The following is a 144,179-nucleotide window of genomic DNA, read 5'->3' on the forward strand; positions in this document are numbered from 1 at the left end:
TTTATGTCATGACTCGTATTTTGTCTATAATTCTTTTAAAAATAACAAATTGATAACTTTTTTTTCGTAATTTATTTTCTTTTATTATGTCATAATGAAATATGAAGAGATAATTAAATAATTTCCAATAATAAACATGTGACAGGCCCTTTCCGATCATGTTAAGACCTTTCCGGTCAGTGCGGTTTATGTCATGACCCATATATTGTCTATAATTCATTTAAAATTCGAGTATTGATAATTGTTTTATTTTAAATTATTTTCTTTTTCATTTGTTAAATGAAATATGAAGTAATAATTGAATAATTTCCAATAATAAACATGTGACAGGCCCTTTTCGGAACATGTTAAGCCCTTTCCGATCAGCGCGGTTTATGTCATGACTCGTATTTTGTCTATAATTCATTTAAAAATAACAAATTGATAACTTTTTTTTGTAATTTATTTTCTTTTATTATGTCATAATGAAATATGAAGAAATAATTAACTAAATTCCAGTAATAAACATATGGCAGGCCCTTTCCGATCATGTTAAGTCCTTTTTGCGGAAAGGGCCCTTTCCGGTATCTAGTCATAGCGATGACGTAATACACATGTAGAAAAAGAACTAGAGAAATGGCTGAATTTCGGGTGACGACTGGAAGAGACGGAATTCGATCATTTGGTGGTTAGTACATGTACTTTTGCGCTACTTTTCTGAAGAAATCTTAATACAAATGATAAGATTCGAATGACGCAGAGTTTCTTTCTGTTCAGTCCCAAAGTTGGAAGAGACGCAAATTGTTGCATGTGGAAATGTGGGTGGGATGTGCAGTTTCTCTTTGAAAATTTCATTTCATGATGAAATTGTCAACGTAAAGGTACTTTTAAGGTTCAAGTAATCTGTTTTGATGACGTCATATATTGCTTTAGAGACAGGTGGGCAGAAATAGTTGCTTACAGAACTTTTATTTAGCAAATTATAACCACAGGAAAGATAACTCTTGCAAAGCCTTGATTCAGGAAAATTTTCCAAAAATTGTGTCCACAAAAAAAATATGAAATGCCAGCATTTGATTTTCAAACCTATCTTATCATGTTACAAAGAGGGTATTTAAAACACTGCATGAATTTTAACAGTGTTCGAAATTCACGGTAGTCCGACAGCCCGTGGCTACCAAATTTCAGCTGGAAGTGGCTATTCCTACGGTCCCGTAAGAATAGCCTCACAGGCTATTCCTACGGCTCTCCCGTAAGAGTAGTGAAATAGCCCGCAGGTGGCTATTCCTACGGCTCTAAAGACAGTTTTGTATGTCTATCTTGAACTGCATTGTACTGAATTAATTTAAATGGTATATTTTCGAACAAATTGTTTACCTTTTAGTATCACATCGAGAGAGAACTTTGCATGTCAATTTTCAAGAAAAAATAGTTATATATAAGGTGGTTTTGAAACGAAAAACGTATTACGGGTGTTGATTTCGCCAGATTCTACTCATTCTCGCATACCAGAGGTCTACCGTGGTTCGTCTCGGGAATTTGACGAACCTCTGATGGATGAGAATGGATTCTACTGTATACGCAGAAATTTTAAATGACAGGCAAAATCAAGATATAAAATTTAAAGTGATAATTTTTTAAAGAATCATTTTAAGCTTTTATTCACGAAAAACGTTTGAGGGTGTTGATTTGGACAGAATTTATATGCAAAGAAATCTCAAGTAAAAGGCAAAATCAAGACATAAAATCTAAAGTGTTGAATACTTCTTAAAATCCTTTTAAGCTTTTATTAAGTATATATTTCTACGTGTGCATGCCAATTTTCAAGAAAAAATATACTTATACTAAGTATTAATTAGAAACGAAAAGTATATACGGGTGTTGATTTTGCCAGATGGTCATCGACATGCAAAATCAAGTCATAAAGTCATGAAGATTACAGGGAGCACTTTGGTAAGAATTATTATCATTTCATTTCAAACCACAGTTTGTGGTTCCCATATCTTGCCATCCAAATTAATTGCCTTATTTTTTCAGTTCACTTAGAGATAATCGTCTTTAAGATATGTAAGTGTTATTTTACATTGTTTTAAAGAAAAGGAAGTAATATTCAAATCACTGAACTTAGCGCAAATATCGGTTAAAAACCAATAATTACCGGTATGCAGCGTTCGACACTAACTTTTTTGCCAGGTATCCCGAAGGAATACCTGCTGGGAAATTTAGGAATCCCTGCTGAAAATTAGGAGTCCCTGATAACAAAATGTGGTTAGAACATGAAAAAACTAAAATCTAACAAACACAACTGTTTACAGTATTACATGTATTTTATTTCCACTTTATTTCCATTTTACATCAATGACAACAATAGCTTGTATGACTTTTGCTGTAAAAGAATAATGTCATTTCTGTCCAAGTCTTCTTCCCCCTCATCTTCACTACCATCGCACTCCTCTGCGATTTGTTGTAAAGTTTGTCTAAATGTATGCCGCCTAGTTCATTCCCCCTTATAACCCCCTTATTTGTAATCATTTTTGACATAAAAAAAATTCCGAAAAGTCTCTCTTAAATAAAAAAAAAATCAAAAAAAAAAAAAAAAAAAAAAATGTTCCGACCTACCTACCCTAATTTTTTGAGCATGTTACCAGATACAAAGACTTTTTAGGCCTTATTAATGCAACTCCAACAGACTTTATCTAAAACTAGTACATTGGTCATAACAGATTTTCTTAAACATTTCATATTTTACTTGTTTTATTTTGCACATTGCCTAAAAGTGGGTGGGGTTTAGTGTTTGCATGCTTTTATTATCAGCAAATTCTTCTAAATAAGAGCTGCTTTGGCAACAGTGATCATATTTTTCGTAAATGCAGACGTTTTATTGGCTTTTTATTTTAGTTTGTACTAGAAAAATCTTGTAAGAAATGATAAAAATGTTCGAAAATGTCGGTCTAGAAAACGAGTAACGAAAAACTAAAGTAACAGTTAAAGTTCTTGAAAAGATAACTGTTTTAACTTTATTTTCTCATCATACCACGTATAATTTCTGCTTATTTAATTTGTTTTGCCCAAACAAAGCCTCGGCAATGATAATAAATTTGTTATAGACCGTGACGGCCGACCGGCTCATGTAATCGTATCGAGCACACAAAATAATGGTACAAACACGATAATCTAAGGCTGCATTGTTTATCAATTAACTTGTAAACATTGATCAATAAACATCTTTGATAATGACAAGGCATATTGTACTAAATACAAACCGCGAGATAAGCACGTGTCATTTGGCGCGTGGCGTGACTGACATCTGTCGGTAGCTAATTAACATACGACGCTCCGCCTACTGCCATATTTCCGCTTGTGCCGGCGAACAATATTGAAATTCACTGGGATTTTGATTGACAGGGGGCAGAACTATCGAACTTTGAACGCATCTAAGTAAATTTCCGCGAGTCAAGCCGACGCGCGTGCCGTAATTTATGCGGGTAAAATACGAGTTTTTCTCGATTTTCGCAGGGTCAAAACCCGGGACCTTGGGTCAACTGAAGCAAAAGACCGATGTTTGAGCGAACAAGACTGGGGAATTTCATTTTTTTAGAATCATATTTTATCTGGAAATCAAGAGTCCCGACGGAACACCGAAATTGTGAACTTTAGGATCCCTTGCGGATTTTTGGTGTCCTCGGGATCCCGGAACACCGTTAGTGTCGAACGCTGGTATGTTGTTAGTACCAGGTAGATAAATGGTTTATAGCGGTGGAAGAACAATTCATCAGAATATAGTTTGTACTGTTTTTCAAGGAATTTGTTTAATTTTTCAAAGTTTCTTTTTAAGAGTTTTACTTCAGTTTAGACCACAATTACTGCCTGTGCTTGTGAACATGTAGAAAATATTATTAGTCTTCTTATAAAACAATGTTTCACATTCTGAGTACATTTTCATGTTTTTATTGAAAAGGGGAAAATCTGGGTGAATTCGCCAATTTCACAATAGATACTTATTTGGCAGATGTGAAATAAGTACATGCACTTTTTAAAGGACGTGGCTTAAAGAAGCTGCATAAAAATTTGATCTTTTCAAGGAAAAATAAGTTTTCTAATACCACTTGCATTTGGCCTCCATTACATGTTCATTATCATTAAGTCACTGTTAAATTTTGATTGGAAGGTAGGTGCATTTTCTTTCGGGTGGTGATCAAATATTCATGCATTAAAACTTTAATTGCCGGACAGCTACATATTGTGTGTGAAAATGCTTAACATAACATTGACAGGAAAATGTGTCATTTGATGATTTTCCAGCCTTTCTGGTACTAGAGGAAGAATCCAGGCGCTTGCCAGGCACGTAGGAAGCATTTTTAGAGTGGGGACGGGAGCTAGGGCGGCGTACATTTTGAAAGTCAGCCGACCTATAACAAACCCAGTTCCATGAAATGTTAAACAACGTTTTTTTTTGTGTGTGTGTGTTTTTTTTTTAAAAAAAAGTGGTTGTTAAAACCTCAAAAACAACTATAAAACTGCAGGACACAGCTAAAATTGACTCGTTGTCAAAAGATTGTTAAGAGAATTAGCTTAATTGGTCAAATTTTTGGGAGGGGCGCCCTGGGCGTGAAACTGAAAAGTAAACCATTTGTTCGAAAATATACCAGTTGAATTAATTCAGTACAATGCAATACAAGGTGGACATACAAACTGTCTTTAGAGCCGTAGGAATAGCCACCTGCGGGCTATTTCACTATTCTTACGGAGAGCCGTAGGAATAGCCTGTGAGGCTATTCTTACGGGACCGTAGGAATAGCCACTTCCATTTCAGCTCGGGCTACCGATTTTCCACAGGTACAAGCCCGACTGGGCTACCGAATTTTCCTCATTTGTTTAAAAAAAACATGCTAATTAAACGAGTACTGCATCGTGATTTTCAAAACTGAGAAACGCTTATGGAATTATTGGTTTTTGCACTCTTATGTGTTGACAATCAAACACAGTGTTAAAGACGTAACCGCAGCTCTAATTGGCTGAATACAATCACCTCTAGCGTAACGAATAATTTGATTAGCTTTCACACTTCTCGCGAAAATCTCACAAGTACCTGCAGTAGGTGGAGCTTAAATTATGCTATCAGCGTGTGTGTAATGTGTATTCAGCACTCGGTATTACATCTTACAAATTGTCAACAGTCCGAGTTGCAGTAATTGGCGAGTGCGGATCCTAAAAAATCGGGCATAACAGTTTAGATTTCGTTTTGGCAAGGAGTGTCGTGTCCGATGCTTTTGGACTCTGACGATGCTGATCTGGACTGGAGTATTTCGAGTTAAATTTTTTCAAAAACATGGCAAACATGTACTGTATGTCTTTTTTATTACTTCAAACATGCATATATGGAGATGTCTGTAAAACAAAATGTTATATGGTGCAAAAATTATGTATTTTAAGGTGTTAAACTTAAAGTTCGGGCTAGTGAAATTGGTGTCGGGCTTGGAAAATTTTTAATCTGGTAGCCCGAACGGGCTATTGGATTCAAATCTGAATTTCGTACACTGTTTTAAGACTTAAAAATGTGCAGATTAGAAATTATACACTGTTTTCCAAAGTGAAAGTACCATGTATTTGAATGGGGCAAACTTTTCACCTATATTTTTTTTACTGAATGGCTTTGTAATCTCTCTAAAGAAACTAGGGAAATGTTCCTTTATAATGGATGAATAAGTCATATTAAATTAAATCAAATACATTTACTAATGATTTAGCAGTGTTCCAGCCAGGATTTGAAAAGGGCAGGGTGCTACTGGCGGCAGAGCTCCAGATAAGTTTTTGGTGCAATTGGGTATTTACCCATCACTTTTTGTCTGAATTGGGTATTGGAAATTTGAATTGGGTAAAAATAATATCATTACCCAGCCTTTTCAGAAGTAATTGGGTATTTGCTAAAACCAATTGGGTATTTCACCAATCTCGCACTAACACTGACTATTTTTTGCTTACAGTATACATGATATATATCATTAAACAGGGTTGACTAAGTACCTAAGTACTTTAATGGCGCCCTTCAATGTTTAATACAAAAATTTATTTAAAATTGTAATGAATGTTCCATACTGTTGTTTTCTTTTTCACTTTTAATGCAGTCAGAGATCAGTTCATCCACAGTATCCCGAACGATGTGGTCACCGCAGTATGCATTCTCCCAAAAGATGTCATCCAGTATTGTGACACTACATCGTCACAAACAGATAACTGTCATTGTTGAACAGCAAAATATCCCACCAATTTGTTTGTTTGTGCTGCAACAATGTTTTTTCTGCAACCTCTTTTACATTTTATTGGCGTAAAATTGTTTACAAAGCGTCCAAATAACTCTGATCAGCCGACTGAATGGCCCTGTGATTTTTCCGATTAATTGCAACCTGTTCTGCGGTAACATATAACTAGTCAGTCAAATCTAACGTTAAAGTCTCGTACCCATTCTACAATGTTCTAGTAATAAGGAAAATGCGATACGCAAGCGATTTTTTACGAATTGGGTGTTAGGAATTTTACTTGCGTTTCAGTACGCACACTGTATGAATTCAATTGAGTTTTCTGCAATTTTAATTGCATAAATACGCAAATACGCAGCTTATCTGGAGCTCTGGAGAGTGATATCTGATGTGGCTACGATCCATGGTAATGTGGTTTGATTAAAAGGATTCACCTAAAAAGGTCATACTCCCAATCTCCGGACGTCGATCTAAAACTTTTCTTCTGTAAATACTGTGTGCAAAGACAATCTACATTTCAGAAACTTTACTTAAAGTAATTTACATAAGCCTCTAAATGTTGAAATCTATTAGCATATGTTATGAGGAAAATATGCACACATTTAATAATGAATTATTTGACGACATGAAACGCACGTGTTTAATTTTCCTGTCAAAATGTAATACAGAGTTCAGGATTTTTGTTTACCATCTTATTTTCAAGTCGTGAAACGCAAGATTCTTAGCTATTTTCATATTAACATCCGATAAATTGGTGCATTTTGCACGGCGACATCAAATAAAATTGCGACATCCATAATAAACGTTTTCGGTGGCAGGGTCTACGCGCAAGACTGGAGTACCCCTTCCGCAAACACAATATCCGTCATGAAACGCACGTGCTTCTTTCCGGTCGAAATTATAATAACGTGTACACTAAGTAATAATTTTCGCAAGTGTGAACATTCGATGAACAAAAGTATCCTCAGATGTTACAAACAAAAACAAGAGGTTCTTGCAGTTTTGTATATATATTTTTTGTGGTTCATTACTGTTTTTTAGCTCATCTGATTTTTTGAAAAAAAATGATGAGTTATTGTCATCACTTGAGCGGTTCGGCATCGGCGTCGGCGTTGCCTGGTTAAGTTTTATGTTTAGGTCAGCTTTTCTCCTAAACTATCAAAGCTATTGCTTTGAAACTTGGAATACTTGTTCACCATCATAAGCTGACCCTGTATAGCAAGAAACATAACTCCATCTTGCTTTTTGCAAGATTTATGGCCCCTTTTGTACTTAGAAAATATCAGATTTCTTGGTTAAGTTTTATGTTTAGGTCAACTTTTCTCCTAAACTGTCAAAGCTATTGCTTTGAAACTTGGAATACTTGTTCACCATCATAAGCAGACCCTGTACATCAAGAAACATAACTCCATCTTGCTTTTTGCAAGAATTATTGCCCCTTTTGGACTTAGAAAATCAGTTTTCTTGGTTAAGTTTTATGTTTAGGTCAGCTTTTATCCTAAACTATCAAAGCTATTGCTTTAAAACTTGCAACACTTGTTCACCATCAGAAGCTGACCCTGTACATCAAGAAACGTAACTCCATCCTGCTTTTTGCAAGATTTATGGCCCCTTTTGGACTTAGAAAATATCAGATTTCTTGGTTAAGTTTTATGTTTAGGTCAACTTTTCTCCTAAACTATCAAAGCTATTGCTTTGAAACTTGGAATACTTGTTCACCATCATAAGCAGACCCTGTACATCAAGAAACATAACTCCATCTTGCTTTTTGCAAAAATTATTGCCCCTTTTGGACTTAGAAAATCAGTTTTCTTGGTTAAGTTTTATGTTTAGGTCAGCTTTTATCCTAAACTATCAAAGCTATTGCTTTAAAACTTGCAACACTTGTTCACCATCAGAAGCTGACCCTGTACATCAAGAAATGTAACTCCATCCTGCTTTTTGCAAGATTTATGGCCCCTTTTGGACTTAGAAAATATCAGATTTCTTGGTTAAGTTTTATGTTTAGGTCAACTTTTTCTCTTAAACTATCAAAGCTATTGCTTTGAAACTTGCAACACTTGTTCACCATCATAAGCGGACCCTGTACAGCAAGCAACATAACTCCATCCTGCTTTTTGCAATAATTATTGCCCCTTTTGGACTTAGAAAATCATTTTCTTGGTTGAGTATTATGTTTAAGTCAACTTTTCTCATAAACTATCAAAGCTATTGCTTTAAAACTTGCAACAGTTTTTCACCATCATAAGTGGACACTGTACATCAAGAAACATAACTCTGTCCTGCTTTTTGCAAGAATGATGGCCCTTTTTAGACTTAGAAAATCATGGGTAGGACAATATTTCTATTGTACAAAAAAAATCAGATGAGCGTCAGCACCCGCAAGGCGGTGCTCTTGTTTTTGTTTTGTTTTTTTTCCCTTAAGAATGGACAACCATGTTGCAGCAGACGACTTCTTTTGTTAATCAATCGATAGTGTTAAACAAAATGTTTTGGGGTTCTTCACGTGCATTCAAATATTTTCAACGTTTAATAGTGTTATTTGTTTGTAACATTTGCGAAAAGCCGCCGACGTATTTTCAAAGACTAGATCTAAGTCTCACCTTTTTTATTTTAGATAAGTATACTTACATCTAGATAACAACTGCTAAATCAAAAGTTTTATTGCCTCTAACAACGATAATTACGAAAGTGATGTTCAAAAAAAGATCCCGAAAATATTTTTAGTTAATTATCGAATTTACAAGTTGACAAAATGTAGCGCGTACACAGTCCCGCTCTCATGGCGTCTAGCTTGACAGATGTCTCAGGGTTCTCCCCATGATTTTGTTATAGCCGGGCTCTGTGGAATTATAGCCGGGTACACTTTTTAGCCGTTTATCGCGATAAACATATTATTGAAGATATATATGAAAGAATATAGTAAAAGCGATTTAATCAAATTATTGATGCTATCTACCTTCTCTAATACTATGTTTTGACTTATCCGAATTTTTGTCGTCCTAAATATCCTGCAGTTTCGGTACGATTTTTCCTGATTTTCACCAATAGCAGCTGCAGTTTTGCAAGTTTTGCAGGTAGTTTTTATTGAAATAGCCTAGCTTTTACTTGCTGGATTTGGAAAGTACAATATTAATGGTTCGGCATGTTCTACCAGCGTCCGTTATTTTTTGGTTGCAACTGAAGTTACTGAACAGATTCGTCAATTTCTGCCGACCTGTTTCGTTTTAAATTATGCCAAAATTAATTACATACAATATCAAAATTTGTTTGATATATAAAAGTATTTAAACCCTATTTATTTCTGCTCAAAACAAAATGTTGTTTGCAAAAATTGTCGTGCACGAAAACGAAAGTACAATTTGACAGTTGGCGGTAAAAGCCGATTGTTTGTAACACTGTCCGTGACGACGTTCCGCGACTATATTAATTATTATCGAGTTTGCCTTCAGGCATGATCAAAACAGGTAATTATCGACTGACTATGTTTACAGGTGATAAAGAAATGTACACTAAGGCATATATTTACTGGACTCAATAGGGCACAGGACGCTATTAAAAACGGCAGGGTGCTTTGAGAAAGGAGCAAGGCGACGCGCCCTTCTTTTCCGTGCTAGCTGGAACACTGTGTAGCAGAAAAAATGCAATTAACTGCAGTCACTTTTGCACAAAAAAAACTGATATAGTAATATTTATAATCAAAAACACAATTGAATTGTCATTTATAGTTATACACATATTAGAGTTAAAAACATAATTTCATTCCAATAATCTAACTAACAAAAAGTGGTGGTTGTTGCAATTATAATAAATTGTATAGGATTTTGGGGTGTAGGATTTCGTCGTTTTTAGCTTGTCTGATTTTTGGACTGGCTACCATAACATAACTTAACTGATGCTATTTTATATTCTGATGGTCGCATCCATTAAGTTACGGCATAACCCCATTTGTTAAATGTTTACCTAACCAGGTTGAACTGCAACATCTGTGCACTGACTCTTGAGAAACTGATGACGTCGTGCAAAGTTTAAAGCACATGGTTATTTTTCAGGGGTCACGCTGTTGATCGCCACTTCAGCCATTTGCGACAAAAAAATTAAATGTGGCTCCGAAATTTTCTAATTGGCAAAAATAGCCCGGAGCTATGTCTGTCTACAAAACTAGGCCAGTTTTACAGCATTTACAAACCAAAAGGTGCGAAAAAGCGATAATCTGTATATCTATAGACAAACAACATCCGTTATTGAAAGGGAGGGAGCCAATTTGCAAAATTTTTATTTGATCATGCAGTTAATTGACAATAATAAGATTATTAAATACTGGATAATTATAATCATCATTTTGTGCACTTGATACGATTTTATGAACAATCGGCTGTTAGACGATCTATAGCAAATTTTCTATGAGTGCCGAGGCTAAGTTTTGGCAAAAACAAATAAAAAAAATGCTTTTAGATAAGCAGAAATTGTAAGTATTGAATAGCTATGACGATAGAAAAGCAATGTATCAAAAATTTAATACTAACTTAAGAGTCTGTGGCATTTGATTTGATGAAATTATAGCATGTCAGACTTTTGGCTCGATTTTGGTTAGGTTTCAATATGGGGTTTGTTTCAGCTCAGACATCCACTCTCTGAAGTGGAATTACTTTAGCTAATCTGATTTATGAAAAAATTCTACAAGGTATTGTCATCACTTGGTCATCTGTGACGATGTTGGTTAAAATTTTTGTTTAGGCCCACCTTTTCTCATAATCTATAACAGGCTGGTCACATTGCCTTTTCATGCTTAAAAGCCCATTTGAGCTAATATGAAATTAGGTGCTACCTATCATGCAGAAAGCCTGTTAAATTAAGCTTAATAAAGATGCAAATTGCAATTCATGAAAAACTGTGTTCTGTATTTGGTGGATAAAACAGTAAAATTGAATATGTCTGGATGGAAGTGTCATGAATGGAACTGATGACAAAAATAAGTTTGCATCTGTTTAGAATTACATGAATCAAATAAAATGAAAAAAATATCCCAGTTACTTTTGACATGCCTTGTGTATATCATAGACAATTAAAAAGCACTTACTGTAGCTGATACCATGCCATTCACATAATTCGGCTGTGCCCAGCATGGTCCAGAATTTCAAACTATATATACAACCATTTTGCCGCCAAAACTGGTGCAGCTATTTTATTCACAAATCATGAAATTCAAGTTTCTCCGGTGAATAGAAAGTGAATTAATGATACAATATTTAAAATACCAAATCCTGCGGTAAACAAGAAGTAAACACTGGTGTCTGCGGTGAATAGAATGTTAAAAACGAAATTTGATCGCCAATCATTCACCGAATGCGGTGAAGGAACAGTGAACTGCTGCGGTGAATAGCTTCATTAACTTTCTATTAACTTTCGATTCACCGGAGAAGGCTTACTTGTTCTGTAAGGGGAAGCAGGGCTTCCACTAGACCTGAAAACCCGAGTCCCAGGACCCTTGGGTCCAAATTTTGAAGGGTCCTTTTCCAAAAAACGGGTCCTGTCCCAACATGTCAATATGTTTTACTAAATTTTCTTATATAGTAATACGCAACTGGTAGTGCAATAAAACCAAGATCATGTTACAACATAATAAAAATGTCTGTTTCAGGTCACATTGTAAACTAATACACGTGCATTTATCAAAAATCATGTTATATTGATTAGTTCTGTATGCCATACTTAATATCAACTGCGTCATGGAAAAGGGCTCAGTGTCATAGCAACGGATGACTCAACAAGAAGACAGTATATGAATATTATAGAAGTTTTAGATGCCAATTGAAGCTTTATTAAATGTTCTGCTTTATTTTAATGGTTTCTTATGCATGTACAAATGATGTTAAATATTTAACTTATTAACTATACTGGTTTAAAACTACAAAAACGGAAGAAACTGTATGTCATAATTGTTTACATGGCTTTGTTTCAAAAGTGAAAGTTGATGCAATTCTAATTAAAATCTATGCTAAGTGTATGTAGTTTTTAAATGTTAATCTTCCAGAGCATGATGACAGATGGACAGATAGTGGGGGTTCCGGGAAGTTCCGAGGACGTGGCAGTTACAGAGGAAATAGGAGATCATTCAACAACAAAAGTATGAATTATTTGTTCAGCACGTATATTTCCAAAACATTAAACACTCCCCAGGCGACTCTTTCAATTTTTCCATGAACCAAGTTTTCTGGTTTTAGCTAACACCTGAGCACATTGTACTCAAGGATATTGTGATTACCAAATACCTTGTGTCTGTCATACTACTCATACATTGTCTTTTGTCATTAGTTGTGCGGTGACAACAATTTGACTGTTTACACTGTAGGGGTTAAAATTTTTGCCCAATCTAAATGAAGCTTTGTCAGAATGTTACCAACATTAAAATCTCTGACAGGTTTGTTACTGGGTCATCTTGCTTCAAAAACAAGGTCACTACATGTAGATCAATTAGTAAGAAAACCTTGAAAACACTCTAGAGGCCATATTTTCTACCTAATCTTCATAAATCTTTTTCAGAATGCATGTCTCTATAAAATTTAGGTCAGGTTTGAAATTGTGTTACCTGAGATATTAAACTAGGTCACTAGGTTAAGTCATGGAAATAAAACATTGTTTACATTCTGGAGACCTTATTTTCTACTTGATAATCATAAATGTTTGTCTAAATGTTTATCTCCATAAAATAGAAGATAGGTTCTCGATTGGATTACCCGAGGTAAAAAAACTAGGTCACTTGATCAAGTCATAGAAAAATTTTGTTAACACTGGAGGCCTTATTTTCTAATTGATCTTATAACACTTTGTCAGAATTTTTGGCGCTATTAAACCTAGGTCAAGTTTCAAAACTGACTTACCTGAGGTCGGAAACTAGGACACAAGGTCAAATCAAAGAAAAAACTTACCAACACTCCACAGGCCACATTTTCTATTTGATTTTCATAAAACTTTGCCAGAATGATTTTCTTACAAATTAGGTCAAGTTCAAAACTTGGTTATCAGAGGTTGTAAACTATGTCATTAGGTCAAATCCTAAAAAAAACTTGCTTATCCTGTAGGGGCTACATTTTCTGTTTAATGATCATAAATCTTTGTCAAATTGTGTGTCTCTGCAATCTGTGTCAGTTTGGAAAATGAGGTACCAGATGTCAAGAACTAAGTCACCAGGTTAAATCATAGAAAAACTTTGTTGACCCTTACTACCAGACTTCCGGAAAGTCATCAGTCCGACGGACATGACAGCAAAATTTTGAAGCAGTTTGCTGTTTTTTAACCTGGATGCAGTCAGACTGACCGGCATTTATCGTATACCGAGAACCGCAGCATCTCGGACAAAATGGCATCATTTAAAAAATACCGGTGCAGAGTTCAGAAATTAATGAAAAAACACGCCTGTCGAATGTACAGAAAGCTGAAATAAGTACGAAATGAAGAGGTTCTACCTTAATATAAATGATAAATGGCAAAAATGTGTGCCTAGCTTGTAAAACAGCGTGTTAAACTGGTAGTTTACAGAGGCTTTTTTGATTCTGCATTACAAGTTCATTTTCGGTCCGGTGAAATATTTTGCGGTCTGGCAGATTTTTGGACATTGCCAGACCGAATGTCCGGCCAATTTTCCCAACTTTCCGGAAGTCTGTACTACTTGATCTTCATAATACTTGGTCAGAATGTTTGCCTGTTTAAAATCTAGTATAAATTTATAACTTGGTCACTTGAGTGATAAACTAGGTCACCAAGTCAAGTCGTTGGAAAAAACTTAATTAATGATCTGCTTGATTTACATAAAACATGCTCATAATGTTTATTTCTAGGAAATCTACTTTGAATAATATCACAGAACTGTTTGTTCAAATAATTTGTTGAAAAAACTGACCCAATTTCAAAATAATTTCAGATATAATTATATTCCATGTATGACCCTCTAATAATATTTACCATTGTTCATTGTTCTTTAAAATATCTAGTATGATTAATATGTAGAGTCAAACCTGATTCTAGCTAACTACCTCTGGTAATTTTAATAATGTTTTTTTTTTTAATATATATTTTTTGTGTTGTATTGTGTGTCCATATCATTCTGTGATATGTAGTTTGTACAGCACGTTTGAACGTTTATCTTATAGACGAAAAGAGTGCTATAAAAATCTGGTTAGTAATAATAATAATAAAATTGTTCACTTACGTGAGCAAAGTAGGGCCATCATGGAAATATCAATTTATGTTAGAGTAGGTTCTTATCAGTCCCTCATTGTTATTAGAGGTACTTCTGCTGCTTAATGAAATAGCTTAATTTTTCACAGAATATATCCTTTTCTTAAGAAGTATACTACTGATTCATGCAAGTAATGTTTGATAAAGTTTACTATGATGATTAACTACTATTTTAGAAAGCTATGGCTTCAGCAGTTACAGTCGAAGAAGTTCTGGTAGCCCATTCAGGAGTAGAGGTCGAGGTAGAGGTGGGCCTAACCCCCGGAGTCGTGTAGATGATGAAGGAGATGATGTCATGGGTGGCGAAGATGCTCAAACGTCACATAGCAGATTGTGTGTTAATACTGTTTTTTGTTAAGTTCTCTTCCTGTAATCTATTGATTTTGATTTTCTATAAAGTCAAAATTTGCATTTTTAGCTTGACTATTCGAAGAATAGGGGAGCTATCCTACTCGCCCCGGCGTGAGCGTCACACAAATGTTAAAGTTTGCGTACCACCCCAAATATTTTCAAAGTCCATCGAGATATTGCTTTCATATTTTGCATACTTGTTTACCATCATGACCCCAGTCTGTAAAAAGGAGGAGGCAACTCTATCAAGCATTTTGACTGAATTATGGCCCCTTTTCGACTTAGAATATGCTTATTGTAATGCTAAAGTTTTACTCATTGCTTATATTATACTATCAAGCACTGAGAATAGTCGAGCGCGCTGTCCACTGACAGCTCTTGTTTAGATTTTTTTGACAGCTTGGAAAATTCACAAAAGGGACAATTTCTCAAAACCCGTTTCATGTACTGCTTTGAAACCTTGTAGGAAGGTTCAAAAACTCATTTTACACCCCCAGGCCCCCTAGTGTAACCTTTAAGGGATCAGCCTTCAAAGTTTGAAAGTTCACAAAGATGACAATTTTTCGAACAATTGTTACAGATGTAGCTTTGAAACTTTAGATGATTTTAAAACTCATTTTGCATTTACTCCACGAGTCAAAGCTCCTGTGGGCAGACACTTTCAGGCAGTGGCATTTTGACTGAATTATGGCCCCTTTTCGACTTGGAATATAATGTTAAAGTTCGCGTACCACCCCAAATATTTTCAAAGTCCATTGAGATATTGCTTTGATATTTTGCATACTTGTTTACCATCATGACCCAAGTCTGTAAAAAGGAGGAGGCAACTCTATCAAGCATTTTGACTGAATTATGGCCCCTTTTCGACTTGGAATATAATGTTAAAGTTTGCGTACCACCCCAAATATTTTCAAAGTCCATTGAGATATTGCTTTGATATTTTGCATACTTGTTTCACATCATGACCCCAGTCTGTAAAAAAGAGGAGGCAACTCTATCAAGCATTTTGACTGAATTATGGACCCTTTTTGACTTAGAATATGCTTATTGTAATGTTAAAGTTTGCGTACCACCCCAAATAGCCTGCCCGCTTAGCTCAATAGGTAAGAGCGTTGGTCTACGGATCTCGGGGTCGCGAGTTCGATCCTCGGGCGGGGCGTATGTTCTCCGTGACTATTTGATGAACGACATTGTGTCTGATATCATTAGTCCTTTACCTCTGATTCATGTGGGGAAGTTGGCAGTTACTTGCGGAGAACAGGTTTGTACTGGTACAGAATCCAGGAACACTGGTTAGGTTAACTGCCTGCCGTTACATGACTGAAATACTGTTGAAAAACGGCGTTAAACCTAAAACAAACCAAAACCACCCCAAATATTTTCAAAGTCCATTGAGATATTGCTTTGATATTTTGCATACTAGTTTACCATCATGACCCCAGTCTGTAAAAAGGAGGAGGCAACTCTATCAAGCATTTTGACTGAATTATGGCCATGCTTATTGTAATGTTAAAGTTTTACTCATAGCTTATATTATACTATCCAGCACTGAGAATAGTCGAGCGTGCTGTCCACTGACAGCTCTTGTTGGCCCTACTATTCAAAAAGCAATTGCTTCCGCATTTGGTTTTTGTAAGCTGGTTTCTCAGTAACCACTTGTGGGAATGAATTGAAACTTCACACACTTATTCAATGATGAACTGACTTGCAATGCACAGGTTCCATAGCTCTGTTTTGCTGTTTTACAGAATTATACCCCTTTGTTGACTTAGCAATTTTTGGTTAAGTTTTCGTTAGGAAGCATGTATTGGAATGAATTGAAACTTTATACACTTGTTCGCTGTGATGATCTGACATACTTTTTCGACTTACCAATTTATTTTTAAGATTATGTATGGAAACTGGTATCTTGGTACCAACTAATGGAAATGGATTGAAACGTCACACACTTGTCCACTGTGATGATCTGACATGCATTGATCTGATGTCATAACTATTTTGCAAAATCATGCAGCTTTTTCGACTTAAGTGTTCATTCATTTAACTTTCTTTAGAAAAAAAAATGATGAGTAATTGTCATCACTTGATCGGCGTGCCCGCCCGCTTAGCTCAGTAGGTAGAGCGTCGGTCTACGGATCGCGGGGTCGTGAGTTCGATCCTCGGGCGGGGCGTATGTTCTCCGTGACTATTTGGTAAACGACATTGTGTCTGAAATCATTAGTCCTCCACCTCTGATTCATGTGGGGAAGTTGGCAGTTACTTTCGGAGAACAGGTTTGTACTGGTACAGAATCCAGGAACACTGGTTAGGTTAACTGCCCGCCGTTACATGACTGAAATACTGTTGAAAAACGGCGTTAAACCCAAAACAAACAAACAAACAAAACTTGATCGGCGTTGGCGTTGCCTGGTCAAGTTTAATGTTTAGATCAGCTTTTCTCTTAAACTATCAAAGCTATTGCTTTAAAACTTACAACACTTGTTCACCACCAATAGCTGACTCTGGTAAGCAAGAAACATAACTCCATCCTGCTTTTTGCAAGAATTATGGCCCCTTTTGGACTTAGAAAATATCAGATTTCTTGGTTAAGTTTTATGTTTAGGTCAACTTTTCTCCTAAACTATCAAAGCTATTGCTTTGAAACTTGCAACACTTGATCACCATCAAAAGCTGACACTGTACAGCAAGATACATAACTCCATTCTGCTTTTTGCAAGAAATATGGCCCCTTTTCGAAAATATCAGATTTCTTGGTTAAGTTTTGTGTTTAGGTCAACTTTTCTCTTTAACGGTCAAAGCTATTGCTTTAAAACTTTGAGTGGTTATTCACCATTAAAAGGTGACTCTGCACAGCAAGTACTGTAACTCTACATTGCTTTTTGAAAGAATTATGGCCCCTTTTGGACTTAGAAAATCATGGGTAGGACAATATTTCTATTATAGAGACAAAAAAATCAGATGAGCGTCTGCACCTGCAAGGCGGTGCTCTTGTTTAACTATGTTTTAGATTGGCTTAAAAGGTAGCTGATGAAGTTGTGAAAACAGTAATTCAGGAAATGCCTAAATTATCCACCTGTCATCTTGCAGTATAAATGTATTATACCTGTTTTATCAGAATGAGTTTATGTGATTTTATTTAGTTTATGTGAGGGAAATGTGTGTCACTAGGCTTTAAGAAACAATTTATTATACCCCCACCAAACATGTTTGAGGGGGGTATATAGGAGTCAGTTTTGTCGCGTCCCGTCCCGTCCCGTCCCGTCCCGAAATCTATTATCTCAGTTATTACCAAATGGATTTGATTCAGACTTAAAATACATGTTCCACCTTATCACCCACATCATGTGACACAAGGTGCATAACTCTTGACACCCAAGTTTTCATGAATTATGTCCCCTTTTACTTAGAATTTAAGGTTAATTTTGTTGTATTTTCACTATATCTCAGTTATTACTAAATGGATTTGATTCAAACTTAAAATAGATGTTCCACCTCATCACCCACATCATGTGACATAAGGTGCATAACTCTGACACCATTTTTTTTTATGAATTATGCCCCTTTTTACTTAGAATTTAAGGTTGATATTGATGTATTTTCACTTTATCTCAGTTACTACTGAATGGATTTGATTCAAACTTAAAATAGATGTTCCACCTCATCACCCACATCATGTGCCCACATCATGTGACACAAGGTGCATAACTCTGACACCAAGTTTTCATGAATTATGTCCCCTTTTACTTAGAATTTAAGGTTAATTTTGTTGTATTTTCACTATATCTCAGTTATTACTAAATGGATTTGATTCAGACTTAAAATAGTTGTTCCCCCTCATCACCCAGATGATGTGACATAAGGTGCTTAACTCTGACATAAATTTTTTATGAATTATGTCCCCTTTTACTTTAAATTTAAGGTTGATTTTGATGTATTTTCACTATATCTCAATTATTACAAAATGGATTTGATTCAAACTTAAAATAGATGTTCCACCTCATCACCCACATCATGTGACACAAGGTGCATAACTCTGACACCAATTTTTCATGAATTATGCCCCTTCTTACTTAGAATTTAAGGTCAATTTTGATGTATTTCACTATATCTCAATTACTACTGAATGGATTTGATTCAGACTTAAAATAGATGTTCCACCTCATCACTCACATCATGTGACACAAGGTGCATAACTCTGACACTATTTTTCTTGAATTGTGTCCCCTTTTACCTAGAATTTAAGGTTAATTTTGATGTATTTTCACTATATCTCATTCTGATTGGCTTAGAGCCAAAGGGAAGTAACCTTTTTTTAACCTTTGTACTGAGTTTCTTCCCCTTAAATTCCAGGAATTAGTCTATTTTTAGAAATCCTATTTTTAAATTTTCAATATTTTAGGTATTTTTCTAACTTTTTTATTATAAGTCCTATGTAAAAAGTAAAAACATTTTTCTGTGGTAACATGGGTCGGTAAGACACTTTTTTGTATTCACTTTTAGTGTATCTCTAATATTAGAGATTTAATATATTTACTAGTATTACTTTACTAGTATTATACTAGTATTACTTATATGTGGAAGCCCAGGATGAAGTACTCCAAAGTATTTTTAAGATTCCTTATGGTTGCCATTCTTCTGTGAGAAGACCGTATGGTGGGGGTATGAGTCACTCCTGTGACAGTTCTAGTTTTTTAACTGTTGTTTCATTTTGAAACATTCGAAATTTTCCTGTTTATATCATTCAGTTTATTTGCAATTTCAGCAATCCATATGGTCGACCAAGTAAAGGTGGTTTCCATGGAAAAAATAGTAGATATGACAGCAACTCAAATAAAAGAAGTGAGTATTTGAAGTACTAAAATGTTAAATCATTGACGTAAATTTATTAAGTATGCAGTGACTCACATTAGAACTGTAGTGGAAAGTTTCATGTCGGAGTTGATTCTTGTTGTGAAGTTTATATTGATTGGAAGTTCATTGCATCTGTCTTTTCCTTCTTGAAACCAGTTGTATAGGTCCTTCCTATGCCAACGATTTATTTTTATATGCCAGAAGGGACGTATTATGTTATACCCCGTCTATCTGTCTGTTAGCAATTTCGTGTCCGCACTGTAACTCTTGAACTCCTTGAAGGATTTCAAAGAAACTTGACACAAATATTCACCACACCGAGAGGACGTGCAGAGCGCATGTTTTGGATGTCTCACTTCAAGGTCAAGGTCACAGGGGTCAAAGGTCATATCAGCTTGTTTCGTGTCCGCTCTGTAACTCTTGAACTGCTTGAAGGATTTCAAAGAAACTTGGCACAAATGTTCACCACATCGAGACGATGTGCAGAGTGCATGTTTCGGATGACTCGCTTCAAGGTCAAGGTCACACTTAGGGGGTCAAAGGTCATATATGACTGCTTTGTGTATATTGCTCTGCATTGCAGTGCTCTTGTTTTTATTTGGCAGATCCCTTTTTTGTTAATTACAATAAAAAAATTTTAAATTACTACCCTTTTTTGTAACTATAAATTATAATAGCTTATTTTGAAACTTTTTTATTATTTGTCGTAGGGAAAAACCGAGAATACTTTTCTGTGGTACAATATGGATGGTACCTCCAATTTTTAAGTGTATTTTGACATACCTGTACTTGGTAAGGATTTTTTTTGTAGACTTAGAATTTTTTTTTGAATTTCTTCCCTTTGTTGTTCTTGTCCTTTGGGCTTCAATAGTCAAGCGCTTTAAATTTTGCTCCCATCCTCTGATGTAACCCTTCAGGTGTATATTGCCCTGCTTGGTGGAGCTCTTGTTGATTACTGTTTTATGTTATAATTTAAGCTGGTGGTAGCATGGGTACGTTTAAAAGACTAGGTCTTCCTATAGACTCAAGAAGAGATGATGGAGAGCCACAGTGGTTCAAGATTGTGGTAAGAGTTTTTATATATGAATCTTTATAACTCGACTATTCCAAGAATAGGGGAGCTATCCTACTCGCTCCGGCATGAGCGTTAGCATTACACAAATGTTAAAATTTGTGTACCACCCCAAAAACTTTCAAAGTCCATTGAGATATTGCTTTCATATTTTGCATACTTGTTTACCATCATGACCCCAGTCTGTAAAAAGGAGGAGGCAACTCTATCAAGCATTTGTTTCAAGCAGAACATGCCAGGTATATGCACAGTTAGGGTTGGTACTGATCACTCCTGTAAAGTTTCGTCAAAATCCAAAAGTATTTGACCTAGAGTCACCAAAGATTACAGGAATGTTGGTCAGCATGTGCAGTTGTGCACCTGGGGTTTCGCATCCGGATTAATTCAGTATTGTAGGAGTTATGGCCCCTGACTTAGGAAAAAATTTTCATTTTAATGTTTTGTCGCTCGTATGTCCTTTGTCATGTAGTGGGGGCATCTGTGTGCCATGGACACATTTCTAGTTGTTTTTTTTTTTGTTGTTGTTGTTTTTTTGACATATGTGCATTAGAAAGCATGCACTTTTGAAGTCCAATAGTTTACGCTGTCTAATATTTATCTTCTCCCTATTCATTCTATTGAGAATTTTGACATTCATTTAACATGAACTGCAAAAGAAAAGGCACAAAAGTTATGATAACAGTGCTTTTAGAAAATATGCTGCCAATACCTTCTTTATTACTGAAGATATTTAATTTGTACATCGTAGGTGTTGTGCCACATAACTCTGAATGGATCATACATGTACATTATAATTTCTACATTTATTTTTAGATACCATGGGGTAAAAAAGCAGATAAAGATTTCATTTTGAAGAATATAAATAATCACGTTGATGTACCATTTGTGCCAACATATGTAAGTTTTTAATTTTGTATTGTTCTGATTAATTTAAAATTGCTTGTACAACCTGTTATACTTAAAAGGTGGTTAATCAGATTTTGGTCACGTTATGGATTTGTTTGAAACTTGAACATCTGACCATTTACACTTATTTATACTCACTGAGTGCTTAATACAAATAAGATTTTCACTGGAACTTGAATTGCCTGTCTTACTGTTCAACCAGCATATAGTTATTTTGCCTTAAATGTAGACTTTATAAACTTGCTTTGCATAAAGAAAGATATAAATATCTATAGAAAATTCAGTCCTCTTGTACCATATTTTTAAAAGATTTGCCATAATTTTTATAATTATATTGTCAACTGGTGTTAAAAATCTCATATGCCCCTCCTTAGGTATTATCTATTGAAAAGTGCACATGTTCTTATTGACAGTTTCACTATGAGGACAACACTGCAATTTTTTTTGTAAATGACAAGAGAGCAGCGGAATCTATCAGAGGGATCACAAAAAGAATAACCATGCCAACTGGATATAAAGTAAGGTTTAGCTTCTTTGTTGAGGGGCTTTATGCTTTAAATGAAATTGAAGGTGAAATAGACATGCTAAATATTATTAAAAGATACTGTAAAATCATTTAATTTTCTGGGCATGAAATTTCGTGGTTTGGGTCAAAACGGCAATTTCGTGGGGATATGAATTCGTGGATTTCAACTTTTGAACATATAATGAATGGGAATTTTACTTGTTTGTTGGGATTAAATTTCGTGGATTGATCCACCACGAAATCCACGAAAATTAGCCCCCCACGAATATTAATGATTTCACAATACTAAGTTTTAGCTCAAATATTTGTAGAATAGGACAGGTAGAGCTGTTGCACTAAATTATTCATCATGAACTTTTGCTAGCGGCAAGGCTTTTGAATACATCATTGTTGTCCTCTGACAGCTCATGTTTCAAATAGAAACTTTTATGTGATGATATCAGTATGGCCCCATGTGGTTCTGGGACGATCTGTGTATGAAAAGAATTGAAACCACTTGCATGATCGTAAGAGGCAACTAATAGGGTCTTAACACTTGATTTTGCTGTAACTCTGTGATTCCAGCAGGTATGCAAATTTTGATTTCCATACCTCATGTTTTTATTTCGATGTAAATGAGATGTGAAACCAAAATTTGTAGTCCTCTTTGGCGCCATATAACCTATACTGTGTTGGTGCACCGTAAAACCCAAATAAATAAATAAATAAAGATATCAGAATGAGACTGATGTTGCAGTATAGAATATGCGAAAAGGGCATGTTGCCTACATGTAAAGCAAGGAATAAAGGTTGTATACAGTCAAAATGCATTAGCATGTTTTCAGTGCCAGGTGTTTGATTTGACAAAGGAAGTAAAATACAGTGCATTTATTTGCCAACAAGAACTTCCTTTTTAGCTCACCGGAGCACAAAGTGCTTAAAGTGAGGTATTGTGACCGGTTATTGTCCGGCGTCCGGCGTGCGTCAGCCATCAACTTTGCCTTGTGAACACTCTAGAGGCCACAGTTGTGACCCAGTCTTAATGAAACTTTGTCAAAATGTTTGTCTTGATGATCTTTAGGTCAAGTTTGGAACTGGGTCATGTGGTTCAAAAACTAGGTCAGAAGGCCAGATCATAGGAAAAGCTTTTGAACACTCTAGAGGCCACAGTTGTGACTCAATCTTTATGAAACTTTGTCAGAATGTTTGTCTTGATAATCTCTAGGTCATATGTGAATCTGGGTCATGTGGGGTCAAAAACTAGGTCACCAGGTCAAAACAAAGGAATAGCTTGTGAACACTCTAGAGGCCACAGTGTTGTGACTCAATCTTTATGAAACTTGATCAGAATGTTTGTCTTGATGATCTCTAGGTAAAGTTCAAAACTGGGTCATGTTGGGTCAAAAACTAGGTCACTAGGCCAGATGAAAGGGAAATCTTGTTAACACTCTAGAGACCACAATTTAAGTTTGAAACTCATGGGAATTGATCAGAATGTTTGTCTTGATCTCTAAGTAAAGTTGAAACTGGGTCATGTTGGGTCAAAAACTAGGTCACTAGGTCAGATCAAAGGAAAACATTGTTAACACTCTAGAGGCCACAGTTGTGACTCAATCTTTATGAATCTTGGTCAGATTGTTTGTCTTGATGATTTCTAGGTAAAGATCGAATCTTGGTTATGTGGGGTTAAAAACTAGGTCACCAGATCAAATCAAAAGAAAAGCTTGTGAACACTTTAGAGGCCACAGTTGTAACTCAATCTTTATGAAACTTGGTCAGAATGGTTATCTTGATGATCTCTAGGTCAGGTTCGAATTTGGGTCATGTGGGATCAAAAACTAGGTCATCCAGTCAAATTTAAAGGAAAAGCTTGATAACACTCCAGAGGCCATGTTTATGACCCTATCTTCATGAAACTTTGTCAAAATGATGATCTTGGTGATCTTTAGCCCAAGTTCGAATCTGGATTATCTGGGTTCAAAAACCAGGTCACCTGTTAAAATCAAAGAAAAACCTTGTGCATGCAATAGGGGCTGCATTTATCATTTGATTGCATGAAACTTGTTCAGAATGTTTGTCTGTATGAAATCTCGGATGAAGTTTTATCTGGGTCATGTGGGATCAAAAACTAGGTCACCGGGTCAAATCTAAAGAATAAGCTTGTTTACACCATAGGGAGCACATTTTTGATTCTGTCTTTATAACACTTGGTCAGAATGTTTGATATCATGAAGTCTTGGAGGATTTCAAATCTGGGTCATGTGGTATCAGAAACTAGGTCAAATCAAAGGAAAAGCTTGTATACACTCTAGAGGCCACTTTTTTGCTCCAGTCTTCCCGAAACTTTGTTAGAATGTTTGTTTTCATGAAATTTTGGATGAGTTTCAAATCTGGGTCATGTGGGGTAAAAAACTAGGTCACTAGGTCAAATGAAAGAAAATGCTTGTTTACTCTAAAGAGGTCCAATCTAATGAAAATTAGTCAGAATATTTGTCTCCATGAAATCACTAGGTAAAACATGTATACACTGTTATGGTGTGTTACTCAGGTGAGCGACCTAGGGCCATCTTGGCCCTCTTGTTTATTTTACTTCACAGTGATTTCATGTTTGTCAACAAATAAGATTATGTAAATGTTTGTAACTGTAAGATACTTGTATATATGACTTTGTACAAGAAAGACTTTTTTTAGTATGTGGTGAAAATAACTTTTCTTTATACATTCATCTGTGTTGATGTTTTGTTTTGAGAAACTTGAATACATGTATTGTAATAAACCTTTTTGAAATATGTTTTTTCTAGATGACAATTCTTGTGAAAAATAGTATTCCTCCAAACATTCCTATGGGCACAGAGGAAGTAGACAAACTCAAAGTAAGTTTGATATTTACAGATAAATAGTGCTGTCGTTAGTTACGTCCATCCTGAAATCTTTGTCTGAAGAACTATTCCTTCAGTTTTCAAGAGATTTTACCCAAATTTACAGAAATGGATGAGTGAAGTGAACTTGTGCATGTTTTATGGATAACTCCTGTAACAGTTTTCAAGGGATCTTACCCAAAACAACAGAAATGCATTGCTTTTAAGTGAATTTATTACACACATTGCAAGGATATACTCGTATATTCCACCATATACATTTGTATCCTATAAATATAAACTCTCTCTCTCTCTCTCTCTCTCTTATAAATGCACCCAATCCTACTTGAAGTCTTTGAAAAAAAATAAAATATAGTTTTTCTTCGTATTGTCTATAACCATATATTTATTGATATTTTACATAGCCAGACCATAGTTATGGCCCTTGGCATAGTCAAAAATAGGGTTAAAAAGTCTGTGTGTCTGGTATCTCAAAAAGTATTTGACCTAGGATTACTAAACATTATTGGAATATTATTCAGCATGTGAATTTGTGCACCTTGAGTTTTGTTTGAGGTTTCACTCAGCCAGACCAGAGTTACATCCCATGATTTGGTCAAAAATAGCCATAAAAGGACATAAAAGCTTGTGCCGCATGTATATTAAAACGAATTTGACCTAGGGTCATGAAACAACATGGGAATATGTGAAGTGCACCTGGGTTTTGTTCCGGATTTCTGTTGGTCAGACTAGAGTTAGGGCACTTGATTGTCAAAAATATGCATAAAAGGGCATACAAGTATTTGACTTAGAGTTGTAAAACAGTATAGGATTGTTATATAGTATGTGAAGTTGTGCACCTGGTGTTCTGATTTAGATTTCACTCGGCTAGACAAAAGTTATGGTCCTTTAATTAGGGATAAATACAAATAAAGTGCTTTAATGTTTGTGTTGCACATATTTTAAAAAATATTTCACCTAGAATCATAAAACCATTTAGGAGTGTAATCCAGCAAATGAATTTGATTTGTGTACTTGAATTTTTTGGGGGGATTTCACTCTGCAAGAGCAGAGTTATATGACCTTTGATGTAGTCAGAAATATGCATTAAGGGCATAAAAGTTTGTGTCCTGGAGTCAGAAAACAGGGTTGTTACATAGCATGTGAATTTCTGCACTTGGTATTCTGTTCGGGATTTCACCCAACCAGACCAAAGCTATGGTCCTTGGCCTAGTGAAATATACACATAAAGTGCTTTAAAGTCTATGTTGCGTATATCTAAAAAAATATTTCACCTGGAGTCATGAAACCATGTATAGTGTCAGGAAGTAAGAACACATGTCTACCGGTAGTTAAACTTCTGATGAAAGAAACACTACTCTGATTTAAATGTGATGAAGCCTTTTCATGTTCTGTGACCAAATGTTGTCATACTTCCTGTATCGAGGATATTTATTTAGAGAGTTTACTTATAGGCAGAGTTCTGTTGAGGCTGCGTTTTTGCGCCATTGGCGCGAAAAAAATATGAATGGCGCACCAAATTTCGTGTCGGTGGGCCTTTGGCGCGCCAGAAAATCTGAAACTCAAACCCGATAATGATCGCTAGTTTGCCGGTCTTGCACTGTAGATAGACATACCTCCAGGGGAGATCACTGCGACAGATTGAAAATATAATGTGTCGTGATAATTGCACCATGATTGTACCGAAAGGAAAAGCAATTATGCACAAATTTTTTCAGTCCTCCTGCCCCTAGGAAAATGAACTAGGCTTTAGTTACACTGGGGAAAGATAAAAATAAAAATGATACATTGAACAAAAACGACGATTTAACTATAGATATCGCTGAACATTAAACAACAACCTCAGAATCACAGATTGATCCGACCCTCTCCCAGTCAAGTAATTTGCGTAAAGCAAAAGGGTAAGAATAAAACGTCTGGCAAACAGAGCTTTCAGAAGAACTTATTGTATTGAGCATACATGGTTAACTTATAAAAAAAAAAGAGAATTAATGACATGTACTTTGTGTATAATTTTACATTTATAAAACTTAAAGCATAAGAAAGGTAAAGTTTTTAGCTCACCTGTCACAAAGTGACAAGGTGAGCTTTTGTGATCGCACGGTGTCCGTCGTCCGTGCGTGCATCCGTGCGTGCGTCCGTATGTAAACTTTTGCTTGTGACCACTCTAGAGGTCACATTTTTCATGGGATCTTTATGAAAGTTGGTCAGAATGTTCATCTTGATGATGTCTAGGTCAAGTTCGAAACTGGGTCACATGCCTTCAAAAACTAGGTCAGTAGGTCTAAAAATAGAAAAACCTTGTGACCTCTCTAGAGGCCATATATTTCACAAGATCTTCATGAAAATTGGTCAGAATGTTCACCTTGATGATATCTAGGTCAAGTTCGAAACTGGGTTACGTGCCATCAAAAACTAGGTCAGTAGGTCTAAAAATAGAAAATCTTGTGACCTCTCTAGAGGCCATATATTTCACAAGATCTTCATGAAAATTGGTCAGAACCTTCATCTTGATGATATGTAGGTCAAGTTCGAAACTGGGTCACGTGCCGTCAAAAACTAGGTCAGTAGGTCAAATAATAGAAAAACCTTGTGACCTCTCTAAAGGCCACATTTTTCATGGGATCTGTATGAAAGTTGGTCTGAATGTTCATCTTGATGATATCTAGGTCAAGCTCGAAACTGGGTCATGTGCGGTCACAAACTAGGTCAGTAGGTCTAAAAATAGAAAAACCTTGTGACCTCTCTAGAGGCCATATATTTCATGAGATCTTCATGAAAATTGGTCAGAACCTTCACCTTGATGATATCTAGGTCAAGTTCGAAAGTGGGTCACGTGCCGTCAAAAACTAGGTCAGTAGGTCAAATAATAGAAAAACCTTGTGACCTCTCTAGAGGCCATATTTTTCATGGGATCTGTATGAAAGTTGGTCTGAATGTTCATCTTGATGATATCTAGATCAATTTCGAAAGTGGGTCACGTGCCATCAAAAACTAGGTCAGTAGGTCAAATAATAGAAAAACCTTGTGACCTCTCTAAAGGCCATATTTTTCATGGGATCTGTATGAAAGTTGTTCTGAATGTTCATCTTGATGATATCTAGGTCAAGTTCGAAACATGGGTCATGTGCGGTCAAAAACTAGGTCAGTAGGTCTAAAAATAGAAAAACCTTGTGACCTCTCTAGAGGCCATACTTGTGAATGGATCTCCATAAAAATTGCTCAGAATGTTTACCTTGATGATATCTAGGTCAAGTTTGAAACTGGGTCACGTGCCTTAAAAAAGTAGGTCAGTAGGTCAAATAATAAAGAAAACGTGACCTCTCTAGAGGCCATACTTTTCATGGGATCTGTATGAAAGTTGGTCTGAATGTTCATCTTGATGATATCTAGATCAGGTTTGAAACTGGGTCAGTTGCGGTCAAAAACTAGGTCAGTAGGTCTAAAATTATTAAAATCTTTTGACCTCTCTAGAGGCCATATTTTTCAATGGATCTTCATGAAAATTGATCTGAGTGTTCACCTTGATGATATCTAGGTCAGTTTTGAAACTGGGTCACGTGCGGTCAAAAACTAGGCCAGTAGGTATAAAAATAGAAAAACCTTGTGACCTCTCTAGAGGCCATATTTTTCATGAGATCTTCATGAAAATTAGTGAGAATGTTCACCTTGATGATATCTAGGTAAAATTCAAAACAGGGTCACGTACCTTCGAAAACTAGGTCAATAGGTCAAATAATAGAAAAACCTTGTGACCTCTCTAGAGACCATATTTTTCAATGGATCTTCTTGAAAATTGGTCAGAATTTTTATCTTTATAATATCTAGGTCAAGTTCAAAACTGGGTCACATGAGCTCAAAAACTAGGTCACTATGTCAAATAATAGAAAAAACGATGTCATACTCAAAACTGGGTCATGTGGGAAGAGGTGAGCGATTCAGGACCATCATGGTCCTCTTGTTTAATTGTAAAATTTGATTCTTCTTGAATGGCCCAAAAAGTTCCAGAATGGCCCCATGTTTTCAAGGTTGATGGGCCACGGGCCCATCATGCTGAAATCCTCGGCAGAACTCTGCTTATAGGTCTTGTTTTAATTGTTTAAGGCGTACTCAGCCTTAAATTACTTTATAGTTGAAATATAGATTACTTTAAAATTTGGTTTCTATTCTCTTGTCACTAGAAAATACCAGTTAGAAAAGATATGACCCTCTTTTATTGTTAGATATTTGTGAAGATTCAGTTCTGTTCTAATTTCAGGTTGTAATGAGCAACAGATATGATCCAACAACAAAGGCACTGAATTTGAGCAGTTTGCACACAGATAAAGGTATATGACCTTAACTTATTTTAATACATGTACATATTTTTTATTAGCTCGACTATTTGAAGAATAGGCCGAGCTGTTGTACTCGCCCTGGTCACACCTTGATTAAAGTTTTGCATGCAGGTACATATAGCTGTTTTATAAAGGTATATAGCTATGAAACTTTTTTTTTTTTCGTTTTCTGTGTCAATTACAAACTGCACTTGGTCATGTCCCATAAGTCTGACATGTATTTTGGCCAAATTATGCCCCGTTTTAGACTTGGAAAACCTTGGTTAAAGTTTTGCATGAAAGTTACTATCTCATAAACCAATGCAAATATTTAATTGAAACTTCATATGTTTCTTGGGGTTTATAAAACTAGGTCATAGCATCAGGTCCCATACTTGCGACATGTATATTGCAAAATTATGTTCCCTTTTGAACTTAAAAACTTCTGGTTAAAGTTGTTCATGTAAGTTACAATCTCTAACTATAGATCTTTTAACATACAGGGTAATATTCCTGCTTCTGGGACAACAATTTGAATAGTTGAGCATTGAGAGCTATTCTTCTCACCCAAGCATCAGCTTCATCTTTGGCATCACAAAGTTAGCATTAAGTTTGCATGCAAGATCTCAGTAACCATTGCTTGTATTGGATTGAAATTTCACATTAAAATTTCACACAAAGGTATGCTAGGCAAAAATGTTATTCCTTTGACTACTTTTATATTCTGTACTTACTGTTTGATATTTAAATATCTTCAAGTTGGCTGATTGCTGAACCTCTACATGTTATTGTAATTTTAGATTTAGATTTACATGTTATATATGACAAGTCTTTTATGGACTATGTCCTGACCACTCTCAGATTAATTTTGTATTGCAGAATTGAGTCAAGACAACCTGTATATGAACCTGGCAAGACCTCAAGTGATGACAAATGTTGTAAAGATCATCCAAGAAAACATTCCAGAGGTATGTTATTGTGTTTATTTTTTCATGTTTAGTCAGTATTACACAATTTAGCCGTCTGTTTAAATTTATGTTTTAGCTATTTACCCCTTATCATGCTGGACACGATTAATTCTACCTTTGTGACCAGTGTAGATCGTGATCAGCCTGCACATCCATGCAGACTGATCATGATCTGCAGTGTTTGCCATTCAGTCAGTATCTTTTTGGTAAGTACCCCTTTTAACAGCTATTGATACTGTCCAAATTGAAAGATGGACAAGTTCATTATTGAAATTTAGCATGGTAAGGGTTACTGTTAAATCATTTAGCTACTTACTGTTAAATCCTTGATATTCGTAGAGGACTAAATGATGTTGATTTCATGGATGAGTCAGTTATTAAATCCCATCATACCTGTGAAATTGCCATTCATTTTTTGGTTAACAGTCAAAATCCATGAATTCATATTCCCATGAAATAGTCCTTCTGGTCAAAACTGCAGAATTTTATTCACATGAAATTATAGATTTTACAGAACCAGTATCAAGATCAAAGAAAATAATTGATGAATATCTATTTTAGTAGCATGTTATGCATATTTTTATAGAAAAGTTATGGTAAAGTTCCAAAATAAACTGGAGGTACTTACTGGTTTAATTGCCATCTGCATACTCTGCACCAAAGGCAATATACATTGTCAGTATAGTAAGTCCGTTGATGCATGTTTACAATAGACAGGACAGTAAACATGGACACTTTCCTTTGCATAAATGGATGAACATGTATTTCAGTTGTGTTGTTTGGACATGAGTGACAACAAGCTCTTCAGTCTGGATCATCTAGCAGCATTAGTGTCATCAACTGGTGATCTGAAGGTGCTCAACCTTGGCAAAAACAAGGTAAGGAGTTTTCTGAATGACTAGGAAAATATACATTCAGTATCTGTTCTTCAGAATTAGTGTTGAATTTCAGTATATTTGAAAGGACAATCTTTTAGAATAATCATAGATTAATGGCAAATGATACAGGACAAAATTATTATGTCTCCCACCACACAGTGGTGTGGGAGACATATTGATTTACTCCTGTCTGTGTATGTGTGTGTGTGTCTGTCTGTCTGTCACAAATCTTGTCTGCACTCTAAGTCGAACATTTCTCATCCGATCTTCACTAACTTACAAAATGTGTTTGACCATAAGACCTTGACCAAGTTTGATAATTTCTGTCAACTACACTTTTCTGGATCTAAGCTTTGTCAATAAACAAGGGATTTGAAAATACTTGGCCTGTCCATTATAGCAAGATGACATGTAGTGTACAAGCACACAAGGTCACACATGGATGTCAAAGATTCACTTTGTACACTTTGTTTAAAGGAATTTTTTTTACATAAACAAGATAATTTTTTATTTGATACCATAGATTTTATGAGCCCTAGAATATCAGTTGTGGCTTAAATAATTTGGAATGATTAAAGAGTTGTAACCTTAAATTGACATTTAAAAAAAGTTACTACATGACAGATTACCCATGTGGAGGAAGTGCGCAAACTGAAGTCCTGGAAAATAGAGTCATTAACGCTGGATGGAAATCCTCTATGTGATAAGTTCAATGATCAGACTTCATATATCAGGTAAACTGTAAACATGTAACACAGATCAGGTGTCAGAGGCTTGATCTGTGTCAGGTAAGATTGCCTACTCTCGGGCTTCTCTGTTAAAATGAAAGTAAATTTGAAATTTTCCACTGAAATGTTAAAGTATTTACAACCATAAACAAATTAGTTTGATTTTTTAATTTGATGTGTTAAGTTTATGTTTGCATCAAGGGAAGGATATGGAAAAGATAAAAAATATGAGAGCTAAAGACTGGTGTAAAAAGCTTTATCATACGACTGTTTTCATGAACTTTTGTCTGAATATAGGTAGAAGATAGATATGCTATTAAACTGATACGATTGAAAATGATGAAACATTTGAGCATTTATATGTATTTTTAAGTGCACTTTCTTACCTGTATTATGTCTTGTGCATAATTAAATTGGTTTACCCCTCTAAACATGGTGGGATGGGGAACATTTCTGTGCCTCTGTAAATTTTTGTGTCTGTAGATTGTATCATACGGTTCTACCAAAATGTGGTAAAGATGATGGTAATCTTCAAAGTTTTAAGATTAGTTTCAAGAAATAAATTGCCATAGGTTCTAGAAGTCTCAGTCACATTTTCATATGTTTATGAATTATGATTTATTAAAACCGTTTGGAGCATATATTTTAGACTTAGGCATGTGTTTTAAAGACTGAAAAAAGGAGTACACTATAGGCCAAGAACTTTCTTGGAATTTTTAAAACCTATTGATGATCTCATTTGAAAAGAATATTGATTCAAATCAATAAGTTTATCAGTTAAGACAGGAAGTGTGCAAGTGAAGTTTTTTCTCAGACATTCATGAGCTTCAGATTTAGTCCGTCCCAGAATGTACATAAAGGCAAGCTCTATATCCTCTAAATTTGACTGAGTGAAGGCACCCTGTTACATACATGTCAGAAGTGACGGTGCAGAAAAGCACTGACTCCATGAGACACAGGTCTGTCACCAATGACGGGTCATGGCGTTCCAGAAAGGGCGTCGGCTTATACAGGGGCAGCTGGTTCATGGATGTGTCACAGAGACAAAAGGGGTGTGTCAGGCAAAACGTTGTATACATCTGAGCTAGAATGTCTGTTAAAAAGTAATTCACACAGACTGTATCAAGGCAGGAAAAGGAAGTCAATGATAGAGAGTGACAAAGATTGTTTGCACTATGTAAAACCAATTTTTACAAAATTGGCAAAAAAGACACAAAACTTAAACACTGTTAATTCCTTTAAAAACAATAATTGCATCTACAAATAAAATATCTTACTTAGACTTAAAGAATTGAACACACATGGCTATTATATTGATAGTTCATCTTTTGAGATTTTTTATGGTTGGTATTGCACTTCATTTGGGCTTGAAAACTGGAAGTCTTGCATAGACATGATTTTGGAAATAGTAAGCACACTTACATGTTATTTTAACACAAGCTAGTATAAAAAGAATTTAAGATCAAATCAGTATTGAAGGGTACATAAGAAAATGTTTCCATGTTTGAGAAAGGGAAATAAACATTGGGAGTGAAAAACATATTTGGGAACTGGAAGAAACCTGTGCCGTCTGTTGACATATCACTTCACTTGATGTAAACTGAAACTTAAAAAATTTGACTATGAAAAATGATCCATTTTTTTGTTCTTACACTTTTACTTAATATTGAAGATGCATGCTTAACATTTATTTCAGTGCTGTGAGAAAAGTATTTCCAAAAGTTATGAAGTTGGTGAGCTTAAGTTTTATATATCTATTCAAGTGTCTTCTTTTTCTTGGGTTTATAACACATCTGTAGTATCATGAAGTGATTTTAATAAAGAGTGCTATACCTCTAATAGTTTAATTAAAAATATATACCTGTACACCGCTATGATTTCCATACATTTTTTGGATAATTTTGACATTTTAGGATGGTAAAGACCTCCCACCACCAATTACATTTGATATCGAAGCAAGGACAGATCTTCCAAAATCAAAGGTATTTACATGGTTCCATTTGATAGTTTATAGTTTGACTGTAAGAGGTATATGGAGAGATTTCTTACCCGGTACTTGTGTCCACAGCTTGGTTAAAGTTTTGATGTGCTTCCATGTTATCTCTGTTAGTACTTGATCAATTTGCTTCCGGCTTAAAATAATTGTTCCTCTTCATCACTCACATCATATGACTCAAGGGTTTTAACTCTGACAACATTTCATGATTTATAACCCTTTTAGCTGGCTCTGTAGAAAGTCATCAGAGCTATTAAGATATCCCTGGTGTAGACACCTCGTTAATGCTTCTAAGCAAGCTTATATCTCCATTATTACTTACTACGAATGACATAGGTTCCATAACTTTCACTTTCAATTTGATGAAATTATGCCCCTTTTTAGCTCCACTATTCAGAGAATAGGGGTACTATTCTACTCGCCCCGGCATCGGCTTGAGCTTTCTTGGTTAAAGTTTTTTGGCAACCTTTATTTTTCTTTGTTACTATTGGGACGTAAATTCAGGGATTTTCAATTTAAAAAAAAAAAAAAACTTGGCGATATATGACCTTTTTGTGTCAATTCGCCGTAAAATCCAACTCACTCACTCACTCAATTTAAAAAAAAAAAAAAATCATAATTTCCACTATAGGTTCCACAGAATTAGATCTAGTATATCATTTTGTTCTTACATGTGAAACCTACACGTGTCAGACAGTATTACCATGGTTACCGAATTTGCAATCTACCCCATGGGAGATTAGGGAGTGATCATGTGCCAATTAACGACCGCGTTATCTGTAATTATACGACCCCTAATTTGCAAAACTTAATGAAACTGTGAAACATTCAATAAGGTCAGTACTGCCGCATGCACACAACTACAGACCAGATTTGACGGCTATGGTGTCTTTTTTGGGCGACATTGAGTACAATTTACATTATCTTGGGCATAATTTGTTCGTTGGGACTTAATTTTGTGGTTTGAGCTGAACCACAAAATCCATGAAAATTAATCCCTCACGAATAATAATGATTTCACAGAATGTGCTGGGGCTGGGCCCATAAGGTCAAGGTCACCAAAGTGTTATACTTGGAATTATTTTCATTATTTTTAAGGTTAAAGTTTTTTGGCAATCTGTTTTTCTGTCATATCTTTGTTACTATTGTTTATATCTTACTATAACTTCACATAAACATTGTCTAGTATACAAACAAAGTATGTGCAGGGCTGGGTCCATTATACCTAAGGTCAAGGTCGCCAAGTTGTTACACTTGGAATTATTTTCATGTTAAATTTTTTTGAAAACTTCGTTTATAGACATATCTTCTGTATGTAAGTAGAGGTCTCTTATTGAGACATAAATTCATTTTGCTGTCAAATTGCCGAATAGTGGAGCGCTCTTGTTATTCTTACTCATTTTTTCAACAAAATTCTGGTTTGCAATTTCCAGCAGGTATCTCAGTAACTCCTGGTACACATCACAACTAAAGAAATAAAACTTCACACATTTCTTTGCCATGGTAATACCAACTGAATGACATAGATGCCACAACTCATGCTTTTATTTTGATGAAATTATATCCCTTTTTGCACTTATTGTTATACCACACTTATATAGTACTCTTTTCATACAGAAATGTACATTCAAAAGTGCTTTACAAAAACATGGAGAACACATACATACATATATATATATATATATATATGTAAATCTGTTGGTAAAAGATTAAAAGGAACAGTAATTAAAACAAGATCATCCATAAATTATGTTCAACGTTAAATTACATTACGAGAGCTTCACTTTTCCCTTTTCTTCTCAACAATTTACTATTTGTGATGTTCATTGAGTTAGTATCTCAGTTACTATACAACTGCATGAAACCTCATACACATCTTTTTCATATTACCAACTGAATGAGATAGGTTCCATAACTGTTACAGTCATTTTGATAAAATTATGCCTGTTTTTATACTTCAAGTTTCTGGGTTTTTTTTTTGTCTTTTCTTAAACATAATTTGTGGGAGTACAGAAATGCTGTTCATACACCTGTGTGTCCATCCATCTACCTCTTGTTCAAACTTTCCATCTTTTGCGGCAACCTTTGCTGTCTGCTGACAGCTCTTGTCAAAATTTCAGGTTAAAGTTTTGATGCACCTCCATTTTGACATTGTTATTATTAAATGAGTTTGATTCAAACTTAAAATAGTTGTTCTACATTATCACACACTTGTTCATATTATTCTGATGTGAAGAAAAACATGGCAGCCATAATTAACAGTAGAAGATTTTTCAAATGCCATCACAAAAACCTCTAGTCTGATTTTGCAATCTAATTCATTAAATTATTCCTAAGGTGACCCTCTATTAAATTTTGAAAAGTAATCATGATTTTTCAAACAGCATGGTTGCTACAGAGAAGGTCATGTTTTCCCTATATTGGTCAATATATGGAAAATTAGGAGAACCTATTTGTGAAACTCTGGTTAGAGATATAGAGTCATCATGGTCCTCTTGATTTGTACAGTTGTTAATAAGTGACATTATAGACAGTGTTGTATATCCAGAAATGGAATTGTTATTTTAATCCAGAAATAGAACCCTTACATATTTTGAAAAAATTTGTTTTAATAATGTTCAATTCCATGATTAGTATATGAATTTAAATGCTTATATAATGTGTTTAAAACATCTAATTTCATGTAATGGCATGTTTGTATATAAAGATTTCCATATATCCTGACCATATTGTTACCATGCTGACCTGTGTTTATAACATTATGAATTGACGGTGCAGAATTGCAGAAAATATTGTGAAAATTTGAGAAACTTTGATATAATGTGTACTAATGTTTTTCGCACAAGTTGGATCTCTATATCTGTTTATGTTAGATATTGAATTTTTAGTGGGGAAAAAAAATCTGTTTTGAATTATAAATTTCAGGCAAATTACTTTCCAAATGCAGAGGTACAGGGACCAGTTGTTAAGTTTTTGAAGGACTATTTCACTGTGTATGATGCCGCTGATAGATCTGGTTTATCTGGTGCATACCATGAGCAGGCTATGTTCTCACTGTCTGTAGCTTACAATGGTGCTGTACAATACAAGTGAGTATTACACTGGGTCTGGTTTAGCAGCTGTTGTTCTCAATGTCTTAAGCTTATAGTGGTGCCATACAGTATGAGCAAGTAAATATTTCACCTGGTGGGCTGTCTGTGCTGACAATGGTTACATACAATACCAGTTAAGTATTACACCAGATCTGGTTTATCTAGTGCTTACTATAAGCAGGCTATTTTCTCATTGTCTTTAGCTTACAATGGTGTTGTACAATATACATTGTTACAGGAGGATTGAATGAATGTTGACATAGGGATTGTAGTGTTGAATAATTTACTAATTACACGTATGTCACCTTAAAATTAACTGATCAGATACAAGCTTAATTTTGTAAGTAATTTATTCATGAAGTAGAAAGTTAAGCATTGTTGAGTTCAAAGTATTTGACCTTATGTCGGTTTATTAATAATTTTGGCAAACAATTTGACATTGTATGTTTTCAGGCAGAGTTCACTATCAAGTTACATAGATGAGAGCAGGAATTTAGCCAGACAACACAAAGATTCAAGTAATTATTTGATTCATTCATTTGAGTATTAAAGCAAATAGAGGCTTATAATGCAAACAAATCATCAAAATGTTCATACAAATACAAACATGAATAGACAGTTACATAGGAAATGTGTCATTGACATACTAGGACATGTCATACAGCTGATTGCCAGCTATTTGAAGAATACACATAAGTCTAAAATTTAAATGTTTATGAAGTATTTCATATGTTTTATTGTATATTACACAGGTCGGAAGCACAAGTTGTTAAAGAAGGGAAGTTTGATAGTTCCGCAGTTATGTTTGTTACCAAAGACCAGTCATGATCCTAATTCATTTATAGTTGACTGCAACTTCATGTCAGTAAGTCATCAACAAGTCATACATTTGTCTGCTAACAGATACTATTGTTAGCTTGGTGTGATTCTAGTTCTGAAATCATTGCTCATATGTTCAATGCAAATCAATTTCCCTTTCGGCCGTGCAGTTCCCTTTTGAATGAAGTCTGTAGCTTTTGTAAGATGCCTGCAATGTGAATTTACTTTAACAGTTTCGGAAGTCATTGAGGCCTTTTGTTCTTTTAAGAATTCTTTACTACAGAGTGGCAATCCAAGATGTCTAGCCTCCATCAGAGTTTTAGTCATGGAAATTGTATTTTCTAGTTTCTGAATTGACATATATGTGAGACCTGTAATACAGGATAAAGATGTTTATTTTTGAGCTTACCAAAGCTCATATATAATTTATATATCAACTTGGCATTTATACATGTATGAATGAATTACAGTCTGCCATGATGAGTTTTACAGTACAAGGTGTATATAAGGAGGTTGACAGCAAGCAGGACAAGCAGCCTATCCGAGCTTTCAGCAGAACATTTGTCACAGTTCCTGGGGGAAGCGGGTAACTTGGTTATATATTCTCTGTTGTTGTTGGAGAAAGAACATAATCCAATATAGCATCCATTGTGAACACTCAAATATACTTGTGAAACATATCTTTGTCCTCAGACATAGGTTGCATGGTTAGCTCCATGTGTATGGTAGTGTGCAAGACTTTCACTCAGGAGGTAGTAAGTTAGAAACCAAATCCGAGTATATTGTCAATGATAATTAACCAAAGACAATACATTAAGGTTATTTGTCCTCCAATTGTCATTATCCCCCCGCTTTTATAGGTTAGAGACCACCAGTTTTTTTTCCATAGACTTCTTTAGGATTTGTACGGCCTTCCATAAATCGAACGTGTATATCTAGTCCCATTTTCTTCAAGATCTATCTTAGTTTCACCAAGATTAGCCTACACATTACACCCACCCCCCTCCACAATAAGGAATGTTGAAAAATTGCAATAAATCTTATGAAACAAACATTTTACAAGTAAAGATGATTACTAGTGTTCATTAATAATTCTGCTAAGCTGTTCTACATATGTTCAGTAAGTAAATAGAGGATATTACATGAGAGCCTCGCATTTTATTAATTTTCTTCTCAACGAGTTTAATAAATTCAATGTGAAAAGTCACAGATGTAATATTCTTTTTGTCACATGTTAGCTTTTCTTGGCGAAACATCAAAAATTCTACTTTAACTATTATAAACAAGTAAATTTGACCAACGTCTCCGATACTTAAAACGACATTGATGTCGAAGCTTCATTACACTAGTATTATCAATTTTATGTAATGCCTTTATTTCACTCCCGTGACGTCAAAATTGTGATAAAAAGTGTTATATCATAGCCCACCTGCTTGGATCAGTAGGGAAACTTTATATGGATCACTGGGTCTTGATTCGATCCATGAGCTAGGCATATTTTCTCTTTGACGATTTGATTAAAGTTATCGTGTCTGAAGTCATTTCATCCTTCTCCTCTGATACATGTAGAGAAGACAAGTTGACAGTTACTTGTGGAGAACGGGCCAACACTAGTACATAATATAGAAATGCTGGTTCTGTTAAATGCCCACCGTTACACAACTGAAATACTGTTGAAAAATGGTGCTAAACCCAAAAACAATAAAAAAAGTGTAATAAGCAGATTTACAAAGAACTTCAATGAACATACCTAGCTCTCATTAGATTATTTTTTTGTTTACAGAATGTTGGTAGTGAATGACATTTTAACAATTACAAATGCTTCTCCAGACCAAATTCAGGTAAGTTCTCTTTTTAGCTGATACAAGTAATTGATGTTTTAAGCTCACCAGAAAGTGCACATGGTAAGCATGTAGAATCATTTAACATCCATCCATAATGCACAATTTCTTTAAAGATCATCTACTAAACCAGTTTCAACTAAAACTTCACAGGAATGTTCTCTGGATTTGAAAGTCTTCTCTTTTGAAACTTGCAAACAGGTTTCAAAATAATTTTACTGAAATGTTTTTGGGTGACCATCCACCATATTCCATTAGCTGCCAGGGAGCAGGCTAGTTTTCTGTGTATAGCTAGATGAAAAACTTAAAAAATCTTCACCTCTTAAAAACTGTTGGAACAGTTTTGAAAATAAGTTATTTTAAAATGATTTTACATTGGTTTCATTGGTTGACCCTATACCAGCTTTATTCAAGCCATGCTGATTAGTAAAAAAAAAATGGCCATAAGGGAGCTATATGAAAAATTTCTAAAATCCCCTCTGGAACTGCTGGCTCAATTTCAAAGTAATTCCATGTAAATGGTCCTTGCATGACCCTCTACCAAATACCATCAGATCGTTCTGTGAAAACACGGTCATGACTCTTGTTGAAGGTAGGGTTTTTCATAAATAGCTATTGTGGAATCGGTCAGAAACTGCAGGCTTTGTTTCAGAATGTTCCTTCAGTGACATTATACCAAGTTTGTACAAAAGTAGTCCAGGTTTTCAGTAACATGGCCGTCAGAGGGCATAGTCAGAGGTTTTCTTACACTTCAAAAGTTGTCAGAAAATGCTGGCCTAATTTCAGAATAGTTTCACAGATATTTTCCATGTGCAACTCGCCACCAAAATTGTTAAAGCAAGTTGTGATGATTGATTGGGACCATCATGGCCCTCTTGTATTGTATCTGATTTGCTCACTTAGTTTCTTGTGTCATCATTTACCCAGCATTTTGCAGATTAAGCATTCAGCAACATTTTCCCAACATTTTAGGTTTTATACACAGCTTGTGTTATTTAGACGATTAATTTTTCTTGCTAATGTCTTAGATATTTTCAGAACTGGCATAAAACAAAATTTACTGTATTTTGTTACTGCCAGTAAAGACAATATATTTTGTTTCAGGCAGCATTTAAGACACCTGCTCCCACCCCCTCATCTAGTCCAGTACCACAGACGTCCCCCAGTAGCCCTTTTGAGGGTTTAGGTCTAACAGAGGTCCAACAACAGATGATTGTCAGTTTTATAGCAGAGTCTCGAATGAACTCAGAATGGTCAGCCAAGTAAGTACTGCAGTTAAACAAAGTTTTCCAGTTTTCTTTCAGTTTAAGTGAACTCACATCTTTAAGAAAATAAGGCAGTTTAGTAAGACTCTTTTTCTTCATTTTAGTGTGAGACTCAAGGAAATGTTTTCATTTTATTAAATTGTATGTTAATCAAAATTTGCTGTGTTAAACATTTATTTCATGAAAACTGTTTATTCACTTTGGTCAGGTCAGTAAACTTGAATATTTCCTGATACCATCATACAATTAGTATTTTATTAGCACATCTGAACCAAAGGCTAAGGGTGAGTTATTAGTATAGGACAAGCGTCTGGTGTTTGTCATCTGCCATCAACATTTTACTTAAATATCTTCTCAGAAACAACTGGTCAGATTTACACCAGAGTTGGCCTGTTACATCCTGGCAAGTTTGTTCAAATAGGGGCACTCAGACTTCTTCTCACATACCGCATGAGTCTTCTTCAAACTTGGTCTGTAGCACCGTTTTAAGGCCCTTTGCCAATTTTGTTCAAATTGGGGCACTTGGCCCCTTTATGTAATATGAGCTGCTAATTTAAAAGCAAAGATAGAAATAGCTTGTTTTGAATGTTTCACTCTGGTTTTTATACAAGAAAATTGCCTTTTGTGGTGAATATGTTTTTCTATGGACCTCCTTGTGACCAGCTACTAACCAATGAGATACGAGACATAGGGTCTTTCTTAATATGTCACAGTGAGAAGAACAGATTTTTTAAAGAAAAAAAAATGAAGTAACTGACATGATACATTGTTGTAGGTGTCTGGCAGAGAACGGTTGGGACTATGCTAAAGCAGGACAAAACTTCTTGGCGTTGCAAGTAAGATTTTAACAGAAAATAAAATGTTTAAACAAGATAATAGATAGCAGTCAATATTCAACAGATAGGAAGATTTTTACCAGGACTATTATTTGTGTGGAATACATATACTGTTGAGTAGTGTGTTTAGCAATTTTGATGTAAAAATCTGTTCAGATGATAAAATGTTAAAAGGTGTTATTTTCTTTTGTTTATAGCAACAAGGAAAGATTCCCCCAGAAGCATTTAACAAGTGAAAGTGTCCGAATCTTCAAACAGAAGAATTTAGTTAGCACGAATGTTCATCATTAACACTACAAGTGAGACTGAGTGATATATCAAGAATATCAAAACAAACAGTTACGGGACACATATCTCTTTGACATTTTTGTGCTGGAATATATCGAAACAGTATCTGGACAGTATCTGGACATTGCAGTTTAAGTGGTCCTGATTTTTGAATCACCATAGATTTATTTGTGAATGTTTTGTGTTGAAAATTGCAGTCAAACTGTGACATTTGATGAAATGAAATCTTAAATATGAGGAACACAAATAGTGTGTTTTTATCTTATTTTTATATTTTAAAAGACTTTCTTTTAAATCAGTCCCATGAAGTGTTTAAGTAGCTCAAGAAGAGTATGGAACACAGATAAATTCCAGTGATGTATAAAGCTTGAATGGACTAAATACAAGGATTTATGTTAATCGTTTTAGCTGACTAGTGATAATGTACTTGTCATGTTGTATTTTTGATCTGCTTCCATTTGTCAACCATGGCTTCTTTTTATTCCTGGTCTGTCTAAAGTGACAGTCAAAGCTTGATATTTTTATAACCAGCTATGATCAAGGAAACAAAAGTTGATTTTACATTTGGAAAGGCTACATGTTGATTATAGTTAAACTCATGATTAAAGATGTATGCTTTGTCAAGTGTGTGTGAAGCTCAACAGTATGTTCTGTTGTTATCTTGTCTTCAACAAATACAAATGATTTGACACATTAAGTAGCTCTTTTTGTTTAGTCAAAAGATTGTTTGTACATACAATACATATAGAATAGCTGCATTTTTAGCTCACCTGTCACAAAGTGACAAGGTGAGCTTTTGTGATCGCGCGGTGTCCGTGCGTCCGTCCGTAAACTTTTGCTTGTGACCACTCTAGAGGTCACATTTTTCATGGGATCTTTATGAAAGTTGGTCAGAATGTTCACCTTAATGATATCTAGGTCAAGTTCGAAACTGGGTCACGTGCCGTCAAAAACTAGGTCAGTAGGTTTAATAATAGAAAAACCTTGTGACCTCTCTAGAGGCCATAATTTTCAATGGATCTTCATGAAAATTGGTCAGAATGTTCACCTTGATGATATCTAGTCAAGTTCGAAACTGGGTCACGTGCCTTCAAAAACTAGGTCAGTAGGTCTAAAAATAGAAAAACCTTGTGACCTCTCTAGAGGCCATATATTTCAAAAGATCTTCATGAAAATTGGTCAGAACGTTCATCTTGATGATATCTAGGTCAAGTTCGAAACTGGGTCATGTGCCGTCAAAAACTAGGTCAGTAGGTCAAATAATAGAAAAACCTTGTGACCTCTCTAAAGGCCATATTTTTCATGGGATCTTTATGAAAGTTGGTCTGAATGTTCATCTTGATGATATCTAGGTGAAGTTCGAAACTGGGTCACGTGCGGTCAAAAACTAGGTCAGTAGGTGTAAAAATAGAAAAACCTTGTGACCTTTCTAGAGGCCATACATTTCACAAGATCTTCATGAAAATTGGTCAGAACGTTCACCTTGATGATATCTAGGTCAAGTTCGAAACTGGGTTACGTGCCATCAAAAACTAGGTCAGTAGGTCAAATAATAGAAAAACCTTGTGACCTCTCTAAAGGCCATATTTTTCATGGGATCTGTATGAAAGTTGGTCCGAATGTTCATCTTGATGATATCTAGGTCAAGTTCGAAACTGGGTCACGTGCGGTCAAAAACTAGGTCAGTAGGTCTAAAGATAGAAAAACCTTGTGACCTCTCTAGAGGCCATATATTTCATGAAATCTTCATGAAAATTGATCAGAATGTTCACCTTGATGATATCTAAGTCAAGTTTGAAACTGGGTCACGTGCCGTCTAAAACTAGGTCAGTAGGTCAAATAATAGAAAAACCTTGTGACCTCTCTAGAGGCCATATTTTCCATGGGATCTGTATGAAAGTTGGTCTGAATGTTCATCTTGATGATATCTAGGTCAAGTTCGAAAGTGGGTCACGTGCCATCAAAAACTAGGTCAGTAGGTCAAATAATAGAAAAACCTTGTGACCTCTCTAAAGGCCATATTTTTCAATGGATCTTCATGAAAGTTGGTCTGAATGTTCATCTTGATGATATCTAGGTCAAGTTCGAAACAGGGTCATGTGCAGTCAAAAACTAGGTCAGTAGGTCTAAAAATAGAAAAACCTTGTGACCTCTCTAGAGGCCATACTTGTGAATGGATCTCCATAAAAATTGGTCAGAATGTTCATCTTGATGATGTCTAGGTCAAGTTTAAAAGTGGGTCACGTGCCTTCAAAAAGTAGGTCAGTAGGTCAAATAATGAAAAAACGTAGTGACCTCTCTAGAGGCCATATTTTTCATGGGATCTGTATGAAAGTTGGTCTGAATGTTTATCTTGATGATATCTAGGTCAAGTTTGAAACTGGGTCAACTGCGATCAAAAACTAGGTCAGTAGGTCTTGAAATAGAAAAACCTTGTGACCTCTCTAGAGGCCATACCCTTGAATGGATCTTCATGAAAATTGGTCAGGATGTTCACCTTGATGATATCTAGGTCAAGTTTGAAACTGGGTCACGTGCCTTAAAAAACTAGTTCAATAGGTCAAATAATAGAAAAAGCTTGTGACCTCTCTAGAGACCATATTTTTCTATGGATCTTCATGAAAATTGGTCAGAATTTTTATCTTGATAATATCTAGGTCAAGTTCAAAACTGGGTCACATGAGCTCAAAAACTAGGTCACTATGTCAAATAATAGAGAAAACGACTTCATACTCAAAACTGGGTCATGTAGGAAGAGGTGAGCGATTCAGGACCATCATGGTCCTCTTGTTTTATTTAGTTTGCCAGCTGTATATGATAATGTTTTATGTTTTAGTACATCTTTGATCTCTTTCTGATAAGACAGCATTAATAGCTTTTTTTCTTGTGCAAATACCAAAATTGTGTTTTAAAATTTGGATCAGAGGTCTGTACTGCCTTTAATGATATTTTGAACCAAATTGCTAGTGTCATAAAATAGCTGTAACTTCACTTCTTGACGAACTTTTGGTGAATTGAATATGAATTACTGGTACAGACAAGGTCCAAAAGATGTAAACATAGTGAGTTAACAAATGCCATACTGCATTTAAGCATACCTAGGTTCAAATGTATATTGTTTCTAGTGCTAGTGATTTGTTACACATGATTTGTGCATGGAGAATCCATCTGAAGATATACAATGTTTTTATATTGTCAACAATTTGTACATGTTTTGTTTTTGAAGAAATGTTACTGTAAACCTGTTACATTGTGTCAAAAATTATTTTTAATGAAAACAAGCGTTTCTTTTATATGCTAGTAATAGATTTGCTGTAGGCTGTAATGGAATATCTGATTCTATTATAATTAACAATCTTTCTTCCGCCTACTGTCTTACTCCCAAGTTTCAGTATTTACATTCACACAACAGACTTGCTTCATGTAATCAGCACTGTCAAACTTACCCATCACATATCTATCTCTGCATACACTATGTGTATTGCATGTATATGGCTTGCAGAAGGTGCTTGCCCATAATGCTCTGAGGCTTATTGGGTCTTCCATAGCCATTTCAGCTGTAGACTTGCCATAGTACCTAAACTTTTTTCCCTAATGAACAAACGGATGGGTGTCTCAAATTAACGGATAGACAATGTGTCGTGCACAACAACCAGATCCCTAGGTCTAAGGTCAAGGTCACAGAGGCCAAAGGTCACATACAAGAATGACTTTGTCCTGAGCATTTCTTCTTCATGCATGGAGAGATTTTGATGTAAGTTGGCTCAATTGTACACCATCATGAGACAGAATGTCATGCGCAAGAACCAGGTCCCTAGTTTAGAATTACTTCCCTTTGTTGTTACTATAAATAGCTTATATTGTAACTTTTTTATTACTGGTCATAGGTCACTAAGTCAGTAAAAACGAAAACAATGTTAACACTTACAGGCAACATTTTTACCTCGCCTGAAACACAGGTTCAGGGGGAGCCGTTAGTATTTTGTCCATCGTCCACAATTTACATGAACCTCTCCTTTGAAAATCTGGTCAAAATTGAACAAACTAGCATCCTGGCAAGGTCCTCACTGAAATTGTTAAGGGCTTGCCCCTTTAGGGGCTGCTATACCCACAATAGAAATACCTTTAAACAACTTGTGAAAGAATGGATCTTCATCAGACTTTGTGTGTAGCAACTTAAAAAAGTCCTCTGTTAAATTCCTTCAATTGGAGGTACTTGGCCTCTTAAAGGGGACACTATAGCTAAAATAGAAATATTTTTAAACATGTTTTTAGGGTAAACTGCTTGGCAGAGCTCTATTATACATGGTTTGTTGCATTGTCCCTCATATTTTTCAAATGGGGGCACTTGACCTGTTTTCAGCTCACCTCTATGCTTGTGATCACACTGTCCACCATGCGTGTGTGCATCCATCGTCAACAATTTCTTTAAACAGCTCAAGATTCTTCAAAAACACTGAATAGATTTTTTTTGGAAACTTGGCCTGGGTGATCCTCTACCAAAGTTGTTCAAATGGTTCTGCTTGGTTGCACGTAGGGGCTGCTAGAGCTAAAGATAGAAAAATCTTCAAACGTCTTAAACTGCAGGTCTGATTTTGAAATAATTTTACACAAGTGGTCCTTAAGTAACCTTCAACCAAGATTGTTCAAATGATTCAGATTCGTCAAAAAGGTGGCTGCAAGGGAGCATGGTCACTTCTCTATATGTATATAGTGAAAAATTAAAAAACTTCTGTGAAACTGCTGGCCTAACTTTAAAATAATTTTACACAAATGGTCCTTGTGTGACCTACCAACCAGTGTTCAAATTATTTGGAATCGTCAAAAACCATGGCTGCCAGAGGGCGTGGTCATTTTTCCTATAATTATGTATATAGTGGAAGCTTAAAAAATCTTCTTGTATGAAACTGCTGACCTGATTTTAAAATAATTTCACACAAGTTGTCCTTGTGGCCTTCTGCAAAGATTGTTCAAATTATTCTGATTTGTCAAAAAAGTAAAATATGCAAGAAAAAGACTCACTGGTACCAGTTCAGATTGGAATATTTGCCTCTTACACCAATGCAGCCTGCATATATGCTGTATTTGCCAGTATAAATAATATATTCAATAAGATCCATTTGAAGCAAAGAATGCAACCAAGCAATATAATAGCAGACTCGGTTTGATCGAGTCTGTTCATGAGGTAATGGAATATGCAACACCTCTCACGCACCCTAGCACCAGCTTAAGCGGAATTCTATGATCTAGATATTGAATGTACTTCATGATCCCAAAGAATCAGAAAATATAACAACACCAAATCTAAGAATGGAGAGACTTTTTACTGCCGCCACACGGCACTCAAAGATTGCTGATGTGGTAGTTAATAAATTCAATAAGAAGAAGATCCTACGGCAACTTGGCAACGAGAGACTGGTGGAGCATTCCAGAGTACATACACAGTCTCAAAACTCATACAGAGCATTTGTTACAAAGGAAACAACTATATAACATGTATAAAATGTTTATTCCCACAAATGGTAAATGTATCACAAGGTTTCAAAGGATAAGTTTGTTAAATATACTGTCATTCAATATCAATATGTAAACATGATTATAAGTAAAATCACTGGAAGAACATAGTATACAGAACAATAAGTAGTATTTGTTATATAACTACTGAAAGGCTAAAATACACATCTAAACACATTATTTTAAGATATACTAGTATCACTAACTGCTAAACCCTTGAAATTAAGAATATAAATGAGAATTGAAGCAAGCCAAGCTGCCTATTTACAAAGTGTCTCTGTTAATACAGAATGTACTGTCAAAAAAACATAACTCATCATCTGAAATGTTAAGTTTCTTCAAATAGTATCAGTTTTCTTCACAATGCAATACCTTTTATTGTTACAGCACCCTAGAAACTCAATACAGCTGCAGTAAAACACCCAACTACTGAAGGTTGCAAGGGTGCAGGGTTTCTAGCGAAAAAAACATAGAAAGTATCAGGAAAAGAACCAGTGACACATGAACTGCTTGAGTGAATGAATGATTCAGATTTTACAGTTCCTCAACATGAAAATGGACATATGTCACTGAGAATGGCTCCAAAAGTTCAAGCGAGCCGGAGTGCTACAGTCATCGAAGCGAGCAGTGTTTCACTACACTTAAAATATTTAATATTAACAGAGACACCGCAGGAGATCTATACAGACTAGAAAACATGACTGTAACAGTGTTTACTATGCAGACTCTCTGAGCACAACCAATGCAAAAACTGGTTCAAGAAATGTTTCTGACACTTGCAAATGCACTACACTGAAATAATACAGAGGTATGCACTATCATTTAAATTCAGATACAGTGTTTAGTCCATTATTTAGCCTTATAAAATAAATTCACCAAGCATGTGCTCTGTGATCCATATTTCCCTCAAATAGACCTAATACATCATTGTAAAACAAGCACCGCAATGCGGAGCAATATATGCCCAGAGGTATTGCCTTTGACCCCTAAGTGTGACCGTGATCTTGTAGCTAGCCATCCAGAACATGCGCTCTGCACATCGTTTCAATGTGGTGAACATTTATGTCAAGTTTCCTTGAAATCCTTAAAGGGGTTCAACAGTTACAGAGTGATGACCTTTGACCCCAAAGTGTGACCTTGAAGTGAGACATCCAGACATGTGTCTTGCATGTCATCTCTATGTGGTGAACATTTGTGCCAAGTTTCTTTACAATCCTTCAAGAGTTACAGAGCGGACACGAAACACTCGTATGACTATTGACCCCTAAGTGTGACCTTTACCTTGAAGCGAGCCATCAAGAACGTGCTCTGCATGTCATCTTGATGTGGTGAACATTTGTGTCAAGTTTCTTTAAAATCCTTCAAGGGGTTCAAGAGTTACAGAGCAGACATGAAATTGCTAACAGACAGACGGACACCGGGGGTATAACATAATATGTCCATTCAGGCGTATAAAAAGTGTCATGTTGGTTACAGGACTTTTTTTAAAAATAATTTTTATAAAATTATTTTCAGTTTTAAAAGAAAGATTGATGGTACATTTTGTTGCGGAAAGTATTGACTCCATTTTTTAAAAATTTCATTGATTTTAGAAATTTGTTCATTCATGAATTAATGTTCATGATATCTTAAGTTGGCATAACAGAAACAATCCATTGATATTTTTTATAAAATACTGAAAAAATGTTCTTCAAATCTTGTCAAGTGACAGAATATTCCATGGGAAAAATACAATTTTGGCCATAAAATTTACATTTTCAAATGTACTTCAAATATTCAATAATATCCTAGACCTTAGAAATGAAGTACAATTAATACCTGGACCTTGCCAAATAATATCCTGTTTGAAATCTGGTAGATGAAACAGTAGTTATTTTTCCCACATGTAGTAGGGGGAAACATATTGTTTTCGCGCTGTCCATCTATTTGTCTGTGTATGTCACAAAGTTTTTCAAACAACTCCTCCAACACCATAGGTGTTTTACACCACAATTCACAAATTTTAAAGTGTTAATTTTTAAGCCTAGTTGTGAATATCATCCACATGTTCTGATTCATTGATTTTAAGTTAAGTGGGCCCTGAAGTTATGACCCTTGATTTGGGTCATTTTACAATGTCTGTGTGCCAAGTGGTGGGACACATGTGTTTTTTTGTGAATAAACAGTATCTACCTAGTTTTAAAATTAAGTTTATGGTGGAATAGAACTACAAAATGTAAAATATACAATTAATGTAAGATAGACAAAAACTGAGACACTACTACATACAAAACTAATTTATACAGTAAAAATGTACTGAATTTGTTCCAACAAACATCTAATAAAAATAGGATTTTTTTAACAAAAATATGTGATAAACCACATCAATGGTTTAATACTTGATATACACTAAAAACTAACTTTTTTTTGTAAATATTCCATTTTGATAATGAGAAATGGCAATATATGTCACAGAATTATAAGGTCTTGTTTACATGGAAGAAATTCTGTAGAACTTTCATATTACAGTAATCTGAAAAAAATCATAACCCAAATGAATTATTGAACACTAAATAAAAGCCTTTTTAGATCCAATCCTGCTACAGATATACACATGTACACTATACAATATATAGTGCCACTTCTCATTCATCTTATCAGAAAACAAATCAACTACTTTAACTGGTTGCCCATTACAAATAATAATACCTAAATATACAATAACAACTCTGCCTATACTACATATGAAGACAAACAGCATGTAATAACAATTCACTGATTCTTGAAATTTCTCAAGTACTGCAAGTCACTATACACAAGTGTTGTATTTCTACAGGAATGCATAACAATGACCCAAACTAACCTTCTAATGATAATACTGAGAATAGCCTGGTCAAACAGGATAAACTGCAATTGTATAATAAAATAAGGCTTAAACTGACTAACCCTATTTTTAATTTAATACATCTCAAAACCTTAATTTTAAAATCTGTTTCTCAACAGTTGGTAACATTATTCTTTATAAAATATGAATCAACCCAAGCTGCTACCTTGTTTTAACACTGAAATTATCAAACAATCTTTATGATATATCTGCAATGACTGCAAAACTTTTTTTCACTCTTCTCTCATCCCTTCTGTAAAATGCACTCTAACATGGCTTGACTATTATGTCAGTTAGTCAAAGAAGGCAATCACTAGAGTCTGTCCAAAGAGCAAGAATGCCCCACCATGTGATGTCAGGACACAAAAGTGACCATGTGATGTTAGCACACAAAAATGACCCCCTTGTTAGTGTGAAGTATTAAGTTATATACTATGTATATAAAAGTGATAGGCTTCACAACAAAAAAAGACAGAACTTAACATCTTTGACTTCTTAAGTGTGATCTTGACCTTTGAGCTAGGGATCTAAGACTTGTCACATCATTTTATTATGGCAAATGTTTGAAAATCCATCAATGTATTCCAATATAGAAAAGTTATAAACTGTACAATAAAAATTAATAACCTCAAACGGCTATCTTGATCTTTTAGCTAGGGGTGTAGGTCTTGCATGTCACTTAATGTCTATTTATTGTAAATGTTTGTGCCAAGGTACTTGAATACACACCAATTCATACATAATTTCCTTGTCTAGTCTAGTCTATGACCTTGACATCTAAAAATTACAGAGTGGACAAGAAAAATTACCTTAAGTCTTTGACCTCTATGTGTGACCTTAAAGCAGCATGCCTCCAAATCATACGACAACAAAAAAATATTTATTTTTTTTAGATATCTTGAAATAAATGATATATTTCTTAAGAAGGCTTTAAAACTTAATTTCTGACAAACTTTATGTTACGGAAACTCATGAGAATTTGCTGTTTTTACTACTTCTTGCGATGAAAGTGTTTGTCACGCTTTTACTCCAGGTAAACTGTCTCCATTATAAATATCTATATTTTGAAGTCACTATTCACTACTTCAGCTATAGCGCTATTGGTTACGATGACGGGAAAATGTCTTTATTGCCGCGGCGGTCCGGGGTTCGATTCCCGACGTGGTCATCTTTTTTTCTTGATTTGGAACTTTTAAACTATGTTAGAAACAAAAATTCATATTCTAATGTTCATAATATGACCAAACTTCAATTTGAAAGAAAGATTATTTTTTAGCCAAATCTGGAGGCATGCTGCTTTAACCTTTAAGGTTGGCATATGGATCTTAAACCTGACATGTCACCTTGTAATGGTGGTTATTTGTGTCAATTTCAAAATCTGATACAGTACAACAAAGTTGTAGGCTGTACATTATTTTGTACATAGATGCATGCATGCACACAAAGACAGGAGTAACAATGTATGTCCCCCAACCCAGTTTAAATGATGGCATAACAAAAATCATATGGAAGTGAGAATGACATAAATATTATCACCAAGACAAACGGAATACGACAAAGCCAAGACTTTTAGTCATATCACCTTCACCGGAATGTGGTAAATGTATTTACTATACTGAAAAATATCTAACTGTACAGTGCTTTTGTAACAAACTTGAAATACATCAGCTCTCTATCTCTAAAACATTAAAAATACACATTTTACATGAAATTTAATACAAAGTTGAGTACTCAACAAACAGATTACTAGACACTTAATCAGTAGTCAAATGACTAAAATACAAGTACGTAATGTTATGAAAACTATCACATAGCATGTGATAAGCTCCAAGCCAATCAAAGAGGCAGTGTTTACTTATGAACAACAATTTTTGCATAATAAGCTGCAATAAAAGCAATAAAAAGACAAAAGCCTTCAAGTTGGTAACTTAATAAATATTGTAATATAAATATTTGTGGGAGACTAATTCCGGTGGATTTTTTGCTTGTGTCAATGCACAAAATTTAATCTTTAGCAACAAACAACATTCCCAATTACTGTATCTTTGAAATTAGAAATCAATGAATTCATGTCCCCATGCCATTTCGCAGAAACCAGATATTTTTATGCCAACAAAAATGATTTCAAAGTTTATAATAAAAACATGGAAATAGAAATATGATAAGCAATAGGGCTATGAAAGAGCTATGGTATGGATAATTTCAATTGTACTTCTTCAATATAAAATGCTATATTATGGTTAGGTTTTCCTCAAATGAAAATTCTGGAAAAAAAAAAAGATAAATAAACCAAAAGAACACTTGGAATGAAAATTTAAAAAGAAACAAGTTTGTAAATACATATTTTTCATTTTTCTCATCAGTAAAACTGGTTGTAAGATTGAAAAAAGTACATCATTCAATGATTTATTCTAAAACATCAAATATCTTTCTCATTTTTGCAAACAATAACCTGACAGAAACAAGAAGCTGCGTTCAATAAACGCTTGATGCCCCGGGTGGTATCCTTGTCGATACAAAGCAACCCAAGTCCAAAACGAGGTAAAGTTCAAGGTCAAACTGAGGTCAGGTGATGTTTGAAGATGAGGAATGGTCACAGGTTATATCTGCATTAGTATCAAGTCATTCTAGTAAGGGGTATTGATGCTAGACGAAACGGTCCCATTTGGTTAACCTCGTACGGACGGACGAACGGACAGGACGATCACTATATGCCTCCCGCATTAGTAGATGCCGGGGGCATAAAAATTGTGTGGCAAATTAATACAAGAGGGCCATGATGGCCCTATATCGCTCACTTGTTATCATTGCACTTGAGGACAAGAAGGTCCTCAGAAAAAATATCAAAGTCCAAAGGACAGTTACAACAAAGGGAAGAAATTTAACCAAAAAGAAAAAAAAAATTCTTACAAGGTACAGATATGTCAAAATACACCTAAAAATTGGAGGTACCATCCATGTTGTACCACAGAAAAGTGGTCTCGGTTTTTCCCTACGGCCAATAACAAAAAAGTTACTAAAAATAAGCTATTTATAGTAACGTAAAAGGGAAGTAATTAAAAAAAAAATTATTGTAAGTGAACAAAAGAAGGATCTGCCAAATAAATCTGTTGACATAAATGAAATTTCAGATCAGTATCTTCATTAGTTACGGAGATATACACATTTTAATTTGAAATAAAGGGAGGTAATTTGACATAAAATCAGTCCATAGTTATCTACCCTGATTGGCTCAGTCCAACTAATGACAATAATGAAATTTCAAATAAGTCCTATGGACTTACTGATATAAATCCATTTTGATTACAATCAGGGGAGGTAATCAGATATAAAATAACTCTGAACCTACGCTTGGATCTGATTTGCCATGGAATCCAAGAATTATTGTTGTTGAAGTTATTTTGGAAGTTTGTATCAAATAAAACCATAAATGAAGTCTCTATATGGCTGCAAAAGCCAAAATAGCCAATTTTGGACCTTTAAGGGGCCATAACTCTGGAACCCATGATGAAATCTGGCCAGTTCAAGAAAGGAACCAAGATCTTGTGGTGATACAAGTTGTGTGCAAGTTTGGTTAAAATGGAATCATAAATGAAGCTGCTATTGTGCAGACAAGGTCAAAATAGCTAATTTTGGCCCTTTCAGGGGCCATAACTCTGGAATCCATTATGGGATCTGGCCGATTCAACTAAGGAATCAAGATCTTATGGTGACACAAGTTTTGTGCAAGTTTGATTAAATTCAAATCATAAATGAAGCTGCTATTGTGCAAACAAGGTCAAAACAGCTAATTCTGGCCCTTTCAGGGGCCATAACTCTGGAACCCATAATGGAATCTCGCCAGTTTAAGAAAGGAACCAAGATCTTATGGAGATACAAGTTGTGTGCAAGTTTGGTTAAAATAAAATCATAAATGAAGCTGCTATTGTGCAGACAAGGTCAAAATAGCTAATTCTGGCCCTTTCAGGGGCCATAACTCTGGAACCCATAAAGGAATCTGGCCAGTTCAAGAAAGGAATCAAGATCTTATGGTGATACAAGTTGTGTGCCAGTTTGGTAAAAATCAAATCATAAATAAAGCTACTATTGTGCAGACAAGGTCAAAATAGCTAATTCTGGCCCTTTCAGGGGCCATAACTCTGGAACCCATAAAGGGATCTGGCCAGTTCAAGAAAGGAACCGAGATCTTATGGTGATACAAGTTGTGTGCAAGTTTGGTTAAAATAAAATCATAAATGAAACCACTATCGTGCAGACAAGAAATTGTTGACGGACGAAGGGTGATCACAAAAGCTCACCTTGTCAGTATGTGACAGGTGAGCTAAAAAACACTAGTGCAAATTTCTAGGTTATGCAGAAAACAAGTTAATCATACTTAAACAACAGCTGTGACTTTTGTTTATACCCTGCAAGTTATCACAGATTTCAGCTTCTACAAATATCCATACAGTTTATCTGTCAGAAAGGGTTAATAAGGAAACGTTTTTTCAACACTGTGTCTTAATCAGATGGATGCAGATTATACAAAGATGCAGGTTGTCTGCAGGAAATTACAGTAATGCAATATGGCAGTAGAAACTACAATGTATATAATACAATGCTTTTTTTGGAAATAATGTACCTGTGCCCGTGAAATTGGGAAAATAAGCGCGACAAATCCAGAAATTGGGAAAATAAAAGCAAGCTTGTTTTGTTCGTAAGTTGCTAATTTTTTGCCTTTTCTACTGATTTATCTATATATCATAGACAGATGGACTAATTCTTGACTGACTGTTGATTTCCATTTGTTTGTAATAAAATGCTGTCTGTCAATGATGAGATACAGACATTGTGAATTTCAATTGAAATTAATCTCAATCAGGGTTGAAAATAAGAAATAATTTTCGGAAAAAATGACTAGTTTTTTTTGAAAATAGAAAGGTTTTTTTTGCAAGGGGAAACAGCCCATATTCAGCACTAAAAATGGCCAAAAGAAATCACTGTAATACCAGACAAATAATATTAATATTATGACCACAACTGGAGATAAATTTTAATGTCAAAAACAGAGAAAGATAACAAGGACAATGATGGTCCTATAGTGCTCACCTGACCCAAATGAGTACAAAATTTCTTAACAGAGGACTTCTACATAATGCTATATGCCAAATATCTAAGATATAAGCCTTGAGGTTTTAGACAAGTATAAATCTACGTAAAACAAGTGACCCCTATGACCAATTTAAAACCTAGGGGGTAGATATGAATGCCGTTGGTTAAGGACCACTAGACAATGCAACATATCAAATGTCTAAGCTCTTGGTCTTGCAGATTTAGACAAGAAGATTTTTCTCCAATAATTCAATATTAAAAGCCTACCCAATATGTAAAACTAGCAAAGCTTGGGGTGCCAGGGTAGGGTCAATTTTAAACACATGGACATTTGAATAAATTCAGTAGAGGGCCACTAGAGGATGTCACACACCAAATATCATAACTACAGGCCTGGTGGTTTTGAAGAAGAGAATTTTAAAGCTTTTCAATTTCGTTGCCATGGCAACCAGGATTCTGCATGGAATGGAATTCTTTGAAAAAAAACTCTGGTAGAAGACCATCCAAGGAAGATCCAGGCCAAGTTCCATCAACTTCCACTATATGATTTCACAAGAAAAGATGTTTAAGTAAAAATGTTGGTGCTGGACGAAGGACTCGGGACAATGGAACACAGGACCATCCACCTTTACTAACAGTTCACCCTGAACAAACTTTAGGTGAGCTAAAAACACAGAAAGATTTCAAAAGTGTGAAGAACAAAGGTTGCGTAAAATATAAAATAGATGTCAAGATACTGCAAAACACATACACAGATTCAAACAATAAATAACATGTAATACACTTAAAACTTTTCGTTGCATTACTTTCAACAATGTATAATTTAAATAAGATAGATCCTTCAAACACTCATCAAAATGTTCCTAAGTTTGGGCCTTCATTATCTGACAAGTCCAACTTGCATCAGTAATTGGAAGGCAGCACCTAGACCCCAGCTCACCTCTACACTGTTAATCTTCTTCTTTAACTGCAAAACATACAAGACAATAATCACCTCTGATTTGAGAAATATTTTAACCTTTAGCCTGCTAAATTTCTAAAATGGACTGGTCCATCATTCAATTTGGACAGTACCATTTATTATTCAAAGGGGTGTTCACTGAAAATTTACTGACTGGATAGCTAACAGTGCAGACCATGATTTTGGTCTGCACTGGTCGCAAAGGCAGAATAACTTGCTGCCAGCAGGCTAAAGGTTAATTACACTAAAAGCCAAATATGGTAAAATGTCTTACCAAATATTCATTTAATACACAGATAACAAGCTGTTTTTCCATAAAATTTAAGATATCACAAAAATGTTTGATCTAAGTACTTTTGGCCATAATAATATGGAAGCACATGTAATTGAATGAATTAAGTGGAATTTAACCTCGGATAAATTGAGGTCAATGAGTTTTGTCTGTAATATTATAATATTCCACATATTATACTGGGGATGTTTGTGTATGTTAAATTTTTTACTGAGGTACAAGCTGGTCTCTCATTTTTTAACAGTACTTGAATATAAATGTCAAACAATGCATAATATATGTTACAGTAATAGATAAAACATTTAAAGACTTACATGTATTTGAGTACTGTCTGATATATGATATCCATAATGTAGTAATGAGTAAATGTAGGTCAAATCTAAAGCCTGGAATGGCATCTCAATGTTCGCTACTTTAAAAGCTGAAATAAAACATCCACTATCAGTCTGCATTCCACCTTTTTATACCAGAAGGTATAATCAACACTGCTCAATGTAAAAACAAAACAAAACATTTTTATGTCAATTTATCATTTTCATATTCTACAGATGTGCAAATTTACAAGTTTTGATACTCGTTTATCTGGACAAAAACAAAGAAGCATGCTGAAGAAGTATTAGATATCCACACAATAATAATTGTTCTTTGCAAAATTCACTAACTCAATCAGATAAGTTGGGTATTAAATTATCCATATAATTTATTCCATACTGTGTGAACAACTAGCTGATATACCTACACTAAATTACGACTCCACGTAATCTTTCATACAGGAGAGCACCCAATATGTGTCTTTTAAGGTCATTCCTCCAAATCTTGTAGACATCCAATATACCTACTTAGCATGAGGAATTGTTTTATTGAAAATAAACTGAGTAAAACAGCATACAGAAAAGAATATAGACATCAAGAATGAAGAAAATGATACCTTTTATTGCCGCATTTTTGAAGTCTACTGCAGACACTACACCTCCAGACTTATCTGAAAAAATAAAGACATTCAAATTAAGACTTGTTTGTAAGAAAATGCACAGGCTACTATTTAAATGCATCGCTCATGGAAACAAAATGATAGCTTTCAATCATCTGACACTCTCTTTAAAATAATTATCTAAATACTATTGAAACATCTGAAAACATTTAAGAGGGTGTTTGTGAGTGTGTCGAGGCGGGGGGAGGGTGTTGAAGAGACATTAACCAAAGAAATAAATGGAAGTAGTGAGGGGATGAGGAGATGCAGTTAACCAAAAGTGTTTCTTTTAAGTTTTAACAAATCGATTTTAATATTTGTCAATCAAGTTCAGTGAATTTATATTCCCTGCCAAATAGGTTGTTTTGGAAAGATATTCAATTTCCAGATGTATTTATAAGCATGATGAAACAGGTGCATGCACCATAGTCCTATAGTGACCTATATTTATGTTCCTTTGTTACATGGGAATTTAAGCATTGTAAATCAATTAAAGAGCAATACCTCTGAAGTTACTGAAGTGATCTTTATGAAAAAATCAGCATGCACTACAGCCCTACAGTGATCTACTTTTGTGTAAAGTGTCATGAAAACCCATCTGTAGGTTACTTAGGTACAGTCAAAACCCCTTCGTTTTACTGGATCAAGGGGGAAAATACTAAATGTTAGCAAAGGTATTGTGCTACTTAATAATTACAGGAGGTACCGTTTCTAGCCAAAATACTTCTTGCATTATAAGCATTTTCTATTTCAGACGGACAGTAGCATGCACACATGCCTGAAGGATAGCCGGATGGACAACACCAAATTTATATCCCTCCATCCTCAGCACGATAAAACAGAGACACACATTTTTTTGAGACGGGAGAGTAGAGGTGTTCTTCCCACTTCATCATCCACCCTAGAAAAGATTATGCCATGCACATCTACATTTCATGTTGATCAATGTATGAAGTTTCACAAGAATCCCTCTAAGACTCAAACAAACTTGTTGGGAGAATTAATGTATTTGTGCTCCATGCCTCTGTCCATTCCAGAAAAGAATGTGATGCACAGCTGCACTTTATGGTGACCAAGTTTCACTGGAATTTATTTAAAATTAAATATGACTGGAAAACAGACTGTAAAATGACTGCATTTGTGGTGGTATAATGAATATAAAGATATACCTATGAGGTTAGCTTCTACTGCTCTGTCAAAAAAATATGAGAAGAGGTAGAGATTGTTTCCAGACAATTCTATAACTGGTCTGATCTGACTGTCCACTAGCGATTTCATCTCAGATGCACAATGGTCATATTTAAACTGACCTGGTGATGTTCCCCTATAAATATCAATATACATTCTTTATATTTCTAATTCTACCCTGATAATTTTACTACATATCCTGATACACATTTTTTGTAGTGAAATATTTTAATCTACTAGATCTACTTATTGCATCAATATCCATTGATAATATATGCAATTTTGTATATCATGCATGATCTATAAACAGTACAACAACTGAAATTCGTCACTCCAAAAAAACTTAAACAGAATGTTAAGAAGCATTATTAAAGGCACTGACCTTGAGATTTTGGATAAAAAATTATCTTTCTTTCAAATTGAAGTTTGGTCATATTATGAACATTAGAATATGAGTTTTTGTTTCTGAACTATTTTAAAAATGCCAAATCAAGAAAAAAAGGATGACCCCGTTGGAAATCGAACCTGGATTTCCACGGCAATAAAGAAGTTTTCCGCTGCCATTACCAATAACGCTATGGAGGATTTTGTTTTCAATGCGCATTAAATATAGATATTTATAATCGAGGCAGTTTACCACAAGTAAAGCGTTACAAACGCTTTTCAATTTTCATCATAAAAAGTAGTAAAAACAACTAATTCTCATGTGTTTCCATAACATATAGTCTTGTCAATAATTGAGTTTCAAAGTGTTCTTAAGAAATATAGCATTAATTTCCAGATATCTAAAAATATTTTTTTGTTGTTGAACGATCTGGAGGCCAGTGCCGTTAACAAATTATTTTTACAAACATTAGATGCACATGCGCATATAAACAGAAAAGAGTTAAGACATAAAAACCAAGCTGGTTGGTTCAATGAGGATAAAGCTAATGCAATGCACAATAGGGACTTTGCCAAAAAGAAAAATAATATCAATGACTTCAAATACTGAAAATCACAAGTAAAAATACTCACTCGAAAAGCAAAAATAGATTTCTTTGGTCAGGAAATAAACTCAAATCAGAAAAATCACAAAACAATATGGAAAAACTTGAAAGGTCTATCAGGCATTTCAGAAAAACATAAAACTAGAAGATGCTTTTATGAAAAAGTGCATGTCTCCCCCATAGCATAGTGGTAATAGGCAAGAAGTCAATAGGGGACAGGAGCGAAAGTCTAAGAGACATTGATGGTTGACTGCAATAGGGATCATCTACTCAGCATGTCCAATCATCCCATTAGGTTCAATGTTCTGGGTTTAGTGGTTCTCAAGTTACAGATTGGAAACGGTATTCCATGTTCTTGCCCCTGTGACCTTGACCTTTGATTGAGTATAGGGGTCATCTACTCTGCATGTCCAATCATCCTATGAAGTTTCTACATTCTGGGTCAAGTTGTTCTCAAGTTATTAATCGGAAGGAGTTTTCCATGTTCAGGCCCCTGTGACCTTGACCTTTACTCAAGTGACCCCAAAAACAATAAGGCTCATCTACTCTGTAAGTCCAACCACCCAATGAAGTTTGAAGGTTCTAGGTCAAATGGTTCAAATGGTTCTAAAGTTATTGATCAGAAACTGTTTTCCATGTTCTGGCCCCTGTGACCTTGACCTTTGATCAAGTGACCAAACAATCATTAGCGGTCATCTACTCTGCATGTCCATTCATCCTATGAAGTTTCAACAAACTGGGTCAAGTGGTAATCAAGTTATTGATTGGAAACGGTTTTCCATGTTCAGGCCCCTGTGACCTTGACCTTTGATTGAGTTATCCCCAAAACAACAGGGTCATCTACTCCATAAACCATATCACCCTATGAAGGTTCTAGGTCAAATGGATCTCCAGTTATTTGTTGAAAATGAAGTGTGACGAGAAACATATAACACAAGAGGGTCATGATGACCCTGGATCGCTCACCTGATTAATATGAGCTACATGTTTCAAATATCAAACTGATGCTAAAATATTAAGAAAGTAGGTCAGCAGTTCACATTCATGGTCACTGAAAGTCAGTTTTAAAATTGGTGTGCAAAACTGTAAATGTCATCCAAATTTCAAGGCTGTATCTTAAAAAAAAACAAGAAAGTAGGTCAGTAGGTCAAGGTCACAATCAGGTGACCCCTAATCACTTGGGGTCATCAGGGAATTTTACTAAACAGTCTAGGAAATATGATCTGATAATTTTTGAAGTATTTTTGCCTAATATAACTGATATAACAAGTGACCCCCAAGGCGGGTCCTCTTTTCATCCCAGGGGTATAATTTGAACAATCTTGTTAGAGATCCACTAGGCAATGCTACATACCAAATATCAAAGGCCTAGGCCTTAGACTTTCAGAAGTGAAGATTTTTTTTTCCTCTATAAGTCTACATGTATGTTAAACTTGGGACCCCCAGGGCAGGGCCTCTTTTCAACCCAGGGGCATAATTTTGAACAATTTTTGGTAGAGGAACACTAGGCAATGTAACAAATATCAAAAGCCTATGCCTTGCAGTTTCTGGCAAGAAGATTTTTAAAGTTTTTTTCCTATACAAGTATAATGTAAAACTAGAGACCCCCCCCCCCTGCAGCAGGGCCTCTTTTCACCCCAGGGTAATAATTTGAACAATCTTTGTAGAGGACCACAAGGCAATGCTTCATACCAAATATCAAAGGACTAGGTCTTGAGGTTTCAGACAAGAAGATTTTCAAAGTTTTTTCCTATATAAGTCTGTGTAAAACTTTGGACCCCGGGGCGGGCCTCTTTTCACCCCAGGGGCACAATTTGAAGAATCTTCATTGAGGACCATTAGATGATGTAACATGCTAAATATCAAGGCTCTACATCTTGCGGTTTTGGACAAGAAGATTTTTAAAGTCTTTCCTTTTGGTTGCCATGGCAACCAGAGTTCTGCATGGAATTCAATTCTTTGAACACATTTGAAAGGGGGCCACCCAAGGATTATTCCTGTGAAGTTTGGTGTAATTCTGCCCAAAGGTTTTCAAGAAGTTTTTTTTAGAAAATGTTGATGGACACACGACGGACGACTGACGTCGGACAACACACGATGGACGACTGACCATGGACATTGAGCGGTCACAAAAGTACTAATAACTACATAAATGACGAAAATTTTGCACCAATAACTGATCCAAAATCAACAGCAGAAACATTTAATTCCTGTTTTGCAAATGTATTTAAAAAACGCTGAAAATATCACTGAATAATCACATGAAATGAAAACTGTGTTAAAAGAATCTCTTCACTCTGAAAATGCTACTCAATTTAACAAATTTGAAATACCCTATGTGGAACTAAGTTATCTGGAACAACGGCTTAACAGTTCTGAAGTTACAAAAGCAAATGGTTTAGATGGGATTAGTGCGAAATTCCTAAAAACTGCCTCAGATGTTATATATAAACCATACATGTGATACGGATTATCCCGGAAATGACATGCTCGTCCCGGTGTCCCGGACAGTGTTGAAATGTCCCGTAAAAATAAAAATACAGGAAACAAATAAAAATAACCCCCCAAAAAACTAGCTTTTTTGGTCTATAAAGTGATGAATTTTACGTTTATAAAACAGTCACCAGTGTCACATTGTTTATTCCTAATTAACCAATATCAATTTTATGCCCTCGAGCGGGACACGTGTTGATTAAGCCATTAATCTCTCTCCCGCTTTGCACAACTATGATTATAATTCTGAACGGACTGTTAAAGATACCATCATTAAATATGTGTGAAAGCACGTGCGTGGTGACAATCTAAAAGATTATCCTGAGAAACAATATCTTGTAACTTCAGCAAATAACTCTATTCTTGCAGAAATGGACATTTCAAATCCAATATTAATTAAAGCATTTTTTCCAGTCAGTATTTTTAGCTACTTACTTTTGATTTTCGTACATCCTACTTTTACAATAATTAAACAAGGAGCTGCGTTCAATAAACGCTTGATGCCCCCAGTGGCATCCTTGTCGATAGATTTTGCACCTGAGTCCAAAACGAGGTCAAGGTCAAGGTCAATCTGAGGTCAGGTGATGTTTTAAGATGAGGAATGGTCACAGTTTACATCTGTATTAGTATCAATTCATTCTTGTAAGGGGTATTGATGCTAGACGAAACGGTCCCATTTGGTTAACCAAGAGATGGCCCATATAAAGCAACCCAAGTCAAAAGAGGTCAATGTCAAGGTCAAACTGAGGTCAGGTGATGTCTGAAGATGAGGAATGGTCAAGGTTACATCTGCATTAGTATCAAGTCATTCTAGTAAGGGGTATTGGTGCTAGATGAAATGGTCCTATTTGGTTAACCTCATACGGACAGACGAACGAACAGACAAACGGCAGGACAATCACTATATGCCTCCCGCATCAGTAGATGCTGCGGGCATAAAAAAATATTGTCCTCCTATTAGGTTACATAACTGGTAGACACATTTGATGAATGGCCTCACGTGGCAGCTAAACTTCAAAGAGCAAGTGTCGGCAACTTTGCCCTTATTGATTTTCGGCATTACTCTTTGATGTGAAGATTTGATATTGCGAGCCTGCGAGGTGACCGATGTAATTTGACCTATATCCACTTAAGATATTTCCAAGTGTATAAAAATCTACTTTAAATGAATACTTTTGTGGATTTTCATTATGTAGCTGAAGAACTGTTTTAGTTTGTTCCTTCTTTTCTTTTCTTTTTTATAAATGGAAATGAAAGACTTATAACAGAGACACCTAGCTAGATTCTAAATCACGATGACCAGGTTAATTCTTCGTATATAGTAAGTATCACCTCGGGAACGCAATTAATTCACGTGCCAAACTATAGATGTGTATTACCCGTATTTACCTCCCTTAGAAAGCTTGACGACATTTGCAGCAAATTATGCTTATAGTTATAAGCGAGTGAACAATGTTTAACTTGGGAAACAACATGTAATTTTACAATATTTATGCATGAAACAGACAAATACCAATGTCACGGTGTATGTCCCGGACAAAGGGTAAAAATCCCAGAAATTTTAACTCAGAATCCCGGAAATGTCCTGAAAAAGTATGGCATGTATGCATAAACACCTATGTACCATAATAAAGTATTTAAAAAAATGTGGAAAATTTCCAACACAATTAAAACAATCAAAGGTAACACCCATCTACAAAAAAGGACCAAAATCAAACAAAAATAATTACAGACCAATTTCAGTACTTCCACTTATCTCTAAACTATTTGAAAAACATTATCAGACCACTTTAAGAACTTTTTACAAACAAACAAATTTACTCTTCATTGCACAATCAGAATTCAGAGCAAAACACTCATGAGAGACAGCAGTTACAAACATAATCGATAATTGAATCAATGCACTAAAAGATGGAAACTTGTTGGTACACCATTCCTGGACCTATATAAGGCCTTCGATCTAGTTAACCACAAAATACTTCTTGAAAAACTTCCTTTATATCATCTCTCGTCACAAACTATAAATTGGGTAACATCGTATCTGTCAGAAAGGTCACAAAAAGTAAATGTTTCTGGTGTCTTATCTGAACCAGTAAAAGTTGTCTCAGGAGTACCCCAGGGTTCAGTCCTTGGGCCTTTTCTGTTCATTATATATATCAATGATCTAAATCTTCATGTTAAAAGGTCTAATACTAATATGTTTGCTGATGATACTTCTCTCACAGCTACTGGAAATATTTTAATGGAAGTAATTGATAATCTCCAAACAGATCTTGATAATGTTAACACATGGTGCAAACAAAACGCAATGGTTCAAAATGCACAAAAAAACTAAATTCATGAACTTACCAATAAGAAATACAAAATCAGAAAATACTACATCACCTACTCTATACCTTCAAGACCAAGAAATAGAACTGACAGACACTGAAAAACTACTAGGAGTATATGTAGACAACAATCTTAAATGGAAAATATATATACAAACAACTATAAAAAATGTAATTCACAGCTCTACTTGCTTCATAGAATTAAACAATATCTTGTATCTTCATTCTAGAAAACTATTCTTTAATGCATACATACTGCCACACTTGGACTACTGCTGTACTATTTGGGGAAACTGCAGCAATGAATTACTTTCACTTTTTTTCAGACATTATCAAATTTCAAAAGAGAGCTGCCAGAAAAAAGTTTCTTAGACAAAAGTTTCGATACCCCTTCAAATGAATTATTTAAAGAACTAAATTGGATGTCCTTTGACCAAAGAATTATGTACAAAATGTCAATCCTCATACATAAATCTATAAACAAACCATATTTTCCAATGTATATGAAAAATAAAATCCAAACAGTAAAACACAGGCACAACTTAAACCTAAGATCTGTACAAAATGCAAAGTTAATTATACCAAAACCAAAAATAGAATTCTTTAGAAAGTCATTTACTTACTCCGGTCCAAGGATATGGAATGACATTCCAACACAAATTCGAAATTCTGATACTCTTAGGAAATTTCAAACGGCTTATGTCAAGTGGCAATTCTCCAACTGAATTTTTGCATTACATAATCATCTTAAAATTGAATATCTAAACTGTTAGTGATGAACTGATAAAAATCATCACTTCGAGTATTTCATTTTTTGTCTTTCTGCAAAATTACCGGTATGTATTTTTCATGTTGATTTTATGGAAATTTGAATATTGCTCATATTACAATAATTAATTATTATTCCTCACTTAAATTCAATTCTCCAACAGTTTTATATTACGATGTTTTGTACTGGTTCACTGTATATATGTTGAGTATCCTGTTGACTGTATATATGTTGAGTATTCTGTTGACTGTATATATGTTGAGTATCCTGTTGACTGTATATATGTTGAGTATTCTGTTGACTGTATATATGTTGAGTATTCTGTTGACTGTATATATGTTGTGTATTCTGTTGACTGTATATATGTTGTGTATATGTTGAGGCCCCCATGGAAGATTGGAAAATCAAATAAATAACGACGTTATATGTAAGTTTATCAAGCCTGAGGTATGCATAAAATACACAAATTTATCAGAGTTTATAGACTATGGTAAAATATACATAGTTCCCAGAATATATCCTCGTGGTATATATAAAAATAAACTAACCTGAGTTTATAGACTTTGCCAGAATGTGTATAGTTCCCAGAATATCCTGGTGGTATACATACACTAGTCAGGAAGGAACGAGCAGGATTGTTGCCTGTAAGTTAAAACAATTCTACAATTATCTGTTAAGTTCTCAGTTTTTAATTAGAATTTATTATTATGATAAATGTACAGCTTCCCAAGTTAGGGCTAATATTCTTTATGCATGAAATCATTCGTCCTCTACATATTCCACGCACTGTATGCATAACCAGAAAGTCAAAGAAAAAGTTATAAATTCCACATATGTGCTAAGAATACAATGCAATCATTTCAGTTTTCTAGTCTGCACATGGAAAGAAACTACATGGAGTTTACCAACAGCAGCATATCTGAATAGCTCGTGTAACAAGGTTTTCTCTTGTAATTTACCATAAACATAACTTTCAGTTATTCTCATGCTGTAAATGTTGTAATTTCAACAAAGGACAACTAGGGCTATCATTAATGATGATTAATACCCGGAGACTATACACAGAAAATGTTGTGATCACGACCTTTAACGTTCAAGTGTGACTTTGACCTTGGACCTAGTTGTGCATTCTGCATGTCGCCTTGATGAGGTAACCAACTGATGCTGGTTTTATGAAAGTCCTTCCAGAGGTTGAAAAGATAATTATGAAGCAGACACAAATTTAAGCTATCTGTCTTTGACCTCTAAGTGTGACATTGACCTTGGACCTAAAGATCTGGGTTCTGCTCTCTGAAAGTCATCTGGATTAGATTAACAACTGTTGCTAATTTTATGAAAACCGTCCCTGTGAATTAGAAGATATGGAATGGACACAAATTTAAGCTATCAGTATTGATCTTTATCTCCAAGTGCGGCTTTTGACTTAGTGACCCGAGTCATGTGCTCTGCAAGTCGTCTTGATGAAGTTTGACAACTGTTACTAGTTTTATGAAAATCTTTCAATGAGTTTAGAAGATATGGTGCAGACAGCAAGCTCTGACCGCCAAGTATGACTTTAACCTTGGACCTATTGATGAGGGTTCTATGCTCTGCACACAGTCTTTGTGAGGTTTAATAATTGATGATAGTTTTAAATGAAAATCAAGTAGTTCATACATTGCATGAATAGTGAAAACTTGAGAATCTGATTAACAGATTTTATTGACAAACAGTAACCACCAATATACTGGTAATAATAATGAGAAAGGTTATTCAAGTGAAAGTGAACTTGCCTTTCTATTTATACACAATCCTGACCAAAAACAGTAAATTAGTTTTACCATAAACATGCAATTATTATTTTTGGAATAATCTAGAATTCTCCCATATGAATGCACATGTTAACAATTAGAGTATAACATAAGTTTTGGGGCTATTTGCATATTTTTGTCCTTCAATAACTAAATGAGGTTGGACAAGAATTATTTACAATATCAATCATCCATTGGAGCTGATACTTTTTGTCAATAAACTAGTCACTATACGGCTATTTTCTAAAAAAAAAATTACCCAGACCTACCTGTGAGACTGTCACCTCCAGTTATTGTAAATCTTGCTGACATCAGCCCATAACCGAGATAACTAATGATTAAAAACAAATAAAGTTTAGAGATAAAAAAACTGTATAATATCAATTATACATTCATCTTAAGGCAAGACAACACTCACTAAACAAAACAAGTGAAATTATGGTAAATATGTAGGTGTATCAGCCTGGAGGTATAATAAATGTAAATACCTGATCAGGTATTTTAAACTGGTAATCTAAAAAGTAAACTGTTCTTCTAACTTATGTGAACAATGTGTGGAGACCATTTAATTCTAACAATCTCTAAACATGTATCAATCCCTGTATTCCAAGAATAACAAAGTACCAATTAACCTTTTCAGTGAAGTTAATCTCACCACGTAACAGAAAACTAATCAACTGTGATATATATTTGCAGGGTTTGAGAAACACAAATTACCTTTAAACTGGACATTAATGACATATTCATTTTGTAAACAAGAGCTGTCACTAATGGTGACAAATGCCCCCGCAGCACCTTGACCTTTGACCTGGTGACCTTGACCTTTGACCTGGTGACCCCAAAGTCAGTAGGGGTGGTGTACTCATTAAGTACTATCAGCATGTGAAGTTTGAAGGTCCTGGGTGAAGTGGTTCGCGAGTAAAAAGCCTTCATGCAAAAAGTTAATGTTGGCCCCTGTGACCTTGACCTTTGACCTAGTGACCCCAAAGTCAGTAGGGGTGGTGCGCTCAATAAGTACTATCAGCATGTGAAGTTTGAAGGTCCTGGGTGCAGTGGTTTTCGAGTAAAGTGCCTTCATGCAAAAAGTTAACGTTGGCCCCTGTGATCTTGACCTTTGACCTGGTGACCCCAAAGTCAGTGCAGTGGATCGGGAGTAAAAAGCCTTCATGCAAAAAGTTAACGTTGGCCCCTGTGACCTTGACCTTTGAACTGGTGACCCCAAAGTCAGTAGGGGTGTTATACTCAATAAGTACTATCAGCATGTGAAGTTTGAAGGTCCTGGGTGTAGCGGTTCGCGAGTAAAGTGCCTTCATGCAAAAAGTTAACGTTGTGACGGACGAACAAACGAACAAACGGACGGACAGTTGAAAACTAATATGCCTCCCTTCGGGGTCATAAAAATGAAAAAGTTATACAAGGCACTCATTATGCAAGTATCTACCCTTAAAATTACAGTAACATTTACTACATGTACATAGAAATACACTTTACCTGTGAGTATATAACTTGTATTCATTTTTGAACAGGATCACATTTTTCATAAATTCATTACGCAAATGTTTCGTTGTTTCCTGCAATATCAAACAAACACGAAAATGCTAACTGCACACTAAATATGATAAAACACATTAAAATGATAACTTATACACATATTAAAGAAAATCTTTTACCCAGTACAAAATTGTGACCCTTTCTTGTAAATTAATTATCAAATGCTGATGTAGTAAAAGAACTATTAAACAAGCTTTTTCTAAAACCCATGATGACCTGCCCCATTTTCAATCCCAGATCACTATGACCTTGACATCTGACCAACTGATGAGGTCATCTACTCACAGGCAATCATACGACAAAGTTTGAAGGCAGTGTCCTAATGGTTTTTAAGTTACTGAACTGAAACCATTTCTAGTTCTGAGGTCACTTTCACCTGACCTTTGACCTACTGATAGCTAAAAAATAGGGGTCATCTACTGATCACAGGCAATTATCCTATGGAATTAGAAAAATGTAGGCCAAAACAATTTTTACTTATTGAGAAACCATTTACATTCTCAAGGTCACTGCAACATTGACCTATGACCTACTTATCTCCAAAGCAATAGTGGTCAACTACTGACTAAGAACAATTATCCAATGAAAACTTACAACTTTAGGCCAAAGCGTTTTTCAGTTATTGAGCAGAAACCATTTTCAGTATCCAGGTTACTATGACCTTGACCTTTCACATACTGATGCCCAAAATACCAAAAGTCATCTTCTGACAACAGGCAATCACCCTATGAAGTTTGATGACTGTAGGCAAAGGCATTGTTGAGTTTTTAGACTCAATTTTGCTGTAACCATGACCTTTGACCAACTAATCCAAAAACAGTAAGGGTCATCTACTGACCACAGACAAATCATCTTATGGTTTGACCACTCTGAGACAAAGTGTTCTCTAATTATTGATTAAAAACCATGGTGAGGCATTAATATATTTTGTTACTTTATATGTAATTTGATAACTGTCTACAAATAAATATTCTAGTGAGTATATTCTTGTATTTTAATCTGTATACAAGGTAAGCTATACATACTGGTTTAGTGGGGACAAAAGTGATTTGTGTAGATCCACCGCCAAGATCAAGTGCTGGCTCTGGGTGGCCACTGTCTGACAACAATCCTGTGCACAAAATATCCAAACATAACTATATTACATTTAGTCTTGAAATAAATCAATTTTACATGTAAAAGCCTATACACAGGGCAAATGTTATAAGGAAATTGTCTTACCTCTCTCAATTTTTTTTATTGACATATAAGATGTTCATAGCTAAATATGTTTTTCTTAAGTAAAGAATATATTTAAACTTCACAGAGTTTGGTAAGACTTAGATCTATTCTCTCATATCAAACAGACATACTATAAACTTTTTTTCAGTTTGCCCATTTCTTCTCAGCTATCAGGTAACACTTCTAACAAAACCAGGAAAATATTCTATTAAGTGTCCTTTGATTGTTCCCTATATTTTCACAAGATCAAAAGATAGCAAACACTGTATCATTAATGTGTGTTTAACAATGTACAGCTGTATGAACTCCATAGTTAGACACTACTGAAATGATAGCATAGGTTCAAATCCTCTCTTCTGCCATATAATCCCTTTGAAAAGTAACTGCTAAATGAAAATAGTAAATATTGTACATACCAAGCATAAAATTTACAGTTATCCAACTAAATACACCTGCAACAGAAAATATGTACATGTAGTGATGTACTAGGCAGATTTATTCAGGTTGCATTCAAAATCCATGTAAAAGAAATGCAAAACAATGTCTTTGCAATATACATTAAACACAATGTTCATTGATAAAGAAAAGATTTTCAGAACACGTATGCTTCCCATTAACTGTTAGGGACAGCCTCTTTCAGAATCACTCATATAATAGAGCACAAGCAAAAGAAGTTCAACATAATTATACAGATGATCAAACATGTGTTTTGAATGCTATAGGAAGTCTACATAAAATAAATTATAAGACAAAATCTATTAATAGGTCTATTAATTAGTTTTCTAACTTCCTGAAACTCATTTAATATGGTAGTAAAAGCCTGTGTATACCTTCATCTACACCATCCATTATACCAACACCATTTTCCACAAGTTTGAAAGGAAATTTCTTCAGATGAGCTGTAACCTGAAAATAATCATTATTTGAAGATTTTTCTTCACAAGTTTTACAGGCAAATGTACATAACCAAATTCATTTTATTTGCAGACACTTAGATCCTTTGTCATCTTCTGGGGGTTGAAGGGGGGTGGGAGGATAACAAGATATCTACAGCAGAGAAACAAAAGGATCCTGATGAGATATTTCAGACAAGATATACAAACACAGACCCTTTATTAAAAATACAAAGATACTTCTGTATTACTCGGATGAAAATAGACTATTCAACTTTAGGCTCTTTCGTTGTTTTGGAAAGAAAATAAAACGTACAAATATCTTACCTCATTTAGAATATTGTCTGCCTGTCCCTCCTGTAGCAGCCTTAGTCCAGCTGTTGCCTTCAGTATAAGCGGAGTTCTGGATTGTAAATGTTTAGGTATCTCCCGCACACATGTCTCTAACATTCCATCTAAACTATGTGCTGCCTGGTTAAAACAAAATATGACATTTCAGCTTTCAACAAAAATAAAAAGAAATGAAGTAACAAATTGTTATTTAGTTTTTGATACTGGTCCATCACATCAGAATAAGGTAGCAAGTACTTCTATTTTGATGTACACTTCACAATAAATCAAAAGCTTTAATAATAATCAGAAGTATAAACTGAATGGTGACTCATTACTAATAACTAATACATATAATAAACATTATAAAATAGTACTGAATTATTTTTCATGATAAGATAGCATGATATATGAAATGGCTTTATGTACAAAATTTACATAGGTAACAAAAATAATTTACATTACTGCAATGTAAAGTTCTTTTTGTTTCCTCAGGGGGTTTTTTCGGCCGTTTTTATAGCCGTTATTCGGCTATATTCCCAATGCCAAAAAGTATGTATTTTTCCCAAAATGAGTGCAAAAATTCCCAATCTACATTCTGAAAAAAATTTCATCAAAATTGCACAAACATTGACCAAATTATGGACAATTTTGAAATGGAAGTATGTGAAAAGAGGTTGTACAATGTGAAACAAGTGTATGTGAAAGTGCTTAAGGTTTCGATGGAGGCATTGAGAAACAAAAATCAAACAACACCAAATCATAGAAAGAAAGAGTTGTTTGACATGAAAATTGAACAGCATGTAAAACATGTATATTACTTTACGAAACAAGTGTCAGTATACTGATATAAACATTGAATTCCGGAAAAGGGCTGCCTAAAGGGGCTCCACTTCCGGAGAGTTAAACGCCTTTAAAAACTGACCATTTTCAAAGAACAGTTACACATGTTCGTTTTGATGCATTTGCAATAGCGTGCGAGTGGTGAAATTTCGCATAACAAGGTGGAACACAGTTTTCAGCAATTGTTTATCTTTATTTCTTTACAAATGGCATTCATTTTCAAAGGGAGACAACTGTTCCCGATTATTTTAAGTACAAATGGCATTTATTTTCAAAGGGAAACAACTTTTTCCGATTATTTTAAGTAATCTTTGAGAAAAAGTTGTCTCCCTTTGAAAATGAATGCCATTTGTAAAGAAAAAAAGATAAACAATTGCTGAAAACTATGTTCCACCTTGTTACGTGAAATTTCACCACTCGCACGCTATTGCAAATGCATCAAAACGAACATGTGTAACTGTTCTTTGAAAATGGTGAGTTTTTAAAGGCGTTTAACTGTCTGGAAGTGGAGCCCCTTTAGGCAGCCCTTTTCCGGAATTCAATGTTTATATCAGTATACTGACACTTGTTTCGTAAAGTAATATACATGTTTTACATGCTGTTCAATTTTCATGTCAAACAACTTTTTCTTTCTATGATTTAGTGTTGTTTGATTTTTGTTTCTCAAGGCCTCCATCGAAACCTTAAACACATCTTTACTATATCCTATGGGACTAAATATTTCCCAATTCGAAACATTTACGCGTCAAAATTCCCAATTTTGGGGGTATAGGCTATGTTCCCAAATCAGCTAGAAAAAACCCTGTTCCTACTACTACTAGGGCTTAATTTCTTCTGCTGCAGTGGTTATTTATAGGCATCTAAATTCTAATTCTTTCTAGCAGAAAAATTCTTTCAAATTTTGCAGTTTTCATATTAAACTGACTTTAGTTTTCCTATAAAATTTACTTTAAATAAGGATGTTATTTCCCTTTGTTTCAATACCACCTTATTCAATATTGATTTCCAAAAATAACTGGTGCAGACCACTTCCTATCTTTCTGGAAAAAAAAACTACACATTTTGTTTAATGCAAGAATTGAAAAACATTCTATATCTACCTTCAGTGGATCTGCTGCATAAGATGACAGTCCTGGTTTCACTTCTTCAAATGTTTCATGTAAAAGCTCAAGTGGCTTGTCTGTTAAGTAATTAAAGCAGTTAGGTAAACAGAAGTACATAGATCTACATTGTAAGTAAATATATGACACAAATGATTCAAAATATGACTTATATTCTAACATAAGGCGTAAAAAAAAAAACTGTTTGTTTCCGGTATCCCGACCTACCCTAAATTTTTGGCCCGACCCTAAATGTTTTTATGGCCTTGGAGAATATTTTTTTCAACTTTTTAACAAAAAGATGCAAAACTGCACTTTTAATGCTTGAAATATAGCCAGTGATGTTAGAAATCAAATTACTGATGCTCTAAAGGCATAACCCCCTTATTTGTAATCATTTTTTGACAAAAAAATAATTTCCGAAAAGTCCCCCTTAATAAAAAAAATTTCCAAAAAAAAAAAAAAAAAATTCCAACCTACCTACCCTAATTTTTTTCAGCATGTTACCGGAAACAAAGAATTTTTTTTTAGGCCTAAATGCCATAATCTAATAATCATAAACAAACTGACCTATTAGTTTGAGAAATTAACTTGATGTAATTATATCAATTTTAATTAAGTGATTACATGTGGTAACTTAATATATAAGAATCACCTAGTATATCATCTTTTAACACTATATAGACAAGAAAACTATGGATGTTTAAGAAGAATTAATTTTCAAAAAGATAATATAAATAAATTAAAGGATATAGATGTATGTTTTATATATAAATCCTTTTCATGTCTATATTTTTCAATTTTTAGAAAAAGAAAGAGACATACCTTGACTAGTTTGAAATTTATAGATATGTACTCTTGAGCCTGTGCTTCCAGCATCAAATACAATTGCATAAATGTCATTAAGTAAACTTTTGTTCATATTTGGCGCTGCTGTCCCCTCAATATTCAATCCTCGATTTAGTTCAGAAGCTAGAGAAAATTCAACTTTTGGCCGTCTATCAGTACTGTAAAACTGGGTCAAAAATAAAATAAACCCAACTGTTCCTATTACAGCCATCACTGCAAAAAGTCGTCCCTTTAGTTTGTACAAAGTAAGTGCTTTCTGTGTGTACATAGTATCGTCAATCATTTCTTGAATTAATAACCGATACCAAATGCTGTCCAAACAGCTAATATTTATAGGTAAAACGTAAATTTTTGCGTTTACGTTCAGAAAAATTGAAGTCATCCGTGGCAACATGCGTCCGAAAACTGTACACTAATAAACAATTGTTATTCTGTTGTGTTCATTCTATGTATTTAACTAGATTAATGTCATGATATATTCAAAACATTGTAATTGTTCATGGAAAGTATGAGATTTGAAAATATTATCAGGCAATATTTAAAAAAATACATAGAAACAAATCCTCGCTGTGCTGTCAGGCAAAATCGTTGCCTCCAAGACGCTTTACATGATGACGTGTCTTTCGAACTAATCGGCTTCGTACCTCACACAATTCGCAAACAAATTTTACACAATGTAATTTTTCATTTTATACGACGACTTTCCATGGTTTAATGGTAGAGAGAGACCCCCAGATGCACACCCAGTCAGGGATGGGCCCCTGCGTAGAACTACCAACCAATCCACAAGCATGTTGGTCTATTATCTTCTAAAATATGACCAGTAAGAAAATCAATAGGAGAGATCGCCGTGACGTCACGCGTTAACATCTGTTTATCGGTTATTAATAAAACCCGGACCGGCCCGGCCCGGCCCATACCACGGAAATAGCCGATTCCGATTGTACGGAAACCACCGGAAACTTACGAACGGAAGGCTAATATAATTACGAATGATATCGTGTTCATATCGACTTACATATTTAGAATTTAGTAAAAAAAAAAAAACACTGAACTTTATGATGCCCGCGAGGAACTTCTTTGATGAATGGGTTAAGACTGTGTTCTTTCTGGTTGCAAAAACGTCTTAATACAATTTGTAAACTTGTACACAGGAAGTCGTTATACATAGCGTTGTTTTGACGAGCTTTCTAATTAGTTCCGATATTTGTATCGTTATCATTATATACTATTTTATAATTACGTTTCGTCCAAAAAATTGTTATATTTCGAAGAAAGGATATCCTCTCGGGCCTCAAAGAGTTTTTGTTTCACCTGTGCATTCCCAATAATTCTTTGTGTCCGGTAACATGCCTAAAAATAGTTAGTAAACAGGCAGGGTTTTTTTTTATGATACTTTTTTGTTCAATGAGACTTTACAGAAATTATTTTTCTGTCAAAAAAAGAAAGAAAATGAATACGAATAATTTCTAATATCACTGACAATTTTTAAAGAATAGAATGAGCACTTTTATTAAAAAGTTTTAAAAAATCTCGAAGACCATAAAACATTTGGGGTCATGTAAAAAATTTAGGATAGTCGGATACCGATTACGCACGAAGAATGCAGCGTTGAATATTGAAAAATTTTACACACGGTACCCCATATTTTTAAAATATTCCTGTATAAATATATAGAAACAAATTGTGAGATAGGTTTGTTCACGCAGTATTCTGAGTATCTCTTGAACTTAGTCGACTGAATTGACGTACGATGAAAGTCACACATTGAATATATTGTGGTACATTGCAGTTTTTAGCATAGTCTTTGTACTTTCATATTCGATTTCATATTCGGCAGGTTGCTATGATGTTTTAACATCTTTTTTTTCTCTTTTTTTCAAGTTTGCAAGTAATCTCTGAATAAACTGACTTACTTAAGTTATATTCAAATTAGTTCAAAAACTATATAGAGTAGAATCGAGATACAAAGTTTACCATTTTTTCATTTTTGTACAGATGTCTCGTAATCCGGAGGTCGCGGGGTCGGATCCTGTCAGCGGATTTTAACCGTAACTCCAACAGTCCCTTCTTCGGTGAGAGTACTGGTTAGTGTCCAGGAAGCAGTCATCGAGTGTATTTCACATTAGTTGGTGAACCAAAACTCGACGCGAAAAAGAAATCTTTTAAATGGGAACAAAATTACCATTTAACTGCACTCAATATATAGAACGAATCACAATGTTTCGTGAAAAAAGACCAAGTAAAAACTTGTAAGGTTCGTTTGGATATTTACCAATGCTCTACACTTTCAGATTATGCATTTAGATACTTCAAGATTAAACTTCAATGGTTAGACATATCTTGCAAAACTTTGCAATTTATTTAGGTTGATTTGATATATTATTGTATACAGAATACCCTTTCAGTCAGTTTGCTAGTGCTCGGCATTTTTGATACATAACAACAGAAGAATCGTTTGAGCCCGCTAATCATAATTTACAAATAAGTCTGGAAAAAGAAAAAGAAAACTTTGAATGGATTGGTGTTTCTTCCAAATCTCACAAATTTCTTCATTAGATTTTTTTTGTAAATTTATCAATATCACAGTGTACTGCAGACGATTTATTCTAACATTGCTTACTTTACTATGGTCACGTGACCACACCGGAAGTGAACTGTACTTGGATCTATATTGAGCAGCTTTAATGCTGTCGCATTCTGAGACCTACGTTTTGTTAGTTTTTCATTGGTAGAACCAAGCCTATTGTAACTATGCAAATTAAACTGTTGCTTTTTTATATACAGAGTAAATGTACGATAGTTTGCAGTTTTTTACGAAGGATCTGAGTGTAATTCTCCAGCTAAAATGGGTTGTTAAACGACCCATGTGTGGCCAAATCCATAAAGCATCTCAGAAAAGTTTTAACCTTACATATTTTTCAACTTTACGGTAAAGAAAGTGTAATGAGCGGGATTTTCCAAAAACAGTTGCATCCTTCATAACTTGTTTAAATAATAGTAAAAGTTGATCTTCACCCGATATTACATTGTATTTAAAAGATAAAATTCGTACTTCTTACGCAAATCGCGTCGAGAAATCACATTTTCGCTCAACCCTAAATATAAATTGTTGTGACATTTCTGTTTTTACGAAGATTAATTTATTTTTTGGGTTGTCCATTATATCCAAAAAGTAATTATGTTTCATTTGGTATACCGGGTCCATTATATGTTTTCAAACGGAATGACTAAGTAGTGTGTTCTTTTTTCACAAATACAATTATGATAAAAAAATGAATTGTAATATGAGCGAAAAATAAACAGGGGTCTCCTTCTTCGATTTCGCGGTATTGTCTTAATCTTCTTTACCCTATTTTCACGCGCAGCTATTGCACACTCAATTTTTACATACAAATGCTTGTATCTAAGGGAAAAATAAGTTAATCACCAAAAAAGTTTACAACTGCATACATTTCATTTTAATTATATTCTTATTTGTTAGCCATTTTCGATTTCTTTCCGATCTTTATTGTTACGCGTGTATACCTGAATACATGTTACACACAAAGCGGCGTAATGAAAAACATAATATAGTACTTCTTATTAAACATTTTACTGATCGTTCGCCACTCAGTATGTATCTTTTATTTTCTGAAAATGTTCCTGAAATGTTTTTGGATGAAATAAATTATAAAGTGACTACCAGGTTCATTTTCATGCTGCGGTGCTAGGAAAATTTTGACTGTGCATATCAAAGTCCCGACCAACTTAAAAGTCAGAGTTAGCCGGGAAGATTATTTCCTATTGTGGCCTTTTAGGATTTTAAGCCCATTTTCGTCAACATTTTTTTATACATTTACATTTTAAATACTAAACACTTTCTCTACTGTAACTACAATTGTCGCATTGAAAAATATTAGTCACGGATAGAGTTATTTCGAGGGATCACCCTCTCAGGAATACATTATTTATTTATTATACCGAAAAATTAATGAAATGATTTATTTAACATTAAAAAGTTATTACTTACCAAATAATGAAGACAGAATTAAGGAGGCTTTACTAGTAAGCACTTAGAAATTGTCGCGACTTTGCTGTATAAAAATACTTTTTGATAGATATAGTCTTGAGGTTACATAACGCTGTATTTATGGGCATACTTCAACAAATCAGCAGCAGTAACATTCGAAAAACGGCAATAACTACGGAACATATAATGAGAGCACTTATTTTCTAGTATTTAGTAGTTAGTTAATTTCCAATCTGATGGTGACAGTTTCAGTTTAATATTTGATGAAAAATTGTTTTCAAAATGTTGCATGTAGAACACAAATCATTCAAAAGCAGAAACGAAAAATAGGCCGGTCACACATGTATGAACACAAGATAAAGTAATTTAATCCTATGTATAAATAAGTGCATCGGTCTTTTAATCAGTACGAAAGTATCGATTTACATAGGAGACATGAAAATGTAATGTCACATGCGCAGAAAAACAAAATAGCGTTGTTGCGCATGCGATATGAAATTAGTTTTTTTTTATCATTAAATCTATATTTATAGTCCTTTCCATTGTTCTAGATGTAGTCACATGTTCAACGATAAAAAGTCGTATTTTCTCGAAGGCGGAGCCAAACACACGTATTTACCTCCAGCTGTGACGTCCACACGTTATGCGACGTCGTATACAACTAACCACGAAAGATGACCTAAGGTTGCAGACATTTGTATCTAATGTTTATACTTATGAGTAGGCTGGATTTAATAATAAAAACAATTGTCGCCTTTTATGTGTGGTAGATATGTGGATTTATCGACCTGTTTAAAGCGAAATCAAGTCGATAAATTCGCCCGAGGTTGATGTTGCTTTTATCAGGCCGATAAATCCACATATGAGCCACGCCATGAGAAAACCAACATTGTCTATTGCGATTAGAGAAACCGTTAGCAAACAGCATGGATCTGACAGACTGCGCGGATGTTGGTTTTCTCATGGCGCGGCTCATATCGACCTCACCAAAAGGCAATTATTGTATAATATCACATGCGCAGAAATTGAAAATAACGATTTTGCGCACGAGATATATAAAAACCTTGTAAATAAGATATATTATTCAAGTTAAACTAATGGGAAAATTGCATTGGACATTGTGGGGTGGTATAATACTTTAACATGCTGAATTGCACACATTTGTAATCATGCTTTGAAATGTTAATTTAAAAAACAAAAAGTTCACATTATGTGAATAGTTGTATAAGCATAGGCTGAAAGTTTCGTAGTCCGACCAGACCGGGTTTTCTTTTTAATTCTGTGTTAAAAAGATATGCTAGTATTATTTCAAATATAAAAGAAAGAAATAAAAAATTAAATAATCCAAAAACAAAAGAAAAACGTTAGCAGTAAATTGTTAAAACACGAAAGTTCATTGCTATCACTACCCTCCCATTTCCATATTACATATTTACCTCTTTTTTATTGTTGTGTTTTAAACAGACTGAGCGGGCATGTTTCGGGGTGGGGTCCGGGTTTGAAACTTTGCGACCGATCTTTCATACTCTATACTCAAGTTCATTCATTTCTACAACTTACTGTAACTCCGGGTATCATCTCCATACATATCACCCGGTTTTGTTTAAAGCTAAATCATATGATTTATCATTTGAGCAACATTTATGATATTTTTTTTCAGTTTTCTTGTATTTCAGGAACAAAGACTTATTACATAGAGTTATACCTCTTCTGGAAATGTTTACTTTGATACTTTTTATGAAATTTTGTAATTGTCTCCCTTTAATATGAAAAAATGTAAAAAGTGGACTATTTTTTTAGCTTTTGATATAATTTATAGTTTTATATTCAAATTTGAATACTTCAACAACCTGAAACAAATGGCAAGTATGAAAACAGCTCATAGCTTCGAAGTTCATCTATTTTCGATCTGTCTTGGTCCGAGATAGGCAAAAGGAGTATAATAATAATTTCATAAACTACATTTTAATTAATTTCGCAAAATGTGTACTTATCAATGCAAATCTTTGACAACCTTAAATAAGAGTGTTTATATTCATATGTTCCCTAAGGCAATATATTTTTATTAAATTAATACTTAATATGCTTAAACGCTATCTTGGTCGGGCAACCAAATTTCATAAATACTTCCAGTGCACGGTATAGACCCTTTCGCTGTACTACACAACCTAGTGTCACATCGTTAGGTGTGAAATAACGACGCACCATTAACTAGCCTGTCCAGTTCTGTTGAGTGAAAGTATCCTGCAAACTGCTATCGTGTCTGTACGGTACCGACTGCTGAACGTATTACTTCTTTGATTGAATGTGATTCAAATATCTTGTTATTTTAGGTCTTTGCTTATGTCAAGTGCAATACTTCATCAAACATACGTATCATCAATATTAAATACTTTGCTTCTACTTTTGTAATAATAAAATAACATATACATAAATTTGCCTTGATTAAGATGACGGTATTACCATTCGTAATTATATTAGCCTTCCGTCCGTAAATTTTCGGTGGTTTCCGTACAATCGGAATCGGCTATTTCCGTGGTTTAGGCCGGGCCCGGGGCCCGGTCCGGGGGTTTTTTTAAAACCCCAAGGGTTTTTTATCTGGTGGTTGGCAAAACAAGATTTTAACCCCGTTTGCGTTTTAAAATCAGAATTTTAATTTTTATTAATTTTTTTTGCTCATTTAGGTTTTTCAAAATTCAAAAGATTTAAAAATACTAACAATTTTCATATTTTTGTATCCAAAAATTTTTTTCAGTGAAAAACCTTTTTTTAAATGACATATAATTTTAAAAGGGGCGGGTTTTTTTCAAAACCCTTTTAAAAAACAGTGTAATTTAAAGCGTTCATAATTAATCCATTTTACAAAATAACAATTAAAAGAATCAAAAAATTTGCTTTTTTTTTATCCTTTCCATTGATCAAAAAATTATTTTGAATTTTGTGTTTTAAAAAGTTTAGCCCCTTTAAAAAACATACTGTTTACAAAAAAACATGGACGGTGGGTTTTCTCCCCACCCATCACTGTTTATCAGTTCTAAAAATAAAATTTTTGTATACAAACACGATCCTCCTATTGGAAGCATAAGTCGTAACCGGGCATCTATATATAACAATCGACACGTTTATGTTGTTTATGAGAAGAAATTAAATGTGCGAACCCCTCACGCCCACTACCACCGGATTACGCGGGCCTTTACTTTATACAGACACATTACATACACACTTTGTAAGATTCTCGACAATGACCGTCATCTATTAATAAACCTTAACGTTTTACGGGAAGAGCCCTTGATTTTTCTTTAAAATGTTCTACCCTGCTTCGTCTGCTCTCAAGCTTTCTCTTTGGTTCTACATATCATTTTAAACGGCATGGGGTTTGGCCCCAGCAGTAAGCTGGTTTTAACTTTCCCTCTGGCCTTTAAAAAAGTGTTTCCTGTTATGTTCCTCAGGAATATACTAGTGTGAATTTGGGCCTTTCTTCATACTCATGCTCTTTAAAATTCTAGAAAAAAATAAAAAATTTTTTTTTGTAGTAAACTTATTTATAGTCAACAAAGGTAACCATATGGGGGCTCTTTCCAAAGTTGTTAGAAAGTTATTGTAAGGGGGAGGATACCTGACGCAGATGCGCTCCAATTCCGAAGTTTCCCCGGTTCTTTGCCATCCAGGGGGGGGAAAAGCACCCAACACGGACTCTTTCTAAATGTTAGAATTTTCAGTTGGGGGAGGGGGGGGCTCGAACTCACAAAAACACGGATAAATATCCAACAGGGAAATCAAAGTTAAAAAGAAACGCATCCTCCAAAACCTTAATTTCCCTCGGGGACGTCCCCTGACCACGGGGGCAAAACGGGTTTTATGAGCCCCTAACCTCACTTTTTACCCCCAAAATTTTCCCAAAGTCATAGACTGTCAAAAAAATTTTCCCCTTCCGACGCAGGGCAAAAAAGCAGTTATGAAAAAAAAATGGTCTTTATTTTAAAAAGTAATATTAAGAGGCAAAAACCTGCACTAAATGCTTTTGCGAAGACAGAGCAATAATAAACCCCCCTTAAAAGGGCCGGGCACAACAGGCCAAAGACAGAAATAAAAATAGCCAAGTCCCGGCGCGGTGGGTTTTAAGAACTCCCTAAAATAAATCCCCACCTGTTCTGTCAACTAATAAAGGCAGGAAGCGTACGCCCAACCGCAAAAGTGGACACCAAACATGCGATGTGTCTCGAAGAGTTGGGTCATATAACCTTTTTAAAAAAAAGTTTAAAAACTTTACTAAATACAAGGGGAAAAATTGTCATAAAAAAAAACTTAAAAGTCGGCAAACCGACCCCGATAAAAATCAGTTTTATACAATACAAGGGTTTTTTAAATTACTTTATATTTTTAAACCAAATCTAAATTTCGTTGTAAAATTTACAAAGTATATTTATTAATTTAAATAAGTAGCCTTTTGAAGAAGCGTATTTAAATATAGTTACGTTCATTGAAATCCTCAAACCCCTATATGCTTTTGAAAACCCGAATAAAAAAAAAAAACCCCATAAGATTTACAATACTAAAATTAAAAAAAATTCTCTTGTCATAAAGGTTTTGTATAAGAAGTTAAAACAGAGAAGTAAATCAAGAAATGAAGCAGAGTATCCAAATCTTTAGTTTTATTTAACTGGAGCCCCCGGGGGATAATGAAACCCCATTATTGAGCAAACAAGGGTTTGGGCCATTAAGAATATCATCCAATAGGATTGAAGAAAACACATCGAGGATACAACTAATAATTTATCCCAGTACCTTGATGAGAAAGTTTTTGCAACTAGGATAAATTATTTAAAAGAACTTGGATATTTCACCTTCAAATACTAAGAAGAGTTGCAGAATTGTAACTGGGTTTTACATAGACCAACGCATATGGAGTTTTACCTTTAAGGGTAGTTGAATGCTATAGATGATAGCAATAAGGCTGAGCATCGGAAAGCTGAGGCGAAACAAGATTTTGTAACTACTGAGACGTAGGGAACCCAGCTTGTGGGCGAGGTTCATGTTAAAAACGAAGACACAAGGATGGGGTTAACCAAAATTTGATCTGAATGCTTTTGGGCCTTCAGCTTTTAACAGTTAGGAAAACATGTTGATTTGCAGCTTCAATTCAAAAAAAAGGCTGAACACTAGGAAATAGATCGTAATTGTTATTAAAGGGCCCAACGTCGGTGGGAATTAAACAAAAGGCCCCTCAATTTAAATACCCCATCATAATTTGACCCGGTTTAATTAGTTAAAGGTTTGTTAGTTTAAAAACATTGTGTATTTGCCTGATCCCGCTTATTTAGCCGAAATTGAAATCATTTTCGAATCATTTACCGAATAAATTTAAGCGAGGTACCCAGAGAAAAAAGTTAAATTGAGATTATAATCTCACCCTCTACTTTTAACGAAAGACATTCAAAAAGTTTGCTAGTCGGGCCCAAATCACCGTACAAATTGCCCCATTTTACGCTCAAGATAAAAAAATGTCATATATCTCGTATCCTGACATATCTCTTATGACCCATCGAATTGTATGGCGTTGAACAATTTCTGTTTTGCGTGTAATAACCTGTGTAAATGGATGCCAGGTGGTAAATGTTTTTTCCCAGGAAGATTTTATATGCGTTTTTTTTACTTGTTCTTTGTTTGTGTGATTTTTCCCTTTTGTACGAAGAAAGAGTTGTATTGTATTTGGGGATATTCAAGGATTTGTTTTCCCCCAGTACAGATCTGGTTGCTATTCAGCGAAAAATATTTTGTACTGTTACCTATTTTATATAGAGTGCACTTACAAGACAGAAATAATAAAGTACTCAGTGTCACAGAAATCACAAGTACATTTCTTAAAATATTTACTTTTTAAGTCACGGTGCATTATGCTCTAATAAAAAGGGAACCTTTTTCAATGGTTTCTATACTGTTTAAAAAAAGTCCCTTCTCGCGGAGAAAAATTTGTATCTATATAAGACCCCCTCATAGTATTTTGGGATTGTTCGAATAAATAGATTACGTTGATACAAACTAGAAGGAATATGGGACAGAGTAGTGGGTGCATATAGATTTGGTCTTGTCCGTCCGAGCGTGCGTTCGTCCTCCGTCCAAAGTTCGTGATGCCCGCTAAAAAAAATTTTTGATATAAATTGAAAAAAACCTTGAAATGAGTCTTAAATGATATAAAATTGCGCACCCCTTTTTTCTTTCCTTTGCCCCTATTTCCAAGTTCTGTCCCCGAAAAGTAAAAACTCACATTTTCACCTTTTTGAAAACCCTCTCAAAAGTTTTTCATATAAATTGATAAACCTGCATGAGTCTTGATCAGAATAACTTGCGCACACCATCTTTCATCGGGCCCCCCCCCCCCCTTTTTCCCAAAGGTTAGGCCCCTGAAATAGTCAAAAATGCCATTTTCACCTTGTGACGGCCTAGTCAAAATATAAAATTTTTTTAAATAAATTGATAAAACCCTTTGCGAGTTTTTATCGTGATATAACTTGTTCCCTCCTTTTTTCGTCTGCCCGCCCCTATTTCCAGAGTTATGACCCCTGCAATAGTCAAGAATGAACGTTTCACCTTGTGACGCACCTAGCTAAAAAGATTTGATAAAATGATGAAAACTTGCATATTAATTGTTTTTCCCCTCTTATGTTTTGACGCTCCACCCTTCTTTAAAGTAGGCCTGAAAAAGTAAAAAAGCACATTTTTCACCTAATGACATCCACTCAAAAAGTTTTTGAAAAAATTCTAAAACCCTTTTCATGATTTTTTTCATGGTAACTTGATACGGGGCATTCTTCTTGAGAATTAGTGTATTAAGAATTAGGCCAAAAAAGCCAAAATAGTGGTATTTTTTTTTTGTGATAAGTATAGGGGCCTAGAAAATGAACCTTCTTAAAAAATGTTTTTTGGGGCCGCCCCCTTAAACTGCAAACTTTAATTTTTGCCCCTTATTTGAGAAAAAATGTACCAGGGGGGCCACACCCTTTTTCCTAAAACACATTTTAGTTAGAAAAGTCAATATTTTCATAATTAGCTAGATGACCCCTTTTGTTTTTTGGGACACTTGATCAAAGGTAAAGGCACAGAGAAAAAAGGGAAACCGGTTTTCCCATCAAGACTTGAAAAACCCTTTGAAAACCCGAAACCTTTTAACTCATAGTGGGTAGGACTTTTCAAACAGATAACTTATCGTTTTTTGGATCACCTAGCAAAGGGGCAAGGGCCCGGGAGCCTGAAAAATGGAAAACTCTTTCCCATCAATAAATCAAAAAACCCTTGACCCAAAATGTTTAAACTCAATTAATTATAAAGGGGGGGTTGGATACGATAGAGGGCCCCTTTTTGATTTTGGTCACTCGATCGAAGGTCAAGGGCACAGGGGCCAAACATTAAAACCGTTTCCAAAAAAGGAAATACTAGGCCCCAAAATTTTAAACTTCTTGGGATATTGGGCATGCCCAGTAGATGATCACTATTGCAGCCAACCATCGCATGATCATGTCTTTTGTCTTTCCGTCCCCTATTGACTTCTTTCCTATAATACTACCATTGGGGAACATGCGCTTTTTTACAAAAAAGCTTCTAGAACTATAAAATTTGATAAAAATTCGATAATTATAAACATTCTTTTATAGGGTGTATAAGAGACCACTGAATAAATTTTCAAATGTTTTCACTGAAAATTTATATCACCGAAATTTATTGATAGCAGGGCGAAATTTACATTTTCCGCCCTTTTTAAAACTTTCTTTTAATTCAGATTCGACGTTTAAAAACCAAAATTATTATAACAATGCAAATGTAAACTTACAAATTCTATTAAAAGAAAAAAAAATTTTGTTGATTGTTAAAAACAAATCAATAAAAATTACAAGGGGTATCCCCCTTTTTAAAAAGTATACCCAGTAAAGGGAAGGTGTGAGGTGGGGGGGGGGGGGGGTTTTCCCCCCACGTTGGGGGGGGGTAACCCCCCCCCCCCCCCCGAAACTTTTTCTAAAAACAAATTAAATGAGCACCCGTCCGCTTTTTAGGAGGTATGATTAGCTGTTGGGAAATAAAGATCAGTCAATCATGAAAAAGTGCGTCTTTACACGATGTCCCCTTTCAAATGGGGTTTTCATGAATGTTGGCCAGAAGCTTCGGGTACCAAGTTCATGGTTCCTTTCAATATTTGGTCATATGCAACCACAAACTAGGTCACCAGTATTATCAAAAATAATAAATAATATTTTTTACTTTTTTGGCCCTTCTAACCATTCACAAAAAATAAAGAAACCAAAAACCCAAAAGGGAAAACGTTCTGAAAAAAAATAGTATGAAGTTTACAGGTATCGCTTGAAGAAAAGGAATATTGGGGGTTTTAGTTTAAGTTTGCTTGTACTCACTATAGTTGAACCCAATTGACATACGTATTTACTAATAATGGGGGAATTTTGGAAGACATTGCGTTTTTTTTCTACCTTTTTTTTTATGAGTAATTGTATTTAATTAAGACAAGACAATCGGCAGGTTTTACAACTAATGCAAATCTATTGCACCATAGCCCCGTTCAATGAAAAAAAAAAAAAAAATATACGAAACGAAAAACCCCTAATGTCTTTAAAAATAAAAATAATAAAATATCTTCATGCGAGCTTCTTACAGGCCTTTCTAGAAAAAAACACAAAATACAGCAACAGGGGAAAAAGGTTTTATGCGGCAATAACCAAACCTGAGCCAGTTTTGATTTTTTTCTTTCAGAAACTTGAAAGAAACAAGTGAATGAAGTATTGCCATGCAATACAAAGTCCTCTACGGAAGGCACCTAATTTTTTTTTTTTCAGCGATAAAGTTCGGATACTGCAAAGAGATAAACAATATTGACAATATTTGGGTTTTGCGCATAACACATTTTCTTTCATGGGGGACATTTGGAAAGAAAAATTTTTAACCCCTTTAAAGGGTTTTTGAGTTATTAAAAACCGGGAAAGAAAAAACCTTTTTTTGGCCTTTGACTTCCCAAATATGGCCCGACCCTTTTAACAAAGGGGCCGGGTTTTGCGCATGGACGTTTTCCGTCCAGGGGAATATTTGTGCCAACTGATATTTTAAAACCCGTTTTGCATGACAAAGTTAAGACCGGACAGGAAAAAAAACCCTATTGACCTTTGACTCCAAGTGTGGCCTTGACCTTTTAAGCAGGATTCTGGTTTGCGCATGACACTGTCACATCACGGGGAAATAATGCCAAGAATATTGTAATCCCTTGATGGTTGACAGAGTTCTTGACCAACAGACCCTGTTCATGCCATGTTAACATTTGACTGCCAAGAGTGAGCCTTTGAGCTAGCTAGGGGTCGAAATATGTTATGGCATTCGTCTTGTTATGGGGTCATTATTTTGTGCCCGTAAAAATTTAAAAACCTTCATGGTGGCAGAGTTAGGACCGGGCAGGGGAAAAAAAAAAGTGTTTTACCTCTTTGACCTAAATTGTGACCTTGAAATTTTTACAGGGGCCGGGGTTTTTTCGCTGACCTTTTTCTCATCATGGGAACATTTTTGTCAAGTAATATTAAAAACCCTTGATGACTGAATGACAAGTCATGGACCGACCGAAAATTTCGGGCGGACGGAAAGCCCGACGGGGCGGGAAGACGGACGGGCATTCCAACATATGGGTATTTATGTGGGACTCTTTTGTTCTCTCTATTGTTCTTTAAGCCACGTAAAAGAAAAATATATATAGCCACATAAAAACATTACAGCAAATAAAAAATAGTTACCTCTTGTTCCTATAGCCACCTAGGTATGCAAATGTGGGCTCGGAAGGACGGACGGACGGACGGACGGAAAGCGCAATCCTATAGTCCCAAAAACGGTGGTTTTCAACCAGTAGGAGACTAATAAAACTTATGATTTAGGCCATCCTTAAAGATATTATGATTGCCGCTTCCAAATCTTCAAAGTCAGATGGCCGACTTTTCCCCTTCCAGAAATTGCATTAAAAGTTCTCAAAATTTGCGTGCCGGGGTAATTAAAAACGTCCATACACAAGACTCTTATTCCAATTAGCTTTTTTGTTGAGGAAAAGCTGGAGTTTTAAAATCACGCCCCTAGTTTTTGTAGTCAGACAATATACCGAACTACCCCCCTCCGTTTTACATGAATGAGTTTAATGTAGTGCAAAGACACTCTCAAAAAAAGGCATCTTCCGATACTTGCAAATTTGTATTTATTTGGAAGTTCCTATTTATTAACAGCGCTTATCTTTTTCAATGGCGATTTGACAGGATGGAAATATAAATGATTATTTTTTATATAAGACGAGATTATGGGTCTTAAAACAAACAAACAGAAAAAAACGAGAAAGTTGGGAAAAGGCGCTCTTATTCGTTTAGTGTACCAACGTTTCTGAGAAGCGTCATCGTTTAGAGTTGATTAAGTACAAGAAAATAGTCCCATAAAAATATTGAAAATTATATATCTGTCTATCTTTATTCAATATTAGCGGGATTGTAACCATCAAAAAACCTTACTAAATCGAAAAAAAAGTTTTTTTTCTGGGGTTATTAAAAGCAAACGGTAGATCATACATTTTTTGTTTATTTTACAAGTCAGCACTGTTAAGACCTCGGGGGGTTGTTTGGCGCCATTTTTTTCTTAAATCAGCAACAACATTGATTATCTTCGAAAAAGAGCGACGAAGACCGCGATGTTTATATTTAAAGGAGTGAGTCTAGGCGAACCACTTAATTTGAGTTCATATATTTACTGATTTTTTATAGTCCCGCTGTTTGCAATTTTTGTTCATTTTGTTTTTCAGCGTCCGGGAAAATGGCTATTCCAGAAAAAATCCGCACCCCCCCTTGGAAGGGATTTCAACCCCCAAATACCCCCCCTTGGACACACCCCTAACCGCCCCTTGGACAAGCATAAGTAGGGAAAACCCCCCTGGACAAATAATTTTTTCACAGTGTACCCCCCCCGGGAAAACCCATGGGAAGGGTTTTTCCTGAAAAACACCCCCCGGGCAAGCGTCTCAAAAGACCCCCCTGGACAGACACCCCCCCCGGACAAACCATGGAAGGCATTTTTCCTGAAAAAAACCCCCGGACAAGCCCTCTCAAAAAAAACCCCCCCCCCGGGGAAGACACCCCCCCTAGAAACCTATGGAAGGCATTTTTCCTGAAAAAAAACCCCCCCTGGGCAAACCCTCAAAAAACCCCCCTACAAACCCCAATGAAGGCATTTTCCTGAAAAAGACCCCCCTGGACAAGCTGTCTCAAAAGACCCCCCCCGGACAACCTAAAAGGAAAGGCTTTTCCCGAAAAACACCCCCCTGGGCAAGCCGTTCAAAAGCCCCCCCCTTGGACAACCTATGGAAAGGGATTTTCCGAAAAACACCCCCCTGGACAAGCCGTTCCCAAAAAACCCCCCTGGGCAGACACCCACTGGGAAATCTATGGAAGGGATTTTTCTGAAAAACACCCCCCTGGACAAGCCCTCTCAAAAGCAAAACCCCCCGACAACCCATGAAAGGATTTTTTCCTGAAAACACCCCCCTGGGCAAACCGTCCAAAAAAACCCCCCCCCCCCCCACAAACCCAGGAAGGCATTTTTCCTGAAAAAAACCCCCCCTGGGCAAGCGTCTCAAAAAACCCCCCTGGGCAACTCCCCTGGACAAATATGGGAAAGGGATTTTTCCCGAAAAAACCCCCCGGACAAGCTGCTCAAAAGACCCCCCCCCCCGGACAACCTATGGAAGGCATTTTTCCTGAAAAACACCCCCCTGGACAAGCCGTCTCAAAAGACCCCCCTGGACAGACCCCCCTGGACAACCTATGGAAGGCATTTTTCCTGAAAAACACCCCCCTGGACAAGCCGTCTCAAAAGACCCCCCTGGACAGACACCCACTGGACAATCTATGGAAGGCATTTTTCCTGAAAAACACCCCCTTGGACAAGCCGTCTCAAAAGACCCCCCCTGGACATCCTATGGAAGGCATTTTTCCTGAAAAACACCCCCCCTGGACAAGCCATCTAAAAAGACCCCCCCCCCCCCCCCCCCCCCCCCCTGGACAACCTATGGTTCCAAGGCATTTTTCCTGAAAAACACCCCCCTGGACAAGCCGTCTCAAAAGACCCCCCTGGACAGACACCCCCTGGACAACCTATGGAAGGCATTTTTCCTGAAAAACACCCCCCTGGACAAGCCGTCTCAAAAGACCCCCCCTGGACATCCTATGGAAGGCATTTTTCCTGAAAAACACCCCCCTGGACAAGCCATCTAAAAAGACCCCCCCCCCCCCCTGGACAACCTATGGAAGGCATTTTTCCTGAAAAACACCCCCCTGGACAAGCCGTCTCAAAAGACCCCCCTGGACAGACGTTATAGAAACCCCTGGACAAGCCATCTCAAAAATGCCGCCTTGGACAATTTTTCCTGAAAACAGCCCCCTGGAAGAGCCATCTCAAAAGTTCCCCACTTGACAGACACCCCTGGACCAATTGATAAGCTATGTATACTTTATAGCGGTGTTATACAAGTTTATCAGACTGCTTTGACATAGATAATGTGGGAGGAAATGGCAGGTTACTAACTTGCGGAGGGCCTTTAATAAGGTTTGCAACTGAACTTTAAGATATTGTAACAATAGCTAATAGGTAAGGAAACATAATAGGGAGTGCTGTCATCTTTTTAAGTTGTTTATACTAAAGCTGTGTTATTCAAGTTTATCAGACTGATTTCACATAGCTCATCTGAGAGGCAATGGTAGGGGTCTTTAATACAGTTTGGAACTAAATTATATGATATTGTGACAAAACAAAGAGAGAGCTGTCATCTTTTATAAGCTTGTATACTATAGCTGTGTTATACAAGTTTAACAGGGCCCAGTTGTTCGAAACTTTAACAGACCATCAAGCTAACAGTTGATTAACTTCTAGGGATATTTTTGGGCATTTCAGAAGACTTAGTAAAACGAATGTTAAGAATAATGAACACTGAAAAATCTTTACATTAAAATCAAAATATCATACTAGTGTTTACAACCAAGAATAGTATTTTTAATCTAAATGTAACCGGCAGTTAGTTTAACAGCTGGTTAAAGTTTCGAACGACTGGGCCCAGACTGATTTCATATAGTTCATGTGTGAGGAAATGTAGGTCACTAACTTGCGGAGGGTCTGTAATACAGTTTGCAACTGATAAGCTGTGTATACTATAAATGAGTTTATCTGAATGATTTCACATAGTTCATGTGAGAGGAAATGGTAGGTTACTAATATGCGGAGGGTCCTTAATACAGTTTGGAACTGATACGCTATGTATACTATAGTTGAGTTATACAAGTTTATCTGATTGATTTCACATAGTTCATGTGAGAGGAAATGGTAGGTTACTAATATGCAGAGGGTCTTTAATACAGTTTGCAACTGATAAGCTGTGTATACTATAGTTGAGTTATACAAGTTTATCTGAATGACTCCACATAGTTCATGTGAGAGGAAATTGTAGGTTACTAATATGCAGAGGGTCTTTAATACAGTTTGCAACTGATAAGCTGTGTATACTATAGTTGAGTTATACAAGTTTATCTGAATGATTCCACATAGTTCATGTGAGAGGAAATTGTAGGTTACTAATATGCAGAGGGTCTTTAATACAGTTTGCAACTGATAAGCTGTGTATACTATAGTTGAGTTATACAAGTTTATCTGAATGACTCCACATAGTTCATGTGAGAGGAAATTGTAGGTTACTAATATGCAGAGGGCCTTTAATACAGCTTGGAATGATACACTGTGTATACTATAGTTGAGTTTTAAGTTTATCTGAATTGATTCCAATAGTTCATGTGAGGGGAAAAATTGTAGGTAACTAATATGCGAGGGTTTTTAAATTTACATTTTTGCAATGATAAGCTGTGTATACTATAGTTGAGTTATCAAGTTTATCTGAATTGATTCCACATAGTTCATGTGAGAGGAAATTGTAGGTTACTAAATATGTTGAGGGTCTTTAATACAGTTTGGAAACTGATACACTGTGTATACTATAGTTGAGTTATACAAGTTTATCTGAATGACTCCACATAGTTCATGTGAGAGGAAATTGTAGGTTACTAATATGCAGAGGGCCTTTAATACAGTTTGGAACTGATACACTGTGTATACTATAGTTGAGTTATACAAGTTTATCTGAATGATTCCACATAGTTTCTGTGAGAGGAAATTGTAGGTTCTAATTGTTGAGGGTCTTTAATACGTTTGGAACGATACCGTGTATACTTAGTTGAGTTATACAAGTTTATCTGAATGACTCCACATAGTTCATGTGAGGGAAATTGTAGGTTACTAATATGCAGAGGGCCTTTAATACAGTTTGCAACTGAAAAGCTGTGTTTACTAAGTTGGTTTTTACAGTTTATCTGAATGATTTCCACTGTTCTGTGAGAGGAAATTGTAGGTTACTAATATGTTGGGGTCTTTAATACAGTTTGGAACTGATACATGGTATACTTTAGTTGAGTTTTAAAGTTTATCTGAGGGCCCACATAGTTCATGTGGGGGAAATTGTAGGTTACTAATTGTTGGGGTCTTTAATACGTTTGGGAACTGATACACTGGTAACTATAGTTGAGTTATACAAGTTTCCTGAATGACCCACATAGTCATGTGAGAGGAAATGTAGGTATAATATGTTGAAGGGGGTCTTAATACAGTTGGAAACTGATAACTGTGTATACTTAGTTGAGTTTAAAAGGTTATCTGAATGACCCACTAGTTCATGTGAGAGGAAATTGAGGTTACTAATAGTTGGGGTCTTTAATACAGTTGGAACTGATACACTGGGTATCAATAGTTGAGTATACAAGTTTATCTGAATAAACCACATAGTTCTGTGAGAGGAAATTGTAGGTTACAAATATGTTGAGGGTCTTTAATACAGTTTGCAATAAAAAAGCTGTGTATACTTTTAGCAATGTTTTCAGCTTATCCCAATATTTCACCATTTTTCGTAGTTCATTGTGAGGAAATGGTAGGATATGACTTTGCTGGGGTTTTAATACAGTTTGCAACTGAAAAGCTGTGTACTATACCCATGTTATACACTTATCCAATGATTTCACATTATCGTAGTTCATGTGTGAGGAAATGGTAGGTTACTAACTTGCGGAGGGTCTTTAATACAGTTTGCAACTGAAAAGCTGTGTATACTATAGCAATGTTATACAAGCTTATCCAAAGGATTTCACATTATCGTAGTTCATGTGAGAGGAAATGGTAGGTTATTAATTTGCAAAGGGCCTTTAATACATTTTGCTGCTGAATTTTAAAGTGGCATGCCTCCAGACCATTTGACAACAAAAAAAAACTTGTTTTTAGTTATCTTGAATTAACTAGAATTTTTAAAATATTTTAGAAACAAAAGTTCATATTCTAATGTTCATAATATGACCAAAACTTAAATTTGAAGAAAGATTATTTTTTAGCCAAATCAGGTGGCATGCTGCTTTAAGATATTGTGACAAAATATTTAATTAATAGAGAGGGCTGTCATCTGTTATAGATGTTTACACTAACGCTGTGTTTATTCAAGTTTATCAGAATGATTTCACATAGTGCATGTGAGAGGAAATGGTAGGTTACTAAATTGCGGAGGGTCTTTAATACAATTTGCAACTGAATTTTGAGATACTGTGACAAAATATTATAGAAAGAGCTGTCATCTTTTATATATGTTTACATTAGCTGTGTTATACAAGTTTATCAGATTGATTTCATACAGTGCACGCGAGAGGCAATGGTAGGTCACTAACTTCTGGAGGTCTTTAATACAATTTGCAACCGAAACCGCTGGTAAAGCAAGGCCATTAACCTTCAATGGCTTTTTCAAAAGTAATGCTTCACAAGAACTTCTGGTAGCATTGCTTTGATTACACTGAAACTGATCCACTTATGACAGGTATGTACTTAATATTTCTATCATTATTTTTATAGATTTTGTAGTAAATTTTGTAGCATTTTAATTATTTATGTCTGAATGACAGAATCTGATAGATGTTGTTCTGTAATAAATCTAAATAGAAATGCATCAAGCATTTTGAATAAAAATTTGCAAAATAAAAAAGTATATTTCAGAAAAGTTTGTAATTATTATGCAGAGTCAATTACATACATATGTGCAATAAATAGATCAGCTTGGTCTTGGCCTTTTACAAGATGAAAAGTTAAATAACCACATACTACAAATTGATATAAAATATATTTATTACAAGGTTATTTTAATATTCAACTTTCTTCAGTTTCAAGCAATGAATATTGATGATGCCTAATAAATGAGGCTTAAAAAAATTCTTTGTTTCCGGTAACATACTAAAAAAAATCATGGTAGGTAGGTCGGAATTTTTTTATTTTTTTTATTAAGGGAGACTTTTCAGAAACTATTTTTATGTCAAAAATGAATACAAACAAGGGGGTTATGCCTTTAGAGCATCAGTAAGTTGATTTTTAACATCACTGAGCATCTTTAAAGCATATAAAGTGCAGTTTTGCTATTTTTTGTTAAAAAGTTGTAAAAAAAATTCTCCAAGGCCAAAAACATTTAGGGTCGGGCCAAAAATTTAGGGTAGGTTGGGATACCGGAAACAAACAATTTTTTTACGTCTGAAACAACAGTAAATTTTACATTTAGAAGTTGAATACCATACTATGAAAATACTTAAACATATATGGAGGCCTAATTTGAATGGATTTCTTATCAAATTCAGTACTAAAAAAATTTACAGTAAAAGTCACATTCATTTATGTCCAAAGTTCAAAATACATGTATGTATTCTCCAGCGAAAGTAAGTTTTGGCCAAAGAAATTCTTGCCCTGAAATTAAATGATTTCGCTATATCTAACAGTATATTCTGTATTTAAAACCAAAAAACAAACCAACATGAAAGTGCAAATTCTCAGACACTGTTGGAATCCAAGACAAAATAAAGAAGAAAACCATGTTTTTAGAGTATTTGATGTATGAAAACTTTATAAAAAGAGATATATTTACATCTTATATGAAAGTACACTGATTATGTTCAAACTTTATCTTGGTATACGTTTACACTATTGGGTTTGGTTTTGTTGTTTATATTATATTTCTTCAATAATGAAAATAACTTCTACAGATTAAGAAACAATTCATATGGTCATTTGTATGATACAGACAATCAGTGTACTTTTAAACATTCATGTCACTATTCTAACAATGCGATAGAATAAAAACAACTATGAAATGAGAAAATCTATTAAACAAACATAATTTACAATCACAATTTCTTCTCCAAAATTGTATTACCAGCACATATCTTGGGTATAACAAAATCTTTAATTGCATAAGCCAAAGTATGTAAGTAATATGAATAATTTAAATGGTAATAACACTTTTTTACATGATTCACATAATATGGAGATACTTTTCAGTCACAACTATTACACAGTATAACAAATAATAGAAACTGAAAATGGCATTCTTGCAGAAACGAAAAACAAGAAGTGTCCTCTTCAAATACTGAACATAAACATAACGATTGAAACTTCATAATTCTTAAATTCTTAAAGCTATTATATACATACAGTTTACCGACCATTGTCAGAAATACATATTCTGTAAAAATAACATAAAAAAGAACAATACGTGGATGATTTTAAAAACAGTTCTTATGTGTCATTGACAGTAGTCCTTAGTACACATGAAATAACTAGTCTCAAGCTTTCACAAGACTTAGTATTCTTTATACTTCTTTCCAATAAAACAATCATAAATGGGTAAAATAATTCTGCAATTAACACAGTGCTTTACAACAGGCTACTCCGGATAGCAAAAATGTCAGTTAATCTCAGCAATGGGTCAACAGTGGATAACTCCAGGTTTAAGGGTTGTTATGAACTACCTGAAGCTCAATATGCACCAACTTACTTATGCAAACTTTAACTGATTTGAGCTCACTATGTATTTTTGTATAGACTGTACAAGGAACGATGGGGACTTACTATGCATGCATATATCTCTGGGCTGCACATGGGGTAAATGTAAAATGTGTTAGTTAAAAAGCTAGTTTATTCAGTCTAACTCAAGCGCTTTCCATTTTTCATTATTAAGCCACAATAGATCAAGTGTCACAACCAAGAACTGTTTTTATGTTGTTTTTTTTAAGCCGAATCATAGAACTGTTAACAGCTGGCGAAACTTCAATAACATATGTGCAGGCTTTTTCCTCAGTGTATCGGACTGTTATGGTATCTTCGTCAAAGTCAACGCCAACTACTACTGCCTCATACCAGCCTGTAAAAAATTTTTTGAAATAATTATAGATCAAATATCCCAATAATAACTTGGTAGTACATATAAGAGTTCTGTAAGAATAATGTGTTATTTGCAGGACATAAACTATATGAGCCGCGCCATGAGAAAACCAACATAGTGGCTTTGTGACCAGCATGGATCCAGACCAGCCTGCGCATCCACGCAGTCTGGTCAGGATCCATGCTGTTCGCTATCAATCTCTATTGCAATTAGAGAAACCGTTAGTGAACAGCATGGATCCTGGTCGCAAAGCCACTATGTTGGTTTTCCCATGGCGTGGCTCAATTATAGTCCTATTTCCAGGCTTGTATATTGTTTTATTACTTTTTTAAGGTGGTCAATCAGATATTGGTCATGTAATGGAGTTGTTCAAAACAAATCATCTGTTCATTTACACTTATTGGTAATCAATGGGCAATCAATGCATTATAGATGTTCACTGGTGGTGTTTTTGAAAACGATTTTTCCTATCCTTGTTGCCCAACCAAGGTGCAGTTACTTACATATTAAGCATAAGTATACATTTGTTAATGTACTAAGTATAAGGAATGATATAAATATAAACCCTACTGTATCATACTTGTTCATTATTTGCATTTACAACTATATATTCAGTTGAAATTCATTAGAAATTTGCAAGTTTGTAATATTATTGTTACCTCCCTTTTCCTATCTTCATTGTGCAACTAACATATTGGAAATAAAAGAATTCAGAAGCCAGACAGTTTCAAAACTTGTGGTTTGGTTGCACATTGTTGAAATATACCAATATCGATCAAATGCAAATTAAAAGAAAATACTCATTGTTTTCAATAATGTCTTATTAAAGGGAGACAATAATAAAAATAAATAAAAGGCAATAAAAATATAAATTTGTAACAGGCATCTAACATTAAAAAAATACATGTAGTATATATAAAATTAAAAATGTTGTTAAATGTGCTATTATGTAATTGACCGCCTTTACCACAGAAGAGAAAGTTTAGGCGTTTGGGTAATAGATAACCTCATTTTTTCAAAATTCATATTTTGCAATGGGAGGGAAGAAAAATCTGACTTGTCCATATTTAAGAGAGGTTGACTGACCATCTGACAAGTTTTGAGTCAAATAAGGGCCATAACTCAGCAAGAGTTTTTTCATTACAATCAATTACAAATTAAAACATTTTTATAGCGTAACATATTTCAGGCAAATTTTTTAGCAAACAAAGTGCAATTATTTGAACAGTGATTTTGAATGGACACTTGTTGTAAAGGATGTCCAGTAATTCTGTATCTTTAATGGCTGCTGACCCTTGTGTGAAGTTTCAGTTAAATATGCAGAGGTTGCATGCAATGCTGAAGTTACTAGAACAGCTCTTACTATTCCTCACACAGTAAAGCCAAAACATACAGAAATATCATGACAATTTTTCTACTTGGTTACTCTAGCTGAAACTACATACAGGACATCCTTCGCATCAAATGTCCATTTAGAATCACTGTTCAGATAATTGCCCGTCGGTTGCTAAAAAATGATATGAGCAATGCCATGAGAAAACCAACATAGTGGCTTTGCAACCAGCATGGATCCAGCATCTGCGCAGTCTGGTCAGGATCCATGCTGTTCACTTTTAAAGCATATTGGGATTAGAGAAACTGTTTGCGAAGATCATGGGTCCTGACCAGACTGCACGGATGCTCTGGATCCATGCTGGTCACAAAGCCACTATGTTGGTTTTCTCATGGCGCGGCTCACATACTATCTGCTTATCTGTATTCTAAAAGCATTTCTTTTTCCTTGCTATTGTTTTTGTGTAAATATTTTACTATTTACAAAAAAAAAGTACCTGCTTGCCAATCAGTTCCCTGCAATTCTTCATGAGTCCACTTAATTTCTACAGTTTGCCCTATCGTAAGCAAATTTTCATAAGTTTCTATCATGGAAAGTAGAGGTTTTGATGGCTCAATAAAGCCTTTGGAAACCATTGTAGTGAATTCCATTTTGTAGGTACAGTTTTTCTCTTCCTCATACTCAACAGTTAGTTCATCTGTGTCTTTGTTGTAATCCAGCACTGTAGCACTGTACCAACCTGTAAACATAGATACATATAGAACATTATGACATGCTGTTATAAATAGATGATCAGGTTTTAAACAAATCTGTAACATGACCAACTAATATGAAAAATATTATGTACAACAACTTGACACAGTTAATGAAGAGGCAAGATTTCTTTTTTACAAACATGACTAGAAAAGTAATTTTCAGAAAACTAATTCTGTGAGTTTATATTGTAGAATAGGTTATGCATGAGGGTTTAATTTTTGAAAAATATAGGACAGTTACTGAAGTGATCATGTCAGATGGAAGTTGTGCTATCACCACCATATAGTGATTTGTAATTTAGGGAGTTTCATGAATAATCTAATTTTGTGTGAATTATGAATTCCACTCTAAAGTGATTTATATTTGTAATAAATGGCAAGACAATCCATCAATGGATTACTTTTTATGTTGGAATTTACAGATTTTTAAAACAAATTCAAGGGCAATAACTCAACAATAGTTACAGAAGTGGTCCTAACAATACAGTCAGCATTGTATTAAGAGACTGCCCAAGAGACTGCTAAAAAGTGATCTCTTAATGGAACGGTCTTTTAATGAATTTCAGACTTCGGCAGAAGAGAAAGGTTAACTATAAATGCCGATGTGGATGCCATGATTGCGAAAAATTGCATGCATGAATAAAGTGGACATCCCGCAACAGGTCAACTAAGTAGGTTAAAAAGCCCTGTTTTAGCAAAACATGGGGAAAGCTGCTTCTTTTATTTTGTCATGGAGGATTATGTTACATGATCAAAGGTCATGTGCTTATTGCTTTTTTTGTGATAATGGGAGGAGTCCAAAATCTGAATGTCAGGCAGTCCTGACTCCATAAAATTGAATCTTAATGGAAGCCCTGATGGGTGATTCCAGCTTTTAAAGTACTTCCTGAACTATAAGTATTTTAAATTTAAAGCTGGATGCACACATAAACGAATAAAATGACAGACAGCCAAACAGACAGTGTCGAAATCTTTCTTTCACTTCTGATGGGGGAAAATGAATAATTTTGGGAATTTATTTATTAAGAAAAGTGACCAAAAAGACATAAACAACAATATGTGCATAAATTAAATATTTTACCTGGCTGCCAGCCTGTACCCATGACTTCTTCCTTCAACCATTTGACTTTAATAGTGTTTCCTGGCGTTTTCATGCACATAAACGAGGTGGAGGATGTATTTATTTCAGTTTGTTTGTTTATTTCCTGTAGGTAATCCTTAATAGGGCTGAATAACTCATCCAGATTTGCTCCATTGACATGGGCAGGTATTTGGACAGTTGGACGGATTATTGGACAGTTTCTCACTTTCTGTCTTGTGGTTGTCTGCTTATTTGAAGGGAACATTCTTTCACTATCCAGTGATGTTAGTTCCATCTGTACTTGTATCTTGAGGAAATGTTCACACATTTTTATGAGATCTAACAACCCCTCTCTTTTCCCGTCTAAACAACAATCAGGCTGATGTTTCAACATAAATAACCTTAAAACTAATTCTTCCTTTGATCCAACAGTCTTCACTTCATGGTGAGCAAGTATAATCCGAATCGCAGAAATTGACATTGATGTTATACCTGATATGGTACTGGGCACAGTTTCGAGCTCTCCAGTGTAAAGTTCTTCATAGATATGGTCTTCTTGGTTTTCCCAAAGTCGTTTTATCAAATCAATCTTTGTACCATCTTGGTTAATTGTCATTTGTTTACACTTTTGAACTAACTCTTTCTTTTTCAGTTTAAAAAGAGGATTACTTTTCCACACCATGTTTTCTCTGTCTTTTTCAATTTGTGCATTTTCTTCTTCCTTCTTCAGATTAATAAATTTGTCTACATCTTGAGGCGGAACCCAGGCAAGGAGTGAGATTTGCTCAGTGATATATCTTGGAGGATCCTTGAAAACAAGATGTGTCAGGTTCAGTATCCTTGATGGCAGAAAAAAGTCAGGATCATGTTTAATTTCATTGTTCTCCGTTATTTCCAATATGCGCTTTGTTGTGGGATGATCACAATAATGCAGTTCTTCTGTTCTTTGATATCTTACATAATCTGGAAGGGGCTGGAGATAGTTTGATTCATTTTGATCTTTGCTGATTTTAAAAGTATACTTATTGCACTGGGCTTTCATAATAACTTCACTATGATCATCAGCATATTTTCTTTGGAAATCACTATCAATCTTCCAAATTATTTCAAGTTCTTCAGTAGTTTTGTTGTCTTCTACCGAGTATGTACCTTCATATGTTTCTTTTGTTTCATCAGAGTGAGAGAGGAATTTTTTGAGTTCTAGTTCATCTTTAAAACATTTGTATTAGGTCGAGCACCCCGTTTGTTATTTAGTTCGACTGTTGGAATTGTCCAGACCTAATACAGTGGATTTCTTCCTGCAGCATTTTCTTCCATTTTGGTCCGTGATCAGTGGATCCCACCTTGGTAAGTTTTGTTTCGACAACAAATGGTCCATGCCTTGATAGAGCTTTGTTTTCTTCTGCATGGACACGCTCAACAGGGTTACGTTTACTGTGATATTCCGCATGGACATTGGCACAAACTGTTCAGGTTCAATAATAAGAACAGACGTAGAAAGACACATTTCACCAAAATATTGTTTGGGGGCAGTAGTGGGCCATTGTCAACAACAAAGACAAGTCTTTTTTGAGCTCACAGTAACTGGGTTCCTAAAGAATTCTGATGTTTCTGGATTAACTAGCATCGGAAAAATTTTATTGAGATTTCTGAAAGCTGTTTCAGGCTCGAAGAAAGATAAAATTTAGGACAGAAATTTTCCCGTTCCAGTTCGTTTTGTTTTATTGTAGTAGATCCAGATGTAATTTCAGCACTTTTTTCAGTTTTTTAATTAAATGTGTCATTGGCGTTATTGCCTATGTCCTGCTTTGGTCCCAGTCATGATCTAGATATTCTCGTTTTTTCCAGGTTTTCCAGGTTTCTGCACTGGTGCACATTTGCCCCACACAATGGATTTAGAATCCTTTGAATCAACAAATGTATTCTCTTCATTTTCATTAGATTCATCAAGTATTAAGGTTTACATTTGCCGTTGACCAGTTGCAGATTTCCACAAATTGTGTCACGCCCGTTTTTGGTGGTGCACTCAAGGAAATCTGTGCGTTGACATTTTTTCCCGCATGGTGTTGTATGGCTTGGTGGTTCTGGCAAAGGTAATTTTCTGTATAATTGTAACACGTGGAAAGGGAAATTTTAAAGTTTTCTGGAGCAACAGCCATCACTATTTCTTTTGCTTGTTTCATGGTTGTGCTGTTCTCACAGCTTCGGTACATGACACCATCTGTTAAACGTGGATGGCATTCGAGCCCGCCTACATTTCTGAAGTTCAGCTCACTAAAGCAGTACTCAAGGACTGCTGCCAGGTCAGGGTACTGGTCGGTTTTAAGAAGTCGCCCTCTGCCTTCAAACACTGTTTTCAATTCTTTAGCTTTTCTTCTTGAAACAAGGCGTTTTGAGTATGAAGACTGCTGTAGATTTGTCATGTCGTTCCGCACTACAAGACTGGATTGTTCTATTTGTTTGTATTTTTTAATATTTAAGGGGAGAGTATCTCTACTGTTCATGTATCCTGACTTGTTTTTTTTCCCTTCTAATTTTGCCATAAACTCTGGATTGGTTATGTTAGCCATTAACCCTTTTATAATTTGTTTATCGTATGGATTTTGCAATGATCTGGAGCACTTGAATTTGTGTCTTTTATTTTGTTTTCGATCAAAATTTCTTCATATGTTCCTTGTCTTTACTATGCGTTAACTCCTCTAACTGTTTAATAATAGGGAAAGATTTTCTTGCTGACTTCTGATAATGGGAACCAGTTCCATTTTCATATATTTGTTTTATATCTATGTCTTACCCCCCTTTTTTATTGTTTCTTATCAGTTCACTTGAAAAAGTTCTGCATTTTGATTCTTTTAAAGGACTGGTAAAAGTCAAATACACTCTGTGTTTTGATAAGTGGGCCTTTTCATTTCATAAATTCTCCACCTGACTTACTGTTTCTTTACTTAACACTGTAGGTGCACTTTTATTTTAAATCCTTCTTGACTCGGTCTTTTTAGTCCAACCACTTTTCCCTCTGCTTCAATAATCGGGTTATTTACTCGGTTTGTGTTTCTTTTAATATTTTTACCAATGTTTCTGCCAATACTCCTGTAAAACTTTCTTGAGAGACCCTTGAATGTCAGTCCTTTTGTGTATACAAAGTCTGTAAAAGTTTTGAGTTCAGTATCTTTCTTTCCTAATTCAGAAGTAACCTTAGAATTCTTCATCTTTACAAAAAGAGACTTAATAGTATGGTTTAATTTTCTACTTTTTTCCTTGGATTTTTTTTGCTCTTTCTTGTCCTTCTTTCTTTTCAAAACTTTTTTTAAAAAGTTTTTTTTCAAACATATTTAATGGAGCTTGCTTTCAGTACAGTGATTATTTTTTCCCAGTTCCCCTGACTTCCAGTTCTGGTATGTTCACATCATGCTGGTCCTTATCATATATATTTGTTTTTATTTTCTCCTGAATACACTTTTCAGGATGTTCTATTTTGTTTTCCAAACTGAATCTGTTTTTGTTAATATCTGAATTCTGTCTTTGGTCAGTGCATTCTGAATTAAGATTTTGAAAAAAGTTCTGATATTTCAAAACTTTAGGAATTTCTTGGACAGTTTTTGTATCTTTTTGTTTCATCAGCATCTTTTTCACTTTTTTTACTTTTCTTTACTGTCTTTAGCATGCTTACGCTTTAAAGCACTTTGTATTAGGTCGCTCATATCAATTTTAAGTGTTTCCTTCCCTGTGTCTTTTTTAATAATGGTTTCACGAGGACTTTTAGTATAAACTTGTTTGTTTGAGGTTGTTGAGGCCCTTTTGGGCAAATTCTTTTAAAAAAATCCAAAGCTATATCCCTTCGTCAAGACAAGACATTATAGTCATCCGAAGCTCATCAGAAAATCTTGTTGGATTTCTTATCAAACTTAAGTAGTTTTGGGCACAATTTTTACAGTTTTCACTTGTTAAATGTTTTTTCCAAAAGGACTTCGTTAAAAAATAAGAATGCACAGATAGGCAGGCAACGCCACAAACACTACCCCAGCTTTGAAACGGGGCATACTTGCTGCGTTTGCAGAACATAGTGTTTTAATGTTTTACCTGGTTCATGAAGTGCCTTTATTGCCATTCCTCTAACATCACTAAAAAAAACAAAATAATCTTTGTTTTAAGTCCATGGAATATTTCCCATCCTAGAGAAACTTGTAAATGGCTGTATTGGTTTCACAATTTACACATAGGTAAGTCCAATGGACTACCCTTTTCCATCGCAGGAGTACATATACATTTAGACTTCTTGGGGGTTTCGTTTATTACAATTGTACACTTGTTGATTTTTCTTTCACGACACTATCTCCCAAGTTGTTCGGAATAAGGAAACTGTTTTCTGCCATCTGCTTCTGTGCTTCTCTCGTTCCAAATATCCAACACTTCTTGAATCAGTCCATCTGTCAGTAGCCCCGTTGCACAGAATTGACTCTCTGTCTTTGGGTTTGGGGACCTTATCATGCCACACCTAAACATGAACTGATTTATACCCGTTGTCTCCAACTTTGATTCCCTTTTCCAGGCAAACTTTCTTGCACTTCCTTACAAAAATAAATTTTTCTTCATACAAATTGTTCAGTGAATTCAAAGCGTTCCCGTCAAAAACACCATAGCCATTTCCCCTACTAATACGTGATCTTTCATGGATGTTAATTCTGCTCTTAGCTTTGTCACCAGACTCTGTGGTGGTTTTCTTTACTAAGTTGTTTGTTTTAGTGATGATGTAGTCACTGTCAGGAATAATTCTCTGCCTTCGGATACCAACGTTGCATCTGTTACTATTGGTGCCTTTCTTGACTTTTCCATACTCTCCATCTGGTTTCCCCCAGACCTGAATATTAAACATTGAGTATTAGTAAATTTTACTGGACATGTATATTTCTAAATACTGTAAAGGCATATAAATTTTTTATATAAAAGTCTTTTGTTTGTTTAGTTGTTTCTTTTTTATGTAGAGTTTTAAAAAAGCACTAAAAACTAGATGCCCACAGGCAATATGTCGAGCCTGCCAGCTGTCAAAAGGACTGGGAGTTGTACATGACACTCTTGTCTCATTAAGGCAAACATTTATGCCAAACAAGAGCACCGCCTTGCAGGTGCTGACGCTCATCTGATTTTTTGTATAATAAAAATATTGTCCTACCTATGATTTTCTAAGTCTAAAAAGGGCCATCGTTCTTGCAAAAAGCAGGACATAGTTATGTTTCTTGACGTATAGCGTCCGCTTATGATGGTGATAAACTGTTGCAAGTTTTAAAGCAATAGCTTTGATAGTTTATGAGAAAAGTTGACTTAAACATAATACTCAACCAAGAAAAAGATTTTCTAAGTCCAAAGGGGGAAAAATTACAGGACGGGGTTATGTTGGGTTGCTTTTACAGGGTAGCTTAGATGGTGAACAAGTGTTGCAAGTTTCAAGCATAGCTTTGATAGTTTAGAGAAAAAGTTGACCTAAACATTAAAACTTAACCAAGAAATTTGTATTTTTTATGTCCAAAAGGGGCCATAAATCTTACAAAAGCAGGATGGAGTTATGTTTCATGCTGTACAGGGTCAGCTTATGATGGTAAACACGAGTTGCAAGTTTTAAGGCAATAGCTTTGATAGTTTAGGAGAAAAGCTGACCTAACATAAAAACTTAAACCAGGCAACGCCGACGCCGTCAACCGCTCAAGTGATGACAATAACTCATCATTTTTTTTCAAAAAATCAGATGAGCTAATAAAAAGGAACGTAAATCTAAAAAAAAAAATTTTTTAAAATTCTAAGTCCACACAAATAATCGCAAACCCGTAGAGATAGGTCAAAATACACCTGCAAAATTTAATATAACATGCATGGGCGTACTACAGAGAAGCGTTCTAGACAACAAAACTTGAGTAACTTGTGTCAAGTGCCCTTTTCCAGCTTTTGCATCAAGGATGGCAGACTGACTTTGCTTAAGTAACAAAAAAATTGTTTAGCAGAAATTTGTAATTTAGTTTTGCAACTATATTCCACAGTACTAAATGACACTTGTGCAAAGTCTCGCGAATCAGAAAAATTGGGCCTGCAAACAAAAAACTGTTGTGAATTTGAGAATATCAAGGAGAGATAACTCTGTATATTTGCAGTTCTTTAAGATTCAAAATGCTTTTTTACAAACAAAACATGGCATCATGTTTCTAAAATCAGTTCAAATATATATATTTCAACATTGCTTTTACGCATAAGGCTTATGCTTGAAAATACGCAAAATGTACTCATTTTATGTACATTTTATTATAAGATTGGCACAAGAAATACCAGAGAGTAAATAAAAAAATTTAACCTGAAATTTACAGTTCGAAGAAGTAACCATTAAATGGTCCCTTTTTTCTCAAAGTTTATTAATTAATCCTGGAGTAAGATTGCACGAAAGAGAATTTAATTAAATTACTTTCCAACTGAACAGTTTGTAGGTAAAGGTTTCATTGCCTTTCATTAGTGTTGCTCTTATTTAATAAGGTATTGTTAATTCTGATTATCAGTTGTAAAATATATAGGTTTTCCTACCCCCTTTTTCTATTTAAAACCTTTTATATACCCCTCATCCAGCTTTATATGGTCAAAAATATAGATTATATTGTTAAGCGATAAAAAGAATATATTCCTTGGTTTTTGGTTGAATATTTTTATTATACAATTTTTGCATTTAATAAAGTGGGTGGAGTACATAAAATTTCCCAGGATTTGCGTATTTCTTAGCCAAACGAACTAGATTTCACGAAAGAGTATTTAAATAATTACTTTCCAAATGAATAGTTTGCAAGAAAAGGTTTCATCGCCTTTAATAAGTGTTTCTCTTATTTTTAATAAACGGGTTGTTAATTTAATTATCAGTTGTAAATACATTGGTTTTCCTACCCCCTTTTCTGTTTTAAAAACTTTTAAATACCTCATTTAAGCTTCATATTGTCAAAATATAGATTATATTGTATATGTGATAAAAAATTATATCTTCTTGGTTGTTGGACGAATATTTTTATTATACAATTTTTGCATTTAATAAAGTGGGGGGGGTACATAAAAATACCCCGGATTTGGTATTTCTTAGCCAAACCTGAACTAGAGTATCTAGATAATTTTTTATTTAACAGACTTTTCGCAGCGGTATTAATTAGCCTTATTCTCTGGTATGTTATGTGCCAAATCTTATAATAAATGTATGTTTTGTTAGTAAAAAAACGATTTGATCTTAAACAAGAGCTGTCTGATGACAGCGCGCTCGACTATTCGAAGAATTGATTGAAGAATGGGGTCAAAATATTTCCACACATATTCAGACAAAAGAATAAATAGATAAGACAAACAATGTTCCTGTATTTCTTTGATTTCGATAAGTCTTGCACTAAATGGCAATTTTTAAAGAACCAATTTCAAAGTCCAAAAAGGGCCATTTAAATTTAGTCAAAATAGTTATGTACTCTTGCCAAAATGGAAATCATAATGATAAAAAAGTGTTCAAAGTTTAAAAGCCATATGTCAAATAGTTTTTACAAAAAAGTTGGACTTGTATGAAAACAGAACCAATTTCCAAAGTCCCAAAAAAGGGGCCCTTTAAATTTAGCCAAAATAGATGACAGAGTTATGTACTCTTCCTTAGATAGAGACTATTATACTAAACAAGTGATAAAAAGTTTTCAAAGCCATATGTCAAACACTTTACAAAAAATATGAACTGGTACGGAAAACTTAACTAAGATTTCTAAGTCAAAAGGGGCCATAATTCAGCCAAAATCCTTGATGGAGTTATGTACTCTTGCCTATAACTGGATATGGCAATGGTAAACAGGTGTTGAAAGTTTCAAAGCTTTATCTTAAAAGACTTTGTCAAAATATGAACTGGTACGAAATATTTACCAAGATTTCTAAGTCAGAAAGGGCCATAATTCAGCCAAAATCCTTGATGGAGTTATGTACTCTTGCCTATAAGTAATCCCCCCAAAAATGCTGACCTACCTACCCAGAATCTGTTTAAGCATGTTACCGGAGACAAAGATTTTGTTTAGGCCTTTGATATGTTGGGTATAAACAAACATTTTACCTGGTGCTTTCTGGGATAGTTGTTAGGTCAATTGTCTCTTCTGCCATAATGCTGATCGAGTTTATGCTAATCTTTGTAATACCTGTAATTATAAAATATTGCCTTCTATTCATTTGGATAGGAAAAAAACACTATTTCTTCCATAAATAAGTAAATATTTGTATATGGTCAGATCTTCCTCTGTGAAATGAAATTTTTTACTTATGAACAGATCAATTTTAGTTATCTTAGAGCGAAGCAGACAGTGTCAGCACAGATGAAGAGTATCATGGACAGTTCATGAACAGCAAAATCCAAAATCCTTGATCTTAATCAGCTGTTCTTGATCTTTGTCTATCGTAAACTGCTGTTAAAACTGAAGTTTAAATTAAGTTTACAAATGCCTCTTCTGCATAACTGAAATAAGTTTCTGATTATATTCGTGCAAGTAGCAGCATCTTCCTTGTTTGAAAGACTGAAGTTGAATTGCAGGATACTTATAAATGCCTAAAATTCCATGCGAATCTGAGCTCTCTCCCTATGCGAAAAGGATTTATAAGAACCTTTTTTTAGCAAAGTGTACATTTTTTTGAAATGTTAAATTGAAAAAAAAATCAAGAATAAACTGTTCTTAAAATTTTACAGTTTCAGTTCAAGAACAGTTTCAGAACTTTGTTTTAGGAACAATTGTTCTGGACTTGTTCCTAAAATATAGTTCTTAAACTGTTCTTGAACTGAAACTGTAACATTTTTAAGGATGTTCAAGAACTGTATGTTCTGGAAAATGTCCAATTTTTAAGGACCAATTAAGAATAGTTATAGAACTGGTCTTGCATATAAACTTAGTAATACATTTTTGGAACTACAGTTCAGTAGTATTCTTGAACACTTCAAGACCAGCTGTAGTACAGTTCTTGAACACTATTCAAGAACAGTGCTAGAATATTTCTTTAAGTAATATTATCCTTTTTGCATAGACACAAACAACATTTTGCTTTGGAAACAACAATCTTTTGTTTTTGGTCTAGCCAGCTGACTGCCCATCATTAGCCTATGGCACAATCTATGAAATCTGACAGCTGTATGTATGTCTAAGTGCTGTGCAGTTAGTAGCCAGAGACTGTTTCATAAATCTTAGTCACTGTAACAATCAAATTTTACCACCACCTTAAAAATGACATAAGTAGAACTGTAAACTCAGAGTGGGGTGGGGAAGCAGGCATAATAAGCATACAATTGCTGCATATTAAAACACAAAACATAAAGTTAATGTATTACTTTAATTTCAAGATTCAGATAAAAACTTTTCTTCAGGTTTGTGAAACCTTGTGAAATTTTTAAAGTTCATTCTGTATATTTTTAACATGAATGATAATGGCAGATAATTCTTTTTTGGCTATATAGTTGTTGTTGCTGCTATAAAACTATTCTAATCTTGTACATGTAAATTAAGTGCTAAATGCTTAATAAAAACTGTTTATTTTTAGTAAATACCCATTTTACACATTCTTTAATTACTTCCATTACTTATTGTAGCAAAATACAATGACAGTTTTCTTCAAACTCATCAAAGGCATTCTTATTGTATCATTTTCACAAATATGTCTTCGTAATTATAAAACACTTTATTATCTTTTTAATAATTATTAAAACATTTTACTTTGATAGTTTAAAATATAAAAAAAAACAATCACACCTTATAGTTTGTTGTTACAAACAATACAGTCAAGTAGTATATATAAACCAAACAGAAGTAATTCAAATTATTTATTCAGATAACTGTCTATATAACCTATGTAACAGGCTGTTAAATCTAGGAATAATATAAGATGGCAGATAAGTTTTTAGATTTCTTTGAACGGTTCAATTTGAAGGATTTACATCAAGTGTTTCTAGACAATGACTTTAGGAATATAGAGGGTTTACTAGAAGTGACAAATTCTGATCTAGTAGAAATGGGAGTTGCCAAGTTAGGGTTGAGAAAAAGCTTCCTAGGAGCACTGAAAAAGGTGTCAGGTAGGATTATACTCAACTAAGTTTGAAAAGGTATTATTTTACTAGAAATTTGAAAACATTACGTAGACATTAAAAAAATCAGTTTCATAAATTGCCAAAATGCAAGGGAAACTTACCACATTTTATTTCTGATTTACATGTCTAAACTAAAGTATAGAATTGCATGTCTGTCTAATTTAAGCACATTTTACAAGACTTAGTGCTTATTTCACAAAATTCATAGTATTGTGTATACTTTTTGCCGCATATATTTTTCGCCATTCCTCACCACAAACTCTTTTAGCGGGGGATACCAATTCATCTAATTTGCTTGTTTCAAATTGAAATGGGTATATATCTGTAACTATTGAAGATACTGATGTGAAATTTCATTTATGTCGACAGACGACTTAAAGTAGTGTAATAAAGTACCTCCTTATTCAATTCCTCCATAATTTCAAATTTTTTCCCTCCATTTTTTCAAGACTTATGATAGATTTTTTGTACAAAAAAGAAGAAAAATATAATTTGTTATTCAATTTCTTGCCGTTTAAAGTGAAGTTTCTACTTAAACAGAAGGGGTAGAGTTACACATCTGTAATAATACCGAGTTACATGTGGTAAAAATTCTGTTTTGCTTTCACTCTTTTACATATCGTGGAAGAAATTTAGGTAGGTTTTACGTCTGTCCCAAAGTTATTTTTAGCTCGACTATTCGAAGAATAGTCTAGCTATTCTACTCACCCTGGCGTCGGCGTCACACCTTGGTTAAGTTTTTGCATGCAAGTACATACAGCCATCAATGAAAGGCATATAGCTTTGAAACTTATTTCTTCTTTTTCTAGGTCAATTACCAACCTCTCTGGGTCAAGTCCCATAACTCTGACATGTATTTTGAGCAAATTATGCCCCCTTTTGGACTTAGAAAATTTTGGTTAAAGTTTTACATGCAAGTTACTATCTCCAAAACTAATGCAGATGTTGATTTGAAACTTCACGTGTCTTCGGGGTTATAAAACTAGTTGATAGCAGCAAGTCCCATAACTCCTACTTTCATTTTGGCCAAATTATGCCCCCTTTTGGACTTTGAAAATTCTGGTTAAAGTTTTGTGTGCAAGTACATACAACTATTTCTAAAAGGCATATAGATTTGAAACTTATTTTTTCTTTTTGTAGATCAATTACCAACCTCACTGGGTCAAAACCCATAACTCTGACATGTATTTTGAGCAAATTATGCCCCCTTTTAGACTTAGAAAATTTTGGTTAAAGTTTTACATGCAAGTTACTATCTCCAAAACTAATGCAGATATTGATTTGAAACTTCACATGTGTCTTCGGGGTTATAAAACTAGTTGATAGCAGCAAGTCCCATAACTCTGACTTTCATTTTGGCCAAATTATGCCCCCTTTTGGACTTAGAAAATTCTGGTTGAAGTTTTGCGTGCAAGTACATACAACTATTTCTAAAAGGCATATAGATTTAAAATTTCTTTTTTCTTTTTCTAGATCAATTACCAACCTCACTGGGTCAAGTCCCATAACTCTGACATGTTTTTTGAGCAAATTATGCCCCCTTTTAGACTTAGAAAATTTTGGTTAAAGTTTTACATGCAAGTTATTATCTCCAAAACTAATGCAGATATTGATTTGAAACTTCACATGTGTCTTAGGGGTTATAAAACTAGTTGATAGGATCAGGTCCCATAACTCTGACCTTCATTTTGGCCAGATTATGCCCCCTTTTGGACTTAGCAAATTCTGGTTAAAGTTTTGCGTGCAAGTACATACAGCTATTACTAAAAGGCATATAGATTTGAAACTTATTTTTTCTTTTTCTAGATCAATTACTAACCTCACTGGATCAAGTCCCATAACTCTGGCATGTATTTTTGGCAAATTATGCCCCCTTTTGGACTTAGAAAATTCTGGTTAAAGTTTTACATGCAAGTTTCTATCGCCAAAACTAATGCAGATATTGAATGGAAACTTCTCATGTGCCTTCGGGGTTATAAAACTAGTTGATAGCAGCAAGTCCCATAACTGATATGCATTTTGGTCAAATTATTCCCACTTTTGAACTTAAAACTCTTTTGATATTTTTCTTTTTTGGGTAATATTTTCCTGCTTCTGGGTCAATATTTCGAATAGTCGAGCTTGGCTGTCTTACGGACAGCTCTTGTTGAATGAAGGAAGCAAAATTCAAAACAGAAACATAGGATTCGACCTTATTTTTTGGGTGCGACACCTTATGTACCAGTCCCTTTATGTACCAGACACTTTATGTACCACTTTGACACTTAGTGTACCACCTATATATTATATAGTAATTGTATCTCATAGTGTAGCACTGTGAATATGTGATAATTACCTGTGAAAACAACTTTGATTTAATCAGCTTAAATCCATAGAATGTTGTTAACATTTTTATGGGAAAGAGTTAAGTTTTACCTTATTAATTATGAGAATTAACTTTTAAATTTAGTAAAAAACATTTCAAGTAACATAAAATGTAACATTTTCAGCAAATTAATACAAAAATGATCATCCACTATATATCATATATGTGGTACATAAGGTGTCCAAAGTGGTACATAAAGTGCTGGTACATAAAGTGTCTGGTACATAAAGTGACACATTCTTACTTTTTCAGCGTTGAAATTAGAATTCAGTATCATTAAATCCGTTTACTTGAGGAACACTATATAAAATGATATCCACATTTTTATTTTGTGTTTTATAATGTGATGGTTCTTAAAATAAAAATTAATGGTAGAATGAGTTCTCTGCAAACGTTTTATACAGCAGCTATCACTTTGAAATTTGTCTGTTCTTAAGCTAGAGGAGATACCATAAGTTATACAAAAATTAGAAAAGAAGGGCACGGTAAAAGTTGTTAAAAAATTGAAGATATATCAAGCAATGCCATTTAGTAAACGTTGCTATTACACCTCTACTACCTTAACGTGGCTCGCTACTTTCCTCACGGATTTTGGCACCATCTGAGATTGTGATGATTTTTGGCATAACTGAACGATAATGCAATCCTTTTTCAAATGGTGCATTTTAAAAATAAATGTCTGAAATAGTCTTGACGTCGGCCCACCCCCTAGCGGTAGCAGTAAATTTGTGTCATGTGTTGAACGCTCATGATTTTGACAATTTTTATCCGATTTCACCAGTATGACGCTCATTTCACTCTACAGACATTCTGTTTTATCACTGAATTTATTTTTAAAAGAATTTTAATAAATTGAAACGATTATTCGGTGCAACGGACCACAACAACCTATTCTGACGTCTGAAATTTTTGCCTCATCCGTAAGATAAAATAGCGAATAAAGCATGTTTTTAAACGGTGAATATTTTTCATATTTCCACATTTTGTGCAACATTTATAAACAAAATGATCAATGGAAAAAAATATGGGGGTCATCGCGTAAGATTTTTCGCTACACTTGATTCAAATTAAATTTGTCGCTAGATTTAAACCTGGTTTTATGTCATCAGTCAATATTGCAGTCAGCGCATAAAATTTAATGTTTCGGCCAACTTATTTCTAAAGTCAAACGAAAAAAATACACTTTTTCTTAAGGTTTTAATAGATATAACTTGTCCGAATGGCAATTAATAAATCACATATTTTATTATGAGTAAAGTCATTATAATCAGTTTTGGCTTCAGTAAAAGAATGAAGGAAATATGTATAATATATGCAAGGTACGTACATGTTCACTTAAATTGAGATATTATGATTACTTAAGTTGTCTTATACCCTTATTTCATATATAAATATGTATAAACGGTATTACAGATTCATGGTTTTACGGCCGACACCACTAACAGTCCGTTTTGTACAATGTAGATTTTGATGAAACTTCTCACAGTTGTAAATAAATATATGGTCTATAATTTGGTGAAATAAAATGTATAGGTCCGTGGCTTATTTCTGAGATATTGGACCAAGATTAAAGTGAACCGGACATTTCACGCTAATTTTAAGACATTTTTTGAATTTTTTTATGTGTCATATATTTTAATATCATATTTTGACTTTAGTAATATAGCAACAGTGCCATTGTAAAAAATTTAGGTTTCGATTAAATCAAAATTATTTTCATTTCCGTACGCCGAATCCATGCTTTATTCTACGTTTTCCGGATAAATGATGTTACGCCATCACTTCTGGTATATCAATCGTGCTGAACTACCTTAAGTATCCTTGAAGGAATCCCACTTGTTGGGAAAAATTTTGCACAACTCGTATACTGGGGAATTCTAGCAAGCGTTTTATGTACAGTACACTATTTCTACTGGGTATCCTATGGCGTTATTAACTAAATTTTTCCAAAAGGTAACATATCTGCTCCTGCTAATTAGTTTTTCAGTTTTATCAATAAACAAAGCCTTGGAAATATCAGTATTATTACAGGTATTTCAGTATATCCTAACTTATCAAATGACTGCAAATACTGTTAAGCCAACTATATCACTGCATAAAGTAATTACAACCTATTTCAACACCATATAATATTATGCACACTATGCAACTGATGTAGCAAACTGGCCTGAAATACTTTGATTTTAGCCCCTGCTTCCATGTTAATTGTTGTCAGGGGAAGAAACTGGATAAAAGTCTACAGATGATTATCTTTCTTTAACAACATCATGTTGTGAGATTTTTAAAACCAAAAGTTTACTATATGTCACATATTTAATGTTCTGAGAGTATATTTTACATCAAATCCTGTAGAAACCTTATCATTCTGAGAATATTTCTAATAAGGGTTTTTTTTGTTGTTTTTTTTAAAGTTGACTTCCGTTAAGTGAGCATCATGTGACAGTGAAAGAAATAACATCAAACATGATAATCAATAGAGTGCACATGTGTAGTATCTCACAGTATTATGGTTTTGAATGTAAACAAAAAACAAAACTGTAACAGAAGTCTAGAAGTCTAGCAAACTAGATTATATTGTGATGGGTTTTAAATGTCAAATACCAATTTATAGCCAATTAGTGCCTGATGAAAATAAAACTGATCTGCTAGTGTGAACAGGGTATAAGTTTCTGATGCAGTCAGTGATTTGTGCAGTCATGATATTCATAAGGAGTTTGGTTCCAAGACCAGTAAAAATTTTGTTTTTAAAACTGTACTGCATTTCTTCCTTCGATAAGTTTTAATGAAGACAAAACAAGTTAATCTAGTTTAAACTTGTTCACTAACAAATAATTATGCCATTGTTGCCAGTAATTATGTTTAACTTCACTCCACCTTTAATTATGATTCCATGTGGGAAATTTTTAAAGTTGTACATGTTACCTCTATGATTTTTATAACAAATTTACACTTCACTTTAATAAAAGCATTGCCCTTTTTATATCATTATCAACTGATAACCTGATTTAAAGATACTACCAATTTTATAGTAAAATAAGAACCAAACAATATGAATTAGAAACAAGAGAAAAACAGGCTTACATATATAGACTAGCCACTAGACTGATAATAACTATATTTCTATATTTTTCCCTTTTTGACAAATTCAATTTCATAGAGACAAAAGCCAGTCTATTTTAGAGATTTTTACACAGAACTGATGTTGATATTGGACATAGGATATAGACTGGCTCAGTTCACTACATTCAATCATAAAATTGTGAAAAGATATATCTTAGTCTAGAAGCTAGTCTAGCTTACATAAACTATGAAATGCACAAAAAAAAATGTTGGTGATGCAAGGTTCGAATTGTCAAAACTATCACTGCATAATGAATACTTAGTATAATTTTGTATCCATCAACTCAGCCTATTTTTACTGTGTGCCATTAAGCCAACTATTAATTTTACTTTTAGAAAAGAGAGTGCTACAGCCTGTTAAATATACTGGACATCGGGTAGTGATGACATTTTTTCAAAATATTTTTCATAACTGATCACATGATTTTCAAACTGTGTTTGGATCGTTTTGCAAAATACCAGTAAATTTTTAATTATTCAAAATACAACTCAATAACTTTGTGCATAAAATAAATATAAATAAAGTAATCATAGAAATTATAATTTAATAAATGTAGTGATTTGCATAAAGTGTTCCTTAAAGTTCTATAAGGTTTTAAGCTTTTGTTAAGAACAGATAATTGTATAAACAGCTATTCAAATAGATGTTATGCATAATTATAAGATCATGTGCAGTATTTCTAACCTTTTACAGTCTTAAAGGGAGGTAATAATTTTTTTTTTTTTAAATCAATGCAAATTTTGCTCTACAGAATGGTATCAAATCTTTGAGAAATAAGAGAGAAAGCAATTATGGTCAACTGGATTCAACACAAAACTGATACAACATTTATGTTCAGAAAAAGTGTCAATTACATAATTGATGAGCCTACATCCACTAGGTTGTTAAATCCTGTTGTATAAAAAAATTTTGCATGTAAGATATGCAGGAAAACATTCAGGCAAAGAAATTAGCTTGCTATAATGACTGAGTTACAGTACACCAAAACCCATAGGTAGAAATTAATGTGATGAATTAAAAAATCAAATTTCTTAATAATTTGCTTAACTAAGGAATTTTTAGATGAAATGAAATAATTTACTTCATTTTATAATAATAACAGGTTGTTTTTTTGGTGCATTAATTGTTTACTGTGATGTAAATAAACCCAAAAATAACTAATTAGATGATTTATCGCAATGTGACATTCTGTAAATTATACAGAGGTGTAAACTAGCTATTTTCATTTTAAAGAGCCCAGACTGTCAAAAACAATAATTCTTTAACATTGGGTGTATAGGCATTTTCTCCAACAAATTGTTTAGGGGCTCAACAAAAAATATGTATGCCTTAGGCTACTGGACCCCTGCTAAATTATTTATATCCCTGTAATGTAAGTATATCAAAGAAAGCATGGAAGCATTTTATTTATCATTTTTTACAGCACAATTATTTAAAGTTAGTGTTATCCGTGACAAGTTGTTCAGACCTTAGGTACATAATTGTTTCATTAAGCTTATAATAAAAAATTTCCTGAGGAAAACACACAAATAAAAACACTAAACTGATGCAGAAATTTGAAGTAATATTTTATAACTTTATAATAATTTGTTGAATTTATTTAATCACTACTAATAAAATTTTATATATTTTTACAGAAGAGAAGCACAGTGAGAAACCTGAGCAACTGGATGAATATGAGCACATACAAAGCTCACCAAATCAGAAACTAAGCATAAATAGCTCATCAAAGACATACACAATTTCCAAAGCAGGTAATTTATACCTTATCTTCTTTAAAAGTATTTAATTATGAAACTGAAACTGATCACTGAAATATAACTAAAATATTATTTAGTTCTAAACAAACTGAACAAATATTAATAAATCATTTTTCTGTGTTTTAACATAAATTATGAAGACACTAATGAATAAAAAACATAAAAAAAATGCTTACCACAATGCTATACTGTGATGACTGCTGACACTTTTTTGTGACATAAATGGATTAATTGGTAAATTAATTATAACCTAAAGTTCAAAATAACTCCTCCTACTGTCTTCTGATTGGCTGATATATTGACAACTGACTTAAGTAATTTATGACATGCAGGTGTTCAATAATGCTGCAGTGGATTAAATCCTTAACTTCCTGTTTTTAATCAGTGGCATTACCAGATCAAAAGAGTGTTTTATTGACCTGCATGTTGTATATTTAACTGTATACTACACAGGATAATATATCACAAATCTTCAAAGTCATGGAATTCTGTTGTTGTTTGATATAGAAAATTAAAAAAAAATTAATCATGATCAGAAAAATTCTGCAACATTACATTTTTATATATTTAAAACTACTTTCTTTCAAAACCAAAATGACTGGTTTCAGATGATCATCTATGAAATGGAAATAAATGGAATCTTTGCAGAAATATTAAATTGTTTCTGTTTAATCTAGTCTTGACAAAATGCTACTTGAACCTAATACAAGGTGAAATGAAACAGTATGTGGTCATTCTTAAAAAAATTAGAGTAACTAACGTTATATCATTTATGCTGCTAAAGATACTATTCTATGTTTTCCTTAGGTGCCATATTTTGTAACACATCACTTATGCACAACAATTTATTTATTGCACCCAATTTGAGTTTTCTTCTCTATATGACCTTTTCACGAATATCCCTGACATGTTCTATTTACCACTTTTTTCACTTTTTTATGCATTACAACTAAGGGGGTTTCATTCTTTCACACTTCTTACCAGTATAATTTAAAATATCAGAGAGAGGAGATCATTTTTTTTTTCAAAGTTAGTAGAGTTAGAGATAAAAAAAATTCTTATAAAGTCACTGAAAGGGATAACACAGAATTGCATACACGCCTTTGACTATGATTTTTTCCAAACATATCAATATAAATTATTCACTTTTTTTCCAGTGATAAATTATGGTAGTAGAAATAGCAATATCTGATATCAGTTTTTATTTTTAAAGAACTGAAAGAGATATTTTGTGTCATCAAAATATAAACTAGGGTAAAATTGTGTATTTAGTTTCTGTGCAGTTTGAAAGATGCCTAGGGACTTCAGCTTGGGAACAAATTTTATGTGTTCAATACCCTAGCTATTTTGTGAGATTCTAATTTTCTTGTTGTTGAAATCATTTACTGTCACAAGACATCAGCTTTGAAACAAGATTATATAACAGAGATGTAACAATTTCATAAAAAAGAGTATTGTCAGTGCTGAATAAAATCAGGAAAATAACTCTACAGAGCAAAACAAAAAACAAAACAAAAATGTTATTTGTATCTATTGCACTAGTTTTCCGAAAAGAAAAAGGCTATTTAGTGTGTGTAGGCCAAAAACTTAAACTGCAAAAGTCAAGCTGATATTCTTTTTTTATCACATTGAGAACAATTATATAAAAGTGCTTGTTAAATATGTCTGTTTCAGTGTTTCGGATTTTAAGCCTATTTAAACATTATTTCAGTTGTATCAGGTGGTCAGTTCACCTAACTACCACTCCTGGAAAAGACTGGGCCCCGATTTCACGAAAAAAAACTTAAGTAGTTGCTTAGCTAAGTCTGTTTTTTTCAAATGCTTGGTAATTGCTATTTATGCAACTTCAGTGTCGATTTTTTCATTTATATCAGAACTGTCTATTTCATAGATCAAAAAACAACAATTCTAACTTTTACAGAAATAAAAAATATACTACAAACACTTAAGTTTGCTATATCGTGCTTTAAAACAAATATCATATTTGTATGACTGAAATTAGTTCTGCAGACAAATTCTACTAACCATAGTTTAATTTAGTTATGAATACATTGTTATAGAAAAAATGAACATTAAGTTACAGTTACTTACGTAATAACACGATTTTAAAATAACAGACTTAACTAAGTAATTACTTAAGTTTTTTCAGGAAACTGGGACCAGTACTAGACCCTGAAGTCCATATAAGCAGTTGCATGCTTTCTCACATTATTAAAATAAATGCTTGTTGATGGGTTAAATCTGCCAACATTTCACCTTAGTATTCCTATCAACACAAACTGAAAAACATCAAACACATTAGATACAAACTCTCATGTGCTTTCCTACAAGATTCTTTTAATATTGATAATTTTTTATAGCTCAGTGACAGAATATAATAAAAGCTGGGTCCATTTTTTGACAGGTTAAATAAATTGGACAATACACCTATTCATCTTTTACATTGCTAAAATGTTTACTACCTTGCATCACGCTGCACATGCCTAAAGCTAGGAAATTTGCCTTTACAAGACTGGATGAGATGTTCCCCCCCCCCCCCCCTCGCCCACCGAAAAAAAGTAAAGGACTGGTAAGAAATGTATTAGCTGCAAAATTGTAAAAAAAATAAAGAATTGCCTTGTTTTTTATAGAGGAAGCAGCCCATATTTCTAACTCTACACATTTTTTCACCTGTCAAGTTTTGACAAATTAGAATGGAAATTGGACAAATTATTTAAGGGTTGAATTATGCACAATTAATATAACTATTTTATGTAAAGTCAGACCAGTGCAACACTAGGTATCCCAAATAAATGTGATGTGTGCACTTCCTGTAGGGAACTACACCTCCTATTAGATACTATTCTTTAAGAGATTATTAGTACATCATTATTTTGTTGCTTATGAAATAATATACACATTTTGCTCATTTATCTGAATAAATTCAATTATCATTAATGTTAATGTATTTTTGAAGCCACATCATCCTTTTATTTGATTTCCTTAGTGGTATCACAAACCTGATATTAATTTTAGAAAACTAATGAACACTTAGCCTTACAGTTTGAGTAAAAATTCAAACAACACAAACTGATAGAGAGAATTGTTTTAAAGAGTTATATACATGGTTTATAGGCTGTTTAACTTCCACGTATATTACTGTACACTATACTGATAATAACATACACTTAATTTTGTGAAAAAACTTCATAAAAGGGTTACACAATATGAAATGTAACATGTCTTTATTTTGGTGCATTTACAGTAATGTCCAAGTGCCGAATTTCACATAACTAGGTGGAACATAGTTTTCAGCAATTTTTTTCATTTCTTTACAAATGACATTCAATTTTAAAGGGGGACAAGCTACTTCTTTCTGACATTATAACATGTACCTATATTTATAATACATGGTTTATTGTGATTGTCATATTGATGAGCTTACTAATTTTGTTCAGTTCTGTTCATATTATAATAACAGCAAGGAATGGCTTTTTAGCTTAGTGTGATCATATAATTTAGCATTTGTAAGGTACAATAAGTCCTTTTTCCTGAGAAAAAATACACATGAATTATTATTATTTATTTTGACATAGATCACAAACATAATTAGATCACAAACAATATATATAAAAATATATAACTGCAGAAATTTGAATTACTGCTTTATAACTTTATTATTGAAAGTATTTAATTTCAACTATTAAATCTTTTTACAGAAGAGAAGCATAGTGAGAAACCTGAGCAAGTGGAAAAATTTTCACCAGGCCAGAAACTAAGCATAAATAGCTCATCAAAGACAAACACAATGTCTAAAGCAGGTAATTTATACTTTTTTTTCTATAATTATAAGTGTAAAGATATAGACTCTTTTACCGAAATATTATATGTAAGGACCGACGACCAAGTGTGTTTAAATTTGTTGAAATGTTGACTTGCAATAAGATAAAGATTTTATACAATTTATGCGCATACATTGTATATTAAAAAAGCATTAGTTGTTGGTGAAAATGTTTTAAGAAACATATAAAATGTAGTTATATACAATACTGATTTGTATATAAACATGGATGCAGAACATTTCATGTTTTCTTGATATATTTGACTAAATTTTACAAGTTTGTGAACAAAAAAAAGGAGACAAAGAACACTTTGTAGCATTTCACTCATTTATCTTGAAATATGAACAATAATAATTTTTATGTTTTAAACAACTCCACCTCCTTTCCCCCCCCCCCCCCCCCCCCCCCCTCCCCACCACCACCACCACCACCAAATACTTGGTAACAGTGGGGTGGGGAAAGTGTTAAAAATTGAAAAAAAAAACTACATACAGGGTGTCAGCAAATAAATTTACATATAATATTTTGACTCGTATTGGATGTTTTTCTTAAACCATATATATCTACAACTTTTTTCATTTCTGTAAATATTTCAAGCATAGAAAACACCATAATTAACAGATAATAGCAAACTTGAAAGCAGACTGATCCGGATAAATATATCTTATGAATTTTTCAATCAGACCTGTTGCCTCTTGACAATGTGAGTCCATTGATAGAGTGTCATTAGAATGAAGACAACTGCCCCTGTCGCAAGTGGCTAAAAGACATAGAATTAGATGTATGTGTCTTCAACATAATCATGACAAAGAGATATAGACAAACTTCTATGGAAATAGTGCCATTGTGGTGCAAATTCTTTGTTTTTCATTTATGTTTTAAAATGTTAATAAAACTGATATACTGCACGATAAAAGTTTACATGTATTTAAGAAATAATATATCTCATCGGTGATTTGTCGCTGAATAAACCACTGTTTGGAGTTAGATGCGAAGGAATTATATCACGAGGGCGCAGCCCGAGTGATATAATGCTACGCATCTGAACAACAAACAGTGATTTATTCAAGAGCAAATCACTAAATGAGATGTATTATTTCGATTCTAACACGTTATCACGGACTTTAAAGTAAACCCTTGTCAGCATGCATCAAATATTTGCCCGTTTTCAATCGGGATCTTTTCCAGCGCGCCGCTTGACGCTATGACGTAATAATTGTGACGTCAGAACAGTGAATTGTTGCTTAATAATTCACTGTTCCCAGCCTTCTTTGTTTAATAGGAAAATGAATCGTATCGTGTTAGAATTTTTGTTTTTAAACATATAATCAAGAATTTTCTAATACTTACATTTGTAAATGTCTTTTGCAGCGCCTTCCATTACTCCAAGAAGATGTGCTGTAACACCAAAAAGAAAATCTCTCTTCAACAACAATCAAGAGGAGCAAGGTAATTATATTTATTACATATCAATAATTTGATGATCACATTTAACATGTGAAGGACTTGGAACTGAGAAAGGACCTTTGCTACAATAATGGACAGTAATGCTCATAGCTAAAAAAGTATATGGCCTATATGAATGCTTAATTCAAATTAAATGTAGAGGATGTATCACCCTAAGACTGCAAACATTTGAATTTTTTTTCCCTTATTTTTAGCTTCACTATTCAAAGAATAGTCTAGCTATTCTACTCATCCTGGTCTCTGGGTCAGTGTCACACCTTGGTTAAAGTTTTGCATGCAAGTATATACAGCTATAATTTAAAGGCATATAGCTTTGAATCTTATTTTTCTTTTTCTAGGATGATTACCAACCTTGCTTGGCCAAGTTCCATAATTCTGACATGTATTTTAAGCAAATTATGCCCCCTTTTGGACTTAGAAAATCCTGTTCAAAGTTTTACATGCAAGTAACTATCTCCGCAACTAATACAGATATTGAATTGAAACTAATCACATGTGCCTTCAAGGTTATAAAACTAGTTGAAAGCATCAAGTCCCATAACTCCCATAACTCTGATATGCATTTTTGGTCAAATCAAATTATGTCCACTTTTGTGCTTAAAACTTTTGATATTTTAACATTTTGGATACTATTTTCCTGCTTCTGTGACAATATTTTGAATAGTCCAGCTTGGCTGCCATACAAATAGCTCTTGTTGACAAATGAACAAGTTGGGGCACATGCCGTGCTCTACAGTCTTATTCCAGTTAAAAACAGCTGGTGATCTCATCTCAAACCAACACACAAGATTTATTATGACTGAAATATTTAGATACTGTTTCATTGAGATATATTTCTTTTTAGGCAGCCAGAAATTGATCACAGCAATGATAGGTGGTGCAACATCTCCCTTTTCACATGCTAGAAGAAAGGGCATCAAGATTTATACTGAAAGTGAAATAAGACGTGCCAAAGGTTTTGATAAATATCGATTACCTTTTCTGAATGAGATAAGTGAGAGACTTGCAAAAGATGGTCTGAAAAAAACTGAAATTGTAGGGGCGGCAGACTTCGAGTGGCGCTTACGTAAGTGTGAGCTTTTAAGCAACAGTGCTACAGATGCCAGTAGCCCATCTCTGTTACGTAATCTTGATAGGATGGAGTCGGCATACAAGAAGGTCAAGGCGAGTGCACTGGTGGTGCAAAATGCAAGAAATACTCAGAAGCATATACTGGCTGACACAGTTGAAAAGGAAGAATTATGTCCATATATGACTGAACTTCGGAAGAGCCAAGATGCTGTTGTGAAAGCAATGCAGAGAGTAGAAGCAAAGTCAAAGAAGCAAGAATCATCATCATCTAGTGAAAGTGATGGTGAATGTGGTGTGACTGCAGATGAAATGGAAGAAGCAGTAAGGGTGGTGAAAAGGAAAAGAGACATTTATGACTTTGACGAGTAAGATCAATAGCAACAGATATCTATTCAGTGAGGAAGTGGAGTAGAGATAGATATGACTGACACTAGAAGATTTGAATGAATGTTGTAATTTCAAAGGTTACATAATTAAAATCATGTAGTTCTTTTAGAAATAACTGTATAATAATAATGATAATAATGAAAGTAGAATATTTCTTAATCGTCAGTTTTATGAACTGAGATAATGATATTATTTAAGTTGCTATTTTAGTTTCACAAAATTCAAGGAGGTATCTGTCTATATAAAACTTGCTCATAGGCTTCAAGTGATTAACTATCAATTTAGCTAAACAAGCATGGTGATACTTGATTTTTTGCACTTTCATGTTTCTAACATGAAATTGTTCAGTTTGAACAAATTCTATTATTGGCAATTTTTTACACAAAACTATGTCTTTCAAAACTGCAAATTGTACCGTGTTGACAGTAAGGATTTTTATAAATATGATATCAGCTGACTGTGTCTGCCTTTTTAAAATTGAGACTTGAAAGAGGACTTTTAAGTAAATGCTATTAAAAAATTAGTGTGAGGAAGGCATTTAAAAGCTCAATAATCTCTGAGGCTGTTTGTGTAATTTCTGTTGTTCTAAAATATAAATCCATATACACCTGCAACATTTTCAGTCACATCCAGTTGTACTACCTGCTTGAAAAGCATTTAAACATGTCTTTTAAAATACAATCTGAAAAATATTTTTTATTGAAATGTTGATAACTTACCTTTTTTGTCTGTTCTTGATATTGTGGGAAAAAAACCGATACTGAACACAGCGACGATAAACATACATATACTAACAACAATTTGTCCGTCTGCCTGTCAAATGTTTCAGTTGCACTATAATCAAGCTGTAAATATAATCTAATATACTGATTTAAACAATTTTAATGGACATGAAGAACGATAGGATGATATTTCTACAAAGCATTAATTCCTCATCAAAAAAAGGATCTGCACAACTATCTATTTGTACATATTTAAATGTTGACAGATAATACTATTTGCATTTTTTTGTTTGAGTGGAAAGCCCTCATTGTATTTTGTGGTTTATAGCCAGTGTATTTTTGCACTTCTTGTGGAAATTGTCAATAATATCTGTGTGTGACAATACCTTGTAATTCTTAAAACTGTTTTATGGTTCCCACAATTTTACCTGCACTGTATTTAAAGGAAAAAAGGAGAGGACCTAGTGATACATGTCAACTACTACCAAAGAACTCTTTGTTATGTGGATTTCTATCTGTTAAAATAATTAAAATAGTGTATTTATTGTTTTTAGTATTAAATGATAAAATAAATCTCTCATCTTCTTATTCTGTTTTATATTGGAAAGTTTTGTAACCCCAATTATTGAGACCAAACTAGAACAATCAGATAATTTAAAACAAAATAGCCCCACTAAAACTAGTGGCAAGTCAGTTGTTCACTTTAAAAACGCACCCCCACCCCACCCTCCTCTCAAGACAAAAATGAGGAAGGAATTTTTGCCCCAAAACCCCCATTGGACATAGCGTTTCTAGGACCCCTTAGACAAGACTGAGAGGCATTTTGGCATTTTGGCACTAAAAGACCCCCTTGGACAGACCCCACCCCCTTGACAAGATGGAAGGCATTTCTGCCCTAAAAGACCCCCTTGGACAAACTGTTTTCCAGACACCCTCTGAAACAGACCACCCTTGACACGACTATGTGAGGCTATGGAAGGAATTTTTGCCCAAAAATACCCCCTTGGACAAAGTCTTTCAAGAACCCCTCTTGGAAGACCCCACTGGACAGGACTATGGAAGTCATTTTTGCCTAAAAAGACCCCTTTGACAAACTCTTTTGAAAACCCCCTAAAACAGACCCCTCCCACACCCCAACAAGAATATGGAATATTTTTTGCCCAAAAATACCCCCTTGGACAAACCGCTAGCAGAACCCCCTTAGAAGACCCCCTGTACAAGCCTATGGAAGCATATATAACCCCCTTGGACAAACTCTTTCGAGAACCCCCCTGGGACAGACCCCCCTGGACAGAACTATGGAAGGCATTTTTGCCCAAAAAGACCCCCTTGGACAAACACTGTTTCCAGAACCCCCCTTGGACAGACCCCCCTGGACAGGACTATGAAAGGCATTTTTGCCCGAAAAGACCCCCTTGGACAAACTCTTTCGAGAACCCCCCTTGGACAGACCCCCCTGGACATGACTATGGAAGGCATTTTTGCCCAAAAAGACCCCCTTGGACAAACTGTTCACAGAACCCCCCTTGGACAGACCCCCCTGGACAGGACTATGGAAGGCATTTTTGCCCGAAAAGACCCCCTTGGACAAACTCTTTCGAGAACCCCCCTTGGACAGACCCCCCTGGACAGGACTATGGAAGGCATTTTTGCCCAAAAAGACCCCCTTGGACAAACTGTTCACAGAACCCCCCCCCCCCCCCCCTGGACAGGACTATGGAAGGCATTTTTGCCCCAAAAGACCCCCTTGGACAAACTCTTTTGAGAACCCCCCTTGGACAGACCCCCTCCCTGGACAGGACTATGGAAGGCATTTTTGCCCAAAAAGACCCCCTTGGACAAACTGTTTCCAGAACCCCCCTTGGACAGACCCCCCTGGACAGGACTATGGAAGGCATTTTTGCCCAAAAAGACCCCTTGGACAAACTGTTTCCAGAACCCCCCTTGGACAGACCCCCTGGACAGGACTATGGAAAGCATTTTTGCCCGAAAAGACCCCCTTGGACAAACTCTTTCGAGAACCCCCCTTGGACAGACCCCCCTGGACAGGACTATGGAAGGCATTTTTGCCCGAAAAGACCCCCTTGGACAAACTCTTTCGAGAACCCCCCTTGGACAGACCCCCCTGGACATGACTATGGAAGGCATTTTGGCCCGAAAAGACCCCCTTGGACAAACCGTTTCCAGAACACCCCCCCTGGACAGACCCCCCTGGACAACTGTCAGGAAATACCCCCCTTGGACAAAAAAAAGTGCCTTCCATAGGGGGGGTTCAGATATTATCTGGAATAGCCCAATTCGTATGCCTGGCTGATTTCATGTTTATTGATTTCTTTTACAGGAAGACGACGAAGATGGGTTTAGTAGTATGGGAACTCAAAGCACACATTTTATGACACCGGTAAGGGTTATATATATATATGTATGAGTCCTAAATGAGTAGTTTTGGCGGTTGGTATTTTACTTTGTAATGATTCGCCGAAGAGCGCATGCGCTAACATTTTGACAGATTGTAAACAGAAACATGTGATTTAGTTCTTTGTGATTTTCGATGTTTTTTGTAGATCTTTTTATTTTTGTGTGACGTTTGAAGTAGTAAGATACATATTTAAGTAATTATTCACATTTAAAGTATTTTTTCTGTGGTGCCAGTTTGTTTCCTTTTGGTGATTGGCATAAGGATCCTGCCAGTCATAATCGCTAGTCGATTGTTCGGCAGTAGATAGTTGAAGTTGAAGAAGGATTATGCAATGTTTGGAGACCACCCCTCATATATTTTTATATATACATGTATACTGAATTGTTAAAAGAAGTAGGAAATACTTAATACAATGTTAAGCATATAAAGACAAAATAATTTATGTATAAAAGAAAAGAAGTTAGATATTTTGTACAATGTGTACAGTCTAAATAGATCAACACGTGAAATAAAAGACAGAATTTATTTTATTCAGTATTCTCCATATATTGACATTATAGAATAAATCCAGTCCGCCAGTATTTCCATGAAAGGAATGGGGGTTGGTGAGATATAGCGACAGTGTACAAGATATGTGATTATTTTTGCCAGAAGATAAGCATTTAGGGTAATTCTTACTTCCTCACAAATTTGAATATACTATTTTACGACGTCATGGAACAACAAAACCTTTGTACAAATAATTTGTTTACTTTGAAAAATGCAACCGCTATCGAGCTACGGAAGCGGCAGTGTAGAATAAAAGATAAGATATCAAAAATAAAGTAAACTTTGGGGATATTTTTCTGCATCTTAATTACAACAATGTTTTAAAAAGGATAATACTTAACACTATAGCTATATAGCATAATGGCTGATTTCCCCCTCACTGTAAAACTGGAAACGGGTATTTATTGGTGGCTAATACCGGAAAACAGGATTTATCATATAAATTTATCAATAAGGTCAATTAAGCCTCTTCTACTTTTTCTTAAGATTTTGGAAAAAAAGACTTATTAGCAGGGCTCATTCTTTGTATGCAAGTTGTCTTGCAGGAGGAGCTACCTAGCATTTTCAATGAGCCTGCTGCAGTTTTTATCCACTATGTCTGTTTAAGAGTCTGGTGAAAACTTATCATACCAGAATCTATTCAAAGCATCTAGCTAATGTGGTGTGGTACTGTAATGAAGAGAACAGATTTTAGAGTTGGGAACAAAAAATTATCATGTTGTTTCAATTGTTTTGATATCTGGTTTGTCGTGGCTCTGTTTTCATTGGATTTATACTTTTGGTCAAAACATTGCACTGCACTAATACGATAAGTTCCACTTACTTGGAGCTTATTTCTACCCATAATTATGGTTGGATGTGGATTAGTTGATTTTGCCTTGATGAGATGTAAAAACTGAACCTGAGGGGAGGTGTCAAAACACTCTAGAACCCATGCAAACATAGATCATAAATTACCATTTGAAAAAAAAACCCCAAACAATTTCGTATTTTTTATCAATTTGAAATGAATTGTATCATCCTTTAGTGTGAATTGTTAAGTCACTCATATGTAGTGGGGGAGACATACTGATTTAGTGTTGTTAGCCTGTTTGTCACAAAGTTTGTCCACGCAACTCCTCTGACACCACTGGATGGATTTCATAAGTGTGATCATTGCCAAACCTAGTTGTGCATGTTTTTGTCAATTGCCAGTTGGATGATTCTAAGTGGATTTATGGCCCTTGATTCATCAAATTTTGTAATTGTTTTGGCCACTTCGCTTTTATTATTAAGCAGATTTCCACAAAACCTTACAGGAGTGATCAGTGTTAAGCCTCATGCATATTGTGGGCATTTTCTGACTCAGTTATTTTCAGCTGAGTTATGGCCCTTGATTCATCCAATTTTATGTTTTGGCCACTTCCCTTGATAACATTTTGCAGCTTTCCACCAAACCTTACAGGTATAATCAGTGCCAAGCCACAATGTGCGTATTGTTGGCATGTTCCATTTCAGTGATTTCAGTGGAGTAATGGCTCTTGATTTATCAAATTTTATAATGTTTCTATAATAGTGCATATTTCCAACAAACCTTACAGGAGTAAGTCTTATTATGCATATTATCAGAGTGGTTTTCAGCAGTGTTATGGGTTTATGGCCCTTTGTCAAATTTTAGTGTTTACAATTTAATAGGCTGAATTTCACCAGATGTCACAAGAGTGTAGTGTAAAGTTCAGTTGTGTATATTATTATGTTTTGATTTAATTATTTAAATACCCAAGATTTGTCAGATTCTTTTATCTGTACTTCTTCACCAATACCACAGGTTGGAATTCCACTAAACTTGACAGGAGTTATAACTGCTAAGCCTAGTTGTATGTATGTTGTTTGTTATTTTGCATGGCATATTGCGTTATAATGAGGAGAAAAAAGTCTGATTTTAATTCTTGTAAGTTAATTGGGGTATTTCGTAGTTTGACAAATACCTTTACACGCATGCAAAAAGTGACACCTTTACACGTTTTATTTTAGGCAGAAAGACGAGCTCATCATAATGCACTGGAGAGGAAGAGAAGAGATCATATTAAAGAAAGTTTTACCAGTTTAAGAGATTCTGTGCCTCAGTTACAAAGTGAAAAGGTGAATATTTATGAATGTTTTGAATGATTTATCCTTTATCTTTCAAGTTCTTGATAGGAGCTATATATTGTAATAGCCATTATATTGTTTTACACTTGCTTGGCATTTATAATAATTAATATGTAAGATTTAAGATATTATGAAATAAGCAGTACAGTGGCCAGTGAATTTTCAGAAATCTTTCTGTATTACTGAGTTTTGATAGAAATATTTCTCATTTAGGACTCTAAAATTGCATTGGAAAAAAATGATTTTAAACGTTTTAAGTCAAGTTGATAAGTGTTTAGTCTAGCACTGCTATGGTCGGATGTTACATCAGAGATTTTTTTTAACTTCCTTAATCTAGCATAGTCTGTTTTAATTCATGCAAGGTTATAATTAAGTGTTCAAAAGTTGGGTAAAAGAAATTTAAAGTAGAACAATTTAAAGTATGTTACATGTACATGTGCCTTGGGACTTTGCATCATCTTGTCTAATCATGACTAATCAGTAATTAGTGCTAGGTGACACGCAGAATACAGTACCCTTATTTACCAAAGGTTTTTGTCAAAAATTTAGGAGCAAATACCAAATTTTCTATTGGAATACATGTATTTATCATGTTTATAGCACTGCAAACTTAGGTCTGTCTAAATTATCAAGATTATGATCAACAATGAAGAGCAACTGAATATTTGGAATATTGTGGGCTTAATCCAGAAACAGATTTGTCAAGTTTTCCTTAAACATTTTTTGTTGTGTCTGGTTGTAATTGATATCTGCTTTACTTACATTGTCTTACCAGTGATTAAGTAGAATAATGTAAATATTTATGATTGTATACATTCAAGTAAACCTTTTCCATCCTTTAGTGTGACCGTGGTAAAAGGACAACATCTCAGTCTCCAAAAGTATGTTAAATTTGTTGTTAAGATGTTGTTTTGCAAAAGAAAATTAAATTTATGTGTTGGGGTTAATTTAAGAAGAATTTAACAAACATTTTTATATAAATTATATTAAATGTATATAGATGTGAACTCTGTAAGACCTGTCTTCTATTCCAATCTTTCCTATCAATTATAGATATTTAAAAGTATGTATTTATACATATGTATATGGGAATATATAATAATGGGAATTTTAGTATGTTTAAACTTTTAAAAATGGGCCATTCCATGAGAAAACCTGTATTAGTGACATGATGTAATTATTGCAGAACAAGTAGTTTAACATATTGGAAAATCGTTTTTCTTATGTTCAAGCACAAACTAGAATCAAATATATTGTAATACAATTATCTAACTTCTGAGGCAAATCAAATTCTACCATATTTTACAAATTAATGTTATTTTTGTTGTCATGGCAACGGAAATTCCAAAGCACCCATGCATCATGAAAATGTGAAGGTGCGTAGATAAAAAACCTGTGAGGAAATCAAAAATATACGGTTAAGTTATTTTTCAGTAAAATCAGTATTTACTGTTCCTAAATATTAAATTGTATGGTGTAAAGTAATTGATAGGCATATTTTGTTGCATTAATGACTTGAAAAACACAGCCATGATGCACAACGTCATACTGCTTACATGACATTCCTTAAACGTCATGTCTCAAAATGCCTTTGGTGACTTACTTAAAAGTATTGTAGTCCTTGAAATAGTGAAGATAATAATTTCAAATTTTCAGATTTGACAGATAAAAGGATGTTCTTCATGAAAATTTTGTTATCTCAATTTTGAATTCTTTGTCACTAATACAGGTTTTCTCATGGAATGGCCCAATATACACACACAGTATTGCCATGGCTGCATCTGTATTGTAGGACAATTCTGTACTAAATTATTAAATCAAGAAGAACAATATTTACTGCTAGTTTTTTATCCCTCCTTGATCCCATCCCTTCCATGCTGTGTTGCTGAAGTTGAAATAATTTCTTACATGTACATTGCCATCAGTTTTTCACCTCTTTAAGTTCACTGCAGTATTCATTTATCTGACATATTTTCTATTTTATACATTGAATTTTGTTTTGAATTTGTTTTTTTTCTTCTCTAAAACAGGTATCAAGAGCACAGATTCTCAAAAAGGCAGCAGATTACATTACATATATGAGACGCAAAAACCATAGTCATCAGCAAGATATTGAAGAGTTAAAGAGACATAATAATGTTTTAGAACAACAAAGTGAGTAAGCCTTGAGGAAAATTCAGTGCTTCTGTTGTTGTAACCAATAGTGTTTAAGAACTACATATTATTTAACCCTTATCTGTTATCATGCTGGACACGATTGATTTGCGACCAGTGCAGATCATGATCAGCCTGCACATCTGTGCAGTCTGGATCAGCCTGCACATCTGTGCAGTCTGATCATGACCTGCACTGTTAGCCATTCAGTCAGTATCTTTTTGTTATGCACCCCTTTTAACAGTTAATGGTACTGTCCAAATTGAAAGATGGACAAGTTCATTATAGAAAAGCAGAATAAGGGTTAGTACAATGATTCTAATCTTATATTCTTTACATGCTTTGTTTCATTACTTAGATGATTTTAAAATGTTTTTTCTTGATTTTTTTTTCCAACTTTTATATAGCTGAAAAGTATAGGAGTTTTTGTCTTTCTAATTTTCCACTTTGAAATGGTGAAAAAGTGTAACATAGTTACCTCTTCTGCTGTGTGTGTAAATACTTAACCACAATAAGAAGAGTAAGAATGTGTTATTTATACACTGCAGTGTTAAGTTCATGAAGTAACATTTTAAGTTGTAAGTTGTACCTCAGTAGAGCAAGAGATTTGCAGTACCTGCAGGCAGTCAGGAAATCAAAGCTCAAACTTTACTAGTTTAGTCAAAGATGATAGATTGAAAATAACCTTGGTCTGTCATCCATCTTGAATTCATGTTGGCATTTATAAGACTAAGTTCTGTAAAACCCAACAAGACAAGCAAACACAAAATAATTTTATTGAACAGACACAAAATGAAGACTAATTTTTATCTAGTGTTGCAAAAGATACAAAATTCTAATAAAAGATTTTTCTCTGAATCTGGATGAATGATAATTTGAAAATAAGCTACATGCCTAAGTCTTGATTTGTACTGTCAAAAATTTTAGATAATATACTAAACACACATAAATTGTTATTATTTGTTCTTTTCAGTTAAATCTTTAGAAAAAGCAAAAAGTACAGGACAGTTTGCTGTATCTGGATCAGTGAATTCTCATGGAGGGACATTGTCTTTTGACATGTCAGGATCTGATTCTGAGGAAAATCATGGACAAATACCAGTAGCGAAAAAAATCAAACTCTCAGTTGATTGATAGTGAATGGAAGTAGACTAAACTTTTGTGACAAGTTGTAATAATAATGATGCAACCAAAGTTCGTACACACCGGATTGGATTTAATAAGAAGTCATCTTAATATTTTATAAATTGAAAGTGTTCTGTGAAGTGATATATTCCTGGATTATAATGATTTAAATGGCAAGGTGATGAGGTACATCACCTAAAGAAAAGGATCATTTCTTATGTTTCATGTCCTTTATGACACATTTCTATAAATTGACTGTAGCCATAGTAATATGGCTGAACAGTGTTCATGTTTCCATGTTAATTTGGTTATTCATTCATTTTTAGCTCGACTATTCATAGAATAGTGAGCTATTGCACTCGCCTATGCGTCGGCGTCCGCGTCCGCGTCCCGATTTTGGTTAAGGTTTTGTATGTAAGCTGGTATCTCAGTAACCACTTGTGGGAATGGATTGAAACTTCACACACTTATTCACTGTGACAAACTGACTTACATTGCACAGGTTCCATAACTCTATTTTGCTTTTTTACAAAATTATGCCCCTTTTTCGACTTAGAAATTTTTGGTTAAGGTTTTGTATGTAAGCTGGTAACTCAGTAACCACTTGTGGGAATGGATTGAAACTTCACACACTTATTCACTGTGATGAACTGATCAACCTTGCACAGGTTCCATAACTCTATTTTGCTTTTTTACAAAATTATGCCCCTTTTTCGACTTAGAAATTTTTGGTTAAGGTTTTGTATGTAAGCTGGTATCTCAGTACTTACTAATGGGAATGGATTGAAACTTCACATACTTGTTCACTATCATGATCTGACATGCACTAAGCAAGTCCCATAACTCTACTCTCTTTTTTTTCAAAATTATGCCCCTTTTTCGACTTAGCAGTTTTTGGTTAAATTTTTGTATGTAATCTGATATCTCAGTATCCACTAATTGGAATGGATTGAAACTTCACACACTTGTTCACTGTCATGATCTAACATGCACTGTGAAGGTCCCATAACTCTACTTGGCATTTTTACAAAATTATGCCCCTTTGACTTAGCAGTTTTTTGTTAAGTTTTTGTATGTAAGCTGGTATCTCAGTATCCACAAATTGGAAAGGATTGAAACTTCACACACTTGTTCACTGTCATGATATGACATGCAGTACAGAGGTTCAATACCTCTACTTTGCATTTTACAAAATTATGCCCCTTTTTCAACTTTTGTATTCATTCAGTTGACAAGGCTGTTGAATAGTCGAGCGTTGCTGTCCTCCGACAGCTCTTGTTCAAACTGTTACGACTTCAAAAAATATGCCGTAGCAATTGTTCTACCTCAGTTTGTATTGTTCAAGTTTTTATGCAGTATCCATTTTCGCTGGAATGGTGTATACTATAGTTTGAAAGGAAAGTCATTTACTGCAGTATTTTTGTTCTTGTTAGGAATGTTTGAACATGTGTTAGAAATTCATTTGTGTTTGTAATTGAACACTTGTCATTGTTACAAACAAACTGCACAATTAATGAAGGAAGCATTCAAAATGCCAGTGATGCAGAATATTTCAGAGAGAAATTGTGTGCATTGTAATGCTATAAACACTTGGATGTCAGTCCAAAATATTATTGCTAGAATTTACTAGAAATGTGTCATAAATTGACATGAAACGCCGTTGCTGTTGGGAATTCATTCTACTCTGTGAACTACACAAAGACACTGAACATATAAATTGGTGCAGTTATACTCTTTCCTTCCAATCTGGTATTGGAATATATTTGTTGTACATATAATTAGTTTGAAATAGAACATGATTGTTTAAGTTTATAAGCAGTGTTTGATCAAAGTTTGAAAAAATATGTCATAATGATGCAAAGTCCCCAATTAAACTTTTAGTAACTTCAGCCTAAGTTACATAAAAAGCTCTGTTATTAAAACACATTCTTGATCATAAAGTTGATTTTTAGTATCACCAAAGTGATATATTTTTGTGATGAGCAGTATTTTATCAGAAGTGCATGGTCTTAATTCTGTAGAATATATCAATGAGAAAGGCCTTCGGAAACCTGAAAATACATTGTGTAGCTTGATTTAATAAATTACATTTTTAGCTCACCTGAGCACGAAGTGCTCAAAGGTGAGCTTTTGTGATCACCCTGTGTCCGTCAGTCGTCTGTCGTCAACAATTTGACTGTTAACACTCTAGAGGTCACAATTTTGGCCCAATCTTAATGAAACTTGGTCATAATGTTACCCTCAATAAAATCTTGGACGAGTTCGATATTGGGTCATCTGGGGTCAAAAACTAGGTCATCAGGTCAAATCAAAGGAAAAGCTTGTTAACTCTCCAGAGGTCACAATTTTGGCCAAATCTTAATGAAACTTGTTCAGAATGTTACTCTCAATAAAATCTTGGACATGTTTGATATTGGGTCATCTAGGGTCTAAAACTAGGTCACCAGGTCAAATCAAAGGAAAAGCTTGTTAACACTCTAGAGGTCACAATTTTGGCCCGATCTTAATGAAGATTGGTCAGAATGTTACCCTCAATAAAATCTTGGACAAGTTTGATATTGGATCATCTGGGGTCAAACACAAGGTCACCAGGTCAAATCAAAGGTAAAGCTTGTTAACACTGTAGAGGCCACATTTATGACTGTATCTTCATGAATCTTGGTCAGAATGTTAATCTTGATAGTCTCAAGGTCCAACTGAATCTGGGTCATGTAGGATCAAAAACTAGGTCACCAGGTCAAATAAGAGGAAAAGCTAGTTAACACTGTAGAGGCCACATTTATGACCATATCTTAATCAAGACTTAATGAAACTTGGTCAGAATGTTGATCTTAATGATCTATAGGTCAAGTTCAAATCTGGGTCAGGTGGGGTCGAAAACTAGGTCACTAGGTCAATTCAAAGGAAAAGCTTGTTAACACTCGAGAGGCCACATTTATGACTGTATCTTCATGAAACTTAGTCAGAATGTTAATCTTGATGATCATTAGATCAAGTTCGAATCTGGGTCCAGGGGCAGCGAAATCTTATTTTGACTTGCTTGTCCGTTTTTGTCATTTGCTATTTTTTATTTGTACGTATGATAGTTATATAGTAAATTCTGGTCAAATTTCACTTGTCCATACAAGCTTTGGGACAACCTGGGCAATACGGACAATTGAATTTGCCACCCCTGTGGGTCATGTTGGGTCAAAAACTAGGTCAACCGGTCAAATCGAAGGAAAATTAGTTAACTCTTTAGAGACCACATTTATGACCGTATCTTAATGAAACTTGGTCAGAATGTTAATCTTGATGATCTTCTTAGGTCAATAGGTCAGGTGAGAGATACAGGGCCTTCATGGCCCTCTTGTTTAATCTTCATAAACAGTTTTCTAGACTTTACTCAGTTCACTTACTTCTGTTCTCACTCTTTGCTTTGCCCTCTCTGCATAGTATTTCCATTCATGAGTTACTAGTAAATGGATTGAGAAAGAACTACATTCCAGAGTTTACATCTTGATACACAATTATTTTAGTCTCCACACGTAGTAATATCTACTTTAGAACAGCCATATAATGTTTATACACATTTGTTAAAAACTTTCCATAAAATGTAAAGTTTTTACTGTAACACAGATGTTTGCAAAAATGGAGAGAAATCCATAGAAGTCGCTTATGTATTTAGTATGGTGTTCTGCTGGGGCCATCAATTCACAACTCCACCTGTTGATAGGCAAGGGAAAATTTACGTTGCATGGGGACGAGAACGCATTGTGAAGGCATAATATTTATATATGGTATTTTCACATCCTGGGTGCCATCTTTAAGCTTCCACGTATCATTGTCTCATGACTTTTGCAAGGTGGCGGAATGATGGCCCTAAAGGAACACCATAACTTAAGTTTCTGTATGATTTAATATAGAGAAACTAAAGGAGATTGACGAGTTTTTGTACAAATAATTTACTTGTATTCAGCTGCCATGAATTTTGATAAACATTTGTCCTGCTCTTCTAGTTGTTTATGTTATATTGATGTATAGATTTTAATAAATTGTAAAAAATGGACCGCATCCGTCAGTTTTTCTTGTTGCAAAAAGTCTACAGGAATGTCTGTATTTCTACAAACACTTCAAATATTTTGTCCAGGTACATTGTATTCTATTAAAGATGTTGATTGCCGCTAGTGTAGTATCCCAGTGACACATTAATGATGTTTATGAAATTCTGAATAAGTGGCTTATAAATTCATTGAAGTATAATCAGCTGAAATGCAAATACAAATGTATAAGTGAATCATTTTCTAGTTTGTTCACAGGATAAAATTAGGAAATTTGTAACATGAAACAAAAAAGATGTGCCACTCAACCACAGAAGTCTTTTTCCACCTTATTTCTCAGGGACACAACAGTGATTCAGGTTGTGTTTTAGCAGGACTGTTCGAAGAATAAGGAGGACTATTGTAATCAGCTTGGTGTCTTGGCTAGTTTTTAGCTCGACTATTCGAAGAATAGTCTAGCTATTCTACTCGCCGTGGCTTCAGCGTCACACCTTGCTTAAGTTTTTGCATGCAAGTACATACAGCTATCATTTAAAGGCATATAGCTTTGTAACTTATTTATTCTTTTTCTAGGTCAATTACCAACCTCACTGGGTCAAGTTCCATAACTCTAACATGTATTTTGAGCAAATTATGCTCCCTTTTGGACTTAGAAAATTCTGGTTAAAGTTTTACATGCAAGTTACTATCTCCAAAACTAATGCAGATATTAAACTGAAACTTCACATGTGTCTTCGGGGTTATAAAACTAGTTGATAGCACCAAGTCCCATAACTCTGACCTTCATTTTGGCCAAATTATGCCCATTTTTGGACTTAGAAAATTCTGGTTAAATTTTTGCGTGCAAGTACATACAGCTATTACTAAAAGGCATATAGATTTGAAACTTATTTTGTCTTTTTCTAGATCAATTACCTACCTCACTGGGTCAAGTCCCATAACTCTGACACGTATTTTGGCCAAATTATGCCCCCTTTTGGACTTAGAAAATTCTGGTTAAAGTTTTGCGTGCAGGTACATACAGCTATTACTAAAAGGCATATAGATTTGAAACTTATTTTTTCTTTTTCTAGATCAATTACCTAACTTACTGGGTCAAGTCCCATAACTCTGACATGTATTTTGGCCAAATTATGCCCCCTTTTGGACTTAGAAAATCCTGGTTAAAGTTTTACATGCAAGTAACTATCTCCAAAACTACTACAGATATTAAATTGAAACTTCACCTGTGTCTTCCGGGTTATAAAACTAGTTGATAGCACCAAGTCCCATAACTCTGACATGTATTTTGGGCAAATTATGCCCCCTTTTGGACTTATAAAATCCTGGTTAAAGTTTTGCGTGCAAGTACATACAGCTATTACCAAAAGGCATATAGCTTTGAAACTTATTTATTCTTTTTCTAGGTCAATTACCAACCTCACTTGGTCAAGTTCCATAACTCTTAACATGTATTTTGAGCAAATTATGCCCCCTTTTGGACTTAGAAAATTCTGGTTAAAGTTTTACATGCAAGTTACTATCCCCAAAACTAATGCAGATATTGAATTGAAACTTAACATGTTTCTTTGGGGTTATAAAACTAGTTGATAGCATCAAGTCCCATAAATCTGATATGTATTTTGGTCAAATTATGTCCCCTTCTAACTTAAAACTCTTTTGATATTTAACATTTTTGGTAATAATTTCCTGCTTCTGTGACAATATTTCGAATAGTCGAGCTTGGCTGTCTTACGGACAGCTCTTGTTTTATGAAGTCTGATAATTTCATTTTTTACTTCTAAGGTATTCAATTGAAGCTTGCTGTACTTGCTCATGGTAATAAAGAACACAAGTATGACAAGATGTGTAACTCTACCTGCAGTTTTTCCAGAGTTATATTCCTATAGATTTGCCCTTGTCTGTCCGTCCTTCCGAGAATGTTGTGTTGCGCCTAGCTTCAAAAGTATTTGAAGTAGAGTCACAAAACTTTATAGGAATGTTGGTCAGCATGTGTAGTTATGCACTGGGGTTTCGCGTCCGGATTCATTCAGTCCTGTAGGAGTTATGGCCCCTGTAAAAATTGGTCATTTTAGTGTTGTGTCACACCTAGCTCCAAAAGTATTTGACGTAGAGTCACAAAACTTTACAGGAATGTTGGTCAGCATGTGTAGTTGTGCACCTGGGGTTTTGCATCCGGATTCATTCAGTCGTGTATGAGTTATGGCCCCTGACTTAGTAAAAAATTGGTCATTTTAATGTTGTGTCACATATAGCTCCAAAAGTATTTGACCTAGAGTCACCAAAGTTTACAGGAATGTTGGTCAGCATGTGCAGTTGTGCACCTGGGGTTTTGCATTCGGATTTTTTCAGTTGTGTAGGAGTTATGGCCCCTGACTTAGTTAAAAATTGGTCATTTTAATGTTGTGTCGCGCGTAGCTCAGAAAGTATTTGACCTAGAGTCACAAGTTTACAGGAATGTTGGTCAGCATGAGCAGTTGTGCACCTGGGGTTTCATGTCCGGATTAATTCAGTATTGTAAGAGTTATGGCCCCTGACCTAGGAAAAAATTGTCATTTTAATGTTTTGTCGTGCATATTGTTTTCCCAAAGTTGATCTGTGTCTTTTGTCATGTAGTTGGGGCATTTGTGTCCCATGGACACATTCCAACTTGGCAATTTATGTTAGACTGTTTATAAGTCATTACTTAAGAAACTTGAAAATGAAAATTGCTGTACTTGCTCATAGTAATAATGTACATTAGTGTGACAAGATTCATAACTGTACCTTCAGTATTTCCAGGGAGGGTATACCTATTTTAACACGGATTTTGGTTAAAGTTTTTTCAAAGAGTACAATACCATTGTCTAGCAGATACTACATTAAAACTTTCCATTCATCCGTTAGGTAATAACACAGTTTGGGCATCAAACCCCATAACTCTTACATTGCTAAAAAGTAATCCCCAATCTTGGATTTAAAAAGTCTAAAAAGTCAAGTTCTGCATATAAATTGATCTCACCAAAGTAAATGCACATAGTGAATTAAGAGTTAATATAAGTTACTGAGGTGGATAAAACGTGGTGAAAGGTGCATGTCCTAGAAATCTGAATAGTATTAGGCAGTTGTACCTTTTTTGACAAAATGCAGGTTAAAGTTTTGCATGGAAATTATCTACAAAAGTAATGCAGACACTTGGTGGAAACTCGACACAGATGTCTAGTACAATGGAACAATTTCAATGCATCAAGTCCAGTAACTCTATGAATTTGGACAGTATATCTTTTCTTAGATAGAAAATCTATTTACTGGCAAACCTTCAAATAGTCTAACTTGCTGTTATTTAACAGCTCTTATTATTTTATTATGTCCCCGAAAAAATAACATTGAATGTATACAGCTGTCACCTTGGTCAGTTATTTCTTTGTTCTTTCCAAAGAAACTTCATAAACTGAAGATTGGTGTCGTGTCTTAGTTTTTGTGATGGATAAAGTCTGAGAAAGCAAGCACTTCAACAGTTTTAAGGGATTTCAGTGACACTTCATACATCTGATCAAAAAAATCTGTACACGTGTCACTTAATTTATTATAACTATCATGATAAAAGACTGAAGCTTGTTCTTACTCGAGTCCATTTACAGGTAAACTGATATCATACAAACTTTAGTGGTGACCACAAATGGAGTAACTGTCACCCATGCCTCAAAACTACTGCTCCTTAGGGATTAAATGGATTCCAGTGAAACTTCATCTATATGAAGTGTACATTTGAATGAAAAATCTGTGCCCCCCCCCCCCCCCCCCCCCCCCCCCAAAAAAATTTTCATAGGGGAGGGATACTTGGATTCACTCTTGTCCATACATCAGTCTGTTCAAAAACCACCTGTCCTAGATTCATCAAATATCATAAGATTGTTATTTAGTATATGAAGTTGTGCATCTTGGAGTTTTGTTTTGAAGTTCACTCGGTAAGACCAAACTTGTGACACTAAATTGGCAGTCAAAAATATACATATTAAAAAGAGTCTAAAAGTTTGTGTTGTATGTATCTCGAAAGGTATATGACCTAGAGTCATTTAACGTTCCTTAAGTGTTCATAAGAAGAAGTCATTTAAAGGTATATTGAATTTCAGCTCTGGCAGCCCCTAAAAGGGCCAAGTGCCTCCATTCGAAGAAACTTGTGAGAGGACCTTATAATGATGCTACAGACCAAGTTTGATGAATATCCATCAAGTGGTTCTTGAGAAGTTCTTTATTTTTAGCTCTGACGACCCCTAAAAGGGGCCAAAGTGACCGATTTGAACAAACTTGATAGAGGTCCATGCCAGGATGCTACTGACCACTGAGTCTGGTGTAATTCTGACCTGTAGTTTCAGAGAAGATGATGACACAGGACAATGGAAAAACGGACTGCCGACCATCCACCAACTTTATATAAGTTTTCTATATACCAAGTTTCATCATGATAGCTCATTCCTAAGTTAAGTTATTGACCGGAAACCCTTTTTCTATTTTAAGTAACAGTGACCTTGACCTTGACCCAAGAAACCCCAAAATCAATCCCAGCCTTTGTCTTGATATAAGCTACATCCATACCAAGTTTTATTCAAATATCTTTACTGAAACAAAAGTTATTGACCGGAAACACCAGTTTGACGCCGCTCGCCCATCCGCCCACCCGACCAACGACATACCCCAATCTAATAACTCAGGTTTTTGTTGAAACACAACTACAATAGACTGTTCAACTTTGATATCACCTGCCAAATATCAATGCTCTAGCTATTCTGGATTAAGAGAAGATTTTCAAAGTTTCTTATATATAAGCCTTTAGTAAGTACATGTCATACACAGGGGTGTGGCCATTTTTATACGCTCGAAGGAATGTATTATGTTATACCCCCGGTGTCCGTCTGTCTGTCCGTCCATCCGTTAGCAATTTCCGCTCTGTAACTTTTGAACCCCTTGAAGGATTTCAAAGAAACTTGAAACAAATGTTTACCGCATCAAGACGACATGCAGAGCGCATGTTTTGGATGGCTTGCTTCAAGGTCAAGGTCACACTCAAGGGTCAAAGGTCATATGAGTTTGTTTCGTGTCCGCTCTGTAACTCTTGAACTGCTTGAAGGATTTCAAAAAGACTTGGCACAAATGTACACCACATTGAGACGATGTGCAGAGCGCGTTTCGGATGGCTTGCTTCAAGGTCAAGGTCATTCTTAGGGATCAAAGGTCATATGACTTTGTTTCGTATTTATATTGCTTTTATTTTACTATAAATAGCTTATTTTGTAACTTTTTTATTACTTGCTGTAGGGAAAAACCGAAACCACTTTTCTGTGGTACAACATGGATGCTACCTCCAATTTTTAGGTGTTTTTGGAAATATCTGTACCTGTTAAGGATTTTTTTGTGGAATCAGAATTTTTTTTTATGGACTTTGTTGTTCCTGTCCTTTGGGCTTCAACAGTAAAGTTCTTTTGCTCCCATCCTCTGATATAACCCTTTGGCATATATTGCCCTGCTTGGCAGAGCTCTTGTTGACATTTGGGCAATAATTTGGACAATTATGGTAGAAAGTCAAATCCTTATATCACATGACAAACGTCAAAGCCCTAGAGAAAAAGATTTTTAAAGTCTGATAGCTGAAAACCTATTTTTAACCAAAAAGACCAATATGTTCAAAGAACCGGTACAGTTTGAACAACATTGTAATAAGGCTACCAAGAGATCATTTCTGTAAAGTTTCATTAAAATCTGTTCAGTGGTTTTGGAGGAGACGTTGTTCAAAGAAATTGCTGATCAAAAGTAAACACACCCTCTGGGGGCCATGCTTATTGACTAATTAGAAAAATTTGAACACTATTTGTAGAAGGTCACACAAAGACAATTTGTGTGAAATTATTTTAAAATTGGGCTAACAGTCTTATACAAGAAGATTTTCTAAGTTTCTACAACATACATGTAGGGAAAAGTGACCACGCTCCTTAGCAGCCATGTTTTTTTGACGAATCAGAATAATTTGAACAATCTTGGTAGAGGGTCACACAAGGACCATTTGTGTAAAATTATTTTAAAATCGGGCTAGCAGTTTCAAACAGGAAGATTTTTAAAGTTTCCACTATATACATATAGGGAAAAGTGACCATGCCGCCTGGCGGCCATGTTTTTTGACAAATCAAAATAATCTGAACAGTCTTGGTAGAGGGTCACACAAGGATCATTTGTGTAAAATTATTTTAAAATCAGGCCAGCAGTTTTACACAAGAAGATTTTTTAAATTTCTACAATATACATATAGGAAAAAGTGACCACGCCCCCTGGCGGCCATGTTTTTTGACAAATTGGTATAATTTGAATAGTTTTGGAAGAGGGTCAAATAAGGACTATTTGTGTGAAATTATTTTTAAATCGGACTATCGGTTTAGGAGGAGATTTTTCTATTTTTAGCTCTAGTGGCCCCTAAGTGCAACCAAGCAGAACTGTTTGAACAATTTTGGTAGAGGATCACCCAAGCAACATCCAGGCCAGGTTTCAGCAAAATCCATTCAGTGGTTTTGGAGGAGATGTCATTTATTATAATAAACATAATTTTTGACGACGGACCACTTGATGCACACCGGACGACGGACACAGCGTGATCGCAATACCTCAGCATGAGCACTTTGTGCTCAGGTGAGCTAAAAATGCCAATGCTTGGGGTCCTGGTTTGACACAGGACATGTCTCCTTATAGGGATCATTTGTGCCAAGTAATATTAAAATCCTTTGATGAATGACAGTTATAGACCAGACATGTCATTGTGGACAGATAAAGGGAATGACAGACGGACATAAAAGCACAATCCTATTGTCCCAACAAGACTGCCAGACTTTCGCAAAATACACCCATCTAAATATCCAGTTACCTAAATTCAAGGGCCATGATCCAAGAGTTCCTGAGGTGATTTGGGTGGTTATCGAACTTGGCCGAGATATTATGCCCAAAAACATTGTCACCAAGTTCGGTGAAGATCGGATGAAAAAAACTGTTCGACCTAAGAGTAGAGATGGTACCTAAAAAATTCAATTTCATCTAAAATTTACAGACTTTTTTCAGAGAGAAATGATAGCTAAGTGCACCAATTTACTAAATATATTCATGGTTTTCCTCTTCTCTATGTAAAAAAAAGAAATATTTGATATTTCAAAAATGACTTTCTCAAAATATCTGAAGCGAAATGGTTGTATTGATCATTTTTCAATGATTTCAGGATTTCCCCAATTATAGTCTATATCAAAAGTTTCCATAGCTAAATAAATTCAATAGAGGATAGTGTAAGTTTAGTCTACTTTCAAA

At 34.7% G+C, this 144,179-nt stretch overlaps 5 protein-coding genes across 6 annotated transcripts; 3 read left to right on the plus strand and 2 right to left on the minus strand.

Annotated features, from left to right (window-relative positions):
• Positions 1–578: 578 nt before the first annotated feature.
• On the plus strand, positions 579–45,346 carry LOC123564340 (nuclear RNA export factor 1-like). The gene is made up of 22 exons (XM_053517666.1): positions 579–667; positions 12,271–12,363; positions 14,651–14,807; positions 19,588–19,664; positions 20,654–20,742; positions 21,562–21,645; positions 22,068–22,172; positions 24,961–25,032; positions 29,297–29,366; positions 30,234–30,322; positions 31,093–31,200; positions 31,825–31,934; positions 33,625–33,661; positions 33,842–33,910; positions 36,850–37,013; positions 37,470–37,534; positions 37,769–37,881; positions 38,306–38,421; positions 39,619–39,676; positions 40,781–40,938; positions 41,717–41,777; positions 41,975–45,346. Exons 1-22 carry the CDS (start codon positions 616–618, stop codon positions 42,011–42,013), a joined length of 1,986 nt encoding a protein of 661 aa, XP_053373641.1. The 5' UTR covers positions 579–615; the 3' UTR covers positions 42,014–45,346.
• Positions 45,347–52,834: 7,488 nt separating this feature from the next.
• On the minus strand, positions 52,835–74,717 carry LOC123530042 (ectonucleoside triphosphate diphosphohydrolase 5-like). The gene is made up of 13 exons (XM_045310736.2): positions 74,079–74,717; positions 73,254–73,333; positions 71,308–71,451; positions 70,918–70,993; positions 70,504–70,539; positions 69,892–69,977; positions 68,807–68,886; positions 67,585–67,646; positions 66,074–66,167; positions 58,926–59,080; positions 57,715–57,768; positions 57,101–57,207; positions 52,835–56,500 (listed from the first exon to the last, which is right to left on the minus strand). The coding sequence occupies exons 1-13, from the start codon at positions 74,494–74,496 to the stop codon at positions 56,414–56,416; spliced, it is 1,479 nt and encodes a 492-aa protein (XP_045166671.2). The 5' UTR covers positions 74,497–74,717; the 3' UTR covers positions 52,835–56,413.
• Positions 74,718–94,372: 19,655 nt separating this feature from the next.
• Positions 94,373–100,858, minus strand: LOC123533093 (uncharacterized). The gene is made up of 3 exons (XM_045314729.2): positions 99,630–100,858; positions 98,290–98,532; positions 94,373–96,439 (listed from the first exon to the last, which is right to left on the minus strand). The coding sequence occupies exons 1-3, from the start codon at positions 100,669–100,671 to the stop codon at positions 96,267–96,269; spliced, it is 1,458 nt and encodes a 485-aa protein (XP_045170664.2). The 5' UTR covers positions 100,672–100,858; the 3' UTR covers positions 94,373–96,266.
• A 14,969-nt stretch (positions 100,859–115,827) lies between these two features.
• LOC128546650 (uncharacterized) lies at positions 115,828–125,132 on the plus strand. Its single transcript, XM_053517672.1, has 4 exons — positions 115,828–116,971; positions 120,676–120,777; positions 122,170–122,247; positions 123,110–125,132. The coding sequence occupies exons 2-4, from the start codon at positions 120,765–120,767 to the stop codon at positions 123,703–123,705; spliced, it is 687 nt and encodes a 228-aa protein (XP_053373647.1). The 5' UTR covers positions 115,828–116,971; positions 120,676–120,764; the 3' UTR covers positions 123,706–125,132.
• A 1,609-nt stretch (positions 125,133–126,741) lies between these two features.
• On the plus strand, positions 126,742–136,870 carry LOC123530029 (protein max-like). 2 transcript variants are annotated; one of them, XM_053517673.1, is made up of 5 exons: positions 126,742–126,846; positions 129,427–129,534; positions 130,386–130,424; positions 131,574–131,697; positions 132,671–136,870. In XM_053517673.1, the coding sequence occupies exons 1-5, from the start codon at positions 126,814–126,816 to the stop codon at positions 132,829–132,831; spliced, it is 465 nt and encodes a 154-aa protein (XP_053373648.1). In that variant the 5' UTR covers positions 126,742–126,813; the 3' UTR covers positions 132,832–136,870. The 2 variants fall into 2 exon arrangements, with proteins under 2 accessions (XP_053373648.1, XP_053373652.1); XM_053517677.1 differs by lacking the exon at positions 130,386–130,424 and having other exon boundaries at positions 126,799–126,846.
• Positions 136,871–144,179: the final 7,309 nt, after the last annotated feature.

The sequence above is a fragment of the Mercenaria mercenaria genome, chromosome 1, assembly GCF_021730395.1.
Source record: "Mercenaria mercenaria strain notata chromosome 1, MADL_Memer_1, whole genome shotgun sequence".
Classification (NCBI taxonomy): Eukaryota; Metazoa; Mollusca; class Bivalvia; order Venerida; family Veneridae; genus Mercenaria; species Mercenaria mercenaria.

What these genes read in the sequence shown, in the direction of transcription:
- LOC123564340 (XM_053517666.1), top strand. Translation starts at nt 616, where the DNA reads ATGGCTGAATTTCGGGTGACGACTGGAAGAGACGGAATTCGATCATTT. An exon ending in CCATGCCAACTGGATATAAA is followed by an intron (nt 22,173 to 24,960) that starts GTAAGGTTTAGC and finishes TGTTTTTTCTAG; the next exon opens with ATGACAATTCTTGTGAAAAA. An exon ending in AATGGTGCTGTACAATACAA is followed by an intron (nt 37,014 to 37,469) that starts GTGAGTATTACA and finishes GTATGTTTTCAG; the next exon opens with GCAGAGTTCACTATCAAGTT.
- LOC123530042 (XM_045310736.2), bottom strand. Translation starts at nt 74,496, where the DNA reads ATGTTGCCACGGATGACTTCAATTTTTCTGAACGTAAACGCAAAAATT. An exon ending in TACAAGTTATATACTCACAG is followed by an intron (nt 67,647 to 68,806) that starts GTAAAGTGTATT and finishes TTTAATCATTAG; the next exon opens with TTATCTCGGTTATGGGCTGA. An exon ending in CAAAAATGCGGCAATAAAAG is followed by an intron (nt 57,208 to 57,714) that starts GTATCATTTTCT and finishes GTTTTATTTCAG; the next exon opens with CTTTTAAAGTAGCGAACATT.
- LOC123533093 (XM_045314729.2), bottom strand. Translation starts at nt 100,671, where the DNA reads ATGAAAGCCCAGTGCAATAAGTATACTTTTAAAATCAGCAAAGATCAA. An exon ending in GGGTACAGGCTGGCAGCCAG is followed by an intron (nt 98,533 to 99,629) that starts GTAAAATATTTA and finishes CTATGTTTACAG; the next exon opens with GTTGGTACAGTGCTACAGTG. An exon ending in GGGAACTGATTGGCAAGCAG is followed by an intron (nt 96,440 to 98,289) that starts GTACTTTTTTTT and finishes AATTTTTTACAG; the next exon opens with GCTGGTATGAGGCAGTAGTA.
- LOC128546650 (XM_053517672.1), top strand. An exon ending in CAACAATCAAGAGGAGCAAG is followed by an intron (nt 122,248 to 123,109) that starts GTAATTATATTT and finishes ATTTCTTTTTAG; the next exon opens with GCAGCCAGAAATTGATCACA.
- LOC123530029 (XM_053517673.1), top strand. Translation starts at nt 126,814, where the DNA reads ATGGGAACTCAAAGCACACATTTTATGACACCG. An exon ending in GCACACATTTTATGACACCG is followed by an intron (nt 126,847 to 129,426) that starts GTAAGGGTTATA and finishes GTTTTATTTTAG; the next exon opens with GCAGAAAGACGAGCTCATCA. An exon ending in TAATGTTTTAGAACAACAAA is followed by an intron (nt 131,698 to 132,670) that starts GTGAGTAAGCCT and finishes TGTTCTTTTCAG; the next exon opens with TTAAATCTTTAGAAAAAGCA.